Source organism: Schistocerca serialis, unplaced genomic scaffold, assembly GCF_023864345.2.
Source record: "Schistocerca serialis cubense isolate TAMUIC-IGC-003099 unplaced genomic scaffold, iqSchSeri2.2 HiC_scaffold_1260, whole genome shotgun sequence".
Taxonomy (NCBI): domain Eukaryota; kingdom Metazoa; phylum Arthropoda; class Insecta; order Orthoptera; family Acrididae; genus Schistocerca; species Schistocerca serialis.
The window spans coordinates 1,141,615-1,285,793 of record NW_026047470.1 but is presented as its reverse complement, the minus strand read 5'-3'; the positions used below and the strand labels follow the sequence as shown (position 1 = coordinate 1,285,793).

General features: G+C 42.4%; 1 protein-coding gene across 23 annotated transcripts; it reads right to left on the bottom strand.

Annotated features, from left to right (window-relative positions):
• Positions 1–48,440: 48,440 nt before the first annotated feature.
• Positions 48,441–138,313, bottom strand: LOC126438125 (putative mediator of RNA polymerase II transcription subunit 26). 23 transcript variants are annotated; one of them, XM_050090492.1, is made up of 8 exons: positions 138,226–138,313; positions 104,368–104,496; positions 89,367–89,469; positions 68,059–69,157; positions 67,285–67,929; positions 66,313–67,026; positions 65,303–66,183; positions 48,441–48,726 (listed from the first exon to the last, which is right to left on the bottom strand). In XM_050090492.1, exons 1-7 carry the CDS (start codon positions 138,290–138,292, stop codon positions 65,320–65,322), a joined length of 3,621 nt encoding a protein of 1,206 aa, XP_049946449.1. In that variant the 5' UTR covers positions 138,293–138,313; the 3' UTR covers positions 48,441–48,726; positions 65,303–65,319. The 23 variants fall into 23 exon arrangements, with proteins under 23 accessions (XP_049946449.1, XP_049946453.1, XP_049946456.1 ...); XM_050090496.1 differs by having other exon boundaries at positions 65,303–66,381; positions 66,640–67,026; XM_050090499.1 differs by having other exon boundaries at positions 65,303–66,510; positions 66,769–67,026.
• Between the last annotated feature and the right edge of the window lie 5,866 nt (positions 138,314–144,179).

Sequence of the window (144,179 nt, the reverse complement as noted above, 5' to 3'; positions counted from 1 at the left end):
GGACGTGCATTGTCCTGTTGGAACAGCAAGTTCCCTTGCCGGTCTAGGAATGGTAGAACGATGGGTTCGATCACGGTTTGGATGTACCGTGCACTATTCAGTGTCCCCTCGACGATCACCAGTGGTGTACGGCCAGTGTAGGAGATCGCTCCCCACACCATGATGCCGGGTGTTGGCCCTGTGTGCCTCGGTCGTATGCAGTCCTGATTGTGGCGCACACCTGCACGGCGCCAAACACGCATACGACCATCATTGGCACCAAGGCAGAAGCGACTCTCATCGCTGAAGACGACACGTCTCCATTCGTCCCTCCATTCACGCCTGTCGCGACACCACTGGAGGCGGGCTGCACGATGTTGGGGCGTGAGCGGAAGACGGCCTAACGGTGTGCGGGACCGTAGCCCAGCTTCATGGAGACGGTTGCGAATGGTCCTCGCCGATACCCCAGGAGCAACAGTGTCCATAATTTGCTAGGAAGTGGCGGTGCGGTCCCCTACGGCACTGCGTAGGATCCTACGGTCTTGGCGTGCATCCATGCGTCGCTGCGGTCCGGTCCCAGGTCGACGGGCACGTGCACCTTCCGCCGACCACTGGCGACAACATCGATGTACTGTGGAGACCTCACGCCCCACGTGTTGAGCAATTCGGCGGTACGTCCACCCGGCCTCCCGCATGCCCACTATACGCCCTCGCTCAAAGTCCGTCAACTGCACATACGGTTCACGTCCACGCTGTCGCGGCGTGCTACCAGTGTTAAAGACTGCGATGGAGCTCCGTATACCACGGCAAACTGGCTGACACTGACGGCGGCGGTGCACAAATGCTGCGCAGCTAGCGCCATTCGACGGCCAACACCGAGGTTCCTGGTGTGTCCGCTGTGCCGTGCGTGTGATCATTGCTTGTACAGCCCTCTCACAGTGTCCGGAGCAAGTATGGTGGGTCTGACACACCGGTGTCAATGTGTTCTTTTTTCCATTTCCAGGAGTGTATAAGCATAAAAGTGCACACTATCACAAGCCAGGGTGTGTGAGACAGTGGTATGTGGAGAGTAACATGCCTAAAACGGACTGTCCTACTCAGTGTACCGTCCTGAAGCAATGTAAAATGTTTAGTATGAGTTACATCGTCGACTTCATTTCAGTCCCAGCATCCGACATGACGACCTTCTCTGGTTTCGGCTATCGAGGGAGAATGACCTGCCATTCCTCCTCACTGAAAATGTCCTCAGCAGAGTTGAAGCCGTCGTAAAGGAGAAGAGTGGACACAACCCATAATAATGTCCACTGTTAGGTGTCCGGGTACTTTTGTTCAGATAGTGAATCTACAGTTCCAAAAATTATGGACTCACATGGACGTCGGTTCTGCATATAAAGTCGTGTGATGATTGTTTGGAGCTCCACGGCAATTGGTAATTAGAGGAAGCGTCATGTGTGAGCTATGTGGAGGCTGCGGCTAATTTTACTCAGTACTCGCCGACACAAAACCAGCGCTTCGCATCGTCACCTGCAAGGCAAGTACTGCTTTCTTTAGTATTGTAAGAAGGGATGGGCCAGTATTTATTGTGTTTTATTTTGTGAATGTAATTTACGTTTGTACCCAATCTTTCACTGACCCAAGTCGTGCTACCTGTGACATGATCCTGGACCGACTACCAAAATATAATATAGTTTTATAATTATAATGATGAAATGGGAGATATGATACTGCGTGAAGAGTTTGACAGAGCAGTGAAAAACCTAAGTCGAAACAAGGCCCCGGGGGTAGACAACACTCCATTAGAACTATTGACAGCCTTGGGAGAGCCAGGCCCAACAAAACTCTAACTTCTAGTGAGCAAGATGTATGAGACAGGCGAAATACCCTCAGACATAGAGAAGAATATAATAATTCCAATCCCAAAAGATGCAGGAGTTGACAGATGTGAAAATTACCGAACTATCAGTTTAATAAGTCACAGTTGCAAAATACTAACTCGAATTCTTTACAGACGAATGGAAAAACTGGTAGAAGCCGACCTCGGGGAAGATCAGTTTGGATTCCGTAGAAATATTGGAACACGTGAGGCAATACTGACTCTACGACTTATCTTAGAAGAAAGATTAAGGAAAGGCAAACCTACTTTTCTAGCATTTGTAGACTTAGAGAAAGCTTTTGACAATGTTGACTGGAATACTCTCTTTCAAATTCTGAAGGTGACAGGGGTAAAATACAGGGAGCGAAAGGCTATTTACAATTTGTACAGAAACCAGATGGCAGTTATAAGAGTCGAGGGGCACGAAAGGGAAGCAGTGGTTGGGAAGGGAGTGAGACAGGGTTGTAGCCTCTCCCCGATGTTATTCAATCCGTATATCGAGCAAGCAGTAAAGGAAACAAAAGAAAAATTCGGAGTAGGTATTAAAATCCATGGAGAAGAAATAAAAACTTTGAGGTTCTCCGATGACATTGTAATTCTATCAGAGACAGCAAAGGACTTGGAAGAGCAGTTGAACGGAATGGACAGTGTCTTGAAAGGAGGACTTAAGATGAACATCAACAAAAGCAAAACGAGGATAATGGAATGTAGTAGAATTAAGGCGGGTGATGCTGAGGGAATTAGATTAGGAAATGAGGCACTTAAAGTAGTAAAGGAGTTTTGCTATTTGGGGAGCAAAATAACTGATGATGGTCGAAGTAGAGAAGATATAATATGTAGACTGGCAATGGCAAGGAAAGCCTTTCTGAAGAAGAGAAATTTGTTAACATCGAGTATAGATTTAAGTGTCAGGAAATCGTTTCTGAAAGTATTTTTATGGAGTGTAGCCATGTATGGAAGTGAAACATGGACGATAAATAGTTTAGACAAGCAGAGAATAGAAGCTTTGGAAATGTGGTGCTACTGAAGAATGCTGAAGATTAGATGGGTAGATCACATAACTAATGACGAGGTATTGAATAGAACTGGAGAGAAGAGAAATTTGCGGCACAACTTGACCAGAAGAAGGGATCGGTTGGCAGGGCATATTCTGGGGCATCAAGGGATCACCAGTTTAGTATTGGAGGGCAGCATGGAGAGTAAAAATCGTAGAGGGAGGCCAAGAGATGAATACACTAAACAGATTCAGAAGGATGTAGGTTGCAGTAGGTACTGGGAGATGAAGAAGCTTGCACAGGATAGAGTAGCATGGAGAGCTGCATCAAACCATTCTCAGGACTGAAGACCACAACAACAACAACAATTATAACGAAAACAGTGTCTAATTTAACCTAAAAAAGACTGTCTGAGATTAGTATGTGCTTGAGTAATAATATATTAGCTGAGCGAAGACGAAGATGCTTCAGATGAGCTGTTGTGGAATACTGAAATAAAATTTGAATTTCTTGAAAAGTTAATTATCAGTTTGATTATAATTTGATTCCGACAGCGCTATTCAGCAGACATCTACGATAAACGTATAAATCTTAAGTATCATCTCACTGTTTTGTGTGCGCCAAGTGTACGTTATTTAAGGAAACAGGAAGTGTTCAGCCACCTGTGAAACGTCAGCCACGATCTGCAACAAATGATGATGCCGAAGCAGGTGTTTTAGTTGCTGTCGCACATCAGTAGCAGGCAAACTGCGCGAGAATCGGGAATCTCAAAAACGTCGGTGTTGAGAATGCTAGGTGAACATCGATTGCACCCGTACCATATTTCTATGCACCAGAAATTGCATGGCGACGACTTTGAGCGTCGTGTACAGTTCTGCCACTGGGCACAAGAGAAATTACGGGACGATGACAGATTTTGTGCACACGTTCTATTTAGCGACGAAGCGTCATTCACCAACAGCGGTAACGTAAACCGGCATAATATGCACAATTGGGCAACGGAAAATCCACGATGGTGCGGCATTATGGGAAGAAGGATAATTGGCCCCCAATTTATCGAGGCAATCTAAAAGGTGCAATGTATGCTGATTTCCTACGTAATGTTCTACCGATGTTACTACAAGGTGTTTCACTGCATGACAGTATGGCGATATACTTCCAACATGATGGATGTCCGACACATAGCTCGCGTGCGGTTGCAGCGGTATTGAATAGCATATTTCATGACAGGTGGATTGGTCGTCGAAGCACCATACCATGGCCCGCACGTTCAGCGGATCTGACGTCCCCGGATTTCTTTCTGTGGCGAACGTTGAAGGATATTTGGTATCGTGATCCACCGACAATGCCTGACATCATGCGTCAGCGAATTGTCAATGCATGTGCAAACATTGCGGAAGGCGAACTACTCGCTGTTGAGAGGAATGTCGTTACACGTATTGCCAAATGATTGAGGTTGACGGACGTCATTTTGAGCACTTATTGCATTAATGTGGTATTTACAGGTAATCACGCTGTAACAGCATGCGTTCTCAGAAATGATACGTTCGCAAAGGTACATGTATCACATTGGAACAACCGAAATAAAATGTTCAAACAAACCTACGTTCTCGATTTTAATTTAAAAAACCTACCTGTTACCTACTGTTCGTTTACAATTGTGAGCCATGTGTTTGTGACTATTACAGCGCCATCTATCACAAAGCGAAAAAAGTTGTCCAACTAAAACATTCATATTTCTTCACGTACTACACAAATATGTAATAAAAAAATTGGAGGTCCCTATTTAAAAAAAACGCAGTTGATATCCGCTTGACCTATGGCAGCGGCATCTAGCAGGCCATCCATAGCGCCATCTGGTTTCCTCCTTCAAGCTAGTCAAGTTTAGTTCTTTGTAGTTTTTTCGTTTGACGCTTATTTCGTGAGATATTTGGCCCGTTCACGATCAATGGACCACGCTGTATATCCATCCTTGCGCGTTTGTGCTAAAAGAATATCAGTGTAAGGAAAATAGGCTGGTTCAAATGGTTGGTTTTTTTTTTTTTTGGTTGTGGTTTTAGGGCGCAAAACTGGTTCAAATGGTTCTAATGGCTCTTAGCAATATGGGACTTAACAGCGGAGGTCATCAGTCCCCTAGAACTTAGAGCTACTTAAACCTAACTAACCTAAGGACATCACACACATCCATGCCCGAGGCAGGATTCGAACCTGCAACCGTATCGGTCGCGCGGTTCCGGACTGTAGCGCCTAGAACCGCTCGGCCACACCTGCCGGCAGGAAAATAGGTCTTTAGTTTAATTATGCGATCACTTTAGATGTTTCACCAACTCTTAACAACGTCCTTGTGTAACCTAGCATAAACGTTTCACAATCCGTATTCCTTTCTTTATTTTTTTTTTCTCAGCACGCCGCATTTGTTTTGTGAGGTGGTAGTATACTATCACCACGTAGCTGGTGAATATTCCCCACAGAGATAGAAGGAGTGTTACAGGAGAAGCCTTGCCGTTTCTGGGTAGGACAGGAGTAGCGTCCTCCGCAGTTTTGCGCAACCTCGTGGCGCCGGGTGGGAAGCACGACGGCAGCCGAGGCCTCAGCGCTGATAAAAAGCTTCCCCGGCTGACCGCAACGCTTCCTTTGGCGTCGAGTGGTGGGTGGAGGGGGAGGGGGTTGGGTGGTGGGAGAGTACAGGACGGAACACGACACGAGCGGCGCCAAGTCTGCCGAATGCCGAGTTCCGCACCTCCTCCTCAAGGTGGCAGCACTGGCGGCCACTTCACTACAGCAGACCACAGAGCACGGATGGGAAAACAGCCCGGTTCAAAGCGATACCGATATTTTACGCTACTGGCCATTAAAATTGCTACACCAAGAAGAAATGCAGATGATAAACGGGTATTCATTGGACTAATATATTATACTAGAACCTAGATCTGATTACATTTTCACGCAATTTGGCTGCATAGATCTTGAGAAATCAGTACACAGAACAACCACCTCTGGCCGTAATAACGGCCTTGATAGGCCTGGGCATTGAGTCAAACAGAGCTTGGATGGCGTGTACAGGTACAGCTGCCCATGCAGCTTTAACACGATACCACAGTTCATCAAGAGCAGTGACTGGCGTATTGTGACGAGCCAGTTGCTCGGCCACCATTGACCAGACGTTTTCAATTGGTGGGAGATCTGGAGAATGTGCTGTCCCCGGCAGCAGTCGAATATTTTCTGTATCCAGAAAGGCCCGTACAGGACCTAAACATGCGGTCGTGCATTATCCTGCTGAAACGTTGGGTTTGGCAGGGATTGAATGAAGGGTAGAGCCACGGGTCTCAACACATCTGAAATGTAACGCCCACTGTTCAAAGTGCCGTCAGTGTGAATGAGAGGTGACCGAGACGTGTAACCCATACCATCACGCCAGGTGATACGCCAGTACGGCGATGACGAATACACGCTTCCAATGTGCGTTCACCACGATGTCGCCAAACACGTATGCGACCATCATGATGCTGTAAACAGAACCTGGATTCATTCGAAAAAATGACGTTTTGCCATTCGCGCACCCAGGTTCGCCGTTGAGTACACCACCGCAGGCGTTCCTGTCTGTGACGCAGCGTCAAGGGTAACCGCAGCCGTAGTCCCCGAGCTGATAGTCCAGGCTGCTGCAAACTTCGTCGAAGTGTTCGTACAGATGGTTGTTGTCTTGCAAACGTCCCCATCTGTTGACTCAGGGATCCCCATCTGTTGACTCAGGGATCGAGACGTAGCTGCACGGTCCGTTACAGCCATGCGGATAAGATGCCTGTCATCTCAACTGCTAGTGATAGAAAGTCAAAACAGCCTTTGGTGACATTAAAAGCAACGGTGGTAACATTAAGAGTGCAACGGGAATTCCACTGTTAAATGCAGAGGAGAGAGCAGATAGGTGGAAACAATACATAGAAAGCCTCTATGAGGGTGAAGATTTGTCTGATGTGATAGAAGAAGAAACAGGAGTCGATTTAGAAGATATAGGGGATCCAGTATTAGAATCGGAATTTAAAAGAGCTTTGGAGGACTTACGGTCAAATAAGGCAGAAGGGATGGATAACATTCCATCAGAATTTCTAAAATCATTGGGGGAAGTGGCAACAAAACGACTATTCACGTTGGTGTGTAGAATATATGAGTCTGGCGATATAACATCTGACTTTCGGAAAAGCATCATCCACACAATTCCGAAGACGGCAAGAGCTGACAAGTGCGAGAATTATCGCACAATCAGCAAAACAGCTCATGCATCGAAGCTGCTTACAAGAATAATATACAGAAGAATGGAAAAGGAAATTGAGAATGCGCTAGGTGACGATCAGTTTGGCTTTAGGAAAAGTAAAGGGACGAGAGAGGCAATTCTGACGTTACGGCTAACAATGGAAGCAAGGCTAAAGAAAAATCAAGACACTTTCATAGGATTTGTCGACCTGGAAAAAGCGTTCGACAATATAAAATGGTGCCAGCTGTTCGAGATTCTGAAAAAAGTAGGGGTAAGCTATAGGGAGAGACGGGTCATATACAATATGTACAATAACCAAGAGGGAATAATAAGAGTGGACGATCAAGAACGAAGTGCTCGTATTAAGAAGGGTGGAAGACAAGGCTGTAGCCTTTCGCCCCTACTCTTCAATCTGTACATCGAGGAGGCAATGATGGAAATAAAAGAAAGGTTCAGGAGTGGAATTAAAATACAAGGTGAAAGGATATCAATGATACGATTCGCTGATGACATTGCTATCCTGAGTGAAAGTGAAGAAGAATTAAATGATCTGCTGAACGGAATGAACAGTCTAATGAGTACACAGTATGGTTTGGGAGTAAATCGGAGAAAGACGAAGGTAATGAGAAGTAGTAGAAATGAGAACAGCGAGAAACTTAACATCAGGATTGATGGTCACGAAGTCAATGAAGTTAAGGAATTCTGCTACCTAGGCAGTAAAATAACCAATGACGGACGGAGCAAGGAGGACATCAAAAGCAGACTCGCTATGGCAAAAAAGGCATTTCTGGTCAAGAGAAGTCTACTAATATCAAATACCGGCCTTAATTTGAGGAAGAAATTTCTGAGGATGTACGTCTGGAGTACAGCATTGTATGGTAGTGAAACATGGACTGTGGGAAAACCAGAACAGAAGGAAATCGAAGCATTTGAGATGTGGTGCTATAGACGAATGTTGAAAATTAGGTGGACTGATAAGGTAAGGAATGAGGAGGTTCTACGCAGAATCGGAGAGGAAAGGAATATGTGGAAAACACTGATAAGGAGAAGGGACAGGATGATAGGACATCTGCTAAGACATGAGGGAATGACTTCCATGGTACTAGAGGGAGCTGTAGAGGGCAAAAACTGTAGAGGAAGACAGAGATTGGAATACGTCAAGCAAATAATTGAGGACGTAGGTTGCAAGTGCTACTCTGAGATGAAGAGGTTAACACAGGAAAGGAATTCGTGGCGGGCTGCATCAAACCAGTCAGTAGACTGATGACCAAAAAACAAAAAAACAAAAAGTGATACGAGGCCATTGGGATCCAGCACGGTGTTCCGTGTTATCCTCCTGAATCCACCGATTCAATATTCTGCTAACAGTCATTGGATCTCGACCAATGCGATTAGTAATGTCGCGACACGATAAACCGCAATCGCGATAGGCTACAATCCGACCTTTATCAAAGTCGGAAACGTGATGGTACGCATTTCTCCTCCTTACGCGAGGCATCACAACAACGTTTCACCAGGCAACGCTGGTCTACTGCTGTTTGTGTGTGAGAAATCGGTTGGAAACTTTCCTCATGTGAGCACGTTGTAGGTGTCGCCACCGGCGCCATGCTTGTGTGAATGCTCCGAAAAGCTGATCATTTGCATATCACAGCATCTTTTTCCTGTCGATTAAATTTCGCTTCTGTAGCACGTCATCTTCGTGGTGTAGCAATTTCAATAGCCATTTGTGAGTTTTGAGTAACCGGCATTTTTCGGTATTTGTTTGGTCTCGGTTGTAGCAGGTACTTTTTTCACTAATAACCGGGTAAGCATCAGTGCTAAAACTTTTGGTTTTTGAATGAACTTTATTATAAAAACGAGAAATTTTTATTCGTAAAATTTCAATTGCTTTGTAAATCTGCGTTATCATAGAAAATGGAAAAAAAGCGATGAATGGTATTTTAATAGCCATGCCGACAGGAACGAGCAATAAGTATATCACATAAGAAATGGTACAGCACTGCTGAGACACTACTAAGCCTGCTACCATGTGGTGTGGCTTACTAGATGGCACGCGTGTACATTCAGTGTGCAGGACTTGCCCCATCCGGTCTATATGGTGCTTTCTCACTGTCGTTGTTGGACATTAGCTGGATTACAAAACTAGCTGACCCGGCGAACTCTGTTCCGCCTTAAAGCCAATAAATAATCAGATTTTGGATGTTAAGTTCAATTTTTTATTAGGACAAATAAAAATTAAGTATTTTAATGATTCTTTATGTTTTGTGGTGCATAGCTTCCACTCTTCAATTCAGTACCTTGTGATACACGACATTTTTTGTTTTATTATCAGGTGCAAGAACAAACAACGCATATGGTCTTCCAACCCGTGAACATGTCACATATAATTGACCATTTGAAAAATATGGATATTCCAGATTTAAACCACAAACTTTCAAGGATTGGCCTTGTGATTTGTTAATGGTCACGGAGAATGCAAGACGGATCGGAAATTGAAGTCTTTTAAACTCAAACGGCACATCGGTTGGGGCCATCGGGATCCTCTGAATGAGAACTTCCTCACCCTCGAATTTTCCTTTGAGTATCGTCGCGTAAATAACATTGGTCATCAATTTACTTACCTCAAAACGTTTACCGTTGCATAGTTTTGGTTGGTTTATGTTTCGAAGCATGATTACTACGGAGCCAACTTTTAGGCGTAAATTGTGCGGTGGTATGTCAGGCACATCCTAAGAGTTTAAAAATTCAATTGGATAGTTGGTGGCTTCATCTTCATTTGTTACACAGTCAATAGATTTGAATGAATGCATTTTACCAATGATCTCATTCTGAATTATGTAGTTTAGGTCATCTACATCTTTATTCTTAGCCGCTAAAATTACTCGCTCACTCAACCATTCATTACTTTTGTAGTTAGTAATGATGTTCGGGAATACTTTGTTGATAAGTTCGTCTTTCGATGAGACAAAGTTACAGAAATTATGAGGAAATGAAATCAATCCGCTCGATTCTTCGACAGGTACTCGACCATTACCGATAGTCAGCAATTGCTCAAAGAAATCTTCAGCAGATGTATCATTAAGCAATGAAACTCTCATGTTTGTTGTCAGTTAAAGTTTCTTCACAAAGCACCATCGATTCTATGATTTGAGGCAAGCATTTATTTCATCTGCAGCCATTGATCTTGGAACTACTGGCAGTGTTTGGCGGAATTCGCCAGACAGTAAAATCATTGCTCCTCCAAAACATCTCGAGTCATTGCGTAGATCTTTCAATGTTCGGTTAAGTGCCTCTAATGCACGTTTATGAGCCGTTGTGCATTCGTCCCAGATCTTGGATGCCGATAAAACTTCGGCCACTGCTGAGTTTTTTGCAATATTACATGTTGGTTATTCAATAGCTTGAAGATTTAACGGTAATTTTAATGCTGACTGAGCCGTACGGCATCTTTCTAACAATGTGTCTGCTATTCCGGAAGAACCAACTGCAACCGCAATGTTGGATCTCGCACGAACAGTGGCTAAAACTACTGACATGAGGAATGTCTTGCCAGTTCCACCAGGGGCATCCAGGAAATATAAACCACTATTTCCATCATCAGTTGCCTTCACTAATGTATCATAAACTTCCTTTTGTTGGGGGTTCAACGGGGGACATTCGTTTGAACTACTAAATCTAATTTGCGTTTTGTTATTCCACGCCAGATGCGTTTCTGTTATACTACGTTTTATATCGGTCGAACGGGATAAAAAGTATCCTATGCCCGTCTCCTGGTTCTAAGCTACCTCTCCACCAATTTTCAGCCAAATCGGTCCAGCCGTTATTCAGTTATAAATAGTGTAACTAACACGACTTTCTTTCATATATATAGATTAAGTATTCATTACACATTTCTGAACGCACGCGTAATATTTTTCAATCTTTTTTTTAAAAAAATACACATAATAGTTTATTCATCCATTTTAAATAGTTTATGAATGCATGCATAAATGTCAATCATTACTTACAGATTTTGACAAAAAATTTGACAGCTCCGAAACTAAAGAACTTTTAGGGAAAATAACGCATTCAAGTATTCGTCAATTTTTCATTATTTTTAAGATGTATTCTGCTATTCGGGGAAGAGACAAATCCAACAAATCAAAAACCAGGAAAATTTTTATTCGTCAATTTTTCATTATTTTTAAGATGTATTCTGCTGTTCGGGGCGGAGACAAATCCAACAAATCAAAAACCATGGAAATTGGTCCAGCAGATCTCGAGTTATAAGTGTTGTAACAAACCCGACTTTGTTTTATATATATAGATGGCACAATCCCTTGTCTTGAAGTATTTTACAAAGTACGGTGCTGAGCCGTGTATTGACTCGTGCTGCACCTTGTGTTTAGATTGCATTGGTTTTCCTTTTCTTCCCTAACATGTTTGTTTGATATGTTGTCTGTCATTAAGTGGCTGCTTGGTTGTCTTTTCCCTCTGCTATCGATTTCTGAGCTTTTGCTTCGGGGAAACTGCTATGGAGGAAGTAAGATCTTTGACCGGTTGTAACCTCGTGTGGTGGCGCGGAAGAAGGGGCGTTGTGAGCAGGCAGTGTGGTTGACACGGGAGGGCAGTGTGGCTCTCCAGCGCGAAGCAGGCGTGGTCAGTTGTACCGAGTCGCCACACGATGTAGGTCGGTTGTGTGTAACGAGCGGGTCGAGTTGACGGAAGAGCTCCCCGTGTGTTGGTTGTATACAGAATCGCCCCACGAGGAGTTGCTGTTCATTTCGCCTTTAAATCCTCTGTTTCAACACTGGAGTTTAAAAGGAGACACCTAACATGAATGAGCGGTCACTACCCGTCATAGTTGCATAGAAGACGTGAACTCCGGTGACAGAGCGTGTTGTCGTGTGACTGTGGCGTGTTGGGTACGCTGGCGACGCGTGTGCGGTCGGATGTGTGGATCCTTGCCATCGGAGGTCGTGTACTGCCTTTTGAAGCATAATTGCAAGTTACGTTCGTGGAAGGTTTAATCATTAAGTAATAATTTTGTGTAACCAGCGTCTCTTCTGCCTTGTGGGCTCCGACGACTGGGTTTCCTGTCCATGACATCGGTGTAATTGAAGACAGTGATCTTTCCTCCACCTCTCGTTACTGTCCGATGGGAGGTGTAGTTTTGGCTGTTTGTTTCGCTATTCTGTCGTGGGTTATGAGTAAATTCATGCTTCTTGTTGGTTGATCATGTGGTCGCTCATTCAGAACTGTATGGTGTAATGTTTCCTTGCGCAAGGTTAGCTCTATTTCTGTCAGCAAGTTAAGCCATCTTATAACAAGTTTTCGCTGGCTAAAAGTCGGTGCAGTGACCAGCATGAGAGTGGCAATTGTGTTTACGGGCGTACTTAAATTGTTCAGTATTCTGTCTACTCTGAGCATCCCTTGTAAGTAGGCTGTTTAGGTTTTCTTATTGGTAACGCCACGTAGCGCTCTGTATGAAAATCACTGGCTGTGCTGTGTGCAGTCTGTGGCTAGTTTGCATTGTTGTCTGCCATTGTAGTGTTGGGCAGCTGGATGTGAACAGCGCGTAGCGTTGCGCAGTTGGAGGTGAGCCACCAGCAGTGGTGGATGTGGGGAAAGAAATGGCGGAGTTTTGAAATTTGTAATACTGGATGTTATGAACTCCTATATATATTATGACTTTTGATGATATTAAGGTAAATACATTGTTTGTCTCTATTAAAATCTTTCATTTGCTAACTATCGATATCAGTAGTTAGTGCCTTCTGTAGTTTGAATCTTTTATTTAGCTGGCAGTAGTGGCGCTTGCTGTATTGCAGTAGTTCGAGTAACCAAGATTTTTGTGAGGTAAGCGATTTGTGAAACGTATAGGTTAATGTTAGTCAGGGCCATTTTTTTGTAGGGATTTTTGAAAGTCAGATTGCGTTGCGCTAAAAATATTGTGTGTCAGTTTAAGCACAGTCATGTACAATTTTTCTAAGGGGACGTTTCATATGGCGACCCTACCAGGATTCGAACCTGGAATCTTCTGATTTTTTTCTTATAGTTTGTGCAATTAGTGCAGCCTTTGTTTATTGCTAGTTCGTAATTGTAGAGAGAATTTCCTTTGTCGTTGTAGTTTTTCATTCTTGTACAGTAAAACAGTTGTGGCATGCATGTAGATTTGCATCAAGTATTTCGCAGCTGCGCTTGCAATTAACTATATATTCTTTTCAGTGCTATGTTAATGTGTTCTCTTATTTTTGCTCTTCAGATTGTGTTTTTATATGTTGTCGTGTGAAATATTGTGACAATAATTACATGTGAAAAACGTAATACTAGGCTCCAAAGTAAACTGAGAAATGACAGTGAAGACGAAAGCAGTGTCTTAGTGCCACCATGTAATGAATTAACTAATGTTCAAAGTAGTAATTTGGTAACTGTGCAAAGGGAAATGGAGCAGGCTGCAAATAATGGTGTAGGCAGTGAAACAATTAGTGAACAGGGAAGCATTATCGATCGATCGGTTGGCAACAGCTCGCCTCAGGATTCTGAAATGACAGGACACAATCTTGCAAATACCGTAGATTCAGGTTTTGCATCCTCACCATTTTCTCAAATAAGGCAAGACACATTTTCTGCTTTTCAAACCGCGAATATTGCCGGTTCAAATGCATTGCCGAATAGCACTGAGGAACATGTTTCCGACACCAGTGCATTGTTATTACAATTAATGCAACAAATGGGACAAAAGCTTCAAAAGTTGGACACAATGGAACAAAATCTTCAAAAGTTAGACACAATGGAACAAAACCAGACACAAACACAGCAAAAGCTTCAAAAGTTGGACACAATGGAACAAAATCTTCAAAAGTTAGACACAATGGAACAAAATCAGAGACAAACACAGCAACAGTTAGACACAATGGAACAAAATCAGAGACAAACACAGCAAAAGCTTTAAAAGTTAGACACTACACTTGAACAAACACGTGAAGATTTAACTACTGAATTACATAAAATTGAATCGAAATGTCAAAAAGTCTGTAATGATGTAAAAACACAGATTTGTGAGCATTTTCAACCTATTATTTCGCGGCATGAAAATGCATTACAGAATCACGAAGCAGCCATAAAAAAACTGCAAACTATTGTTCATCAAAATCATGAGACCCTGCAAGCTAAAATTGACTCAGTTGCATCTACCGATTTGGTTACACAACTTGCAAAAACTCAAGAAAACTTAAAGGACACAGTAGATACTCTGAAAATTGGTTCAGAAAGACACATGGAGGAAATTAGTTCATTATCAGAGAAAGTAGTTGAACTTTCGGATCGGCTAAATAATTTATCTACAAAGGTATATGATAATCTGAATGACACAAAACTGGTAGTCTTTAATGACACAGAAGAGTGCGAACAAATTAGGAAATTCAAACAAAATCTGAATCAAATTAATACGCAACACCAAAGAGAAATCCGGGAAGTACAAGATCAGCTGACACAGGTAATGCAAGAATTACGTATTTCAGAGGCCACTCGCGCCCCAATACGGGAAGAGGGACATAGAAATACGGAACAGCCACAAAATAATAACACAGGGCACTCCAGAAATTGTGAAAGAAATTGGCAAGGTACACCGAATTTTGATATGGAACTGCCGAAACGATGTAACAATGACCGACATGCGACTCGCCGACATGATGATTTTGACTATAAGCTGTTCATTACTACACGTAAATTCAAAGCATTTGAGAATTCTGGCAATGACATTCATCCACAAGCGTGGCTTCATCAATTCTCTCATTGGTTTCCTCCCGACTGGTCATTAGAACACCGATTAGAATTTATGTGTGGCTACTTAGAGAATGAACCAGCAGTAAGAATGCGATCGGTCATTCACGATTGCCACAGTGAAGGAGAATTTTACCATGCCTTCCTCTCAGCATATTGGTCTGAAGCCACACAAGACCGAGTAAAACATGGCATCATAATGATTTTCCAGTCTTGCCAAATATTTTGAAGACATGTTGCACAAGAATCAGTACCTGTCAAACCCATACAGCCCCTCAGAACTCATCCGCATTTGCTTAATCAAATTACCTGAACATTTACAGCATAATATTTTGGCAGGACGTTGCAAAGACGACATTGAAGCTTTTCAGGGACTCTTACAAGAATTAGAAATTGACACTGACAATCGCGGAACACGAAAACAGGAACACAACAGTTACAGGTCACATCTGTCGCAATTCCGCGATGAAAGAAATAATAACTTGACACGACAAGGCTATTCTCACAGCACAAATCGTGACCAAAACAGACACCACCCGTATGACAACCATTGGCAGAGTAGTAATAATTACAGGGAAAGATCACCTCTCCGCAGTAATGACTATCACAGAGACAATCAGAGAAACGGACAATATGGGAACCAAAATAAACATTATCAGGGGAGACAGAATAACTTTAGACGCAACGGTCCAGCGTGCGGTTACGATTCAGGGAGAAATTCTCCACCACGACACCAACAAGAAAAAAAATATGGAATCTACCGACATGACGACAGACGATATGTTCCTAACGACAGACCTGAATTGCATCAGAACTGGCGGGATTCAAACAGAGCAGGGCCCTCTCGACAAGGTGAATTTGTAGAAGTTAGGTCTCCAAATCCCAATAACGACGCGCGCCAACAAAGAGACAATAGACTCATACCGCTGGCAGCCACAAAACGTACATATGAAACTGACGACGCAGCTGCCGTAGCTAGTAATTACGTAAAAATGGAAGACATTAGGGACATCTTACTCCAGGAACACGACGTAAAACATAACAATATTTCTTATCCTGTGATTCACATTACAGTAAATGACGTAAAATTTACTGCAGTACTTCACTCTGGCAGTCCCATTTCAGTAATTAGTGTAACAGCCTTTAGCAAATGCAACAAATCGAATGATTGCCCCACACTTCCGTTACGTAAGATTAAATTACAAGGTCCAATCGTTGGAAAAAGTGTAGATGTACGCCAACAAACCAACTTAGAATTCTTTTGTCAAAGCCACAGCTTCTCTATGAACTTTCTCATTGTTCCATTATTGTCGACGGAAATTATATTGGGAGTAGACTTTTTGAATGAATACAAAGCAATCTTAAACTTTCACGATGCTGAAATAAGTTTAGAGAAAGAAGGTAAGTCAATAGCTTTGAAATTTGAAGATTGGCTCTCAAACCATGACGAGGAAATTAATCGGCTTTACCTGCTGCTAGACAACAGTTCGGAATTTTCTACGGAACTTGACACTAGGAATCACTCTGCAAGTACTGACAGGGATGATATCGACGACACATTTGATACTAATGAGTTAATTCAGAATAAAATTCGAACAATTGAGAATTGTAATGACACTGATAGGCAAGACCTTTTTGAGATTTTACAAGCACATTCCACAGTTTTTACTCACAAAACAGGAACAATCAAGGGATTTCAATACCAATTTCGTGTTCGTGAGCATACTAAATTTTGTGTTAGACCATACGTAATTCCGGCGCATTATAGGGACCATGTTAGAACAGAAATACAATCTATGCTTAACGAGGGCATTATTGAGCCTGCAGTAAGCTCATACAACAATCCATTACATGTTGTTGGGAAGAAAAATGGATCGATCAGGCTTGTCTTAGATTCGAGACAAATCAATACTATCATCATTCCTGAAACCGACAGGCCGCAGACGATGGAAGAACGTCTTCAAAATTTTAATGGTGTAAAAAAGTTGTCTTCCATTGATCTCAGATCCAGCTTTATCAGATCGAACTTCATTCAGAATGTAGGAAATACACAGCTTTTCTTTGTTTCGGCGTTTGTTATCAGTTTCGGAAACTTCCTTTTGGTTTGAACATTTCTTCGGCAGCGTTCATTCGCGGGCTAAATTCCATATTACCCGATTTCTTAAAAGGTCACATCACCTTATATGTGGATGATATTCTAATAGCAGAAGCCTCATGGGAACAACATAATCGCATCCTCAACAGTTTGTTACGTATTTTTGCAGAATCTGGAATTACAGTTAACTTGGAAAAGTCTAAATTCGGTAGGTCAAAGGTGAGGTTTTTGGGACATATTATTTCTTCTGAAGGCATTCAGCCGGATCCTGAAAAGTTAGAAACAATCAGAGCCATTCCAGTTCCATCCACAAAAAGACAAGTCCGCAGTTTTCTAGGTCTCGTCAATTTTTACCGTCGTTTTCTGAATATGCAAATTCTAGTTACACCAAAACTTTGTTCTCTCACTGGAAAGAATACTATTTGGAACTGGGACGAATAAGCACAGTTGGAATTCAATTCTTTGAAAGAATCGCTACTTAACGCGCCAATACTAGCTCATCCAGATCTCTCACAAGACTTTTGCCTTAGCAAGGATTCTTCGAAAGTCGGTCTTGGTGCCCATTTATTTCAAGAAGCCGTAGAAAATGACATTACTGTTCAGAAAACCATTGCTTTTGCTAGCCGAGTGCTAACAAAATCTGAAAAAAATTATTCCGTTACTGAATTAGAAGCTTTAGCTATCGTTTGGGCATTTAACAAACTCCGTTTCTTTCTTTCTGGTAAGCACGTAAAAGTATACAGTGATCATCGTGCATTACAATTTCTTATGTCTTCAAAATTAAATCATGACAGGTTAAAACGTTGGGCATTGTTTCTGCAAAAATTCCGCTTCACAATAGTCTACATTCCCGGCAAGGAGAACATTGTTGCGGACGCACTGTCACGCGCACCGGCTGGGCTTCAGAAAAGTAACACAGAAGGCAACCTCGAGAAAAATTTCAGTATTCTTTACGTTCAGAAAGTTGCCTTTGAAAACTTCGTCACCACATCTTTAAAGGACATTGCTCATGAACAAGATAAAGATCCAATTTGGAAAGAAATCAAAAGTAAATGGCATGAAAAGCCGCACACTCAGATTCGGCATTATTATCTGGTTAGAAACTACATGCCCTTCAAACGCTGCACTGTTGATGACAAGCTATGGGTACTTTGCATTCTCGACGATTTTGTTAATAAGCTCATTTGGTACATTCATTTCAGCTACGCACATTTTGGTCCACGAAAATGTTATCATATCCTTCGAACGAATTTGTTATTTTAACACTATGGAAAAGAGAATTCGAAGAGTGTTGTCTATTTGTAAACTTTGTCAAAAGGCGAAACCATCTACTATCTCACATCGTGCTCCGTTGTTTCCTATCGTTCCTTCTAAATTAAAAGAATTTGCTGCTGTTGATCTCTTGGGACCCCTTGTCAGAACATCGAATGGATTTTCGTACGTTCTAGTCGCTGTTGAACTTACTTCAAAATTTGTTTCTTTCACTCCGTTACGTAAAGCCACTGGACGGTCTGTATCCAACGACTTTGTTATAAATTTCTTATGTGAAGTTGGACACGTTAGTAAAGTCATTTCAGATAACGGACCGCAATTCAGATCTGCTGTTTGGTCACGCATGCTTCGGAATCATAAAATCAAACCTGTTTTTATTTCATTGTACTCAGCACATTGTAACCCGTCTGAACGGATTATGAAAGAAATCAATAAGCTTTGCAGACTTTATTGTCACAGGAAGCATCAGCATTGGGACAGATATTTACACGTATTTCAAAACGTGCTGAATGGAATGCCTCACGACTCCACTCTTTACCACCTACTCTTGTACTAAAGAATGAAGAACCACCGAACAGAATCAGAGAGCTTGTACCTTTTCCGAATACACGTAAACTTCGACACAAAGACGTAATTGATTTAGCTATTAAAAATATAAAATCTGCAGCAGACAAAAGGAGAAAACTACACGACAAAGCAAATGCAAATTAATTATATATTGGTCAGAAAGTTCTCATTAAAGCTCATTCATTGTCACATAAGAAGAAACACTTGAGTCACAAATTCTTTCTAGTTTACAATGGACCTTACAGAATCCGACATATACCACATGATAATGGCGTTGAAGTAGAAACTCTGCGTACTAGGAAGAGTAAAGGTTTACACCACATTTCACATGTAAAACCGTTTACTGAAAGATAATCTGCTTTTAAACTTTGTCTTTGCCATAAAACTTATCACTTCACATTTCTAGTATGCTTTGTCAGACTTAAGAAATTGTTAACATGCAACAATGTTTGAAGTTAAATATCCAGTCTAGAAACTAGGGAACATTTTTAAACAGAAATTACGAATGCATTGTTATAGTGAACAGATGACACAGTGTTGTATTTGTACATTCTTGCTTGTTAGTTAAACGATTACGTAACTACTATCAGGCTTACATACTTAGGACATATACTGGTACTGCTAATGAGATTTTAATGCAACATTTTAATTTACTTGAAGATACATTCTGGATTTAAAGTACTTTCTGTGAGATACCAGATGACACAGTGGTTAGTTTATGTGACAACTACACGATTTTATCACGACGCTACTAATGAGTGACAATTTACAATGTTGCTTTTGCGGTGTATCTGTTTTATATCTGCATAGTTTTTCTGAATTATTCTGGAAAGTAAAACATGTTTTAGTAGTAACTTTTGTGGTATAGCTACAATGAGACAGCCTTTTCCGTAGCACAACAATATGTTACAGCACAGTACTTCCTTCATCACGGCAATAAGCGTAATAACTAAGATATCTATACGCAAAGCAATGCACTTCCTTTATTACGAGGTAAGTACATTGACTTCAGCAGAACTTTGCTTACAGAGGACGATAACTACGACACTTCCACAGAATTATCTTACAACAAGACGCACATTTAGCGCTACAGGACACACATATGAGTGATTAATTTTGTACTTGAACCATTTATTTTTCAAGATTTTTGAATTACAAAGGTTTTCCGTGATACATTTCATTCCATTGCTGTAATCTGTAACACCTGAGGGTATAATTACATTAATCCTCAGGGGGTACACGTCTACTTTGTGTACCATGTGTCTGGCAAGCACAAGGAGCCCTAGCTAATATGGTATTTGCTTTTACAACTTTACACATCGGTACCATATTTCTCTAACGCATAAATTACACAGCTATCTGATCATTTAACTGAGAGACAAACATTTTTTTTACTACATCAGTGACAGATGTTTACGCAATTACATGGTTGGATAACTTCACACTTATGAAATTATATTTTGTCTGTACTTTGTGAAATGTTCTTATTTTCTCAGAACCATTGTGATACTATGAGAGCTTTGAATGATGTATTTGGTATGGGATCATGATTTGTAAAGTACGTTTGAGGCAGATGACACTTTTGACATGAGCAGAGAATTTTTTTTAGGTTTTGAAATTATTGGAGGAAGCTACGACGATTTTGAGAGTTGACCGTGGTGTTATGATATTATTACGATGACTATGTGTATTATGCTGTTGTGGTATGTTTATGATGAATATGCTGATGCTATATGAGTTATTTGATTATGCTACGTATCTGGTATGATGAAATATTGAAGAAGTGTCGACGAATAAGGTAAGGAATAATGAGTAGTGGTTAGGGACTCTGGTTTGTGAAAAAGGTTGTTGGAAACCAAGAATCATACTTTAAGAGTTATGAAATGTATGTAAATGCGTGAATGTATTACAATGCCGACGAAAATTTTTTGGACACTGTTATATCAATAGAATTTTGTTTCTAGAGATTTGTAATGCAAATTCTTGACCTGTGAAATATTTTTATATGAGACTGTCACTGTAGCAGAAACTGCTGTCGTAAGTATTTCGGTAAGAAAGTTAAGTGACCACCTTCACGTAATGCGTCGTGGGCACCCAGCTGCGCGACAGACACCTGGAAAAAAGCCATTAGTGTGTGCCTTTCAGAGGCACAGGTGGAGAAAAAAAAAGAGGCCATTATCCTCGCTATTGACATTCCTTTGTAGAAAGCATCGTAAATACGACATCCTTAAACTTGAAAACATGATTACACTGTAGAGTTCTTAATTTATGATATTTACTGAAATAAAATGATGAGAAACATTTCATGTCTATTGTCTTGCTAGTTGGAAGATTGTTTACTGCATTATGAAATGCCTTATGGCTAGCGAATGACGTTTCACGCCTTGTTTTGCCTATTTTGTTTAATATCTAATTTCTAGCTGCACTGCAGCATTGGTTAAAATAAAATTTAATAGATGTACTAATATAGTTATTTTATGCCTACAGATCCAGTAAAAAAAATTATGATGTACTTCCAAGAAAACGAGGGAACATAAATAGTCATTTCCCTTCACAGGAACTGCATAAATAATTTTTTTTACAATTTGGTAACTTGTCTGCTAGAGTAAGTTCTCGTGATGCATCACCCTAGTGTTAAGATGTGACATAGGTATCAAACATGGCCATTTTTACTGTAATATTTTTTCTGCTTGAGCTTTGTCATGTTTAGATATAAGTTACTGCATTTGCTGCTGCTGTTTGCCAGGCATAGTGTTACTGAATTTGACTTTGCATTACTCTGTTAAGCCAGTTTCACTATATATTTATTTTTCTTGTTTGCTGCACAGTGCCTTATATTAGTTGTAATATTGCAATTGCTTTGCCAATTTCCATTTTTTTTTTTTTGGTCATTGCTGTTTGTGTTAATTGTTTTGCGCTGCTGCATTACCTCATCCCTTAGTTTAGCATCTGAGCTCAGTAGATTTAAGTTAGCTTAAGAGGGGGTAGACTATATATGAGAACGAGTTGTGATGAATTGGATGAAATGCATTGAGAAGCTATAAGAAAGTGGTTTGGCCAATAAAGGATTTTGAAAGAGGATATGAACAAAAATTTGGGTTTAGGGACAACAGGTTTAGGTAGGATTTTCTTGGAAATAAATGATGAGGTAAGATAATGGAAAATAAATGATGAGGTAAGAAATATGTGAACATATAAATACAGAAAGCATGCTTGGATAGGTTTTTTTTTGGTGGAAACAAATGTTGAGATAAGATGGAAGATCTATGGAATGACGTTTTGGGTTGGACTGCAGTACCAAATGTTACACTGAAAACAAACCCTGTCCTGTATTTTTGTGTTATTACACTATGTGAATTTGTCTTTTTTCTGTCTTTATGTGTTTAGCTAATAAGATTTATGTTGTAGAATTTTTCAAATACTAAGTTATTTTCTTTGTAAAGATGTTTGGACATTATTTATTCTGTTCTGTTTTAATGCTCATATGTGAAATTAATGTTTCGAAAACTATTCTCATTAATTTATATATGTACTTATGTCATAATTCTTGTAACACTGATGTACATGTTTATTCCTATTCTTTTGTAAAGCCCCTATTACTACAAATGTTATCTGTATTATTATGTTTTTAATGATGTATTTTGTACCTTTGTTATTGTATTTTTATGTTATAAAATTGTAATTGACACCAGTTCATCGAATTAAGTAACTTGTAAGTTACATTTCACTGCACACGTTTCTATTGGTCATTGGTTTGGCATGTAAAATGTTACTGATGTGTAACAAATGTGCTGCAGAAGATTCGTTTTCTAATTCTAACAGTATTCCTCATAGTGGTAATAGTGGAAAGAAGGTGTATGATATAAATGTTAGGCTAGCGTATGGCTTGCGTTGCATTGGCAAGGGCAGTGTTGCAGGGACAATGTTATGTGGAATTATGAACTTACCAAAACCACCAACAAAGTTTGGATTTTATAATTAATTGGTGGGTCTTGTGCTGAAGATATTACTCAAGCAACAATTAAGAAAGCAGTTGAAGAAGCTGTGACAGATAATGGGAATTTTAGAGATTTAACTGTTGCTTTAGATGGATCATAGCAACGTAAAGGTCATAAATCTCTGAATGGAGTTGTGACAGCTACCAGTGGAGACAGCTGCGAAGTATTTTAATGTTGCTATTCTCTCAAAACATTGTAGATGTAAGGGCAATACCAAGGACGAACATAGTGAAAGTTGTGAAGCAAATTTTCATGGTATGAGGGGAGCGATGGAAGTAGAGGGAGTGAAAGCAATTATTTCCAGATCACACGAGTGGTGTAATGTACGATGCACTAAATACCTAGGAGACGATGATTCTAAGGGATATAAAGCTGTAGAGGAGCTCAAACTTTATGGCAATGAAATTCACATTAAAAAACAGGAGTGCATTGGACATGTGCAGAAGCGCATGGGGGCTCGCTTGCGCAAACTAAAGGGGACATTAGGCTCCCAGAAGCTAAGTGATGGTACGACTGGTGGAGGAAGATTGACAGATGAAGCGATTGATAGATTGCAGAGGTATTACGGGTGTGCAATTGGGTAGAATACAAGAAGCATTGAGCATATGAGGAGAGCAGTTTGGGCACTATTTTTTCATACTGAATCAACAAATGAGCACCCACAACATGCACTGTGCCCCACAGGTGATGACTCATGGTGTAAGTACCAATCAGGAAAGGAATATGCCCATAAAAACAGTTTTGCAAATGCTGTAATTGATGTAATTAAGCCCATAATCAGAGATTTAACACAGCCAAGTTTATTGGAAAAGTGTTTATATGGGAAAACACAAAATCCAAATGGAAGTGTAAGTAATTTAATTTGGTTTATGATTCCCAAAAGAGTGTTTGTACAGATAAAAACATTGCATTTTGGAGTGTATGATGCAGTGGCAACATGCAATGAAGAAAACATTAGCAAATGTGATGTGCTGAAACGTCAAGTTCATTTTGAAGCCAGGTCTGTTAAAGCTGAACTAATAGTGCGTCGTTAGGCGATAATCGATTCACTCATAGGTAATACAAACATAATACATTGTCACATGGAGTGTCAGACCAATTTCACAATGTAGATGTATTCGTGAAATGCAGTTGAACTAGACTACTCTTCATAAATACATTTACATTGTGAAATTGGTCTAATATTCCATGTGGTTGTCGTCTAACCAAGCGTTATTAGTGCAGCTTTAATAGGCCTGGATTCAAAATGAACTTCGTAATCCGAAACTAGTCGCCGACATTATAAAACGTAGCTGTGGCAAAATTTTTGTTGCACAAGTTGCTAGTCCTGCACTGACGTCATGTTGGAAATACGTAAGCAGTCTGTAGCCTGCCTTGTCAGGCGCAGTACCGTTGAAGATATGGTGCGACTTACACACCAGCAAAGTCTCGGGTTAAAATAATAGGCCATAGACGTCGTAACGGCTGGCCTCTTTAAGCCTGCTTGCTGCAAAGTGGTGCAATTGTTGCAATGTCATTATTTAGCCTTGCAACGATGGCTAATATTTTATAGAGACGCCTTAACTACTGCGGAAGTATTAATAAACATATTCTGCCAATAATTTGTGCATATTAATAGGAATGTCTTGCGGAGCTCACCAAGACTCGACTCCTCGCTATCATTGCTGACTGGGCACCCTCCACCGCCCAAAATGGCTGCGGTAAACTTTTTTCCCCATAAAAGGTTGTCGCAAAACGAAACGCTACAAGATCACCTTTAGCTCCTCTCTCAAAACTGCCCACCGGATCTGTCGACTGAGCCTTTTCCCTTGTAGGAAAGGCCAACACCAAACGGGACGATAAGGAAGAAAGGTCAACCTTCCTCAGGCCTAGTGATTTCCTAGGTCTTTGGCAGAATTGTATTCTTTCCGCAACAACAAATAATATCAAATTAAGCACGAGCTAAACCATACAGAAACGATTTTTTTTCATATTCTTAACTATAGAACACTAAAGTAATGGTGCATTTCCTACTGTAATTAAACTTTTGCAGACTCATTAAATAAACACTTCATGTCTCGACAATACACTAAGTGCATGGAAATTAACATTGTTCCGTTATTAATCTGAAGGCTAACATAAGTATGTATGCAGGAGCCAACACGTACTGCGTAGGTGGGTGGAAGTCTGAAGAATTTCGAGATGAGGACTGTAGTCCGACAGACACAGACATTTACCGTCAAAAATTTGTTCTCCTGATTAGCGCATTGTTTGCTTACAAAAATCGTGATATAATCTTTTCACTGGATTTCGAGATATTCTCCTATTCTAGTTTGAGTGACACAACTAAAATTGACCTAATATGCATGGAAAGTTATGTGTCCAGGTTAGTTGTGGCAAAATATATCCCAGAGCGGCATTCGTCTGGATGTACAATGAAAATTTTGTAAAACCACGAACGAAAATAATGCAACGCTCAAAATTTCTCGAGAAATCGGACTTCGAAATTTTCCAAGTCTGTTTAATATCCTAACATAAGGTCGTTATTTCGAAGGAGTAATATGACTATTTGGAAGAATGTTCATCATGTGGCTGGCCCAGGTTCAGTTACTACCTGGGGCAAGCCTTTAAACAAAGGTACAAATACTACGGGCATTTCCATGAATCATAAAATATGTAAAGACGAAAAAATCCATTTGTAATGTATTTCTAATTTAAACAATCTTTATTAATAATCTTTTATAAAATACTGATAGTTAAGAATTTATATCGGGCGTTCCGAAAAAAACATGGAAAAACTTTAGGGACAATTTCCCTATGCAGGAATAAGTAAAAAATGTCTAGTAAACATGGGTTCTGAAATGCGTACTTTCTCTAAAATGCGCATTTTCAGAGGTATGAGCACTTGTTCATCTTCGATTCTATGAAACAGATCTCTTCCACTGCAAGGTCTTTGCTTTCCACATTTTGACCAAAACAAGAAAAAGTCTAGTAATCGTAGGGTCCAAAACGCATACTTTAAGAGCTATCATCACTTGTTCATTTTCGTTAGTGTGAAACACATCTTTTCTACTGAACAAGTGATCATCGCTCTTGAGGTATGCAGAGCTGATGTTTACTAGATATTTTTTCTCGGTTAGGTCCGTACTACCTCCTTCCGAAATATGAGAAGCAAAGAGCTTTCAGTTGAAGAGATATGGTAGATAGTATCTCTTAAGGTATGCGCTTTAGAGCCCTTGTTTACTAATCATTTTTCCGTTGTACTGATGTAAGGAACCTTTTGTTAAAACTTGTAGATATTTTTATGAGACACCCTATATTTGCAACGAACAATGGATGTTTTATCCAATGTGTAATTAGAAAAAGCGAACATAGCGTTTTTCTTAAAAATTGCAATTAGATACGTCTTAATCAGAATCTTTTCTGAGGGTATTTGTCTGGAGTGAAGCCATATATCAAAGTGAAACATGGACGATAAACAGTTTAGACGAAAAGAGAATACAAGTATTCGAAATGTGGTGCTACAGAAGAATGTTGAAGGTTAGATTGGTCGATCACGTAACTAATGAGGAAGTACTGAATAGAATTTGGGACACACGAAATTTGTGGTACAACTTGACCAAAAGAAGGGATCGGTTGATAGGACACATTCTGAGGTATCAAGGGAACACCAATTAGGTATTGGAGGGAAGTGTGGGGGGTAAAAATCGTAGAGGGAGACCAAGAGGCGAATGAATTAAGCAGATTCAAAAACACTCAGGCTGGAGTAGTTATTCGGATGTGAAGAGGCTCGCACGGGATTGAGTAGCATGAGAAGCTGCATCAAACCTTTCTTCGGACTGAAGACCACCACAAAAACGATATAATCATAATATACTCGATGACTTTTCTATTGGAATGATGTAGGTATTCGAAATGAGTGGTGCTTGCAACAAGCGGTTGTATCTTCGGGGGATACCAACTAACAGGCCGTGTTGGAAGGTCTGGGAAAAATTATTGAACATCACTTATTACCAAGTACTCTTTATAACAGTTATTAACCAATAACGCCGGCCGAAGTGGCCGTGCGGTTAAAGGCGCTGCAGTCTGGAACCGCAAGACCGCTACGGTCGCAGGTTCGAATCCTGCCTCGGGCATGGATGTTTGTGATGTCCTTAGGTTAGTTAGGTTTAACTAGTTCTACGTTCTAGGGGACTAATGACCTCAGCAGTTGAGTCCCATAGTGCTCAGCCATTAACCAATAACAATTTCTTTTCCTTAACAGCAACTAGGAACAAGGCTCAACTTAAATATCACAATAAAGATTACACTTCACCCTTAAGAAAAGGCACTGTGCTGCGTCAAAACGCACGGGTTACGTTCGCCCTTACTAGTGCTGAGCATCTTACAAAATAAATGGTTCTGAGCACTATGGGACTTAACATCTACGGTCATCAGTCCCCTAGAACTTAGAACTACTTAAACCTAACTAACCTAAGGAAATCACACAACACCCAGTCAACACGAGGCAGAGAAAATCCCTGACCCCGCCGGGAATCGAACCCGTGAACCCGGGCGCGGGAAGCGAGAACGCTACCGCACGACCACAAGCTGCGGACGAGCATCTTACACGATAACTTAATAATAACATCTGGTGGTTACAGTAAATATACGTGTATGACGTATAAAGAAAAAAAATGTTGTAGATGAGCCGCGAACGTCGACGAAAAAACAGGTGGTGAGCGCGCGCGACTTCAACGATGCAACAACTCGCCTTCGCTGGGTCCAGAGATGCTGCCTGGGCGACGTGCAGTAGCCGGCCGCTGTCGTAGAGAACCGACAGCAGCAACGAATAATTAATTATCAAAAGTTGGCGTGGCGCTGCGTGTTTGTTCGTTTTAAATGGTTCCTATGGGATGACACAAGGAGTGAGTTAGTTCCCATGTGGACCTCTCACCGACTAAGTGGTTATATCGGTGTGCGTCTAGATCTGATTGTAGAGCGACCCACTGCGTGGTGTAGTGAGGTGCCTCAGCTGGCGGTTAAGGCTTGAGAGAGGCAAAGGAATTTAAATCGGTAGTACCAGCATTTTAATTTGGGTACAGTTCGCGGAGGCAGCGTGGCTGTTTAGTCCGTTAGGCCTCTGCTCATATACGTGGCTGTGACGATTGTTTCCTCCCAACGCTGAATAACGGAATATACAGAGATTCTGTGAGATTTTCTGAGTAGTCGCTTGTGATACACTGGTTTTGGCGAATTTAGTTGCACGAGCTATCAATTGATTGTCGCCTTGTGGATAGTTTCGGTCGTGAAGTTTGCTGTGGTTAATCCAGCGTGAGCCTGGTTAGAGAGAGAAGTAGATTTGTAGGTGCTGAGTTCATTGGAATCGGTGGAACCGATATCCTGTCCGTGTTGTACGATTAGTGGTCGCGGATCGCCCAGAGGTAATTGGGTTGTTAGCCGTTTTGTTGAAGTGGTTTGGTAGTGGTTGGTGTGTTTGTCGAGAAGGGAAAGTCTCGAACACATGTTCGTAGTTGTTGTTCAAACACCACTATTTTACAGCGGACCGAGAATTGGCTCGAATAAATACGAACTGTTTCACTATATTGTGATATGGTGCACCAGTAGTTGAGTGGATAAACGACGAGAAAATAAAGGAACCATTTTACAAGCAGCACGCAGCTAAACAAAAACTTGATTAGCCGAAGTGACGAGAGGCCGAATTCAAGTAGGGAACTTAGCGGGTCGTGTATTGTCAACGCCTGAAGAGGTTCAGAATTGTTTTATATTGTAACTTAAGGTTAGATTTAAAGTGGCGGTGGCACTTAGGCTTTTTTTTAATTTTTTTATTACTGAATTTCCGTGTTGTGGGGTGTAGTCTTTGATGGTACTTGCTCACTTACGTGGATGAAATTGTATTGAAACATCTAGAGAAAATAAATTCATGTTTTCTTGGGTTAACATAAACCTTACGTGTATTTAATTATTGTCTGGTGTGTGTACATATATTTTACGGGAAAAGAAAAGGGTCAATTCCAAATATTTTAATACCGCGTTGCACGATCCAAATATGCGCTGGTATTTGTAAGTTTGCCTAATCAAAAGTTCATTGATTGAGTGGAACCACGATAAATCTACAGTGGGTAGATATCTAAAAAGTTAAAACGATTGCATTGATGGCAAGAGTGTCTAAGAAAATGCAAGTAGAATTGAAGTTGTCGTAATTTATTGCGGAAAGGTTAACGATTACACCAAGGACAAAGATTATTAAATCTGTGAAGTACGTGATGTCGTATTATTTACATAGCAACGCTGGTTCAAATGGCTCTGAGCACTATGGGACTTAACATCTGTGGTCATCAGTCCCCTAGAACTTAGAACTACTTAAACCTAACTAACCTAAGGACATCACGCACATCCATGCCCGAGGCAGGATTCGAACCTGCGACCGTAGCAGTCGCGCGGTTCTGGACGGAGCGCCTAGAACCGCGAGACCACCGCGGCCGGCAGCAACGCTGGGCTAAATGCAAAAAGATTTAGTGAGGATATAAACTATTTCAATTCCTATTGATATTGGTGGAAGCGTCTTAATACAAACTGGTCATAACACGACGGCATATGGAATAGGAATTTTGTAAGTAATTAAAATCTTACGAGTATTTTCCAGAGATAATGTACTGCGTAGTGAGAATTTCGTTGTGTGGGAGCATAGAGTAAACATCTCTGGAGTGAGCACTCACGTGCGCAGAACAGATTTTGTGTTGTCAACATACATTGCCGGCCTGGTCACGTGATCTCGGGACGTCGTGTGTTTGTTCGTATAGCGTCCTGTATATTTAGAATGTCACTACATCCCTAGTACAGAGGGATTCTTTTCGTACGTATCGTGGATTATTTATATACATTGCGCAGACATTTTAGCAGTATCCACTTGATACCGGGAATAAACCAGCTACGTAACTTTTAAGGGCAAGTGATATTACATTCAGCTTCTTTGCGATAGGTGTCATAGTTCAGATGCACTCGATTTTTGGTAGTTTTTGGTATGATGCCGCACTTTATAGTATTACAGAGCCTGAAGTACATTTTTGCAGTGATAGTCCTGCAAAACGACTTGACAGTACGTTAGTACTTTCGCAAGTGTCCGAAAAACACCGAATTTACCACACATTAGCGATTAAATCCCTGCTAATTCGTCCTTTTTTCTTGTAGTTCTGCGTATTTATTTTCTCGTTTTTGCGACCTAAAGCACAATTTTTCTTACTGGTGGCACTTTGAGGTATTTATTTAACGCATTTTAAGTACTTGCTCCCAGCTCATTAAATAAATAGTAGACGGAGTAATCTATATACATAACTGACAAGTCACTGATAAACGGATGGAGGATAGTATTTACTGAAACAACTAACCTTTTCCTTTCCTGTTCCACTAGCAAATTTACGAGAGGAAGCGATTGTTTGTAGGCTTTTGTACGAGCCGTAATATCTATTATATAGTCATAAAATCGTAGAAAAAATAGGTCTACAGAATCAAGTCTTAATTATAATGCATCTCGAAATTTTTAAACGTGATAGTGTCTCTTACTAAAATGAAAACTATAATTAGAGCTATATGGAATGTACCCATGAAAAGTTACTATTCCTCCTTTCACATATTTTTCTTTGCATCCGTAGCAACAACGTAATTCACCATCGCTATTACACTATCAACATACCGTGAAACACAACAAAAACTCTTGTTATTATAAACTTCAAACGCTGCAGAAAGCACACAGGCACAGCGAAGTCCCGAGATCACGTGACAATCCTGGTTTAACGTTGACAACATGCGCAGAACGCAATGCTCACTCCAGAGATATTTACTCTATGTGTGGGAGAACACCTGAAAGCTAGTTGGGGCATTTATCTCGACCTAATATAAACAGGTACTGTATTTAAAGAGATTTGATGCTTAGATTCGACCAGTAGCTTAGATAACGAGAGTTGTTATCTAAATCGGCCTACATCGTAATTACTGCTTGATATTGGTGATCACTGTCATTAGAATGTTCGGATGTGTCTATTCGTAGTGTAATCGTGTCATTGTTCGCTCGACGTTATGTAAAGTAAGAGTACTGTCTTTCATTATTCGATGTTCGAGCCGTCTGCATAGTCAGTGGTTGAGGTTGCCGCAGTAGTAATTATACTAAGGGTGATCTGTCTTCAATTTGTTCCTTGAGAGTGCGATTACGGTACGAGGCGCTCCACTACGACCAGAATCTTCTTAAACCACATAGTGATCCGCAGTAATAACATCGACTTTAAAATTAAAAACTGTACCTAATTAAAGCTGTAGTGTTCGATTGGTTCGGCCAAGTATTTTGGGCGGCAGGAAGCCATACATTAACGGCATAGCGACTTTGGTACAGTACGATCCATTGTCGTTGTACGTTCGATCTTGGGTACCGCCAGTCGGCGCGTTACAGCACCAAAAGTGAAATATCAGAAATGGAACACTTCAGATATTCATTACAGTTTTTTAATTACAGTTCGTCAAACATTAAATGTTAACAATTTATAATGAAAGTCATGCCGAGTCTCACTATAAACTGAAAATTTACAATAGCGTAAAAGAGCCGCCTCACGTAAGGTCAGTACACAAACTCACAGACGACATAAACCTCGGGACCCAACTCCCCGGTAATAACAAGTCGAGAGAGGATAAATACTTCACTACAACATATACAGCAAAGTTCTCTTGACCAGTGAACAGGTTGAATAAAACCGAAGCCTTTGTCCCGGTTGTAAAACAAATCCAATAACTTATTTGAAGTTAAGATTAAAGAGCCACTGAATGTTAATTCGCCTCAATATGCTAGATGAAGTTCGTAGATTCTAACAAGCGACATAGTGAAACTGGAATTGCTACCTGTCAGGGATCAAAATTATTAGTATCTAAAATGTAGAACAGATATCAGTACAATCTTCATAAAAATAGGAGTAACCTTCAGACTAGCATCCACAATTTAGGCTATACAAATGGCCTTTTATTAACTTAATGATCACATCAAAGTTTCTCAATTGTCCTCAAGAAATTATTTTAGCACAGTTTTACGTATAACTTAACAGACGGAAGCATCATATAAGGTATTCCACTTATTGCTTCTGAAGTTTGTTCTTCCCCAAGGAAGAGAGTTAAGCAGGTACCACAAAACGTTTTAAAATCAGATTATATGGAAAATGGGTGAGCGAAATACAGCAAAGAAACTGAAAAATCGAGCGGAAGGCCAGAGCGAAGCGCTTCAAAAACATGCAGCAGCAGGCAATGGAGACATGTCTCCGGAGAACATACAAATGAGGCTCACCGTAAACATAAGGAATCGGAATCGCACTCTTTCCTCGAGCAAGGAACCCAAAGAAGGCGTTGACTCGGCGACCGGCAAATCCTGTGGGCTACACCGAATTGGACCACATTCTCCGGGGGGAATCCGGGTGCTGCACGGACAATTACAGCAATGGCAGGAGAGGTGTCTGCGCCAGCACGGCACGCACCACATTACATCGAGAGCGCCGACCATCAACGATAGCATCAGAAAAACCGTGTGCCCGCTATGCTGACCAGTCGCTCTCCAGGAAGCCCCTACATTCCACCGAACACACAATCCTCCGTAACCGGCCAGTCCTGATCGCTTCCCCGCCTTTCAGCGCAACCCACTTCCTCTCTTCCACCAGAGTAGAAACCAAAGATCCTCTAACCGGGAAAGAACGTGCTCTACTCGGCGTTCGAAAGCTATCAAACTTTTTTTCTTTGCTGAGTTTCAATTTGCCCCCCCCCCCCCCCAAGGGGGCCGGCTGACAGCAGCTTAGTAAGCCGCTCTTCAACCTAAAGAATTTGTTTTAAAAAGATGAAGATAATAAATAATAAAATCAGGCGATAAAATCGGTGACTTAAATGGTAAAAAGACGCAAAATCGTGGAATTTAAAACATAAAACAAAACGTTGATGATGCTAATAAAATACGTATGAAGCAGACAGGTAAAATAATAGACAGACAATTAAAAAACACAGTCTGGTTTCTGTTCACAAGAGATATAAAATTCACACCTGCGACAGCATGGTTTCTGTTCGCAACACTTTGGAAAGACGAACAACACTGAACATTCACTTGAACACTGCACTAAAAGTTGGCGAATATGACATACCACAGCCGAGGGCAGACAGGGGGAACCTGGACAGATGATGGGAAAGGAAAGAGGGTGAAGGAGAGGACAAGGACCCATAAGAGGGGGGGGGGGGTGCTCGGCTGGCGCGACAGGGAGTGGGGAAAGGCAGAGGAGGGGAATACAAAAGGACTCGGGTGGGAGGAGGGAGACAGAGAGAGGTTAGGCAGAGAGAAAACAGGATGGAAGGGGGGCAAGAGGGAGCCAGGGGAAAGGACAGAGGAAAGGAGGGGGGTGAGGATCAGAGTTGATAGGAGGGATAAATGAAGGGAGAGAGGGCATCATCCAGGAGGGGGAGTTGATGGAGCCATCTTGGGAAAGGAGATGAAGGGTGTAGAGATGGAGGGTAGGGGGGACACAACAGTGAAGGCGTGGCAGAGGGCGGGGATTGGAGAGGAGCGGAGCAACCAGGGAGTGAGGGGGATCAAGGCGGCAGGAGGTGTAGAGTATGTGGGTATGTTCGAGGAATAGGAGCAGATGGGGGAAAGGAATGGGGTCATAGATCCGCGTGGGGGACGGGAGGCGTATACGGAAGGCGAGGCAGAGTGCATGGCGCTCGAGGATCTGTAGGGGCTACCAAACTCTGCTCACAGCTCAGATATGAGATGGAGTGTAGCCATATATGGAAGTGAAACATGGGCGATAAATAGTTTGGACAAGAAGAGAATAGAAGCTTTCGAAATGTGGTGCTACAGAAGAATGCTGAAGATTAGGTGGGTAGATCATATAACTAATGAGGAGGTATTGAATAGGATTGGGGAGAAGAGAAGTTTGTGGCACAACGTGACTAGAAGAAGGAATCGGTTGGTAGGACATGTTCTGAGGCATCAAGGGATTACCAATTTAGTATTGGAGGGCAGTGTGGAGGGTAAAAATCGTAGAGGGAGACCAAGAGATGAATACACTAAACAGATTCAGAAGGATGTAGGTTGCAATAGGTAGTGGGAGATGAAGCTTGCATAGGATAGAGTAGCATGGAGAGCTGCATCAAACCAGTCTCAGGACTGAAGACCACAACAACAACAATATCGAAGATGAACAAGTACTCATATCGCTTAAGGTTAGCGCTTTAGAGCCCTTGTTTACTGAATATTTATTTCTTGTACTGTTGTAAGTGTGATGTAGTCAGTCATACGACCACACCGCCACCTGAGAGATCGAACCGCCGGATGCGATCCTCTCGATAAACGGAACAGAAGAACGGCTGTGTTAGCCAGAGAGTACACAGGCAGTTGCAGTACTTATGCTCCCCGCGAGGCGTCGCTAGGCCACTTCATGTGCAGCAGGAGAGTAGTGCAGTTGCGCCAGTCTACAGTTTGTAGCCGTGCTCAGTGGTCAGCCAGCGTCGATGTTAGTCATCGTCTGCAGCTCAGTCACTGCTGCCACCAAGTCTTTGTAACTCCGTTCAAGTTAGTCTTCAATTTCACCGGATTCGACATTCAAGATTACGAGAGATTAATTCGTCACTGCAAGATTTGTGACTTGTAAATTATGTCATTCTACAGACGCTTAGTCTAGTCGCGTCTTCTATAATTGTCAACCAACTGATCATGGACTACAGCAAAGTTAATGGCTGGCTCTGAGCACTATGCGACTTAACTTCTGAGGTCATCAGTCGCCTAGAACTTAGAACAAATTAAAATTAACGAACCTAAGGACATCACACACATCCATGCCCGAGGCAGGATTCGAACCTGCGACCGTAGCAGTCGCTCCGTTCCAGACTGTAGTGCCTAGAACCGCACGGCCACTCCGGTCGGCAGCAAAGTTAAATAATAAATACTTTCTTATTTTGTACTCCTGATATTTAATTGTGTTTTTCTGTTGTACCTACGAAGCAGTCTTGGCATAGTGGAATGCACGTTTCCACCTCCTTGGCTACCTCATATTTGCCACCCCATGTTGATGGACTCGATTATGGTGGAAGATGGAGAGGCATCAGTAAGAAACCTAATCATACTGTTTGTCAGTGTTTTTCTGGGACACCATGTATTTACAATGAGAACTGGAGAATTTTATGCGATATGTGAGTAGATAAAGGAAGACATGAATTTTTTGAAAAAATGGCAATTACGAGGGCTATTCGGAAAGTAATGAACAATAGGTCGCGAAATGGAAACCACTGTGAAAATCAAAACTTTTATTTGCAACAGTTAGCTACAACTTCCAGCTACTTACCTCCATAGTCGCTGATCCGACTTAGACGTTTGTCGTAACGTTGTACCAACTTTCCATTACCCTCGTTATAGAAGGCAGCCGCCAGTGCCTTCCGCCAATTTTCTTCGCTAGCCCACAGCTCGTTGTCTGTGTCAAAATGTTGTCTTCATAGCCAGCGGTTCGTGTGAGCAGAGATGAAACTCAGAGGGAGACAATTACGGGCTGTATTGTGGGTAATCAAACATTTCCCATTGAAAACGATGCAGGAGCATCTTCATTGCCCCTGCAGAATGCGGCTGAGAATTGTCATGAAGAAGAAAATTCACGACAGGTATGTACTGTTGGCTGCATAACTTCAGGTGAAATTTCTCACCAGGCCCTCATACTTGGCGGGAGACACTATTGTTCTAGGTATCTTTATGCGCTCCCTGTGTCCTGAGAACTAAAAAGATCGACGTAATGCAATCGTCGGACATACTAGAGACACCGCCCAACACATCTGTGCAAAATTTCATCGAGTTTTCACTGTGATTTCCATTCCGCGACCGATCGTTCCTTACTTTCCGAATAACGCTCGTAGATACATGCTAATCAGGGCATATATGATGAATTTTGTGTTAAAATGACTTAGGTATTCGGTGAGCAGAAAAAAAATGATACTCGAACCGAGACAGGAACTAGCGATCCAACAGTTATTAGTCTTGAGTCTCGAGCGCTACCTATTTTGTTTTCCACCTTCATATACAGGGTTGTTATAATTACACTACTGGCCATTAAAATTGCTACACCAAAAAGAAATGCAGATGATAAACGGGTATTCATTCCACAAATATATTATACTAGAACTGACATGTGATTACATTTTCACGCAATTTGGGTGCGTAGACCCTGAGAAATCAGTACCCAGAACAACCACCTCCGGCCGTAATAACGGCCTTGATGCGCCTGGGCATTGAGTCAAACAGAGCTTTGATGGCGTGTACAGGTACAGCTGCCCATGCAGCTTCAACACGATACCACAGTTCATCAAGAGTAGCGACTGGCGTATTGTGACAAGCCAGTTGCTCGGCCACCATTGACCAGACGTTCTCAATTGGTGAGAGTTCTGGAGAATGTGCTGGCCAGAGCAGCAATCGAACATTTTCTGTATCCAGAAAGGCCCGTACATGCGGTCGTGCATTATCCTGCTGAAATGTAGGGTTTCACAGGGATCGAATGAAGGGTAGAGCGATGAGTCGTAACACATCTGAAATGTAACGTCCAATGTTCAAAGTTCCTCAATGTGAACAAGATGTGACCGAGACGTGTAACCAATGGCACCACATACCATCACGCCGGGTGATACGCCAGTATGGCGATGACGAATACACGCTTCCAATGTGGGTTCACCGCGATGTCACCAAACACGAATGCGACCATCATGATGCTGTAAACAGAACCTGGATTCATCCGAAAAAATGACGCTTTGTCATTCGTGTACCCAGGTCCTTCGTTGAGTACATCTTCACGGGCGCACCTGTCTATGGCGCAGCGTCAAGCGTAACCACAGCCATGGTCTCCGAACTGATAATCTATGCTGCTGCATACGTCGTCGAACTGTTCGTGCAGATGGTTGTTGTCTTGCAAACGTCCCCATCTGTTGACTCAGGGATCGAGACGTAGCTGCACGACCCGTTACGGCTATGAGGATAAGATGCCTGTCATCTCGACTGCTAGTGATACGAGGCCGTTGGGATCCAGCACGGCGTTCCGTATTACCCTCCTGAACCCACCGATTCCATATTCTGCTAACAGTCATTGGATCTGGACCAACGTGAGCAGCAATGTCGCGATACGATAAACCGCAGTCGCGATAGGCTACAATTCGGCCTTTATCAAAGTCGGAAACGTAATGGTACGCATTTGTCCTTCTTACACGAGGCATCACAACAACGTTTCACCAGGCAACGCAGGTCAACTGCTGTTTGTGTATGAGAAATCGTTAGGAAACTTTCCTCATGTCAGCACGTTGTAGGTGTCGCCACCGGCGGCAACTTAGTGTGAATGCTCTGAAAAGCTAATCATTTGCATATCACAGCATCTTCTCCCTCTCGGTTAAATTTCGCGTCTGTAGCGCGTCATCCGCGTGGTGTAGCTATTTTAATGGCCAGTAGTGTAAGTTTTCGCTACTTGAGATAGTGTAGATGGTAAGCTGTTTACAGTATGCGTACCCAGCTGCATAGTAATGATGTTCAGACTGTAGGATTGCAGGATTTGGGTTCTTCAAATGGTTCAAATGTCTCTGAGCACTATGGGACTTAACATCTATGGTCATCAGTCCCCTAGAAATTAGAACTACTTAAACCTAACTAACCTAAGGACATCACACAACACCCAGTCATCACGAGGCAGAGAAATTTGGGTTGTTACTAATGTTAGTGTCATGACTTGTCATTAGACGCCGGTACTGGTACGGCAACGTAGGGTTGAAACACAAGCATCGGTGTGCCTTACACTTGCAGACAGTCGACATGAGTCCGGACAAGGTGAGCAGGGCGTACTCGAAAAACTGTTTTATCACGACGACACCAACAGCGGTTCTGCTCTTCGCGAGTGTCGACATATTGAGGATTACGGGGAGGTCTTCTTTCCGTATCGGTGTTGCAGAAAGTGATTCGGAAGTTGGAATCAACTGGCGATTTGGGAATTGCTCCCTGGAGAGGCCGACAGCCAATTGTAGCACACGTTGTTGAAGAAGATGCTTGTGCCATGGCTGAGAATGTTGGGCGTAGAGTACTATTTTCAGGCAGTGCTCGGTCTGTGTCACGGCAGCTCAACATTCCGTGGTCTACATTTGTTTCTCGCGACAGCAGAGCAACCTCTACGACCTTTCCGGGCTGTCGTGGATGTAGATGGTCGTCGCACTGAGCAACGTTTGTCACCTGGAATTTAAAGTTGGTACACAAGTAGCAGATTTTAGCGTCTCATGTGGAAATTCAAATGTGTTTACTTAAATGGTTTATTCTTCCGCATGTTCAAATGTCTACACAAAGTTTCAATGTCCTATAATCACTAGAGTGTCATCGAGGCCCTCTGTAGTAGCGGAAGTTATTACTCTGTTTTATTTATTTTATTTTATTTTACACTTTATCGAAATGCACCTCTGTTCAAACATTCGCAGAAGTAGGTAATCGAACCAAGGCCGCGAGTATTCAACCACAAAGCCACACTACCTGTGGAATAGTGGACCTTAGTTTCTATGTTAGAGAGGCTGGGAAAACTTCAAAGTCGATTTTTTGGACAATTTTTGACAGTTACGTCGGTATGCCATGAAGAGTCGATTAAGCCGTGGTAAAAACTGCTGTTCCGAAGAGCCCGCCGCAGCGCATCGTGTGAAACAGTCGCCCTCCGTTTTTGGCGGTGGCGCCGCTGCGGCAATCGCAGCTTTGGTGTCTCCCTCTGGTGGGAAAGGGGAAAGGTTGCCAGTTCACGTGCATTTAAGGGGCGCTATGAGCTCGCCAGTAGGTCAGTCTGGGTCTGTCTCTCGTCCGCATTTGTTAGGCAGTTAGTGTCTGTCTGTCGTTCGGAGTGCTAGTATGTCTGTCGTTCGGATCAACCTTTAAAGCCGGCAAAATGAGAGTCTTTCCACTCCGCCAGTAAGAGAACTCGGCGAGTGGTCGCCCGGTCGGGGCTTAGTTCCTGTATGTGAGTCGGCGCGTTAGGCCGCCAGTCTGCTCGAGTTTGCTCAGGCAATGGTCGTTGGCGGTTGGATCGATCGGTTGGTCGGTCACGCACTGAGACACAAGATGACTTGTCCGTCTTGAGGGTCGGCGCATGTGAGGTCGCCACGTGAGTCCAGTGGGCCGCGGCGTGTAGCTAGGAGTAGTGACTTCGCGGTCGACTCGAGAGCAACAGGAGTCAACCCACGACATCAGTCTGGCCGGTGCGAGCTGCGACGCCGTGAGACGGGAGATCGGCGCGCCTTCCTGCGTCCATTAAAGTGGCTGGCAGCGGACGGTTCGGGAGATCGATTTGGGGGTGCTGCGCCAGGTCTTCTCGAGAAATCGCAGTTTATTAGAAGTTAAGTGATTGGTGACATGTTGTTTGATTTACTCTTGTTAAATTCTACTTGTTTTCTTGTCGAGGTCACCAGTCGTTTTGCTTTGGCGTCGTCCCACCATTCTTCTCCGTTTGCCCACCCACGGGAAGGTGGTTGTTTATAAATTGGGTGGTCCGATTTTCCCTTGTGGAGTAGGGGCCGGTTAGAGCAACCTGCGGTTCGGGTTGTTCGGTAATCTCCCTATCAATCTACCGTACGTTAGTAGCTGCCTCTGTCATGTTAGTCGGATTTGGTGTGTTAACGAATTTATTGCTTGGAGTGTAACGACCTAATACCTGAAATATGTTTTGATCTTTGGAAACTTTGATATTATTGCGTATGATCTTGAGAGGCAGTATCTGTGTACTGTAAAGCGTCTTAACTATTGTTTGGCCAACCTTGTAGAATTTTATATAAGATTGCATTTCATGGGCTTTTATTTAAATGATCATTTTAGTATATAAAGTTGCCACCCTTTCACCGCAAGACTTTTCTTAGAAGTTAAAATCAAGTTGCACCTTCGGTGGCAAGGTTAATATTTTAATTCTTAGTGTTTTGTACCATTTATATCCCTCCTACGGGGGTGCATAGCTTGTGTGCTTGTGTAAATTGTTAAAACTCTTAAAGTTGTCTGGTGTGTTGCAGATTTGCACCAGTGTAGTCTTTCAGAGGCTGTTGTGAGCGGTCGTAAATACGGCCGTGTGAAAAGGGAGCGGCAAGGTTCTCTGCCCGAAAACCCATACAGTCAAAACTTGTTTCTTTCTGCCTCTGAATAAATTGTAACTTTGATATTTAGAGGGTGCTTTCTGATTATAATTGTAAATCTGTTTCTTTTAAAAAATTCTTTTAGGCACTATTAAAGTGACTAAAATTTCCATTTGTTAAAAGGAATTTGGTTATGATTTCATCAGTTATTCCCTGGCAACTACTTCCCTGCTTACATAGTGTGATTAAATGTGTTAATGTTCTTGATAAATCGCTAGTAAATAAAATAAATTCTTAAGAATATTCTTTGAAAATAAATCACGGTTCATCGATATTTGACTTTTGAACTTCACGCACTATTTATATAAAAGATAGCAAAAATGAAGAAACGTGGAAAGCATTTTGCTCGCAGGTTTTAGCAATAATTAGAGTATATTTATCATTCTGAGCATGAGGACAGGGAAAATCGTTATAAAGAATACTATTGTTGTTATAAGAAACTGTGACTGGCAGTAGCATGCCCTGAGTAATTTGCATGTCTCTCTGTATTAACCTGGTGACGGATTTTTATTGATTATAAATATTCTGGGGTGCATACAAATATGCAGAGCAACAGGAAACACTATGGCCAAGCAGGTCTGTGACCCGTGGACGGGATTGTGACAGGGGTGGCGTAAGATTCTTGGAAGTGAATTCGGGCTGGAATCCACAAGCGGTGGCAAGCATTGTCCTCCCACACGGCTCCTTGTGGCTGAGGTCTGGTCAAGGGTGGTACGGTGCCGCATGTGGCACTGAGCGCCGCCTTTCCATGCGTTTCAGACTTCTTTTCAAGGTAAGTGCAGGCCACAGACAGAAATTCTACCCTAATAGCGATTCTCTCTGAATTTCTCGAACCCAGTTCTGGGCAAACATACGGTTGTCGTACGTATTTGTAATATCACAAATGGTTCAAATCGCTCTGAGCACTATGGGACTTAACATCTGAGGTCATCAGTACCCTATAACTTAGAACTACTTAAACCTAACTAACCTAAGGACATCACACACATCCATGCCCGAGGCAGGATTCGAACCTGCGACCGTAGCGGTCGCGCGGTTCCAGACTGAAGCGCCTAGAACCGCTAGGCCACATCGGCAGGCTTGTGATATTAGATCCCAGCGTAGAAATGAATGCGTGTTGGTACTAGGTGAGAGCGTCATGTCGTCATTGGAGGCCGGAAGAGACGCGTTGTTTTTGGCGGGATTCTCTGTTGGAGGGAACCCTCGAGATTGGTCAGCAGTGGTCCGAAATTTTGCGGTTTGCGAATTGCAGTATTTGGCAGCAAGGAATATGCGTGAGTACCCCAAATGAAAGACTGGGCGATATGACGCGAGACTGTCGGGTTCGACATTACGATAGGACGTGAGGGTGCCCTCACCGATTTGGCGTACCTGCGCGGTAGAGACCGCCACATCTTGGAGTACCGGGAGAGTGCCGGACGACTCTGTCCATGCGAAGGAACCAGAACGTCTGCAGCGCACAGCTTGGCGCAGCACAATCTTACTTACTGTTGTAAAAGGAAGAGACCCTTCATTCAGACACAAACACCATTCTGTGGACGCGCAGGCGGTGGCTAAGAAAGGGGTATCTACATCTACATCTACATCCATACTCCGCAAGCCACATGACGGTGTGTGGCGGAGGGTACCTTGTGTACCTCTATTGGTTCTCCCTTCTATTCCAGTCCCGTATTGTTCGTGGAAAGAAAGATTATCGATATGCCTCTGTGTGGGCTCTAATCTCTCTGATTTTATCCTCATGGTCTCTTCGCGAGATATACGTAGGAGGGAGCAATATACTGCTTGACTCCTCGGTGAAGGTATGTTCTCGAAACTTCAACAAAAGCCCGTACCGAGCTACTGAGCGTCTCTTCTGCAGAGTCTTACACCGGAGTTTATCTGTCATCTCCGTAACGCTTTCGCGATTACTAAATGATCCTGTAACGAAGCGCGCTGCTCTCCGTTGGATCTTCTCTATCTCTTCTATCAACCCTATCTGGTGCGCATCCCACACTGGTGAGCAATAATCAAGCAGTGGGCGAACAAGTGTACTGTAACCTACTTCCTTTGTTTTCAGATTGCATTTTTCTAGGATTCTTCCAATGAATCTCAGTCTGGCATCTGCTTTACCGACGATCAACTTTATATGATCATTCCATTTAAATCACGCCTAATGCCTACTCCCAGATAATTTATGGAATTAATTGCTTCCAGTTCCTGACCTGCTATATTGTAGCTAAATGATAAAGGATCTTTCTTTCTATGTATTCGAAGCACATTACACTTGTCTACGTTGAGATTCAATTGCCATTCCCTGCACCATGCGTAAATTCGCTGCAGATCCTCCTGCATTTCAGTACAATTTTCGATTGTTACGACCTCTCGATATACCACAGCATCATCCGCAAAAACCCTCAGTGAACTTCCGATGTTATTCACAAGGTCATTTATGCATATTGTGATTAGCAACGGTTCTACGACACTCCCCTGCGACACACCTGAAATCACTCTTACTTCGGAAGACTTCTCTCCATTGAGAATGACATGCTGCCTTCTGTTATCTAGGAACTCTTCAATCCAATCACACAATTGGTCTGATAGTCCATATGCTCTTACTTTGTTCATTAAACGACTGTGGGGAACTCTATCGAACGCCTTGCGGAAGTCAAGAAACACGGCATCTACCTGGGAACCCGTGTCTGTGGCCCTCTGAGTCTCGTGGACGAATAGCGCGAGCTGGGTTTCACACGATCGTCCTTTTCGAAACCCACGCTGATTCCTACAGAGTAGATTTCTAGTCTCCAGAAAAGTCATTATACTCGAACATAATACGTGCTCCAAAATTCTACAACTGATCGACGTTAGAGATATAGGTCTATCGTTCTGCACATCTGTTCGACGTCCCTTCTTGAAAACGGGGATGACCTGTGTCCTTTTCCAATCCTTTGGAACGCTATGCTCTTCTGCTCCAAAATTCTACAACTGATCAACGTTAGAGATATAGGTCTATAGTTCTGCACATTTGTTCGCGTCCCTTCTTGAAAACGGGGATGACCTGTACCCTTTTCCAATCCTTTGGAACGCTACGCTCTTCTAGAGACCTACGGTACACCGCTGCAAGAAGGGGGGAAAGTTCCTTCGCGTACTCTGTGTAAAATGGAACTGGTATCCCATCAGGTCCAGCGGCCTTTCCTCTTTTGAGCGATTTCAATTGTTTCTCTATCCCTCTGTCGTCTATTTCGATATCTGCCATTTTTTCATCTGTGCGACAATCTAGAGAAGCAGCTACAGTGCAGTCTTCCTCTGTGAAACAGCTTTGGAAAAAGGCATTTAGTATTTCGGCCTTTAGTCTGTCGTCCTCTGTTTCAGTACCATTTTGGTCACAGAGTGTCTGGACATTTTGTTTTGATCCAAAATTTCTTAGGATTTTCTGCCAAGTCAGTACATAGAACTTTACTTTCGAATTCATTGAACGAGTCTCGCATAGCCCTCCTCACACTACATTTCACTTCGCGTAATTTTTGTTTGTCTGCAAGGCTTTGGCTATGTTTATGTTTGCTGTGAAGTTCCCTTTGCTTCCGCAGTAGTTTTCTAATTCGGTTGTTGTACCACGGTGGCTTGACAGGAGTACGTGGGGGGCCAGTTTCACGTTAGGCTCCACAGATGTGGTTGTGTCTGCTCTTCCACTGATCTCTACGGTGGACCACGTGACCAGGAAAACCCTTCCGTTGGGCAGCACAGTGGCTGCTCGTTCATCATGGCTGCTTTTCGCGTCCAGTGCAAAATTAAAGCTGACCCCAAAACTTAATAAATATTGAACCACATTTGTCACTGTATGGGCAGTAGACTCTTTTGAAGCGGAAAAACGGGCGATTGCGTGTGTGAAGACGCGCCTTCGATATCTGCATTAGTGGTGGTGGTGGTGGTGGTGGTTAGTGTTTAACGTCCCGTCGACAACGAGGTCATTAGAGACGGAGTGCAAACTCGGGTTAGGGAAGGATTGGGAAGGAAATCGGCCGTGCCCTTTCAAAGGAACCATCCCGGCATTTGCCTGAAACGATTTAGGGAAATCACGGAAAACCTAAATCAGGATGGCTGGAGACGGGATTGAACCGTCGTCCTCCCGAATGCGAGTCCAGTGTGCTAACCACTGCGCCACCTCGCTCGGTCTGCATTAGTTATGAGTTATTTTGAGTTAAGTGTTACAAATAATTCCTGAACTGTAAAAATGAATATCTCGGCAATGCATTATGCGGCTGCAGCAAACGAGGTGTTTAAGGATACATGTCGTAGAACTATTTCGGACTGTGATAGTGGATTTACTGAAATCATATTTAAATGAGAGCCTGAGAAGTGGACTTCGTACCATTAAAACAGCTCTTCTTACTAAATAAATAGAGAAACATTGAAAATAGTGACAGTACTGTAAACTTTAGATATACAGAAAAATATTTAATATATAATTTAAATTGTTTGTTAATGCTCACACTTATAAATCCGAAAACGCAGAAAAACCATAGAAATTATTGTTTATAAATAAACTCTGGCAGACAAAAGAGAACTGATAACAGCATAATATTTCTCGGAAAATACGTGCATAAAAGATTTAAGAATTTCAGCAATTTTCGTGTTCAGTGGTTTAACTGGGTGAACAGCGGCATTTTGAAGCGGAGTCTATGTTCGGACGCCGTTGGGGATCAGGCGGTGTGGGGTCTTGTTACGAGAAAGTTTTATCTGATGAGCGGTAAAATAGCCACTAGTTCGCGTGTGAATGATTCAGAGTTCCTACTTCCGGACATTGAAATTTTTCAGCATCTCGTGGACTTGTTACTCTTCGGGTTGCGTGTGACACAAGTCTTACATAGAAGGTTTCAGTGTGTAGCCATTGCGAAATTTGAAATTTTTGGTACTTTGGAACTTTAATGGTTTTCGAAAGATAATTCACGCAATTTGTCGTGGTTTATTCAACCGCCTCCTAGATCTTAAGAAACTCGGTCAGGCTCTGAAGTTAATTTATTGTGAACTATCTCTTTCAATTTTTCTATGTTCTTATTGGAAATTAACTCGAATTTATGAAACATTAAAAAATACGTGAGTGCGTATGTTATTTTTAAATACCAAGTCTTGCCTGCGTTAATATTAAATACTTTTGTAGAAGATTGGGTACATTTGCTACGAATGTGAGCTGGCGCTCCTTAGACGAAACGTAGCCAAACTTTTAAATCCAACCGCATTTCCGGGGGGGGGGGGGGGGGCTACTGAAGTGTTTGTGCTGTGCAATGCGTGGGTAAATCGATTCACGCAAGAGCACCCGGGAACTCCGAGCTGATACAGAACTTGAGAACAGTACATAATTCTGATTTTCGGCGAGTTGATAAGAGAGATTGTATTTTATTTCGTCATCCACACCACATGCACACTTCCACACAACTCATAAGGTCGCACGGTGAGCATAATTCGCAGCACCGGTAGACTAGTTCAGTCTGATTTCACACTTGTGGAATGCTGGACGATCGCCTGTCTCATCTCCATTGACCTGGTAATGAATGTGTAGAGTGCTGGGTTTTTAGTTATCAACTTCCAGCTACTGTTCCGATCGACAATTACGGGAGTAAATAGTTTTCAGTTATCATTGGACATCGAGAGAGTGTAAATTCTTAAGAGAGCAAGAAGTAATTTAACTGACAGTGGAATGACACAGATTTCTATTTAATCTTAACGCAAACTAGGATAGCTATAACTATCACAGGTTTTGATTATTTGTTTATGTGTTGATCCATTAAACGTTATTGTTGTTGCGGTCTTCAGTCCTGAGAATGGTTTGATGCAGCTCTCCATGCTAATCTATCCTGTGCAAGCTCCTTCATCTCCCAGTACCTGCTGCAACCTACATCCTTCTGAATCTGTTTAGTGTATTCATCTCTTGGTCTCCCTCTACGATTTTTACCCTCCACGCTGCCATCCAATGCTAAATTTGTGATCCCTTGATGCCTCACGACATGTCCTACCAACCGATCCCTTCTTCTGGTCAAGTTGTGCCACAAACTTCTCTTCTCCCCAATCCTATTTAATACCTCCTCATTAGTTACGTGATCTACCCACCTAATCTTCAACATTCTTCTGTAGCACCACGTTTCGAAAGCTTCTATTCTCTTCTTGTCCAAACTATTTATCGTCCATGTTTCACTTCCATACATGGCTACACTCCATACAAATACTTTCAGAAACGACTTCCTGACACTTAAATCTATACTCGATGTTAACAAATTTCTCTTCTTCAGAAACGCTTTCCTTGCTATTGCCAGTCTACATTTTATATCCTCTCTACTTCGACCATCATCATTTATTTTGGTCCCCAAATAGCAAAACTCCTTTACTGCTTCAAGTGTCTCATTTCCTAATCTAATTCCCTCAGCATCACCCGACTTCATTCTACTACATTATCCTTGTTTTACTTTTGTTGATGTTCTATCTTATATCCTCCTTTCAAGACACTGTCCATTCCGTTCAACTTCTCTTCCAAGTCCTTTGCTGTCTCTGACAGAATTACAGTGTCATCGGAGAACCTCAAAGTTTTTATTTCTTCTCCATGGATTTTAATTCCTACTCCAAATTTTTCTTTTGTTTCCTTTACTGATTGCTCAATATACAGACTGAATTACATCGGGGGTAGGCTACAACCCTGTCTCACTCCCTTCCCAATCACTGCTTCCTTTCATGCCCCTCGACTCCTATAACTGCTATCTGGTTCCTGCACAAAATGTAAATAGCCTTTCGCTCCCTGTATTTTACCCCTGCCACCTTCAGAATTTGAAAGAGAGTATTTCAGTCAACATTATTAAAAGCTTTCTCTAAGTCCACAAATGCTAGATACGTAGGTTTGCCTTTCCTTAATCTATTTTCTAAGATAAGTCGTAGGGTCGGTATCGCCTCCCGTGTTCCAACATTTCTACGGAATCCAAACTGATCTTCCCCGAGGTCGGCTTCTACTAGTTTTTCCATTCGTCTGTAAATAATTCGCCTTAGTATTTTGCAGCTGTGGCTTATTAAACTGATAGTTCGGCAATTTTCACATCTGTCAACACCTGCTTTCTTTGGGATTGGAATTATTATATTCTTCTTGAAGTCTGAGGGTATTTCGCCTGTTTTTTGTCAGGACTGGCTCTCCCAAGGCCGTCAGTAGTTCTAATGGAATGTAATTATGTAAACGTAATTATGAAGAAATATGAGTACTGAGTTTAATCATTGATTTCTGTTCCGCCTCTTCACGTACGTTATATTGTGGGTCTTTGCAAGAAGGTGCTAGCAATCAAGTCTAAATAATAAACAACATAATACTCCAGTCACGTAGCGTGAGAGCGAAATTTTGTGCAAATTCACCACTTTAAGAGCTATGCCTAGGGCTGTAATTTTCGGGTTATTCATTTAACATCGCACGCAGACATTTAAAGCTTAGTTCTTATAGAGGTGGCGTACCCAATACTGGCTTTGGAAGATTAAGGAAAATTCTACACCGCTGGGTTTTGGCAGCCTCCATGTGGTCTCCTTGTGAGTGAGAAGTGTGCGAATGACTTGTAGCATGGATACACCTACTGGTGAATATGTGAACCGGCTGACTCCAAGGTAGACTGCTAATTTCGTCATATAAGTTAAAAATCTACCACAGGTTCGTATCTCCATTCATGTTGAAAGTGTAATCTTGCAAAATGGGTTGAATACTTTTGATACACACCTTATTTTCCTCTTTGTTATTCAGTTTAAATACAAGAAATCTCTCAGAAAAAATATGGACAGCATCTAGTAAATTACAAATAAATATTTCACTTGTTCTGCTGAAAATAAACGTCGTCGATACACTGTAATGATAGAGAACAGTTCACCTGTTAAGACAGTTCTGAGAACCACGTAGCACGGACGCTGAACAGTCGTTCCTTCTTTAGTATGTCGTGCCTTGGCTTCGTTGGAGATGGGTTTTTCATTTTAAGCCTGAGAGACAATAACCTTACTTTTCAAATGCCAACAATATTCACGATATTTTTCACTTTCATGATAAAAACTCATATTTAAAGGAAGGGAGGAGGATTAGGACTTCCTCTGACAATAATCTAATTAGAGACAGAGCACAAGTTTAGATTGTTTCAAGGATGGGGAAGGAAATGGCCATTCCCTGTCAGAGGAACAAGTCGGACATTTACCTGGAGCGATTCAGGAAAATCATGTTAAACCTAAATGTGAATGGCTGTACGTGGATTTGAACCCTAGAATCAAATGATCAATTAATTTTTGTTTTGTTGCAATAAGTATAGCTATACTGATCCTGATAGCAATAATTATAATAGTTTAGTAAGAAAACATATTTAGTTCTTATATTTACTAGAAGCAAGAGTAGAATGTGGACTTTGTAGAGTGAAGATGTGGCATTTCTATAACAAACTGCGAACCTGACTCTCATGCAGTATGTTTTCTAGACAGCAGTTAAACGAGAGGGATGGTAAAATAAAAGAGCATTGGGTATCGGTCCATCAAATTTTTTTCCCATTTATCACATTTATTTTAAAAAAATACACAATTTTCGATTTTTCGAATGTAATGTTCGTAGCATCAGAAAACACTATTTGGGCGTTCATAAGCAAGTTGTGTAACGGGGACACTATGTTGAGACACCTATTACGTAAACGAAGTTTCACATGGTCTTGTGATAGAACGAAAACCCTTTTTAGGACTTTTTCACGGATCTCAGTAAACTGATTCCGTTTATTGTCTGCAGCCGACGGATGATACAGATAGAAGTCTCTCACCTGTAACAGAGAAGGCTGGATCAGACTCAGTTGTGGTTCATACCACCGAAGTCATACATTGCATGATATAAGATCAATGTACTTCATGTGGCTTAGAGAGTTTGGAAAACGTACAATTAGGTAAATAGGGGGCGTGATTAAAAGTGACCTGTTTAAAAGCACTGGAAGAAAAACCGGTTCACATTTGAAATTTTTATGTGCAATAAGTATCAGGCTTTTCAATAACAGTGATTCATATTATTAAACATGAGGTGGTTCTTGTGCGCTTAATACACCTAGAATAACCTAAAAGACTAGTTCAGCTAATTTTCCCAGAAACAAATGTTATAAAAATCTCTGGCAGACAAAAACAAAACTAAATTAAAAATGGCTCAGATCACTATGGGACTTGACTTCTGAGGTCATCAGTCCCCTAGAACTTAGGACTACTTAAACCTAACTAACCTAAGGACATCACACACACCCATGCCCGAAGCAAGATTCGAACCTGCGACCGTAGTGGTCGCTCGGTTCCAGACTGTAGCGCCTAGAACCGCTCGGACACCCGGCCGGCTAAAACTAAATTAAAAGAATCGTGCTATTTGAAGAAACATCAATGCAACTAGCGTTTACAGAATCTACAAGAAAGATTTTACCGGCTGAGCTGTCAAAATCCTTAGAAACTTTTGTTCTGCATAGTATCAGTCAAGGGAATAGGGCCGTCTGTCCATGCTGAATTCTGCCTTCAGAAACTACGCCACGTAAGATTATCAAATTGCAGTTCCTACTTTTGAATGTACCACAAGCGCCTAAACGATAACTACGGAAATGAAAGAGCATAGAAGTAGGAACAGTGCAAATCGCTCGCTAGAGGTACAACCACAATCGTTGATGCGGACCCCGTTAGATTCGGTAGTAAATAAGTGAATACGTACAGGGACTGGCGCCTATTCTGGCATCAGTTTACCGTAACTTGCAGGAATAACGAAGTGTACAACATTGTATGTCACTCCAACCTAGGAGGGCTTTGCGGAAAGTAAAGTCTATTAGCCTACAAATAAATACTTAGATAGTTAAAACAAATTTAAAAGATCTTAAAACTATATTGCTGCATTACTACTTTATATCAGTAGCAGTCAGATTTATACAAGCAACCAGTTCGACTACTGGCCGTTAAAATTGCTACACCACGAAGATGTGCTACGGACGCGAAATTTAACCTACAGGAAGAAGATGCCGTGATATGCAAATGATTCGCTTTTCAGAGCATTCACGCAAGGTTGGCGCCGGTGGCGACACCTACAACGTGCTGACATGAGGAAAGTTTCCTACCGATTTCTCATACACAAACAGCAGTTGACCGGCGTTGCCTGGTGAAACGTTGTTGAGATGCCTCGTGTAAGGAGGAGAAATCCGTACCATCACGTTTCCGACTTTGATAAAGGTCGTCGGATTGTATCCTATCACGCTTGCGGTTTATCGTATCGCGACATTGCTGCTCGCGTTGGTCGAGATCCAATGACTGTTAGCAGAATATGGAATCGGTGGGTTCAGGAGGCTAATACGGAACGCCGTGCTGGATCCCAACGGCCTCGTATCACTAATAGTCGAGATGACAGGCATCTTATCCACATTGCTGTAACGGATTGTGCAGCCACGTCTCGATCCCTAAGTCAACAGATGGGGGCGTTTGCAAGACAACAACCATCTGCACGAACAGTTCGACGACGTTTGCAGCAGCATGGACTATCAGCTCGGAGACCATGGCTGCGGTTAACCTTGACGCTACATCACGGACAGGAGCGCCTGCGATGATGTACTCAACGACGAACCTGGGTGCACGAATGGCAAAACGTCATTTTTTCGGATGAATCCAGGTTCTGTTTACAGCTTCGTGATGGTTGCATCCGTGTTTGGCATCATCGGAGTGAACGCACATTGGAAGCGTGTATTCGCCGTCGCCATACTGGCGTATCACCCGGCGTGATGGTATGGGGTGCCATTGGTTACACGTCTCGGTCACATCTTGTTTGCATTGACGGCTCTTTGAACAGTGGAAGTTACATTTCAGATGTATAACGACTCGTGGCTCTACCATTCATTCGATTCCTGCGAAACCCTACATTTCAGCAAGATAATGCACGACCGCATGTTGCAGGTATTACCAATTGAAAACGTCTGGTCAATGGCGGCCGAGCAACTGGCTCGTCACAATACGCCAGTCACTACTCTTGACGAACTGTGGTATCGTGTTGAAGCTGCATGGGCAGCTGTACCTGTACACGCCATCCAAGCTCTGTTTGAATTAATGCCCAGGCGTATCAAGGTCGTTATTACGGGCAGAGGTGGTTGTTCTGGATACTGATTTCTCAGGATCTATGCACGCAAACTGCATGAAAATGTAATCACATGTCAGTTCTAGTATAATATATTTGTCGAATGAATGCCCGTTTATCATCTGCATTTCTTCTTGGTGTAGCAATTTTAATGGCCAGTAGTGTAAATGTCAAGCCACAGGTGTTTAACAAAACGCGTCGCTTGTTTTGAATGACTCCTTCCAGTTTACGTAATATGTCACAGCAGGCTTCAGAAGTGACTGTACTTTTACATTTCATTCTATCCACAATGAAGATTCCTTTAGCATACTAAAGAAACAACAGCTATAAGCCATCTGGCTGGCGGAGGTGGTCATGTTTTTGTTTTGTTTGTTGGACCCTAAGATATGACCTTAGACCATTATCTGCCGCCTTGTCTCACGTCATCAGAGAAAACCGATGTCTCACCGCAATTGGTTGCTGACTACAGACAGACGGCCACATATCTCATCATCACCATTGGCCTAACATTATTACGCTAAAGGTACTCACTGTACACACTCCGTCTGTATACGACACAAATTTCACGACGAATGTAGATTTCTTTTCAATTTTTTGAGCCATTGGTTTCCTCACTGGTTTGATGCGCCCCGCCACGAATTCCTATCTTGTGCCAACCTCTTCATCTTAGAGTAGCACTTGCAACACACGACCTCATTTATTTGCTGGATGTTTTCCAATCTTAGTCTTCCTCTACAGTTTTCGCCCTCTACAGCCTCTAATACCAAGGAAATACGAAAAAATGGCTGACATCGAAATAAGTGTCCAAGGAATAGAAAAGCAACTGGAATCACTCAATAGAGGAAAGTCCACTGGACCTGATGGGATACCAATTCGATTCTACACAGAGTACGCGAAAGAACTTGCCCCCCTTCTAACAGCCGTGTACCGCAAGTCTCTAGAGGAACGGAGGGTTCCAAATGATTGGAAAAGAGCACAGGTAGTCCCAGTCTTCAAGAAGGGTCGTCGAGCAGATGCGCAAAACTATAGACCTATATCTCTGACGTCGATCTCTTGTAGAATTTTAGAACATGTTTTTTGCTCGCGTATCATGTCATTTCTGGAAACCCAGAATCTACTATGTAGGAATCAACATGGATTCCGGAAACAGCGATCGTGTGAGACCCAACTCGCTTTATTTGTTCATGAGACCCAGAAAATATTAGATACAGGCTCCCAGGTAGATGCTATTTTTCTTGACTTCCGGAAGGCGTTCGATACAGTTCCGCACTGTCGCCTGATAAACAAAGTAAGAGCCTACGGAATATCAGACCAGCTGTGTGGCTGGATTGAAGAGTTTTTAGCAAACAGAACACAGCATGTTGTTATCAATGGAGAGACGTCTACAGACGTTAAAGTAACCTCTGGCGTGCCACAGGGGAGTGTTATGGGACCATTGCTTTTCACAATATATATAAATGACCTAGTAGATAGTGTCGGAAGTTCCATGCGGCTTTTCGCGGATGATGCTGTAGTATACAGAGAAGTTGCAGCATTAGAAAATTGTAGCGAAATGCAGGAAGATCTGCAGCGGATAGGCACTTGGTGCAGGGAGTGGCAACTGACCCTTAACATAGACAAATGTAATGTATTGCGAATACATAGAAAGAAGGATCCTTTATTGTATGATTATATGATAGCGGAACAAACACTGGTAGCAGTTACTTCTGTAAAATATCTGGGAGTATGCGTGCGTAATGATTTGAAGTGGAATGATCATATAAAATTAATTGTTGGTAAGGCGGGTACCAGGTTGAGATTCATTGGGAGAGTGCTTAGAAAATGTAGTCCATCAACAAAGGAGGTGGCTTACAAAACACTCGTTCGACCTATACTTGAGTATTGCTCATCAGTGTGGGATACGTACCAGATCGGTCTGACGGAGGAGATAGAGAAGATCCAAAGAAGAGCGGCGCGTTTCGTCACAGGGTTATTTGGTAACCGTGATAGCGTTACGGAGATGTTTAATAAGCTCAAGTGGCAGACTCTGCAGGAGAGGCGCTCTGCATCGCGGTGTTGCTTGCTCGCCAGGTTTCGAGAGGGTGCGTTTCTGGATGAGGTATCGAATATATTGCTTCCCCCTACTTATACCTCCCGAGGAGATCACGAATGTAAGATTAGAGAGATTAGAGCGCGCACGGAGCCTTTCAGACAGTTGTTCTTCCCGCGAACCATACGCGACTGGAACAGGAAAGGGAGGTAATGACAGTGGCACGTAAAGTGCCCTCCGCCACACACCGTTGGGTGGCTTGCGGAGTATCAATGTAGATGTAGATGTAGATGTAGAAATCATTCCCTGATGTCTTAACAGATGTCCTATCATCCTGACGCTCCCTCTTGTCACCGTTTTCCACATATTATTTTCTTCTCCAATTCTACGCAGAACCTTCTCATTCTTTACCTTACCAGTCCGCCAAATTTTCAACATTCGTTTGTAGCACGTCTCAGACGCTTCGATTCTAGATATGTTTCAGTTTTCCTACAGTCCATGTTTCACTAACATACAATGCTGTGTTCCAAACGCACGTTCTCAAAAATTTCTTCCTCAAATTAAGGTTCAAATGGCTCTGAGCACTATGGGACTTAACATGTGAAGTCATCAGTCCCCTAGAACTTAAAACTACTTAAACCTAACTGACCTAAGGACACCACACACATCCATGCCCCAGGCAGGATTCGAACCTGCGACCGTAGCGGTCGTGCGGTTCCAGACTGCCGCGCCTAGAACCGCTCGGCTACTCCGGCCGGCTCAAATTAAGGCCTACGTTTGATATTAATAGAATTCTCTTGGCCAGGAATGCCCTTTTTGCCAGTGCTAGTCTGCTCTCGATGTCCTCCTTGGTCCGTCCGTCATTGGTTATTTATCTGCCTTCATCTACTTCGTGACTGTCAGTCCTGATGTTAAGTTTCTCGCTATTCTCTTTTCTGATACTTCTCATTACTTTCGTCTTTCTTTTATTTACTCTCAGTCCACTTTCTGTTTATCATTAGACTGTTCATTGGAATCAGCAGATCATGTAATTATTCTTTACTTTCACTCAGGATAGCAACGTCATCAGTAAATCGTATCACTGATATCCTTTAACTTCGAATTTTAATTCCACCCCTGATTCTTTCTTTTATTTCCATCATCGCCTCTTCTATGTCTAGAGTGAACACTAAGGGTCTTGGTTCTTGCATATACTGTGTATTAACCGTTCTGCCTTTAGCTTACCTCTATACACATTCTATACACCAACGTGAAGAGTCGTTTTGTTCCCAGTTCCTCCAATAATTTTAGAAATTCTGATGGAATGTTATCTATCCCTTCTGCCTTATTTGATCTTAAGTCCTCCAGAGGTCTCTTAAGTTCCGACTCTAATACTGGATCCCCTATCTTTTCTAAATCGACTCTTGTTTCTCCTTCTATCACGTCATGCAAACCTTCTCTCTCATAGAGGTCATCAATGTAATCTTTCCACCTATCCACTCTCTCCTCTTCATTTAACGGTGGAATTCCCGTTGCACTCTTAAAGTTGACACCATTGCTTTTAATTTCACCAAAGGTTATTTTGACTTAGATATACTGAGTCAGTCCTCCCAACAAACATTTCTTTTTCGGTTTCTTCACATTTTTTCATGCAGCCGTTCCGTCTTAGCTTCCTTGCACTTCCTATTTGTTTCATTGCTCAACGATTTCTATTTCTGTTCTCCTGAACTTCTTTGAAAATTTTTATTCTTCCTTCTTTCATTGATCATCTGAAGTATTTCTTCTATTACCCATGGTTTCTTGGCGGCTACTTTCTTTGCACCTATTCTTTTCTTTCCAACATCTGTGACTGCCCTTTTTAAAGGTGTCCATTCCTGCTCAACTGTACTGCCTACTGAGTTATTCCTTATTGCTGTTTCTATAGCCTTAGAGGACTTCAAGTGTATGTCATTCCTTAGTACTTCCATACCCCACTTCTCTGTATATTGATTTTCGTTGACTAATCTCTGAAACTCCAGCCTACTCTTGATCATTATTACACTGTGATCTGAGTCTACGCTTTACTGTCCAGTATCTGATTTCGGAATCTCTGTCTGACCATAATGTTATCTAAACAAAACGTTATCGGTTTTCAAGCAGCGTCAATTCGAATAGAATCCTCGAGCTTTCGGTGACTATCTCCGCCATCGTCGTCAGGAGTTCACTGATTGCCAGGCCTGTTTTTTTTTTTTTTTCTTTATTGAATTTCGATTCTCCCCGAAGGGGGCGGGCTAGCAGCAGCTTAGTATGCCGCTCTTCAGCCTATATACTTTGTTTTAAAAAAAGGAGAAGATAATATATAATAAAAAAACAGGCGACAAAATCGGAGACAAAGGGTAACATGGCGAAAAAATCGTGGAACTTAAAACAGAGAAACAAAGGGATGATGATGCTAATAAAATACGTATGAAGCAGACAGGTAAAATAATAGACAGACAATTAAAAAACACGGTGACAGTCTGGTTTCTGGTCGCAAAAGACATAAAATTCACACCCAGCGACAGCATGGTTTCTGTTCGCAACACGGGAAAAGACGAAGCAACACTGAACAGTCACTGGAACACTGCACTAAAATATGACATACCACAGCCGAGAGCAGGTGGGTGGAAACTGGTCAGATGATGGTAAAATAAGAAAGGGGGGAAGGTGAGGAAAAGCGAAGGGGGGAGGGGGGGCATGGAGCCAATGGAGGATGAGGACCCATAATAGGGGTGGGGGGTGCTGGGCAGACACAACAGGGAGTGGGGAAGGCATAGGACGGGAAGACAAAAGGACTCGGGGGGGGGGGGAGAAGGGAGAGGTTAGGTGGGGAGAACCACAGGATGGAAGGGGGGAAGAGGGAGCCCAGGGAAAGGACGGAGGAAAGGAGGGATGATGAGGATCAGAGTTGATATGAGGGATAAATGGAGGGAGAGAGGGCATCATCTGGGAGGGGGAGTTGATGGAAGCCACCTTGGGATAGGAGATTAAGGGTGTTAGAGATGGAGGGTAGGCGGGACACAACAGTGAAGACGTGGCAGGGGGTGGGGACGGGAGAGGAGAGGAGCAATCAGGGGGTGAAGGGGATCAAGGCGGCGGGAGGTGTAGAGTATGCGAATATGTTCGAGGAATAGGAGCAGATGGGGGAAAGGAATGAGGTCATAGAGGATCTGCGTGGGGGACAGGAGGCGTATATGGAAGGGAGGCGAAGTGTATGACACTCAAGTATCTGGAGGGACTTATAGAATTTGGGGGGGGGGGGGGCAGATATCCAGGTGGGACTGGCATAACAGAGGATGGGACGGATTGAGGATTTGTAGGTGTGGAGGATGGTAGAGGGGTGCAACTCCCATGTCCGGCCAGAGACGAGTTTGAGGAGTCAGAGACGGTTGTGGGCTTTGGATTGGGTGGAGCGGAGATGAGGGATCCAGGTGAATTGACGGTCAATGGTGAGGCCAGGGTAGGTGAGGGTGGGGGTGAGCCAGGCCTGCTACGGTTTCTCGCTTATATAGGCATGATGACATCATCAGCAGCCAATCAGATACACCCAATGTGGCGCGCGCGCGTAAGTCGACCCGGGCAGCTGGCGGAGCTATTGCCCGTGGCAGCACCGGTGACGTCAGGTGACGCCAGGGGCAGGCGCTACGTTTGAAACTGCCGCTTCCGCGTCGCGCATGAGTCTTTGCTTTTTTTCGATGTCCAACGCCCGGCCCCGTGCCCTGCTGAGTGTGTACCCCTGGTTTCTGTTGAAATTGTAGTTGTTTAAAGGCCGCCTCATTTATAACGGAGTCCCAATATGCAGACGCATGAGCCAATACTTTTGTATTTTCGAACTGTATTTTATGTCCGTTTTCTAGGCAATGTTCCGCTATGGCCGACTTGTCAAGCTCCCTTTGTTTTGTATGGCGCTTGTGCTCAGTACAACGCTCTGCAGCCGTGCGAATTGTTTGTCCGATATACATACTGCCAAATTTACAGGTTACACCATACACACCGGATACTCGAAGAACAACGTCGTTTTTAATAGGGCGCAACATGTCTGCGGAGCCTATATAACCGAGAAACCGTAGCTCAAATGGTTCAAATGGCTCTGAGCACTATGGTACTTAACATCTGAGGTCGTCAGTCCCTTAGAACTTAGAACTACTTAAAGCTAACTAACCTAAGGACATCACACACATCCATGCCCGAGGCAGGATTCGAAAGTGCGACCGTAGCAGTCGCGCTGTTCCGGACCGAAGCGCCTAGAACCGCTCGGTCACCGCGGCCGGCGAAACCGTAGCAGCCCTGGCAGTCAGTGAACTCCTGACGACGATGACGGAGCTGGTAATCGAAAGCTCGAGGATATTATTCGAATTGACGCGGCTTGAAAACCTAGAACGTTTTATTCATGTATGCCGTCGCGAGAGACTCCGTGGACACATGATGTAATCTAACTGAAATCTTTCCGTATCATCCGGCCTTTTCCAAGTATATCTCCTTCCCTTGAGATTCTTGAACAAAGTATTCACTATTACTATATGAACTTTATTACAGAACTCAATTGTCTCTCTCTTCTGTCATTCCTTGTCCCAAGCCCATATTATCCTGTAACCTTTTCTTCTCCTCCTTCCCCAACAACTGCACTCCAATCCCCAACGACTATTATATTTTCATATTCCTTTACACACTGTATTACCCTTTCAATATCCTCATACACTTTCTCTGTCTCTTCGTCTACAGTTTGCGACGTCGGCATGTATACCTGCACTATCGTTGTCGGTGTTTGTTTGCTGGCGATACTGATAAGGACAACCCTGTCACTGAACTGTTCACAGTATATCACTCTCTGCCCTACCTTCCTGTTCATCACGAATCCTATTCCCGTTATACCATCTTCTACTGCTGTTGAAATTACCTTCTATTCATCTGACCAGAAATCCTTGTCTTCTTTCCACTTCACTTTACAACCCTTACTACACCAACACCGTGCCTTTGCATTTTCATTTTCAGATTTTGTAGCTTTCCTAGCACGTTAAAGCTTCTGACATGTCACGCCCCGACTCGTAAGACGTTATCCTCTCGTTGATTATTCAATGTTTTTCTCACAGTCACCTCCCCTTTGGCAACCCCGTTCTAGAGACCCGAACTGGGGAGTATTCCGGAATCTTTTGCCAGTGGAGAGATCATCATGACACTTTCCCAATTACAGGCTACATGTCCTGTGGATACACGTTACGCGTTTTGCGGTTTCCAGTGCCTTATGCATCCTCACGTCGTTGGTCGTTGCTGATTCTTCCACCTTTAGGGGCAGTTTCCGACACTGGAACAAAAGAGAGCCCTGAACCTCTGGCTGCTTCTCCACCCTCTTTGACAAGGCCGTGGGCAGAATGAGAGTACTTCTTATGCCGGAAGTCTTCGGCCGCCAATGTTGATTATTATTCAAAATTTAAGCAGCGCCGAGTTTCGAGCGCTGGACCGAGGACGGTTTGTTTACCAACCATGGAAGCTACACCTAGACCACTGTTATAGAACGGATGTGACATTTGGCAGTATTTTTAGTTGTGTCGCTCACTTTGAACGGCTCCTCTAGGCGAATGAGTTGTGATGCGGCTCTACCGCTATCGCAGCTCTAAGCACATGGACGTACCGAGTTAAACAGCGTACCGGCTGTTCTTTTTCCCCACAGTACATTACAGGTACATGAAGTTGCGACACCACGAAGGTCTTGCCCTATTTTGTTGAAAGATAACGCCTCACAGTGACGTCGGAGATCGAGCACACCCACCGAGATTACCATGTCAGAACTGTATTTACTGCTGTCGGAATAACGGGCTTTTCGAACCGAAGGTGATCGTAATTGCGTACCCAGTGACGTCTCCCTACCAACACGGCAGCTGCTGGGCGCATATGACAATGGTACCGAATCTGATACTGGTACTGATACATCCGTCGTGATATTTGCAGGACCGTGACTCCTCTGAAACGACGACGTGGTAGTACTCGTGTGCTGCCATTGCATCCCACATGTGGCGGTGCGCCTCTCTGTTCTTCCGTGTCCGGGAAAGCTGCAACATGGTCACTTTGCTCCACACGTTTCATTATCCGCGAGGATTCTCGTCCTGTAACCAACAATCCCATTTCCTGATTCAGGGTACGTGATGTGTCTATGCAATCCTGAACGGCAGGGTTAGCATTGTGTCTGTCCTCGCAGGCCTAGACGCTTGGGACAATATAACTACGGCATGGCGTTGAGTGTGACCTTCCTTATTCCATCGATTCCATATTTGTATAACAGTCGCGGCATATCGCCCTACCCGAGAAATAATCTCACTGAACGATAAACAAGAATCCCGATAGGCCCCGATCCTGCTGCTGTCTAATCCCGACACATACTGACGGACGTTTCTCCTTCTTACACGAGGCATAACACGATCTTCTCTCAAATCACTAACATTCAAATCAGATTTACGAATGAGAAAGCTGCTACGTAATCATGCCTATATGTGGATTTCAGTTGGCATTAATCCTACCTATTTTCTGCGGTTGCGTTAATGCTAATCATTTGCACATGTCAGTATATAGAGACACAGGCACAAAGAGTAAGTTCTGACTCTGCGTTCGATAATGGAAGCAAGACTGAAGAAAATCAGAGACACGTTCATAGGAATTATCGACTTATAAAAAGTGTTCGGCAATATAAAATGATACAAGATGTCCGAAATTCTGAGAAAAGTAGGGGTAAGCTATAATCGAAGACCAAGAGGGAACCAAGAGGAAACAGGAAGATTGAACGACCGAGAACGAAGTGCTCGGACTAAAATGGGTGTAAGACAGTTCAAAATGGTTCAAATGGCTCTGAGCACTATGGGACATCTGAGGTCATCAGTCCCCTAGAACTTATAACTAATTAAACCTAACTAACCTAAGGACACCACACACATCCATGCCCGAGGCAGGATTCGAACCTGCGACCGTAGCAGTCGCGCGGTTCCGGACTGAAGCGCCTAGAACCGCTTGGCCACCGCGGCCGGCATGTAAGACAGTGATAATCTTTCGTTCCTACTGTTCAGTCTATACGTCGAAGAACCGATGAAGGAAATTAAAAAAAAAATAGGTTTCAAGGTGAAACGATTCGGTGATGACATTGCTATCGTCAACGAAAGTGAAGAAGAATTACAGGATGTGTTGATTGGAATTGTCTTGAGCAGTCTAAGGAGTACAGAATATAGACTGAGACTAAATAGAAGAAAGACGAAAGAAATGAGAAGTAGCAGAAACGCGAGCACCGAGAAACTTAACATCAGAAATGGGGACGGCGAAGTAGACGAAGTTAAGGCACCAAAGTAGCCCATCAGGGACGGAGCAAGGAGGACATAAAGAGCAGACTAGCACTGACAAAGAGGGCATGCCTGGGCAACTATCAAACGTAGGACTTAGTCTGAGGATGAAATTTCTGAGAATGTACGTTTGGAGCACAGCGCGATATTGTAGTGAAGCATGGAGTGTGGGACAACCGAAATAGAGGAGAATCGAACATTTGAGATGTGGTACTACAGATGAATGTTGAAAATCAGGGGGACTGATAAGGTAAGGAATGAGGAGGCTCTCTGTAGAACCCGCGAGGAAAGGAATACATGGAAAACACTGGCAAGAAGAAGGGACAGTGTAAGGTGCTGCTTACGTGAGGAAGACATTTTTACTAGTTTTAATAAATTATTGTCTCTTATTGATGTATTCACGATAGTTAGGAAGTGCTGTAGTCCGTAGCCGGCCATGAGTCGGAGAGCATTTCGCACGCTGTCTGGCTAGGTGACGAAGCGACCATATGTTGCGCGTAGTGGGGTGGGGCTCGGCGCTGGACCGTAGCAGCAGAGCTTCAGCCTGGGAAATATACATGACGGGAAGTACCGCCATCTTGGCGCCAAACTCACCGATTTTGTTTATTTATATTTAATAATTAAAGTCATTTATGACAACATGAATACTAGGAGGAGCCTCTGGATGTTTAAAACTATCATAATTTTGCGTCGTTAAAATTCACACCCGTTCATTAACAAATGCATATCTTAGTAAGTACGAACTTGATCGGAAATCCACGAAGTGTGACGAAACTAATAAGAGATACGGACTGCGCGCCAAAGTCTGCAGTCGGCGTTAAGAGCTCTTCCTGTCTTGTTCGATGGTAGCCATGATCTCGATTACGTGACACGAGTGTTTCATTATTGATCTAATAGGAATAAAAGTGATATTACGGCATTCTGAATGTTAATTTCGAGTAAATAGATACGCCAAAGTTGATCGACAGCAATTTCAGGTAATTAGCTTCCACCGACAGAGACATCCAATGCGCCAGTGAAGAATCTGTACGGGACGACATTTACGAGAGCTGCACCGCGCACAGGCAGGACGACCCACCAAGGCGGATCAAGGAAGGTCCGACTTACACTCGCAAATTCCGGGTTGAAATGTTGACCAGTTATACTGTACGTCACATATACCACGCTCTACGGACTAGCGGCTAAGCTGAGTAATAACAGTATCAGTTTAGAAGCGAGGGGATCTTGCAACAGGATGGCAGGATGTATGTCAAGACGTCAGGGAATGACTTCCATGGTACTAGAAGGGGCTGTAGAGGCTAAAGACTGTAGAGGAAGACACAGATTTGAATACATCCAGCAAGTATTTGACGATGTAGGTTGCAATTACTGCGCCGCTTTCACGGCGTTGCTGTTTTAATTGACAGCGGTATGTTCTTACTTCCCAACCTCCATGGAAGGGGAACTTAACTTTCCGCATCGCCCTCGTTCAAGAACGGTCAGGCTATTGTTGATGCTTTTGTGTTCTTCAGTCCGAAGACTCATTTGATGCTTTTCTCCACGCTGTTGCAACCTGTGCAAGCCTCTTTGTATAATTAATGTAACAAATTTCGATCTGAAGCTGCTTACCGTACATAAATAATGATCTCCGTCTACGATTTCTATTCACCTGCACTTCCTCCCATTACGAGATTGACGATCCCTTGGCGCATCAGGTTGTGTCCTGAACCTTCTTTTAGTCAGTTATGCAACCTGTCAATCAAATCTTCAGCTGTCTTCTACAGCATCATTTTTCAAAATCTTGTATTCTCTAACTGTCTTAACTGCTTATCATCCGCATTTCATTTCTGTACAAGGCCACATTCCAGACAAATACTTCCAGAGGAGACTTCCTAACGTATTTCTATTCGGTGATAGCAAATTCCTCTTTTTCAGAGTAGCTTTCTTTGTTATAGAAACTCTCGACTTTAAATATCCTCTCTACTTCGACCATCATCAATTATTTTTGCTGCTCAAATAGTAGTGCTTACTTACTACTTCTACTGTCTTATTTCCTAATATATTTCCATTAGCAACGCCTGTTTTGAAATATGTACTGCACTCGCGCAGGATAACATTTCTCAGTACGGAAGACCTCCTACTATGAAATAACAGACGGAACACTCGGCGGAAGATGTGTTTGGCGCGGCCACTTTGTCAGAGTTTAGCCGAGTTTTCGAGTGCTGGCCAGGTGGACGTTCGAGGTGTCTACGTGGTGGATCTGTCAAACTTCGACGTGACCGGAAGTTACACTATCCTGGTCGGTTAAGCACACGCCATGCTAGTTTTTGTAGTATTTCACTCGTCTGTTCGTATGGAAGTTCCACGTCCTGGTCGTTCAAGCAGGCGCTAAGCTACGTTTTGTGGCATTTTACTTGTCTTCTTGTATCGTGGCTGCTATATAAGATAGAGAGTAGCCCTTCATAAAGAGAGTAAAGAGCGAAACATGCTGATACCCACGACACCTCCGTACTTCTTACACAAATGACGCATTCAGTCACTAAAACAATATGCAACAGTCGTCTCCTATAAAGTTGATAGCATTAGTCATCTCCTATAATGATAACTGCATCTTGTTGAAATAGCCTACAGAGGTCATCGACACGTCGAAGAACTTGATGAGGCTCATCTCTCCATGCATTTACACTGTACATCTGCAACTACACGACTTCTTTGCAGTTCACACTTAAGTCCCTGTCAGAGGCACCTTCAGACTATTTCTCTACCCTTCGTACATCCATATTTAAATTGGATGAAGGTGGGTCACAGCTGGTATAATTTTTATTACAAATGAAATTCCTCCATCTGTACTTAAGATTTTATATTTACTTCGCTACTAGTTTCGACGTTGTGTCAACGTCATCTTAAGGCATGTACACTTTGATGAAATCAGTAGTGTGTGGCTCAGTCTAGAAGTCCGCGGTGGGACCGACACGTGCTCCACTTGGATGGCGGGCAGTAACTCCATCCCGCCATCCCTCCATCCATGGGGAGCACGTGTTGGCCTCACTGTGGGCTTCTAGACTGAGCCACACGCAACTGATTTCATCAAAGCGTACGGGCCTGAAGATGGCGTTAACGCAACGTCGAAACTAGTAGCGAAGTAAATATAAAATCTTTAAGTACAGCTGGAGGAATTTCATTTTTAATAAAAACATTTCCCTGTCCCACTCTGTAACAGAGCGTGGGAAAAATGAAAACTTAAATCTTTCTGTACGAGTTTTTATTTCTCTTATGTCATTACAATGATCATTTCTTCCTAAGTAGGTTGGCAGCAATGAATATTTTCACATTCAGAGGTGAATGGTGCTGATAGAACTTTCGTGAAAACGTGTCGCCACAACGTAAAACGTCTTTGTTTTAATGATTGCTATCCAACTCGTTTGTCATATGTGTGACAATCTCTCCCCTATTTGGCGTAAATATAAAACTAGCTGCCTTTTTTTTTTTAACTTTTTCGATGTCCTCCGTCAACCCTATCTGGTAAGGATCCCATACCGCACATCACTACTCTAACAGAGGATGGCCAAGCATAGTGCAGGCTCTATACTTCAGTATAAACACAGACAACTGAAATACTTATTTATTCTATAAACTGGTTTTCGAATCTTTTCCGGCTCGTCTTCAGATGGTGCACGACATGATACACGACTATATCGAGGTATAATTCTGGATGCTGCATTGCGACAGTATGCGTGGCTTTTTTGTTAATATCCGTGTATCAGTTGACTATTTCAAAGCGTGATTCTGGATTCTGGCTTCTGGCTCGCTTTCTTGTTGATATCCATCTGTCAGCTTCCATTGTGATGTACAGCTGGTAACAACACATCACTCACTTTTCACGCGGTATGTATGTATATACACCGCAGTTATGAAACATTGCAAGCACCCAGCATGCGCTGTATAACTACTGCTTGTAGCAGAACAATCATATATTTGTACACATTTAATTAAAGGTACAGGTTTAACTAAGCTAAGGCAGTTATGCATAATAGCTTGGCAGTACATGCTAAAAATGTCGTTACTTACCACACACAATAATACAAGAGAATTTAATTCACATGTGTATATTTCTGAACTAGTTAACTTGGTTAAAGTACAGAAATATGTTCCACAAGCGGGAAGTGGAGACAAATTCACATAATAATCTCGTCTTCTTTGCATCAAAGATAGAATATTTTAAGTGTAAACTGCAATATTGCCTAAATGAAAAATCATCTGACCGCATTTTCTTTAATATGACCGAACTACAAGTAGTTCTACAAGTTTATAAGACATGTACCAAATTAATCTGAGCACAAGAGCTTCATTTCAAACACCTACAAAAAATTTAATCCGTATCAGAAGCGTATTAGTTCTACTGAGTGTGGCACGAGTACCGACTATCTTACATCACAGGAAAAAATGGGAAAAATTAAAGGAAGGATAGTAGAATATTGGGAAAGGAAAAGGAAGTGAAAGAAGGGAGGAGTGTAAGCAGGAAGTCAGGATTTAAGACATGAGGAAAGGAAGGAACGAAGGCAAGAAATAAAGGAAGGAAAGAATGCTCCAGTATAATTTATCACAGCAGACAGAGCAGTAGCTCAGCTCGACAGGAACCATCGTTTAATATGATAGAACTCTCCCCCCTACTGGTCGCAAGTGATTTCTGCAATCATGGAAAAAATTAAACGGATGTGGCCAGACTGGGATTTTAACTTTGCTTGTCCCATGTACGTAATCAGTTAATTTAACACAGCACCAGCTCAATTCGTATTGAAGAGGAAAAATGAAAACTAATGAAGATGCCTGTTGACGGTTAGAAACTTATTGAGGTGATTTCATTATAAATAACTTACATATTAAGGTACAACTGAGTCCAGGTGTCTGGTGTCTTGGAAAGAAATATAAAATCTTACGTTATTGATGCGTGCTATTAGAATATAGCCTCATGCTGCTGTTGGTCTATTTTATGCAAGCGATTATTTTGATCGTACTGATAGCCTTCAAGGAATTCGTCTGGCTCATGGGACTGCTGGTAAACGTCCGCATCGTTCCCAAAGTGGCTTTGCTGATATTGCTGCGAGTCCTGATTACTGATGGGAAACTGTTCCTTCTCATATTGCTGTACAATCTGTTCTGATCCAGGTTCTTGATGCTGCTGATACCGATCGTGAATATTGCCTTCGGTATCGTCTTGGTGTGCTTGCTGTTCTAACTCGCCTGAGTCGAAGATATTGCTCTGCTGGTGCTGCTGCTGGTCATCGCTAGAATAAGATTGATCTTGTTTCTGGGGATACAAACTGATGTGTTCAAAATCTGAGTCAACATGTTGCTGGTTCTGCTGTTGAATTTGATCGTTGTTTTGGGTTTCGCCGAGTTGATATTGTTGCAGATCATCTCCAGAATCTAAAGACTGCTCTTGGTGTGTGTTCTGGATAAGTTCAGAATCAGAATCTGACTCTTGCTGCGTCTGTTGCAGAATTTGATCTTCGCCCTGTTGATATTGTTGCAGATTTTCTCCGGAATCTGAAGACTGCTCTTGTTGCGTATGCTGGCTAAGCTCAAAATCAGAATCAGATTTTTTCTGTGTTTGTTGTAAATCTTGTTCTTCGTTGAGTGTACCACTTTGTTGATATTGCTGTAGATTTTCCCCAGAGTCTGAAAATTGATCTTGTTGTATATGCTGACTTAGTTGCGAATCAGAATCTAATTCCTGCTGTGTCTGTTGTAGGACTTGGTCTCCTACTGATGTATCGGTCTCTTTATACTGTTGCAGATTGTCTCCAGAATCGGAAGATTGATCCTGCTGTGAATGCTGACTGATTTGTTCACTATCAGAATCTAATTCTTGCTGTATCTGTTGTAGGTCCCCATTTGATGCATCCGTCTGTTGATACTGTTGCAGATTGTCTCCAGAATCGGAAGACTGATCCTGCTGTGTATGCTGACTGAGTTGTTCAGAATCAGAATCTAATTCTTGCTGTATCTGTTGTAGGTCTCCGTTTGATGCATCGTTCTGTTGATACTGTTGCAAATCGTCTCCAGATTCGGAAGATTGATCCTGCTGTGAATGCTGACTGATTTGTTCATTATCAGAATTTTGTTCTTGCTGCGTCTGCTGTAGGTCTCCATTTGATGTATCGTTCTGTTGATACTGTTGCAAATCGTCTCCAGAATCGGAAGATCGATCTTGCTGTGTATGCTGACTGAGTTGTTCAGAATCAGAATCTAATTCTTGCTGTATCTGTTGTAGGTCTCCGTTTGATGCTTCGTTCTGTTGATACTGTTGCAGATTGTCTCCAGATTCGGAAGATTGATCCTGCTGTGAATCCTGACTGATTTGTTCATTATCAGAATTTTGTTCTTGCTGCGTCTGCTGTAGGTCTCCATTTGATGTATCGTTCTGTTGATACTGTTGCAAATCGTCTCCAGAATCGGAAGATTGATCTTGCTGTGTATGCTGACTGAGTTGTTCAGAATCAGAATCTAATTCTTGCTGTATCTGTTGTAGGTCTCCGTTTGATGCATCGTTCTGTTGATACTGTTGCAGATTGTCTCCAGATTCGGAAGATTGATCCTGCTGTGAGTCCTGACTGATTTGTTCATTATCAGAATTTTGTTCTTGCTGCGTCTGCTGTAGGTCTCCATTTGATGTATCGTTCTGTTGATACTGTTGCAAATCGTCTCCAGAATCGGAAGATTGCTCTTGCTGTGTATGCTGACTGAGTTGTTCAGAATCAGAATCTAATTCTTGCTGTATCTGTTGTAGGTCTCCGTTTGATGCATCGTTCTGTTGATACTGTTGCAGATTGTCTCCAGATTCGGAAGATTGATCCTGCTGTGAATCCTGACTGATTTGTTCATTATCAGAATTTTGTTCTTGCTGTGTCTGCTGTAGGTCTCCATTTGATGTATCGTTCTGTTGATACTGTTGCAAATCGTCTCCAGAATCGGAAGATTGATCTTGCTGTGTATGCTGACTGAGTTGTTCAGAATCAGAATCTAATTCTTGCTGTATCTGTTGTAGGTCTCCGTTTGATGCATCGTTCTGTTGATACTGTTGCAGATTGTCTCCAGATTCGGAAGATTGATCCTGCTGTGAATCCTGACTGATTTGTTCATTATCAGAATTTTGTTCTTGCTGCGTCTGCTGTAGGTCTCCATTTGATGTATCGTTCTGTTGATACTGTTGCAAATCGTCTCCAGAATCGGAAGATCGATCTTGCTGTGTATGCTGACTGAGTTGTTCAGAATCAGAATCTAATTCTTGCTGTATCTGTTGTAGGTCTCCGTTTGATGCATCGGTCTGTTGATACTGTTGCAGATTGTCTCCAGAATTGGAAGATTGATCCTGCTGTGAATCCTGACTGATTTGTTCATTATCAGAATTTTGTTCTTGCTGCGTCTGCTGTAGGTCTCCATTTGATGTATCGTTCTGTTGATACTGTTGCAAATCGTCTCCAGAATCGGAAGATTGATCTTGTTGTGTATGCTGACTGAGTTGTTCAGAATCAGAATCTAATTCTTGCTGTATCTGTTGTAGGTCTCCGTTTGATGCATCGGTCTGTTGATACTGTTGCAGATTGTCTCCAGAATCGGAAGACTGATCCTGCTGTGTATGCTGACTGGGTTGTTCAGAATCAGAATCTAATTCTTGCTGTATCTGTTGTAGGTCTCCGTTTGATGCATCGGTCTGTTGATACTGTTGCAGATTGTCTCCAGAATTGGAAGATTGATCCTGCTGTGAATGCTGACTGATTTGTTCATTACCAGAATTTTGTTCTTGCTGCGTCTGCTGTAGGTCTCCATTTGATGTATCGGTCTGTTGATACTGTTGCAAATCGTCTCCAGAATCGGAAGATTGATCTTGCTGTGTAAGCTGACTGAGTTGTTCAGAATCAGAATCTAATTCTTGCTGTATCTGTTGTAGGTCTCCGTTTGATGCATCGGTCTGTTGATACTGTTGCAGATTGTCTCCAGATTCGGAAGATTGATCCTGCTGTGAATCCTGACTGATTTGTTCATTATCAGAATTTTGTTCTTGCTGCGTCTGTTGTAGGTCTCTGTTTGATGCATCGGTCTCTTGATACTGTTGCAGATTGTCTCCAGAATCGGAAGATTGATCTTGCTGTGAATGTTGACTGATTAGTTCGTTATCAGAATCTAATTCTTGCTGTGTCTGTTGAAGGTCTTGGTTTTTGTTTGGTGTATCTTTCTGTTGATGTTGTTGCACGACGTCTCCTGTATCTGAAATCTGGTCTTGCTGTGGATGCCAATTAACCTGTCCAGAATATTGATTTTGTAGTGATTGCTGTGCAATTTGATCTGCATCTGATGTCTCACTTTGCTGATACACCTGAAGACCTTCTTCAGATTCTTGTTGATCGTTTACCAGTTTACCAGACTGAGGATCTCCGTATTGATGAATCTGCTGTACCGCCTGATCGAAGTCTGCACTGGGGTCGTGGTGCTGCTGCTGCTGGCTGTCGTCCAGGTCGTAATCGTAGTCCTGCTGGTACAGCTGCCCAGACTGGTCAAACGCGGGCATCTGGTTATGCTGCATCTGCTGCCACATCTCTTGCCTGTCTTTCAGGACATCTCTATACCATGCTGGCAAGCTGTACGCATTTGAACGTTGATGGTGTTGGTACGGCCGCAAAAGATCTCCTATTTCAGAGAACTTATCACCCGCGAATTTGTGCCCTGGTACCAGGCTGCCGACTTGTTGGTACTGGTGTTGCACCTGGTCCACGTTCTGCATGTAGTCTTTCCTGTGGACAATGAGAAGCGATAAATTTTTAACTAATGTTCATTTCGTAGGTTAAACAAAGGTTAGCAAGCAAAGTCTACAGTATATACGAGCGTTATTCGGAAAGTAAGGTCCGCTCAGTCGCGAAATGGAAACGACAGCGAATATGGACGAAGTTTTGCGCAGATGTGTTGGGCCGTGTCTCTGGTGTGCCTGTCAATCGTGCCACGTAGCTCTATGCAGTTGTGAGCACAAGGTGAGAAAGTAAAGATGTTTAGGAGAATTAGGGGTGCCCACTGAGAAGTTTCGCCTGGTTTCATGCAATCCCACATAACGTAAGTGTCATGCATTTCCTTCTTCATGATAATTCGTGACCGTGCACTGCAGGGGCAAAGAGGACGCCGCTGCAACGTATTCGATGAACGTGTCTGTTCAATCTACATACACTACTGGCCATCAAAATTGCTACACCAAGAAGAAATGCAGATGATAAACAGGTGTTCATTGGACAAATATATTATACTAGAAATGACATGCAATTACATTTTCACGAAGTTTGGGTGCATAGATCCTGAGAAATCAGTAGCCAGAATAACCACATCTGGCCGTAATAACGGCCTTGATACGCCTGCGCATTGAGACAAACAGAGCTTGGATGGCGTGTACAGGTACAGCTGCTCATGCAGCTTCAACACGATATCACAGTTCATGAAGAGTAGTGACTGGCGTATTGTGACGAGCCAGTTGCTCGGCCACCATTGACCAGACGTTTTCAATTGGTGAGAGATCTGGAGAATGTGCTGGCCTGGGCAGCATTCGAACATTTTCTGTATCCAGAAAGGCCCGTACAGGACATGCAACATGCCGTCGTGCATTATCCTGCTGAAATCTAGGGTTTCGCAGGGATCGAATGAAGGGTAGAGCCACGGGTCGTAACACATCTGAAATGTAACGTCCACTGTTCAAAGTACCGCCAATGCGAACAAGTGGTGACCGAGACGTGTAACCAATGGCACCCCATACCATCACGCTGGGTGATACGCGCTTCCAATGTGCTTTCACCGCGATGTCGCCAAACACGGATGCGACCATCATGATGCTGTAAACAGAACCTGGATTCATCCGAAAAAATGACGTTTTGCCATTCGTACACCCAGGTTTGTCGTTGAGTACACCATTGCAGGCGTTCCTGTCTGTGATGCAGCGTGAAGGGTAACCGCAGCCATGGTCTCCAAGCTGATAGTCCATGCTGCTGCAAACGTCGTCGAACTGTTCGTGCAGATGGTTGTTATCTTGCAAACGTCCACAACTGTTGACTCAGGGATCGAGACGTGGCTGCACAATCCGTTACAGCCATGTGGATAAGATGCCTGTCATCTCGACTGCTAGTGATACGAGGCCGTTGGTATCGAGCACGGCGTTCCGTATTACCCTCCTGAACCCACCGATTCCGTATTCTGCTAACAGTCATTGGATCTCGACCAACGCGAGCAGCAATGTCGCGATACGATAAACCGCAATCGCGATAGGCTACAATCCGACCTTTATCAAAGTCGGAAACGTGATGGTAGGCATTTCTCCTCCTTATACGAGGCATCACAACAACGTTTCACCAGGCAACGCCGGTCAACTGCTACTTGTGTATGAGAAATCGGTTGGAAACTTTCCTCATGTCAGCACGTTGTAGGTGTCGTCACCGGCGCCAACCTTGTGTGAATGCTCTGAAAAGCCAATCATTTGCATATCACAGCATCGTCTTCCTGTCGGTTAAATTTCGCGTCTGTAGAACGTCTTCTTCGTGGTGTAGCAATTTTAATGGCCAGCAGTGTACTTCCTTCTTCATGATAATTCGTGACGGTACACTGCAGGGGCAATGATGACGCCCCTGCAACGTATTCGATGAAAGTGTTTGTTCGATCTACGTATAAGACAGACTTGGCTCCCTCTGATGCTCATCTCTGCTCACATGAAACTCTGGCTACAACGACAACGAACTGCGGATCAGCGCAGAGAATTGAATGAAAGAACAGGTGGCTGTCTTGTATGACGAGGGTATTGGAAAGCTGCTACAATGCTATGACAAACGTTTCAGTCAGAGCGGTGACTTTATAAAGAAATAGATGGGAGGTGTAGCAAACTCCTGGAAATAAATCTTTTTTTTCACTTTATTCTTCTATTTCGCAAGCAATCGGACCTTACTTTCCGAACTCGTATACATTTAAATATGCACAAAAAATCACATAAGACGTAACACCTCTTTTATTTTGTGAACGGTTCGACGTATCAGAATTAGTTTTCAGCGAATGGTACTGCAGAGACAGTCACGTAATTTTGTCGCATGTTTTATCTCCTTAACTCGTCCACTAGCCGAGCAACGGAGGTATGCTATTTCCTTTTTTCAAGTGTAATGATATATGTTTCTTAAAGACAATCAAATGTTCTTGAAATAGAGAATACTGGGTAATATAGAAATTGTTGATGATGGCATATTAACTTTTTATAGAAGTATCCGAGAAGTGTACAACTTATACAACGACAGACTCCGTCGTTGTATAAGGTCTTCCTTCTGTTTATTTGTCTCCTCAGAAGCTGTCCGCTTACACATGTGTAAGTACAAATACCTGAAATAATATTTCTCTCATACGCTTGTAGATACAACACTCGTTGGACTCGTAGCTGACGCTGTATCTACGAGGAATAAAGTAGAGCCCAGAGGGAAACACCATAGTACCGTACGACTACCCTGTTGCTGCATATATCTACATCTACATAGATACTTCGCAAGCCACCGTACGGTGCGTGGCGAAGGGTACCCTGTACCACTAATTTCCTTTCCTGTTCCACTCGCAAATAGAGCAAGGGGAAAGTTACTGCCAGTATGCCTCCGTATGAGCCCTAATTTCTCGTATCTTATCTTTGTGGTCCTTACTCGCAGTGTATGTTAGCGGCAATACAATCGTTCGGCAGTCAGCTTCAAATGCCGGTTCTATAAATTTTCTCGAAAGGTTTTCTCGAAAAGAACGTCGCCTTCCCTCCAGGAATTCAAATTTGATTTCCCGAAGCCTCTACGTGACACTTGCGTATTGTTCGTGCCTACCGGTAACAAATCTAGCAGCCCGCCTCTGAATTACTTCGATGTCTTCTTTCAGTCCGACCTAGTATGGATCCCAAACACTCGAGCAGTACTCGAGAATAGGTCGCACCAGCGTCCTATACGCGTTCTCCTTTAAAGGCGAACCATTCTTTCCTAAAATTCTCCCAATAAACCCAAGTCGACCATGCCCCTTCCATGCTACAGTTCTCATATGCTCGCTTTGCAACGTTGCGCCCAGATATTTAAACGACGTGACTGTATTACGCAGGACACTAGTAATACTGTATCCGAACATTACTGGTTTGTTTTTCTTAATCGTCCGCTTTAACCAACGTTTTTGTACATTAAGGGCTGGCTGCCATTCATCAAACAAACTGGAAATTTTGTCGTCTTGTAACTCCCTACAGTCACTCAACTCCGATACTGTACCTTACATCACGGCATCATCAGAAAACAACAGCAGATTGCTAACCACACTGTCCGCCAAATCATTTACGTACATAGAGAATAAGAGCAGTCCTTTCACATTTCCCTGGTTTATTCTCGACGATATACTTGTACTGATGAACACTCGCCGTCGAAAAAAAAATTGTTCAAATGTGTGTGAAAGCTTATCAGTCCCTAAGCTTACACACTGCTTAACTTACATTATCCTAAGGACAAACACACACATAACCATGGCCGAGGGATGACTCGAACCTCCGCCAGGACCAGCCGCACACTCGCCGTCGAGGACAACGTACTGGGTTCTGTTATGTAAGAAGTCTTCGAGCCACTCTCATACCTGTGAGCTTGTTCCATATGCTCGTACCTTAGTTAACAGTCTGCAATCGGGCACCGTGACAATTGCTTTCCGGAAATCTGGAAATATGGAATCTGCCTGTTGCTCTTCGTCCATTGTTGTCAGTATATCAGGTGAGAAAAGGGCAAGCTGAGTTTCCCAACAGCGATGCTTTCTAAAACCGTGCTGATTCATGGACATAAGCTGCTTAGCTTCAAGAAAGTTTGTTATATTCGAACTGAGAATATGTTCAAGGATTCTGCAGCAAACAGAAATTCTGGATATTGGTCTGTAATTTTGCGGTCCGTTCCTTTACCTTTCTTATATACTGGAGTCACGTGCGCTTTTTTCCAGTTTCTTGGGACTCTGTGCTGGGCGAGAGATCACGGCAGATGCAAGCCAGATGAGAAGCCAATGCCGTGCGGTACTCTTTGCAAAATCGAATTGGGATTGGCGTAGTTGCCAAATATACAGTCTGATTAAAGTATCCGAACACCCCACGGATTGCGGAATTGACCACTAGACGTCACGATGGATGAACCCGCCTGGTGATTTATTTGCTTTCAAAACTTTCAGTAGTTTCTCTACGTCAGGTATGTCCAGGTATGTCGTCCATATGGGAGTCTGTTCGATGGTCAAATGACTGTATGTTTGTACGATTCCCCTGTGTGAACGATTTCTTCAGTGTGAAATTTAAAACTTCGGTTTTCGTTATGTTATCTTCAGCCGCCACATTAGACTGATCGACAAGGGACGGGATGGAAGCCTTTGCTCGCTTAGCGATTTTACATAGGACCAGAATTTTCTCTGGTTCTCTGCCAGATCTTTCGCTAAGGAGCCTGACATGAGAAACCCATTTGGTGCTGCTTTTACTCGGAGTTTATTGCAAAAGGTTTGAGTACCATAATTATCAAACGTTATATCATTGAACTTTTCAAGATATTTTGGTTCAAAAAATGGTTCAAATGGCTCTGAGCACTATGGGACTTAACTTTTGAGGTCATCAGTCCCGTAGAACTTAGAACTACTTAAACCTAACTGACCTCAAGACATCACACACATCCATCCTCGAGGCAGGATTCGAACCTGCGACCGTAGCGGTCGCACTGTTCCAGACTGGAGCGCCTAGAACCGCTCGGCCACTAGCGGCCAGCCAAGATCTTTTGATCGTAGGTAAAAAAAGTATATTGCTTCACTAAATAAAGCGCATTTGGTTCAAAATTTCGGTTGATACTATATTTAAAATGTTTAAACATGCAAAAAGATTACGTTTCCCTTTTATAATACCGTTTACCGAAAACCTTTCGATATCTTGAACCTTTCGCTAAATGAGTGAGAAATATGGTAATGGAAGTAGACTTGTCAGACACCTGTGCTTGAATAACAATCCTTGAAATTAACGCTATCTTGTTTCGGGAGACAACATCATTTTTCTTCCAGCTATTACTATTTCACTCCACCGAGCATATTCACACACTTCTGCATCAACTGCACTGACCTGTTACGGTCCTCGTAGCTCGGCTCTGCGTAGCATAGATCGCTACCGAAAGGCGTAGTTGCCAAATATACAGTCTGATTAAAGTATCCGAACACCCTACAGATTGCGGAATTGACCACTAGACGTCACGATGGATGAACCCGCAAGTAAGAAAGGAGGCGTGGAGTATTTTGTTGTCATTATACACTACTGACCACTAAAACTGCTACACCACGAAGATGACGTGCTACAGACGCGAAATTTAACCGACAGCAAGAAGATGCTGTGATATGCAAATGATTAGCTTTTCAGAGCATTCACCAAAGGTTGGCGCCGGTGGCGACACCTACAACGTGCTGACATGAGGAAAGTTTCCTACCAATTTCTCATACACAAACAGCAGTTGACCGGTGTTGCCTGGTGAAACGTTGTTGTGATGCCTCGTGTAAGGAGGAAAAATGCCTACCATCACGTTTCCGACTTTGATAAAAGTCGGATTGTAGCCTATCGCGATTGCGATTTATCGTATCGCGACACTGCTGCTCGCGTTGGTCGACTGTTAGCAGAATATGGAATCGGTTGGTTCAGGATGGTAATACGGAACGCCGTGCTGGATCCGAATGGCCTCGTATCACTAGCAGTCGAGATGACAGGCATCTTATCTGCATGGCTCTAACGGATCGTGCAGCCACGTCTCGATCCCTGAGTCAACAGTTGGGGACGTTTGCAAGACAACAACCATCTGCAAGAACAGTTCGACGACGTTTGCAGCAGCATGGACTATCGGCTCGGAGACAATGGCTGCGGTTACCCTTGACGCTGCAGCACAGACAGGAGCGCCTGCGATGGTGTACTCAACGACGAACCTGAGTGCACCAATGGCAAAACGTAATTTTTTCGGATGAATCCAGGTTCTGTTTACAGCATCATGGAGGTCGCATCCGTGTTTGGCGACACTGCGGTGAACGCACATTGGAAGCGTGTATTCGTCATCGCCATACTGGCGTATCACCCGGCGTGATGGTACGGTGTGCCATTGGTTATACGTCTTGGCCACCTTTTGTTCGCATTGACGGCACTTTGAACAGTGAACGTTACATTTCAGATGTGTTACGACCCGTGGCTCTACCCCCATTCGATCCCTGCGAAACCCTAGATTTCAGCAGGATAATGCACGACCGCATGTTGCAGGTCCTGTACGGGCCTTTCTGGATACAGAAAATGTTCGACTGCTGCCCTGGCCAGCACATTCTCCAGATCTCTCACCAATTGAAAACGCCTGGTCAATGGCGGCCGAGCAACTGGCTCGTCACAATACGCCAGTCACTATTCTTGTAGAACTGTGGTATCGTGTTGAAGCTGCATGGGCAGCTGTACCTGTACACGCCATCCAAGCTCTGTTTGACTCAATGCCCAGGCGTATCAAGGCCGTTATTACGGCCAGAGGTGGTTGTTCTGGGTACTGATTTCTCAGAATCTATGCACCCAAACTGAATATATTTTTCCACTGAATACTCGTTTATCATCTGCATTTCTTCTTGGTGTAGCAATTTTAATGGCCAGTAGCGTATGAGCAGTATTAACAGAGGTTGTGAACTTGAAGAACTCAATGACTTCGTACTTGGATTAGACACTGGATGTCATCTAAGTAACAAAGCCATCAGGAAAATTTAAAGCCTTCTTAAGATGACGCAGTCGACTGTTCACGGAATGATTGTAAAGTGGAAAGTATGAACAGCCACAACGAAACTAGGCGTACGTCAAGTACTGATAGACAGCGAGCGCTGCAGAGACTGGTTGTAAAAAATCGCATGAAATCGGTGGAAGGAATCACTCTCAAGTTTCGAACGGCCGCGAGCAGTCCATGTAACATGACTACTGTCCGTGGCAAGTTAAAAGGAAATGGCGTGCAATGGTTGAGGAGCTCCGTAAAAGTCACTTACTTCTGCAGTCATTATTGAGCGACGCTTCTGGACTGTAGATACCTCAAAATGAGTGACTTGAAATGATGAATCACGCTACTCGCTGTGGCAATCCGCTGGAAAACTCTGGATATGACAATTTCTGGAGAACGTCTCCCGCCGCCTTATTTAGAGCCAACTGCGACGCAGAGAAAAGATGAGGTTACGGTGTGGGGGATATGGTCCCCTTATTTCACTTAAGAAAACAATAACTGCTGAAGGACATTACATATTTCACAGCATTGTGTAGTGTGTACAGTAGAGAAACAGTTCAGAGACGGATGAGCTTTTGTATCAGCCTGACACTACACTCTGGCATATAGCAGTATTTGTAAGACAACGATTTGGAGAAAATAACATTCATGAGAATGACTGACCCGTCCAGAGTCTCGATCTGAATCCTATTGGACACCTTCGGAACGAAACAGAACGTCGACTTCGCTGCAAGCCGTAGCCCTTCTTAAGTAATAGAACCCAGTACGTTGTCCTCGATGGTGAATGTTCATCGGAGGTGAGGGTATCATCTGCAGTGCCCCAGGGAAGTGTGGTAGGTCCGCTGTTGTTTTCTGTTTACATAAATGATATTTTGGATAGGGTGGATAGCAATGTGCGGCTGTTTGCTGATGATGCTGTGGTGTACGGGAAGCTGTCGTCTTTGAGTGACTGTAGGAGGATACAAGATGACTTGGACAGGATTAGCGATTGGTGTAAAGAATGACAGCTAACTCTAAATATAGATAAATGTAAATTAATGCAGATGAATAGGAAAAACAATCCCGTAATGTTTGAATTCTCCATTAGTAGTGTAGCTCTTGACAAAGTCACGTCGATTAAATATTTGGGCGTAACATTGCAGAGCGATATGAAGTGGGACAAGCGTGTAATGGCAGTTGTGGGGAAGGCGGATAGTCGTCTTCGGTTCATTGGTAGAATTTTGGAAAGATGTGGTTCATCTGTAAAGGAGACCGCCTATAAAACAGTAATACAACCTATTCTTGAGTGCTGCTCGAGCGTTTGGGATCCCTATCAGGTCGGATTGAGGGAGGACATAGAAGCAATTCAGAGGTAAGCTGCTAGATTTGTTACTGGTAGGTTTGATCATCACGCGAGTGCTACGGAAATGCTTCAGGAACTCGGGTGGGAGTCTGTGGAGGAAAGGAGGCGTTCTTTTCGTGAATCGCTACTGAGGAAATTTAGAGGACCAGCATTTGAGGCTGACTGCAGTACAATTTTACTGCCGCCAACTTATATTTCACGGAAAGACCACAAAGATAAGATAAGGGAGATTGGGGCTCGTACAGAGGCATATAGGCAGTCATTTTTCCTCGTTCTCTTTGGGACTGGAACAAGGAGAGAAGATGATAGTTGTGGTACGAGGTACCCTCCACCACACACCGTATGGTGGACTGCGGAGTATGTATGTAGGTGTAGATGTAGATGTAGATGCAAAATCACTACAACCTCTGGTTTTAGCTCGTGAGTCAGAATGGATTGCCATTCCTCAGCAGACATCTTACTGAAATGTCCCCAGCAGAATTCATCCTATTATAAGGGTGGAAGGTGCACACACGCCATATTACTATCCACTAATAGGTGTCCCCATACTTTCGATCAAATAGTACATACGCCTCATACCTTCGTACAGCTTGCAATGTAAGTGCTGAAACTGTAACGAGCAATTATAAAACACGTGAAATCTTGGAAGATCAATACAGACGTATCAACTAGTCATCACCTAAATACTCATTGATTCTGACTGAAAGTGGACGAATAAACCATATGATATCAGTTTTAATTCAAATGAATTTTTGTTTAGTATAAAGTGACTTGACTATCTCCGACTAATGCAATAGTCACGCGGAGTGGCCGCGCGGTTAGAGGCACTATGACACGGATTCCGCCGCCCATCCAGCCAGAGGTTCGAGTCCTCCCTCGGGTGTGTGTTGTCTTTAGCATAAGTTAGTTTAAGTAGTGTGTAAGTGTAGACACCGATGAATTCAGCATGCATTCGTACATTTGAACTAATGCAGTAACAAAGAACAAATTGTATACAGAGGGAGGTATCCACTGTGGTTTTTACCCTGAAGTGCAACAGAAACTCATATATGACTGCGTATTCAAATACAGAGATATGTAAAAAGGCAGAATACGGCCGTGCGGTCGGCAACGCCTATATAAGACAACAGGTGTTTGGCGCAGTTAGATCGGTTACTGCTGCTACATTGGCAGGTTATCAAGATTTAAGTGAGTTTGAACTTGGTGTTATAGTCGGCGCACGAGCGATGGGACGCAGCATCTCCGAGGTAGTGACGAAATGGGGATTATCCCGAACGAGAATTTCACGAGTGTACCGCGAATATCAGGAATCCGGTAAAACATCAAATCTCCGACATCGCTGCGGCCGGAAAAAGATCCTGCAAGAATGGGACCAACGACGATTGAAGAGAATCGTTCAACGTGACAGGAGTGCAACCCTTCCGCAAATTGCTGCAGATTTCAGTGCTGGTCCATCAACAACTGTCAGCGTGCGAACCATTCAACAAAACATCGATATGCGCTTTCGGAGCCGAAAGCGTCGTACTAGTGTTCCCTTTAGCTTTACGCCTCGCCTGGGCCCGTCAGCACCGACACAGCACCTTTGATGACTGGAAACATATCCCCTGCTCGGACGAGTCTCGTTTCAAATTGTATCTAGCAGATGGACATGTACAGGTATGGGGACAACATTATGAATCCATGAAGCCTGCATGTCCGCTAGGTACCGTTCAAGCTGAAGGAGGCTCTGTAATAGTGTGGTGCGTGTGCAGTTGGAGTGATATGGGACCCCTGATACATCTAGATACGACTCTGAGGTGTAACACGTAGGTAAGCATCGTGTGTGATCGCCTGCATCCATTCAGTGTAGCTGCCCGTCATCTGGATGAGTCTCGAGTGTCACAGGGCGAGCAAGCGAAAAATACTTAATAGGGACCGGCAGGGAGTCTTGTAAAGATTGCAAACGAAAGCACGTGCCCTTGTGCACATTCTGAGGTAAAAGTTTGCATGTGCTCATCGAGTGTCTTGGCCGCCAATATTTGCTGCGGCTACAGCATTTGCATAAAAATATTGGAAGCTCAGGGTGCAAAGTTTTCGGACTTTATCTAGATGGAAATGTTGCACGCAGCAGAAACGTAATGGTGGCTTCAGGCAAAATGGCTCGTGGCATTGTCTTCCACCACTACTGAGACGTGAAGAAGAAACCATCAGTCACCAAATTACACTGACAGCAATACAGCATCACCATCACCAAAGAAATGAACTTTTGCACAGTTTTAGGTAACTCAGAATTGTTAAGAAGCGCTGTCAGTGATTTCGATTCATGTGGTATAGTAAAATCTTTTTCTGAATACATGCGCGTTATTCAAATTATTTGTAAAGTTAATCACCTAAAGTCGATATACATCCAGTATCCTTACCATAATATTTTGTAAATATTTGTGTTTGTTTATAGTTGAAATTGTTACGACAAAGCCTATGTCTCATGAGTCCAGTATTCAGTGACAGTGCAATTGATCTTTCAGAGCTAATCTGTTTCATCTGCGTATGACAGTCGCATTGCTACTCCGCAATTTAGCTGTCGAGTGATTTGTGATTTAGAATACTTAATTTTCAATAATTAGAATTTCACGTGTTGCGCAACTTTAAGGCGGTAGTTACAGTGCTACGTACAATGTGAAAGCATTGATCCATATCCTTTCTAAGTGAAAGTCCTCTACACTAAACACAGGGCTTATTCAGTTTAACGTAAATTCAGGTTCATTTGTGGAATATGAAATTCATTTGCTCCTTCACAGCTGGTGACGAAACCTTTGTATTTATAGTTCGATTTCAGAGGGATTGTCGGAAGTTTAGTTTGAAACTAGTTCTCTCCGAGTCTAAATACCGCTACGATGATTATGGAACCACTCGTAAAGACTATCGCTATAGTAGGCGGTGCAGTATACGAACACTAGTGCGTTTATGTGTCTGCCACGATGCACTCTCCTATTATCATTGTGCTTTGGATAGAAGTTCATTCGCTTGTGATTGCTTTAAATGAAATATATATTCCGTTAGGATTTATTTCTTCTGTCTTTATTTGAGTGAACTGTTACCAATTCTAACAGATCTTCGCCATTAAGAACACACCTAGTGACAGGATACTGTGTTGCGTAGCCAGAGGGGACACAAAAGAAAAGAAGAAATCGCATTTCGGTTTTTGGTAAGATCAATGTGTAGTTTCATTTGTCTTAAATTTACAACATATAAAAATTAGTGTATGCAGTACAGTCAACCATTGCGAAAAATTTAACAACATCACCATGACCTTCAATCCACATAGTAAACTTATTATGGAGACTCAGTTTACAAACACATATCGAAAGAAGACATAAAGTTTTGTCAACAGGTACACTAGCAGCACAAGAGGAACTCCAAACGGATTAATTCAACATCGAAGTTATATAAGCCACACCATCTCGAGGAGGAATATTCTCCTGTGCCGTAATAAACATAGCATTTTTCTTGTCCTCCATGAACATCTACGATCGTAAACGCAAAAACAAAATTAAATCCATGATAAACAGCAGGACCAGATAGAAGTGGTCCACGACGAATTCCTATCCTGTGCTAAACCCTTCACCTCAGATTAGATTTTTGTATTATTTTTTATTTTATTTATTTATTTATATTGTCATCAGTCTTGTGACTGGCTTGATATGGGCCGCACCGAATTCCTCTCCTGTGCCAACGTCTTCATCTTGGAGTAGCATTCTCAACGTACGTCCTCAGTTACTCGGTGGATGTACTCCAATTTCTGTTTTCCTCTACAGCTTTTATCCAAGTTTTAAATCTCTAAAAATATGTTCACACCATCCTGTGCCTTCTTCTTGTCAGTGGTCTTTCTGATTCTCTGGAAAACCTCTCACTCATTACCTTGACAATCCACATAATTTTCAACACTCTTCTGTAGCACCTCATCTCAAATTCTTCAATCCTGTTCTGGTTTTCCTACAGTCGATGCCTCAGTACCATACAACACGTTGCTACAAACGTACATTCTCAAAAATTTCGTCTTCAAATTTAGGCCTCTCTTAGAAATAGGCAGACTTCTCTCGGCTTGGAACGACGTGTTTTCCAGTACTAGTCTGCTATTATGTTCTCCTTGCTCCGTCCGTTATGGGTTGTTTTGCTGCCTAGGTGGTAGAATTCCTTCATCTACATCTTGATCACCATTCGTGATGTTAAGTTTCCCGCTGTTCTCATTTCTGCTACTTCTCGTTACTTTCGTCTTGCTTCCATTTACTCTCAATCCATATTCTATACTCATTAGATCGTTCATTCCATTAAGCAGATCACGTAATTCTTCTTCACTTTCAATCAGGATAGCAATGTCACCAGCGAATCGTATCATTGATATACTTTCACCTTGAATTTCAGTTCCACTCCTGAACCTTTCTTTTATTTCTATCATTGATTTTTCGATGTACAGATTGAACAGTAGGGGCGAAAGGTTACATCCCTGTCTTACACCCTTCCAAATCCGAACACTTCGTTCTTCGTCGTCCATTCTTATTATTCCCTCTTGGCTCTTGTACATATTGTATATTACCCATCTCTTTCTATAGCTTACCCCTATTTTTCTCAGAATTTCGAACATCTCGCACCATTTTACATTGTCGAACGCTTTTTCCAGGTCGACAGATTCTATGATCGTGTTTTGATTTTTCTTCGGTCTTGGTTCCATTATCAAGCGCATCGTCAGAATTGCCTCTCTCGTGCCTTTACCTTTTCTAAAGCCAAACTGATCGTCATCTAACACATACTCAAATTTCTTTTCCATGCTTCTGTATATTGTTATTGTCAGACACTTGGATGCATGAGCTGTTAAGCTGATTGTGCAATAATTCTCGCACTTGTCAGCTCTTGCAGTCTTCGGAATTGTGTGGCTGATATTTTTCCGAAAGGCCGATGTTGTCAGACTCATAAATTCTGCACACCAACCTGAATACTCGTTTTGTTGCCACTTCCACAATGATTTTAGAAATTCTGATAGAATGTTAGCTATCCCTTTTGCCTTATTCGATCTTCCAAAGTGCTTCTAAATTCTGATTCTAATACTGGATATTCTGTCTCTCCTACATCGACTCCTATTTCTCTTCTATCACGTCCTCAGACAAGTCTTCCCCCTGTTAGAGGCCTTCAGTGTACTGTTTCCACTCATCACCTCTCTCGTCTGCATTTAAGAATGGAATTCCGACTGCACTCTTGCTATTAATTTCATCGAAAGTTTTGTTGACTTTTTTGTATGCTGAGTCAGTCCTTCCAACAATTATTTCTTTTTTGATTTCTTCACTTTTTTCAAGCAGCTACTGCCCCTTAACTTCATTGCATTTCGTATTTATGTCATTCATAAGCGACTTGTTTTTCTGTATTCCTGATTTCCGGGAACATTTTTGTACCTCCTTTCATCGGCCGATTGAAATATTTATTGTGTTGCCCATGGTTTTTCCTTAGCTACCTTCTTTGTACCTAATTTTTTTCTTTCCATCTTTTGTGACTGCCCTTTTTAGAAATGTCCATTCCTCACTGACTGAACTGCCTACTCAGTCATTCCCTATCACAGTATCTGTACCGTCAGAGGATTTCAGGCGTATCTCTTCATTCCTTAGTACCTACGGGAATAAGTACACAGGTCAAAAGTTTTGTTCCAAAGTGGTTTAAAAGATATTTATTGAGCAAATACTATTAGATTTGGTAAGTTCAGAATGTGACTCCAACACTCTACTGTGTGCAGCGAGGAACAGCAGCTGACGCCAACTGTGTGCGTTGCCAATGGTAGTTTTTTGTGGCAAATAGCCGGGTCGCGAGCCGGTAACACTAAGAAACTGAATTAAAAAACGCCTTCAGTAATAACTTTTCGTGTTTTAGTAAATACACGGTGCATTTCAGACCCTGTGGGTCCATCGTCAGGTGTAATTTGTCTTAATACTTGTTTCATTTCTTTTCTTGAATGAGGTGAAATGCATATTCCCGTCACGAAAAGGTTTAACGTAAGGTTATTAATTTCGTAAGTCGAACTTTGAAGGTATGTGCAAAATAGTGGAAAAGATGAACAGTGTAAACTTACCACATAATTCAATAAAAAGCGTTTTTAACGTTTTAGCACCATCAAACATGCTTTTCTCCGTCGTTTTCGTACATGTCACTTCAGTCGAGAGGCACATTTGCACACACATGTTTCTAAACACTTCACAGATATTTTTGTACATGTTGTTGTCAAAGATGAATTTATTGAATTTATTCGTAGTGCTAAAGATATAACTAGTAAACAATTGACACATGCAGGAAATAACTTTAGAATAGGTCTTTAAAATTAATGAAATAACTGTAGCTTGCGAAATCTGTTTGTTCATTTAACATAGATTTGGATTTTTTGATTTTGTGGAGGTATCTCTCCAGTTGTTCTAACAGATTTTGGGTCGTAGTTAAGTAGTAACACTAAACTGTTTTCAAGACTGTTGATGACATGTTTCGTTTCCAAAATTTGCTGTGCAATGACTGATTTTTCGAAATGGTTGAACCTGGAAGCATTTGTGTGTTCTTGAAATCTGATTTTGAAGTTTCTGCCTGTTTTTCCTTCATAGTAGGCAGGACAGTTGGGGCATGTACACTCCGCTGCTGTCGTATGTTTGCGTATTTGGTTTTATGTTATGGATGAGCAAGTTTCCCAAATTTTTATTAATTGAAAACGCAACTGTTACATTTGTTTTTCTGAAAAGGTTAGTGATTTTTTGTATAATGAGGCCCAGATATGGGATGTTAGTGAATATTTTCCCTTCTTTCACAGTGTGGCCATTCGTTGTCTTACTTTTGTGTATTTGTCTGCTTAAATTGTCAATTGTTTTTTCTGTATAGCCACTACTCATGACAATGCTCTTTATTGTGTCTATCTCAGTCTTGATGGTGTTCCCTTCTAGATCAAGCGAGTGTACTCTGTGTGGCATGGACCTAAATGAAGCATGTTTCTGAGTGGTGGGATGGCATGATGAGTTGTACTGTGTTATGTCTGTGCATGTGCGTTTTCTGTGTATGCTGAACTTGTGTTTTTCTTGGTGGTTGGTGATTTTAAGATCCAGCAAATTATGCTTTTGTGGTCCTGGTGTTCTATTGTGAATTTTATGTTTTGTGGAAAGAACTGAATACTGCTAGTAGTTCTTCGACCTCATCTTTTGTTCCATCAAATAGCAGCAAGGTGTCGTCAACATATCTCCAGTAATATATTATTTTGCTTTTGAGTCTGTTGTCTTCATTAAAGAACTTACTTTCCAGATGACTGAGAAATATGTCTGCCAAAAGACTTGATATGCTACTGCCCATGGCAAGACTCTCATTCTGTTGGTAAACTTTCCCATTAAATGTAAAGTAACTGAGAGACACTATTAGCTGTAACATGTCCTTGACTTCTGATATTTCAGCAATTGACAGTTTTTTATGTTTTATTAAGTTTTCAAAGATTATGTTTATTGTTTCTTGAGTTGGTCCATTTGTAAATAGGTTAGTTACATCAAAAGAGTCAAACCTGGCACCTGCAGGAACATTTATATCCTTTATTTTAGTTGGTAATTCATTTGTATTCTTAACCAAGTATGATTTGTCAAAAGTATAGTAGTGTTTCAGAATTTCATTCAGCAATTGGGGCTCTTTGGAGGCAGGTGTATTTTTAGACTTAACAGTGTATCTCAATGGAACATGTTTTTCTGTGAAGAGGAAATTCCATTTATTGACCATTTTTCTGATTTCGTTTTGGAATTTTATCGTTGGATCTTGTTTGAGCTCTGTTATGTTATTTTAGTGATGTATTCATCTTTGTTCAGAGTTACTATAGAACTGCTTTTGTCAGCTTTCAGAATCATGGCATTGTTATTATTGAGTTTTATGTTTATGCTATTTACCATCTTTGTCGCTTTATAAACTGCTTTGGCGGTTTCATTATACTCATTTACACTTTTCTGGATAATTTATATTGTTTGCTAAGACAGTCCAGTGTTATTTAGGTCAGCTAAATCAGCTGCATTTTTAGTGTGTATGATGAGGTTTTGGAGGTTATTGTCACTTAATCTGGGTTTTACATTGTTTTTTAGCCCTTTCCTGAGTAGATGTTCTTTTTCACTGAAGGCGATGCCAGTTTGGTTAATGACTCTTTCATAAAACTGTGTTTGTTTGATGGTTGGTAGTTCTGTTGCCGATGCAATTTTAGTTGCAAGGCTTCTAGTTTATTTTGGTATCTGTATGTGATTTCAGTTTGCATTCTGCTTACAATACTTTCAACACATTCTTCAGCAGCTTTTAGTTCTAATGGGTGTAGTGTATTAGTTAATGAACCCCACAGCCCCAAGACTAACAGCTCAACCTAAGACCCATAAACTCCATGTTCCATTGAGGACCATTGTTAATTCTAAAAATACACCTGCCTCCAAGGTCTCAAAATACTGAATGAAATTCTGAAACAGTCCTTTATGTTTGATAAATCATACTTGGTTAAGAACACAAATGAATTAGCAACTAAAGTAAAGGATGTAAATAATCCTGCAGGTGCCAGGTTTGACTCTTTTGATGTAACTAACCTATTTACAAATGGACCAACTCAAGAAACAATAAACATAATCTTTGAAAACTTAATAAAACATAAAAAACTGTCAATTGCTGAAATATCAGAAGTCAAGGACATGTTACAGCTAATAGTGTCTCTCAGTTACTTTACATTTAATGGGAAAGTTTACCAACAGAATGAGAGTCTTGCCATGGGCAGTAGCATATCAAGTCTTTTGGCAGACATATTTCTCAGTCATCTGGAAAGTAAGTTCTTTAATGAAGACAACAGACTCAAAAGCAAAATAATATATTACTGGAGATATGTTGACGACACCTTGCTGCTATTTGATGGAACAAAAGATGAGGTCGAAGAACTACTAGCAGTATTCAGTTCTTTCCACAAAACATAAAATTCACAATAGAACACCAGGACCACAAAAGCATAATTTGCTGGATCTTAAAATCACCAACCACCAAGAAAAACACAAGTTCAGCATACACAGAAAACGCACATGCACAGACATAACACAGTACAACTCATCACGCCATCCCACCACTCAGAAACATGCTTCATTTAGGTCCATGCCACACAGAGTACACTCGCTTGATCTAGAAGGGAACACCATCAAGACTGAGATAGACACAATAAAGAGCATTGTCATGAGTAGTGGCTATACAGAAAAAACAATTGACAATTTAAGCAGACAAATACACAAAAGTAAGACAACGAATGGCCACACTGTGAAAGAAGGGAAAATATTCACTAACATCCCATACCTGGGCCTCATTATACAAAAAATCACTAACCTTTTCAGAAAAACAAATGTAACAGTTGCGTTCTCAATTAATAATAATTTGGGAAACTTGCTCATCCATAACATAAAACCAAATACGCAAACATACGACAGCAGCGGAGTGTACATGCCCCAACTGTCCTGCCTACTATGAAGGGAAAACAGGCAGAAACTTCAAAATCAGATTTCAAGAACACATAAATGCTTCCAGGCTCAACCATTTCGAAAAATCAGTCATTGCACAGCAAATTTTGGAAACGAAACATGTCATCAACAGTCTTGAAAACAGTTTAGTGTTACTACTTAACTACGACCCAAAATCTGTTAGAACAACTGGAGAGATACCTTCACAAAATCAAAAAATCCAAATCTATGTTAAATGAACAAACAGATTTCGCAAGCTACAGTTATTTCATTAATTTTAAAGACCTATTCTAAAGTTATTTCCTGCATGTGTCAATTGTTTACTAGTTATATCTTTAGCACTACGAATAAATTCAATAAATTCATCTTTGACAACAACATGTACAAAAATATATGTGAAGTGTTTAGAAACATGTGTGTGCAAATGTGCCTCTCGACTGAAGTGACATGTACGAAAACGACGGAGAAAAGCATGTTTGATGGTGCTAAAACGTTAAAAACGCTTTTTATTGAATTATGTGGTAAGTTTACACTGTTCATCTTTTCCACTATTTTGCACATACCTTCAAAGTTCGACTTACGAAGTTAATAACCTTACGTTAAACCTTTTCGTGACGGGAATATGCATTTCACCTCATTCAAGAAAAGAAATGAAACAAGTATTAAGACAAATTACACCTGACGATGGACCCACAGGGTCTGAAATGCACTGTGTATTTACTAAAACACGAAAAGATATGACTGAAGGCGTTTTTTAATTCATACTTCCAGTGTATTGAATACAGTTACGTTTGAAGCTGCAAAATATGGATAAAATTTAAAAAAAAGAACATCTGCTCAAGGATGGACTTATAGTGAAATGGTTATGGTCGGCTTCTTGGAGACTATTTTCAGCCGTTCCTGGACTCAGTGACTTGATCGCTATGATGTTCCTAGGCAGTATTTACTCGTATTTTCTGGGATCGCTCAAAAATGGTTGCCGCTTTTCATCCCGTTAGTGCTAAGACCACTTAATTATATTCACCAGCATCCGTTTTCAAAATACTTTGTCCCCTGCTTTTTTCATAATCATTTATGACATTTAATGAAACACTTCGTAGTGCAATTCTGTTTTTATCACAAATATAATGTGTTCCACGTGTAATCTTTAACGCCACTTTCAATTCAATGTTCTACCTCGTAAAAAAAAAGCGAATCAGTGCCGAATTACTACGGTAGGAGCAGAAGACACCAAATTGAGTCATGTACAAATCCGGAAACCGAGAACGCTGGTCTCGTTTCGATTAACAGAAACGAATTCGTATTTGAGGCCTGCGGAGGGAGCACTGTGGAGCGAAAACGTAGGAGTGGCAACTGAAAACGGAGAACCGAGATTCGAGAATTGAGAAGCGAGAACAGAAATCGATTCTCAAGAACACCAAGAAGTCTTTGTAATCGAGTACTTCGTAGATCTCGGTTCTCAGATGACCCATCAGTGCAGGCTACCAAAGTTTTGAGGATCGGTGTTATGTGGAATATTAATGAATATTATATGTGCGTTTCAGGTAGACGTTAAGTAACACCGCATACGTGATGAGGAGAATATTATCTGGTAACACACAGGCAAAGAATAAGACAGCGGAGTTCGGATTTAAAGTGGCTCTACATTCAAGTGTGAATGATAAAAACAGTAAGTGTAATTTCTAATGTTTCGTCTTAGTTTTTGTGGTTTTCACGGGGAACAATCCATAGTGACACTGCCCACAGTCAGAATGATATTGAAACAACAGTCATGAATGTCAACTGCAACTGTAATGTGAAATGTGAGATTTAGGTAGACATTAAGTGACACTGGGAAAACTTGATGAGAAGAGGAACGTTAAATAGTAGTTCGCAGATGGTAATAATGAATTATTAAGGTATCAGCTATTAGATTTAAAGTGGCTCAAGAGTAACGTGCGAATGATGAAAAAACAGTAAATGTAATTTACAATGTTTTACCTAGCTTCTTATGGTTTTCAAGGGGAACAAACGAGAGTGACAATGACTGTAGTGACAAAGGTTTTGTAACAATGGTTATGAGTGGCAACTGAAACTGTTAGAGCTGAAATGCTTGTTATATAAACATTGACTACATCTACGTATTTTTCTTTCTGAATTACTTAATATAAGCCGTCTACATACTAATTATTATCCAAATGAATTGAAATGAGTAATAATCAGAGTTTATTAAATCAGCAACAAGAACCTAGATGCTGGGCACACAATCAGCTTCCTATGTGTACCTACATGTGAGTTTAAACTCCTCCATAGAAACCGGTTGCCTCAATGAAACATCAGACCATAAATATCCTTAGAAATATAGGAAGGAGTCGGCGCGGAAGCTTACCCAGAACAGCCATCGTTGGTACACCAGATGGTGCTCCCATCGTCCGCACAGTGGCAAATGTCACAGCCGCTCTGGAAAGTCTGCCCCGGTGGACACAGCGTATCTGCAACATGAAAGGAATACCAGCTATGGCAGCTACACCTAGGCTCCATCCACTAATGTAATAACGTTCAGTCTAGTGGCACTGTCGAAGTATACTGACATTTTACAGCACATGAGGGAACTGGTCAACTCACCTCTTCTAAAACTCTAACAAATCCATGGAGCGTTCTCGGGAAACTAGAAACATGAATCCTGTGACTCGAAAATGAATTATTACTCTTAGATGTACATGAAATAATTTATCAGCAATCATGCCTGGTGATTCAGTGGTAAACTGAATGGTCGCGGATTTAAAATATGATCGTGTCACGGAAACATTTCAGTGTGTCTTTAACCTAGCCTTCAACTGCCAATGATGTGAAAATTCGACGAGACCGACAAGTGTGTTAGAATTTACGTTAAGTTGTCTATTTCCATGGTAGGACTATTGTGGTACACTATGTGATCAAAAGTATCCGGACACATGGCTCAAAATGACTTACAAGTTCATAGCATCGGTAAAGATGGAATTCAATATGTTGTTAGCCCCCTTTAGCCTTGATGACAGCTTCCACTCTCGCAGGCATACGTCCAGTCAGACGCAGGAAAGTTTCTTGGGGGATGGTAGCCCATTCTTCACGGAGTGCTGCACTGAGGAGAGGTATCGATGTCGTTCGATGGGGCCTGGCACGACGTCGGCGTTTCAGAACATCCCAAAGGTGTTCTATAGGATTCAGGTCTGCGCAGTCCAGTCCATTACAGGGATGTTATTATCGTGTAAACACTCCGACACAGGCCGTGCATTGTGAGCAGACTCATGATCCTGTTGAAAGATGTAATCGCCATTCCCGAGTTGTTCTTCAACAGTGGGAAACAAGAAGGTGGTTAAAACATGAACGTAGGCCTGTGCTGTGATAGTGCCACGCAAAACAACAAAGGGTGCAAGCCTCCTCCATGAAAAACACGACCACACCATAACACCACCGCCTCCGAATTTCACTGTTGGCACTACACACGCTGGAAGATGACGTTCACGGCGAATTCACCACATCCACACCCTGCCATCGGATCACCACATTGTGTACCGTGATTCGTCACTCCACACAACGTTCTTCCACTGTTCAATCGTCCAATGTTTACGCTCCTTCCACCAAGTGAGACGTCGTTTGGCTTATGAGCAGCCGCTCGACCATGAAATCCAAGTTTTCTCACCTCCCGTCTAACTGTCATAGTACTTGCAGTGGATCCTGATGCAGTTTGGAATTCCTGTGTGATGGTCTGGATAGATGTCTGCCTATTACACTTTGCGACGCTCTTCAACTGTCGGCAGTCTCTGTCAGTCAACAGACGAGGTCGACCTGTACCCTTTTGTGCTGTGCGTGTCCCTTCACGTTTCTACTTGACTATCACATCGGAAGCAGTGGACCTGGATATGTTTATGAGTGTGCAAATCTCGCTTACAGACGTGTGACACAAGTGACACCCAACCACCTGACCACGTTCCAAGTCCGTGAGTTCCGCGGAGCGCCCCATTCTGCTTTCTCACGTTGTCTAATGACTACTGAGGTCACTGACATGGAGTACCTGGCAGTAGGTGGCAGCACAATGCACCTAATATGAAAATGTATATTTTTGGGGTGTCCGGTTACTTTTGATCACATAGTGTAGGTTAGGGACGCGCAAGTCGTCGAAATGTTGTCCAATAGGATTTTTACCAAGCTATTGAGCTCCACGGAATTACAGAAGAGTTGAATTTCTCTGTGCCAAAGGCTATTCTGGAATGACACACAAGGAAATTGTCAACTAATTGGAGAAGAGTAATACATCTACCTCATTCAGACATTGAAGCTAGAACGAAGATCGGGGAATTCGATGAATTCTGACGGTTATGGGAGGCTTCTGCGATTGTAGTACTAGCTCATTTGTCACATGATCTTATACACATATACTTAATAATATTTTTGTTCGTCTGAAACATAAATTTTATAATGCTAATGAAGGAAAATCATGGGAAAAATACCTCTCTATTAGGTACGAATATGGGTCCAAAAGTAAAAGGTGGAGAACAGGAGTGAATACTTGCTAAGCCAGACACACCGAATCAGGAGTGTCGTGATCGACGAACAGTACATTCAGTCGGCTGCTAGATATCGGCCATTAGAAGTTGTACTGTGAGCAGACAGGCTGTAATGTCTATCGACAGATTTTATTTAAAATGCTTTAAACTTTTGACATTAAAAATTTATGTGAAAACTCTTGAAGCTTTTTAAGTAAAACAAAAGCTGTTAACATTCTGCACCTTTATTCTTCGTTTCTGTGTGCTTTCATCTCTCTGCCACCAGAGGACCCCGAATTTTAGCGCGTAATATAGCGGTGTGTAACGCAACTGTGCCATTGCGTGAGAAACAATGTACTGTAATCGAGTTTCGAATTCTATTCTGTATGTATTAATTGAAAGTTAATTTATTTATTTATCTTATGGCAACAACAGCAAACATTGACAGGTACATAAAGTTTAATTTTACATATATATCTAGTTAAATATTTACATATAGTTTAGTTTTACTTTTGGCACAAATTTTATAGACATTTTTAAATTATGAAAATTACTTCTTTCAAATTACTTACTACTTTAACTGATGTAATTGCAAGTTAAAAGAAAAAAAGACAGATACATTTAATCATAGTTCAATATCTAATAATTGAAGCCAACTAACAGCAGAGGGAGTAGCATTAATAAAGTCATTATATGGTCCAGGATACTTCCCCTGAGGACAGTCTTTAACAATATGTTGAACACTTTGTTATTGGGCCCCACAATAACAGGCTGGAGAATCTCAGAGTCCCCACTTGTGCATCATAGCGTTGCACCTGGCGTGGCCAGTTCTTATTCTGTTCAGCCTTGTCCACTCACTTCTCTGCAGATGAAATCCTGGTAGGCTGGTAGTTGGGTCTTGGACTCTTTGATGTGCTATTGTTGTAGCATTCCACCTCCTGCGCACTCTTCTCTAATGTCGAACTTCTTATCGTTCCTTCCATTATGCCACAGTGGACTGCGAGATTTTAAGCGGTCTGGTGGAGGGTTGTTTAAGACTTTATGAACTGGGCAGTTTTTGTGGTAGTCAGGGTGGTGTAGTTTCCTTCATTCTCGATTGATTGCTTCTTGGCGTCGTATTTCAGGTGGTGGGGTGTTGCTGATAGTGTACAGCCAGGGGGTGGATTTTAATGTGCACTTGATAATCCTCATTGACTCCTTCAGGTGTACATCCAGCTTCCTCGTGTGGCCACTATGTTGCCACACTGGAGCACAGTATTCGGCAATTGGTTACACCAGCGTAAGTACTGCAGTACGTAGAGTCGATGCGCCGGTACCCCATGTTGTACCAGGTACTTTGTTTACAATGTTGTGTCGGGTCTTTAGTTTTTGGCTTGTTTTTTCCAACGTTTTTTTATACGTTTGTGACTGACCTAGTGTGACACCGAGGTATTTGGGCTGGAAAACTATGTCTAACCTTTTGCTGGCAGAAGGTCACATCCAACTGCCGGTTTGCAATTCTGCTGTTTAGATGGAATGCTCAGACTTCCGTCTTTGCTGCATTTGGCTGGAGTCTCCAAGCTTTGTAATATGTGTTGAGAGTTTCTAAGTCTCTAGAGAACATAGCTTCTCCTTACTCAAGTGTGGTGGTTTGTACGGCTATGGCAAGGTCGTCGGCAAGCAAAATGTTTCACTAGCAGTGTTTGGCATGTTACTGTTGCACAGATTGAGAAATAGGGATTCTAGGACGGACCCTTGGGGGAGCCAATTTTTCAAGGTAAATGACTTGCTCTGTTTTTGTCCAACGCTAACCTTGAAGTAGTGGTTGGTTAACATATTACCCACAAGCGTCGTCAGTTTCTTACTTGGGACATGAAAATCGCATGAAGGATGGTCGGTGACACTAACCCCAAGGCGTCGTATTGTTGCAGACGTCGCAGCCCTCGTGAGTGGCCTGGCATTGCCGTGCTGAAGGAGACGGTGATCCGTGTGTGGTGGATAGAATTCTATCCTAAGATTACTTACCCATACTAGTTGAAAGGACCATATGGTTAAAATTTCTAAAACTTGAAGAACACCTTCGAGGACATCACCCTGATAACGATGAAGAGGTGCAAGGAGAGATGAGGTTGTGGCTCCGTCAACAAAGCAAAACATCCTTCGGTAACGGTATCAAGCAACTGAGCTCTCGTTGAGAGAAATGTGTTGGTTGCCAGGATGCTGTGCTGAGAAGTGAATATGCGGACATGAAGTACAAATATGTGGTACGTTGTTGTTGTTGTGGTCTTCAGTCCAGAGACTGGTTTGATGCAGCTCTCCATGCTACTCTATCCTGTGCAAGCTTCTTCATCTCCGAGTACCTACTGCGATCTACATCCTTCTGAATCTGTTTAGTGTATTAATCTCTTCGTCTCCCTCTACGATTTTTACCCTCCACGCTGCCCTCCAATACTAAATTGGTGATCCCTTGATGACTCAGACTTCTATTCTCTTCTTGTCTAAGCTATTTACCGTCCACGTTTCACTTCCATACATGGCTACACTCCATGCAAATACTTTCAGAAACGACTTCCTGACAAGTAAATCTGTACGCGGTGTTAACAAATTTCTCTTCTTCAGAAACGCTTTCCTTGTCATTGCCAGCCTACATTTTATATCCTCCATACTTCGACCATCAACACGTATTTTGAACCCCAAATAGCAAAACTCCTTTACTACTTTAAGTGTCTCATTGCCTAATCTAATTCCCTCAGCATCACCCGATTGAATTCGACTACATTCCATTGTCCTCGTTTAGCTTTTGTTGGTGTTCATCTTATATCCTCCTTTCAAGACACTGTAAATTCCTTTCAGCTGCTCTTCCAAGTCCTTTGCTGTCTCTGACAAAATTACAATGTCATAAGCGAACATCAAAGTTTTTATTTCTTCTCCATGGATTTTAATTCCTACTCCTAATTTTTCTTTTGTTTCCTTTACTGATTGCTCAATATACAGATTGAATTACATCGGGGGTAGGCTACAACCCTGTCTCACTCCCTTCCCAATCACTGCTTCCTTTCATGCCCCTCGACTCTTATAATTGCTATCTGGTTCCTCTACAAATTGTAAATAGCCTTTCGCTCCCTGTATTTTACCCCTGCCACCTTCAGAATTTGAAAGAGAGTATTCCAGTCAACATTATTAAAAGCTTTCTCTAAGTCCACAAATGCTAGAAACGTAGGTTCGCCTTTCCTTAATCTATTTTCTAAGATAAGTCGTAGGGTCGGTATCGCCTCCCGTGTTCCAACATTTCTACGGAATCCAAACTGATCTTCCCCGAGGTCGGCTTCTACCAGTTTTTCCATTCGTCTGTAAAGAATTCGTGTTAGTATTTTGCAGCTGTGGCATGTTAAACTGATAGTTCGGTAATTTCCATATTTGTCAACAGCTGCTTTCTTTGGGATTGGAATTATTATATTCTTCTTGAAGTCTGAGGGTATTTCGCCTGTCTCATATATCTTGCTCACCAGGTGGTAGAGTTTTGTCAGGTCTGGCTCTTCCAAGGCTATCAGTAGCTTAAATGGAATATTGTTACTCCCGTGGCCTTGTTTCGACTTAGGTCTTTCAGTGCTCTGTCAAACTCTTCACGCAGTATCGTATCTCCCATTTCATCTGATCTACATCCTCTTTCACTTCCATAATATTGTCCTCGAGTACATCGCCCTTGTATAGATCCTCTATATACTCCTTCCACCTTTCTGCTTTCCCTTCTTTGCTTAGAACTGGGTTTCCATCTGAGCTCTTGATATTCATACAAGTGGTTCTCTTTTCTCCAAAGGTCTCTTTAATTTTCCTGTAGGCAGTACCTATCTTGCCCCTAGTGAGATAAGACTCTACATCCTTACATTTGTCCTCTAGCCATCCCTGCTTAGCTATTTTGCTCTTCCTGTCGAACTCATTTTTGAGACGTTTGTATTGCTTTTCGCCTGCTTCATTTACTGCGTTTTTGCATTTTCTCCTTTCATCAATTAAATTCAATATCTCTTCTGTTACCCAAGGATTTCTATTAGCCTTCGTCTTTTTACCAACTTGATCCTCTGCTGCCTTCACTATTTCATCTCTCAAAGCTACCTATTCTGCTTCTACTGTATTTCTTTCCCCCATTCTTGTCAATCGTTCCCTAATGCTCTTCCTGAAGCTCTGTACAACCTCTGGTGCTGTTAGTTTATCTAGGTCTCATCTCCTCAAATTCCTAGCTTTTTTCAATTTCTTCAGTTTTAATCTACAGTTCATAACCAATAGATTGTGGTCAGAATCCACACCTGTCCCTGGAAATGTCTTACAATTTAAAACCTGGTTCCTGAATCTCTGTCTTACCATTATATAATCTGTCTGATACCTTCTAGTATCTCCCGGCTTCCTCCATGTATACAACCTTCTTTTATGATTCTTGAACCAAGTGTTAGCTATGATTAAGTTATGCTCTGTGCAAAGTTCTACCAGGAAGCTTCCTCTTTCATACCTTACTCCCATTCCATATTCACCTACTACGTTTCCTTCTGCTCCTTTTCCTACTATCGAATTCCAGTCACCCATGACTATTAGATTTTCGTCTCCCTTCACTATCTGAATAATTTCTTTTATCTCATCATACATTTCATCAGTCTCTTTGTCATCTGCGGAGCTAGTTGGCATGTAAAGTTGTACTACTGTGGTAGGCGTGGGCTTCGTATCTATCTTGGCCATAATAATGCGTTCACTATGCTGTTTGTAGTAGCTTACCCGCATTCCTATTTTTTTTATTCCTTATTAAACCTACTCCTGTATTACCCCTATTTGATTTTGTATTCATAACCCTGTATTCACATGACCAAATGTCTTGTTCCGCCTGCCACCGAACTTCACTAATTCCCACTACATCTAACTTTAACATATCCGTCTCTCTTTTTAAAATTTTCTAACCTACCTGCCCGATTAAGGGATCTGACATTCCACGCTCCGATCCGTCGAAGGCCAGTTTCCTTTCTCCTGAGTAGGCCCCACCTGAATATCCGAATGTGGGAGGATTTACCTCTGGAATATTTTACGCAAGAGGACGCCATCATTTAACCATTCAGTAAAGCTGCATGCCCTCGGAAAAAATTACGGCTGTAGTTTCCCCTTGCTTACAACCGTTCGCAGTACCAGCACATCAAGACCGTTTTGCTTAGTGTTACAAGGCCAGATCAGTCAACCATCCAGACTGTGGCTCCTGCAACTACTCAAAAGTCTGCTGCCTCTCTTCAGGAACCACACGTTTGTCTGACCTCTCAATAGATACCCCTCCGTTGTGATTACACCTACGGTACGGCTATCTGTATCGCTGAGGCACGCAAAGTCCATGGTTAATAACATTTATTTTATTTAAAATGCTTTAAATTTTTCACATTAAAAATTCGGAGCCATTACTTTTCTCATGCCCTCGTACGTTGTACTCGACTTATTGTCCCACTGTCTTGAGGTAAAGTAACCACTGGCCTTGCATGCGCAAGGGTCAGAATTTTTTTTCAGTATATGGATTTTCTGTTTCATATTGTTGTTCGAGCATCGACTAGCACACGTCACCTTATCTGAGACAGGTTTATAACCCGCATTCTCAGTTCTGAACTTTAGGATCGAAACAATAAACATATAAGAGAATAAAATACGAATGGTGATAAAAGTGCCTTGTTAATACACTCCTGGAAATTGAAATAAGAACACCGTGAATTCATTGTCCCAGGAAGGGGAAACTTTATTGACACATTCCTGGGGTCAGATACATCACATGATCACACTGACAGAACCACAGGCACATAGACACAGGCAACAGAGCATGCACAATGTCGGCACTAGTACAGTGTATATCCACCTTTCGCAGCAATGCAGGCTGCTATTCTCCCATGGAGATGATCGTAGAGATGCTGGATGTAGTCCTGTGGAACGGCTCTCCATGCCATTTCCATCTGGCGCCTCAGTTGGACCAGCGTTCGTGCTGGACGTGCAGACCGCGTGAGACGACGCTTCATCCAGTCCCAAACATGCTCAATGGGGGACAGATCCGGAGATCTTGCTGGCCAGGGTAGTTGACTTACACTTTCTAGAGCACGTTGGGTGGCACGGGATACATGCGGACGTGCATTGTCCTGTTGGAACAGCAAGTTCTCTTGCCGGTCTAGGAATGGTAGAACGATGGGTTCGATGACGGTTTGGATGTACCGTGAACTATTCAGTGTCCCCTCGACGATCACCAGTGGTGTACGGCCAGTGTAGGAGATCGCTCCCCACACCATGATGCCGGGTGTTGGCCCTGTGTGCCTCGGTCGTATGCAGTCCTGATTGTGGCGCTCACCTGCACAGCGCCAACCACGCATACGACCATCATTGGCACCAAGGCAGAAGCGACTCTCATCGATGAAGACGACACGTCTCCATTCGTCCCTCCATTCACGCCTGTCGCGACACCACTGGAGGCGGGCTGCACGATGTTGGGGCGTGAGCGGAAGACGGCCTAACGGTGTGCGGGACCGTAGCCCAGCTTCATGGAGACGGTTGCGAATGGTCCTCGCCGATACCCCAGGAGCAACAGTGTCCCTAATTTGCTGGGAAGTGGCGGTGCGGTCCCCTACGGCACTGCGTAGGATCCTACGGTCTTGGCGTGCATCCGTGCGTCGCTGCGGTCCGGTCCCAGGTCGACGGGCACGTGCACCTTCCGCCGACCACTGGCGACAACATCGATGTACTGTGAAGACCTCACGCCCCACGTGTTGAGCAATTCGGCGGTACGTCCACCCGGCCTCCCGCATGCCCACTATACGCCCTCGCTCAAAGTCCGTCAACTGCACATACGGTTCACGTCCACGCCGTCGCGGCATGCTACCAATGTTAAAGACTGCGATGGAGCTCCGTATACCACGGCAAACTGGCTGACACTGGCGGCGGCGGTGCACAAATGCTGCGCAGCTAGCGCCATTCGACGGCCAACACCGCGGTTCCTGGTGTGTCCGCTGTGCCGTGCGTGTGATCATTGCTTGTACAGCCCTCTCGCAGTGTCCGGAGCAAGTATGGTGGGTCTGACACACCGGTGTCAATGTGTTCTTTTTTCCATTTCCAGGAGTGTATTTTGAGAGTAATATAACGAATTTGATTTCAAAAAAACAGAACAATGAGGTAGATGAATTAGGGCACTTTAGCAATATCAAAGAAAGACACTTGCTTTTTCTTGCAGTTTTAAAATAATCACTCCGTTTAAAAACTCTGCGAAAAGTATTTGAAAATAACTTTTAAAGCCGTCCATTATCTTCAACTGTGTCATGTTTGGTGTATTTTTCGTGATTATTCTGTACACTGTGTACGGTGTTGATACCAGCACTGCTATGTTCCATTTCTCTTATTTGATGTGTGAGAGAAATTCTCAGTACTAAAATATTTAGGTAATAGATAATGCACGCTACTATGGTGATTCAGGTTTCAGTCTGAAGTTTTATTCCACTTCTAAATTGTTCAGTGTTGTTACCTTGTGAAACTGACTACATGCCTCTCTTTGCACAGCGTGAATGAAAATTTAAAAATGGAGTGCTATTATTTCTGTGAATTAATGCGTTTATCCGATACTATTAAAGAAATGAAAGATAGATGTAAGTAAATATCCTAGTATGACTGGCGTGCGTTATTATAAGAATACCACAAAGGGCGTACTGCATTATTCATGAATAGTATCTCAGTGAAGTACTCGCTCTCTTCTGCAGTTTTATGATTTTGCACCTTCGGTGTAACTGTTCACGCATAGAGAATGTGTGGTCGTATTCGCGTCTGTTTCGTTTCATTAATATAACTAAAATCCGAGTTTTTTAGATAAAAGTCAAGGCAACACACACATGGTCCTAACCATCTTTCACTTTCGTGACAGATACAATAACGAAAATTCTTAACGTACGATCAAATTCATTTTCTAACAATAGTATAAAATACACACACAGGTGGGGGTATTATAAGCTGGTGAGAGGAAGACACAATGCACCTGTTTATTCCGAAAAGAAAGCTGTATTCAGAGATGAAATTTATTCGACGTCATGTAACATCAATAACAAGAATTTTATAAAATATCAATTTCTCAGTTTCAGTCACTTTTACGATCCGATATTGATGAGAATCAGTGCGTTTCGGCTGCCTGTTGCATCATCATCTTCCTAACTGTTATTTATACATCGGTTTCAGTGACATGACGAGAAGGGTTCCTGCTGAGAGTGCCAGTGAGGTTACGTTCGAATGTTAATGTCCCAGTCTCGATTAATTAATTTACTTTATTGTGCTATAATCTAGATATTTTATATTTGGATAGTCTGGACGATATCATGACTTACATGTTGCGGGAATGTATCCTTCTCTGCCACTAGTAGCACAGGAACACGCACAACCCCATTACTTCACACAATAGTTGACATGTCAAAGATTATTCAACTGCTATGATACTACATACTTTTAATTACTTGGATATTTACATTTACATCTACATCCATACTCCGCAAGTCACCTGACGTTGTGTGGCGGAGGGGACCTTGAGTACCTCTATTGGTTCTCCCTTCTATTCCAGTCTCATATTGTTCGTGGAAAGACAGATTATCGGTATGCCTGTGTGGACTCTAGTCTCTCTGATTTTATCCTCACGGTGTCTTCGCGAGATATACGTAGGAGGGAGCAATATACTGCTTGACTCCTCGGTGAAGGTATGTTCTCGAAACTTCAACAAAAGCCCGTACCTAGCTAATGAGCGTTTCTCTTGCAGAGTCTTCCACTGGAGTTTATCTATCATCTCCGTAACGCTTTCGCGATTACTAAATGATCCTGTAACGAAGCGCGCTGCTCTCCGTTGGATCTTCTCTATCTCCTCTATCAACCCCATCTCTTACGGATGCCACACTGGTTAGCAGTATTCAAGCAGCGGGTGAACAAGTGTACTGTAACCTACTTCCTTTGTTTTCTGATTGCATTTCCTTAGGATTCTTCCAATGAATCTCATCTGGCATCTGCTTTACCGATGATTAATTACATATGGTCATTCCATTTTAAATCACTCCGAGTGCCTACTTCCAGATAATTTATGGAATTAACTGCTTCCAGTTGCTGACCTGCTATATTGTAGCTAAATGATAAAGGATCTTTCTTTCTATGTATTCGAAGCACATTACACTTGTCTACATTGAGATTCAATTGTCATTCGTTGCACCATGCGTCAATATGTTGCAGATCCTCCTGCATTTCAGTACAGTTTTCCATTGTTACAACCTCTCCATATACCACAGCATCATCCGCAAAAAGCCTCAGTGAACTTCCGATGTTATCCACAGGTCATATATATTGTGAATAGCAACGGTCCTACGACACTCCCCTGCGGCACACCTGAAATCACTCTTACTTCGGAAGACTTCTATCCACTGAGAATGACATGCTGCGTTCTGTCATCTAGGAACTCTTCAATCCAATCACACAATTGGCCTGATAGTCGATATGCTCTTACTTTGTTCATTAAACGACTGTGGGGAACTGTATCAAACTCCATGCGGAAGTGAAGAAACACGGCATCTACCTGGGAACCCGTGTCTATGGCCCTCTGAGTCCCGTGGACGAATAGCGCGAGCCGGGTTTCACACAATCGTCTTTTTCGAAACCCATGCTGGTTCCTACAGAGTAGATTCCTAGTCTCCAGAAAAGCCATTATGATGTGTCGACAGAAGTGCCGACACAGTGTTATTTTGAGGGGGCCGATAGGCACGCTATCTAACGCAGACGGGCGTGAATTCTGGAACAAGATACGTTATGACTGCTATCAAGAAAATAAGTAGCTTTGGAATATACTTAACTTTAATGACTCCTTGTAATACATCTCTCTTGACTATACAAATGCGACTCGTAAGATACATGCAATGTTACAATTGGCGCCTTGCTAGGTCGTAGCCTTGGACTTAGCAGAAGGCTATTCTAACTGACTCTCGGCAAATGAGAGGAAGGCTTCGTCCGTATTGTCGCTAGCAATGTCGTCCGTACAACTGGGGCGAGTGCTCTATCGTATATCGAGACCTGCCTTGTGGTGGCGCTAGGTCTGCGATCACACAGTGGCGACACGCGGGTCCGACATGTACTAAATGGACCGCGGCCGATTTAAGCTACCACCTAGCAAGTGTGGTGTCTGGCGGTGACACCACACATTACACTCGAACATAATACGTGTTCCAAAGTTTTACAACTGATAGACGTTAGAGATATAGGTCTATAGTTCTGCACATCTGTTCGACGTCCCTTCTTAAAAACGCGCATGACCTGTGCCCTTTTCCAATCTTTTGGGACGCTACACTTCTCTAGGGACCTCCGGTACACCGCTACAAGAAGGGGGCCAAGTTCCTTCGCGTACTCTGTGTAAAATCGAACTGGTATCCCATAAGGTCCAGCGGCCTTTCCTCTTTCGAGCGATTTTAATTGATTTTCTATCCCTCTGTCATCTATTTCGATATATACCATTTTGTCATCTGTGCGACAATTTAGAGAAGGACCTACAGTGCAGTCTTCCTCTGTGAAACAGCTTTGGGAAAAGGCATTTACTATTTCGGCTTTTAGTCTGTCATCCACTGTTTCAGTACCATTTTGGTCACAGAGTGTCTGGACATTATGTTTTGATCCACCTACCGCTTTGACATGACACCAAAATTTCTTAGGATTTTCTGCCAAGTCAGTACACAGAACTTTACTTTCGAATCAACAACACGTGCGTTTTTGTATAAAAATATTTGCAGCATGGCACATGTTAAACAGTTTGATAGATCAGTATTTATTAAGTTATGCAATATTATTCAGTTTCTTATTCAACCGAACCAGGTGTCTGTATTTCCTTTTTGCATTATAGGACAAACATTCTTTAGGTTGCTTCACTGTTTATGGAAGAATGCGTTTCAACAATAAGAAAGCGGATCCGACATGGATTTTACCCTGCGCATCTCCACGAAATTCGAGTTTCACTGTCGCCACACTTCGAATATTGAACATAATATTTGGCAGGTCTGAATCTTCTGTCGATCGTCTGTTGCTGCTACACAAGTCTCCTGGCTAAATTTCATAACGTAATCGTTAACCTTTGACAGCCAAAACTCTAATTTCACACAGCAAGATATTTCCAGGAGATTGACATTGTCTGAATATTCCAAGATGGCAAAACACCGTCCTACGGAAATGGTAGTATTTCACAGACTTCAGTAGAGGTGCACACCGGTTATTACCTAGTGTCAGTAGTCATTTGCTCGTTAACTGGTTATTTGCAACCACAGCGTTAATGCCAAGTCTATGTCTAATGCTGAAACCGATAAAACTCACAACGGAGGTCATACGCTGTTACGAGAGTAATCCCAAATGTAACGTCTCTTACTTTTTTTTAAGTACATAGAGACGTTTATTTCTACAATGTTTTACATCAGTTTACAGCTTGAACATTTAGCTATTTTTAGACATGATCACCATTTCTGTCGATGCATTTTTGTAGACGCTGTGGCAGTTTTTGTATGCTCATGTCATACCAGCTCGCCGCCATGCTGGCTGTTCAGAAAGTTATGAACCTCTTCTTTCACCTCGTCGTCGGAGCTGAATCGTTGGTACCACATTTAACGCTGACAGGTACTGTGAGACTCTGAAAAAACTCAAACGGGCAATTCAGAACCGGAGAAGAGGAATGTTGAGCAAGGGCGTACACATTCTCCATGACAACGCTTGCCCACACATCGCTCGGCAAACCGTTGCTCTCCTGCAACAGTTTCAGTGGAACATAATCACCCACCCACCCTGTAGTCCTGACTTGGTGTCCAGTGACTATCACCTGTTCTGTTTGACCAGAAAGTGATTCAGCTCCAATGACGAGGTGAAAGAAGAGGTTCACAACCTTTTGAACAGCATAGCGGCGAGCTGGTATTGAAACGTCCCCTTAGACTGTGCTTGAACTGACACAAAGTACTTTTAGCGCAACGCAATCTGACTTTCAATAATACCTACAAAAGAATGGCCCTGACTAACAATAACCTATACCTTTCATGAATCACTTACCTCACAAAAATCTTCGTTACTCAAACTATTGCAATACAGCGAGCGCCAATACTGCCAGCTAAATAAAAGATTCTAACTACTGAAGGCACTAACTACTGACAGGCATAGTTAGCAAATGAAAGATTTCGATAGAAACAAACAATGTATTTACCTTAATAGTGTTCAAAAGTCATAATATATATATCAGTTCATGACATCCAGTCTTACAAACTTACTGTCTCTGATGGACACACGTCCAGATCATCCGCTCTCAAAACTCCGCCATCTCTCTCCCCACATCCACCACTGCTGGCAGCTCACCTCCAACTGCCCAACACTACAATAGCGACTTCCAACAATGCAAACTAGCCACAGACTGCACACAAGCAACGTCAGTGATTTTCATATAGAGCGCTACATGGCGTTACCAACATAAAAACCTAAACAGCCTACTTACACTATGACATGGGCATACAAAAACTGCCACAGCGTCTATAAAAATGCATCGACAGAAATGGTGATTATGTCGAAAAATAGCTAAATGTTCAAGCTGTAAACTGATGTAAACCATTGTAGAAATAAACAGGTCTATGAACACATAAAAAATAGGAGACTTTAATTTTGGGATAATTACTGACATGTAATGGTTGTTGTCAAAGGAATATTTGGTTTATTTGTTTGAGTTATTCGGAGTGACAACATGTAATTAAGAACGGTGAGAACTAGAATGACAAACGTACCCTAATTATATCAAATATTTATTCAATTTGTGAGAACCTAAATAACTTACCACCTAGAGGCCATGTAACAATATGCAAGAACACTCACCTCTGCGGAGTCGATGGAGTTCCCGGCACCGCCTCTGTGTGCAAGACTGAAACGACCCAAACTGGTCACACTGACAGGTGTTGCACTCCTTCCAGCTGACCTCGTTCGGGGTGCACAGCCGTATGATACCTGCAAAAGAGGGTAACATCAGTTCGAAGCAGCAGCATAAGGGATAAGTCGTGTGCGCCCGCACTGATTTGAGGCATTCTGTCATCGTCGGCGTTATTCACGTTCTTCTTCCTGAGCTGCAACAACGGTTGCTCTTAAAAGGATGAGGAGATACAGCCTGTACAAAATTATTAATTTACTTCTTGTTTCCTTTATCTTCCGGTTTGTAGGTGTAGCGCAATCAACGGTGGCCCTTTTGAAGTAATGAACACGTACAGGTAAGTGAGGGCAATAACCTGCACGTTGCGTCCTTAGCTGCCTTGACGACATCTGCACGATACAGTAACTTAGTAAGACACCGCCCTGTTTACTGCTACATCAGTTTCTGGACTTACTTTTCTTATTCACTCGAAAGTAATTATCATTTAAAAACATCCACAGACATTCAAATCAGTTTATTACGTAAGACATACAGAGTTTTATCTAATAATCAAGGACCAACAAAATACAAAAAAATGCTTCCAGAATGAGATTTTCACTCTGCAGCGGAGTGTGCGCTGATATGAAACTTCCTGGCAGATTAAAACTGTGTGCCCGACCGAGACTCGAACTCGGGACCTTTGCCTTTCGCGGGCAAGTGCTCTACCATCTTTTTTTATTTATTTTTTAATCTCATTTTTGTTCGCTTTCGTTTGTTGAATCTGCTCGGGGCGGACGTCGTAAGACACCCGTTTAAGTTCGTTGTTGATCGATTAACTCAGTTTTTTTATTACAGAGGGCTGCTAACCCCCTGACCGAATACGCTGAGCTACCGTGCCGGCTAACCATCTGAGCTACCGAAGCACCACTCACGCCCGGTACTCACAGCTTTACTTCTGCCAGTATCTCGTCTCCTACCTTCCAACCTTTACAGTAGCTCTCCTGCGAAGCTGTAAAGTTTGGAAGGTAGGAGACGAGATACTGGCAGAAGGAAAGCTGTGAGTACCGGGCGTGAATCGTGCTTCGGTAGCTCAGATGGCAGAGCACTTGCCCGCGAAAGGCAAAGGTCCCGAGTTCGAGTCTCGCTCGGGCACACAGTTTTAATCTGCCAGGAAGTTAAAAAAAATGCTGTTTAATTATTGTGAGACATTTGTTTTCTTTATGCTGTTACACCTACAGATCGATTATATACTGACATTTTAATGTTTACTCCATTTTTGACGAAACTGTAGGTTTGTCTAATAATTATGGCCCAACAAAAAAATCTGTTTAATTACTGCGAGACATTCGTTTTCTTTATGCTATTACACCTACTGAGCAACTGTTTACTGATATTTTAATGTTTACTCCATTTTTTGAGGAAACTATAGTTTACAGCCTTTAAACTCACAATTACGGACAACAGCTGTTTCACTTCGACATTCAAACACTGCCATTCTCCAATGCATGTGGCACTTTAGTCTACATCGCCTCATGTGTAACTCCGTCCGTGCGATGTGGCCGTGCGGTTTGAAGCGCCATGTCACGGATTGCACGGCCCTTCCCGCCGGAGGTTCGAGTACTCCCTCGGGCATGGGTGTGTGTGTTGTTCTTGAGATAAGTTAGTTTAAGTAGTGTGTAAGTCTAGGGACCGATGACCTTAGCAGTTTGGTCCCTTAGGAACTCACACACTTTTGAACATTTTGTAACTCCGTCAGTTTCCTTCATTTCCACCAGCCTGTATTAGTGTGTTTCGCATTTAGTGTTGTTATTGGGGGAGGAGGAGGAGGAGGAGGAGATTAGTGTTTAACGTCCCGTCGACAACGAGGTCATTAGAGACGGAGCGCAAGCTCGGGTGAGGGAAAGATGGGGAAGGAAATCGGCCGTGCCCTTTCAAAGGAACCATTCCGTCATTTGCCTGAAGCGATTTAGGGAAATCACGGAAAACCTAAATCAGGATGGCCGGAGACGGGATTGAACCGTCGTCCTCCCGAATGCGAGTCCAGTGTGCTAACCACTGCGCCACCTTGCTCGGTGTTGTTGTTATTGGGCCTGTTAGACTGTATAAGAGGTGGGAACAGCTTTCAGATATTGAGTGATCACTGTGAAGGACAAGGAGAAACCGCGTTTCGTGTGAGACAGCACTATCAGCAGCTAACAGAGTGCGAAAGTGGCATCATTTATTGCTTGAATTTGGCCCGCTGGTCGAATCATGCAATATCTGCCGGGTATTCCACGCCTGACAACGACAAGGGAAGATCGCCGTAGTCTCCACCAAATTCATCTGCGACTGCTATCCGAGAACAAGCAATTCTGTGCCGTCCCGCATCATTGGTCGCAGACCAGCAGCAGCCAGACGATGCGTAGGCTACCGTTAACACCACAGTACAATCGGCCGGGTTTGGAGTGCCTATGTGGCCGGTTAGCGTGTTCTGCTGACGAATGGCATCGCAGTGGCATCAGTGGTGAAACACGGTGCTGCTGTAAGACAGATGACAATCGTAAATGTAACGGCACAACGGGAGGCACGGACGGCCTGCGTCATCACGTGCTACCTGTCACGCGACTGTACTGAGGTATCATTTTTCAACAGGACAATGCTCATCAATAGATAGCACCTGTCTCTGTGAATAGTGCACCATGTTTCCCCGACAGAACGGTGTGGGACCAGTTCTGGCATCCATTCGGCCCCAGCACCAGTATCTACTAACTATTGTGGGTTAACTTGCCTCACGAGATGAAACTACGACTTTATGACACCCTCCTCAACGGAATAAGGGAGGCATAAGTATCTGCCAGAGGAGGTCCAATATCATATTGATTTGTGGGCTCATACTGCCGAGTTTTTGCAAATATTATACGATGCTATAATTAATGAACTAACATCACATTCCTTCTCAACCCGTGAAATTTCATTTCTTTTAGGCTTCCCGTTCGGAGCGTTCCATTTTTTTGGTCAGTTTGTGTGTATTAATTAAAATTATTACTTGGATTTAATTTTGCATCATCATCTTCAAGTAGTCCCCTTCCTAGCGAATACAGTGACTTTAGGGTTCCTGCCACTTTTAAAATGCACCTTGGAAGCTGACTTGCAGAGGGATTTCGTTGAAAGAAAGACCGGATCGACTCGAAGACGATGTTAAGTTCCCTGCAGATACGCAATGCTGCCTCTATGTGCCTTGAGATATTTGTGGCACAAACTTTACCACAGTCCTTCTTATCTTCAATTCTTCTAACAGAATACTTTCACAGTCGTAAATTAAGTGTGTACCTGACATTAAAGCATTGCCTCTAAACTCTTCATTCAACATTTGGTGCAATCGTGCAGCGATTCCTACTAGTTTAAAGCAAAAATTTATTCATGTAATTCCCTCCTTACAATAAGTTCCTCCTGCCACCGAACTTCACTAATTCCCACTATATCTAACTTTAACCTATCCATTTCCCTTTTTAAATTTTCTAACCTACCTGCTCGATTAAGGGATCGGACATTACACGCTCCGATCCGTAGAACGCCTACTGGAAAATTAAAGAGACCTTTGGAGAAAAGAGAACCACTTGCATGAATAGCAAGAGCTCAGATGGAAACCCAGTTCTAAGCAAAGAAGGGAATGCAGAAACGTGGAAGGAGTATGTAGAGGGTCTATACAAGGGCGATGTTCTTGAGGACAATATTATGGAAATGAAAGAGGATGTAGATGAAGATGAAGTGGGAGATATGATACTGCGTGAAGAGTTTGACAGAGCACTGAAAGACCTGAGTCGAAACAAGGCCCCGGGAGTAGACAACATTCCATTAGAACTACTGACAGCCTTGGAAGAGTCAGACCTGACAAAACACTACCACCTGGTGAGCAAGATGTATGAGACAGGCGAAACACGCTCAGACTTCAAGAAGAATGTAATAATTCCAATCCCAAAGAAAGCAGGTGTTGAAAGATGTGAAAATTACCGAACTATCAGTTTAATAAGTCACAGCTGCAAAATACTAACGCGAATTCTTTACAGGCGAATGGAAAAACTGGTAGAAGCCGACCTCGGGGAAGATCAGTTTGCATTCCGTAGAAATATTGGAACACGTGAGGCAATACTGACCCTACGACTTATCTTAGAAGAAAGATTAAGGAAAGGCAAACCTACGTTTCAAGCATTTGTAGACTTAGAGAAAGCTATTGACAATGTTGACTGGAATACTCTCTTTCAAATTCTGAAGGTGGCAGGGGTAAAATACAGGGAGCGAAAGGCTATTTACAATTTGTACAGAAACCAGATGGCAGTTATAAGAGTCGAGGGACACGAAGCAATGGTTGGGAAGGGAGTGAGACAGGGTTGTAGCCTCTCCCCGATGCTATTCAATCTGTATATTGAGCAAGCAGTAAAGGAAACCAAAGAAAAATTTGGAGTAGGTATTAAAATCCATGGAGAAGAAATAGAAATTTTGAGGTTCACCGATGACATTGTAATTCTGTCAGAGACAGCAAAGGACTTGGAAGAGCAGTTGAACGGAATGGACAGTGTCTTGAAAGTAGGATATAAGATGAACATCAACAAAAGCAAAACGAGGATAATGGAATGTAGTCGAATTAAGTCGGGTGATGCTGAGGGAATTAGATTAGGAAACGAGACACTTAAAGTAGTAAAGGAGTTTTGCTATTTGGGGAGCAAAATAACTGATGATGGTCGAAGTAGAGAGGATATAAAATGCAGACTGGCAATGACAATAAAGCGTTTCTGAAGAAGAGAAATTTGTTAACATCGAGTATATCCATACTCGTAATATCCATACAGAAAGTGTGTACAGGTGATTTAGATACAGATAATCAAATTCTGTCATTTTAACTGTTATTGTCGTTCTTCATTGCAATGGGCTCAGTTCCAAGCATCCCTCCTACTTCGACTGTCCTTCCTTTAACAATACAGCGCTGTTTCCACGTAGAACGGGCTTATTTGCAGTATTGCTAACGATGCATTATCCCGGCATGTAAGCGCTTGTTAGTCCAAATGATACACGTCGTTGCATACTTACGGCTAATGCAGCTGGCTTTACAGGCTGCATCCTGAAAATAACGTCTTGACAGGATAGGTGATGCCGAATACAGCAGACGTTTCAGATAACCAGTGGACGAGAAGGCACCGCTGTGTAGCTGTGGCCACAAAACGATAGCCAAAATCAGCGACGAAAGCACGGAAGTCTACACCATCGAAGAGTAAAAAAGGTTTAGAGGACGCAGTAATCATTCGCAGCATGCCAGGAATTTTTGCGAGGGAGAAACAAAACATTTCTTCTTTGATGCCAACTTGTAGAGGCGTTGGAAGCAGAAATTGCGGACATTTTTTAAAAACTGTTTGAGAAAATTAGTATGTAATTTATATCCTCTTTTTCGTTAGCGCGGTAGATTACAGTTCCTGGCCTTGTTTGAATAAAAGTTCGTTCATGCCCTCAGTAGGAAGTTTAAACATTAAACTCTTGGGCGTCAGGATTCTTTAGTAAACACATTGCACTGAATGCTGTCACATGTCGATTACCATGCTGTAGTGATGTTCCTGTATTGCATCTTAATGTCTTCACAAAACAATTTCTATTAGTTATGCTAAATTTAGTGTACTTGACTCAATACTCACAAGCAGCAGAGAAAAATCGCGTCTAACAATATTATCGGTGGCTAGAAACTGAAAAGTTTTCCCGGCTTCTAATTGTGCAGCGTGAACAATTACTTAGTTATTTAATCAGTAACGGCGCTCGCACAACGGATTTTGGCTGGGGAAAGGTATGTTAAACGCTGTATTTCTGACCCGTGGTTTCCTTTAGCTGATAATTTGAAATACGAAGTTAGGCAGCTATCTTCTTTTATTCCTGATTTCGTTCTTAGCGACTGACTCTTCCCCTTCACTATTAGTTTACAACTTGCACTGATCATTTACTTTATTGGTGAAATGCTGTCTGTAAATTACTTTTTAAATTAAGTGCAATGCAAGTCTGCAGTTCTAAGATGATCAGCAAGGTCTGTATTGGCTACTACATGTAATGTTACAAGCAGAGAGCAACAATAGTGAGTCTTATACCGTGTCTCTTTGTGGCTTGGTAGGTAATTGAGTAAGCTAAATACTACTGTACATACCCAAAGATGCCGCGTTCAATCCTCTGTCATTCCTAATAATTTATTTGTCACATTATCTACCATTCGTTTAAGTTTGAAAGCAACTCCTTGCATTTCTAAGTCGGATGTGTTTCTGTAACCTATTTTCTTTCCCCTGATGAGAATGTGTGCCAAAACAGGAGTATTTTGTAATCGTATCGAATCTTAAACCAATAAATTGCATTCATCAATGGTACTGTAACAATGGTGTTAACTGTAGCCCCGCCTTTCCTCCTGACTCTTGTAGGACATCTTCCTGCTGAATAAAAGATAAAAATATGGAGCACAGTACAATTTTCCTCTAAAAAACAATGTAGGAGGTATCTAATTTCCTTACAATGTGTATCTACATGCGGTTGGCAAGTATTTTACAATAAAGAGCAGCAACTTAAGATTTCAGATGTTTTCTGAGGTCATGCCAGAATTTGATGGCGGACGGTATTCGTTTCTGGATTTGCAACGCAGATAGTGCAGCATACACAAAGGTAAAGTACCTGTAAAGCAAATAGTCATATCAAAGTTTCGTTGTGAGTCCATCGTTGTTTTGAAATATTTTAGAGACCACACATTTTGAACAATGAAACCGTATTGATATACTGTTTTTGTTTATTCTCTTCTGTTCACTGATCCCCCTACGTATCTTCATTAAATAGTTCGTTACGATTACTACATTGCGCCTCGTGAGAGGCATAATACGATGGTTGGAACTTTAATAGTGGCAAATATTTATTTACAGCTCGTACAAAATAGATACGTGTTTTAAAGTTTTACTGACCTTCAAAGTAGTCACCAGCACTTTGTATAACCCGTTACCAGCGATGTGGAAGTCGTAGGATACTATTAGCAGTGCAAGTTGTGTTGACAGCTCTAGCGGCGCGGTCTATTGCCCGATAAATTTGTAGCAGTTCTGAAGCGAATGCCAGGAAGTGTTTCCTTCAGTTTAGAAGTCGAATTGAACTTACGAGGGCCTACGTCAGGGGTGGTATAGCACTTAGCAGCCCCATCAGTGAAACAAATAAGCAGCAGCTTGCACTGTACGTGCTTGAGCATTGTCCTGCAAAATGATGGTCAGGTTCTACAGAAAGTGTCATCACTTCTGTCCCTATGCTGTTCATTTTTGGAACACAACCTACGACCTGCTTAGAGACGGAAGTGAAGAGCTGCATCTAACCAGCCTTCGGACTCAAGACCACAACAACAACAACAACAACAACAACACATACGTTACTGAACTGCAGATGAATAGTAGAAAATTCATAACCGCAATTCGTCTGAGGCAAAGGTACTTCGCATCATCAGAAATATTCCGGCCAACAATAGGGAGAACGAAAAAGGAATGTAGAGTTAATGAAACATATATTTTGCAAAAGGTATTGTACTGTGTACCTCTAGCGTAAATAAATTGGCAACAAGATTGGAGGGAGGCAAAATCGAAACGTATCGAAAAGAAAATAGTTCAAAATAATAGCGAATTTATAGAAGAATTATAGGAATTTTTATATTCGGATCAATTGAAGACAATGACTGGACTGACTGGGGAAAAAGTGTGAGAGCGGTGTTGCTTTTGGAACGCTACCTGTGTTTTCTGTAACTGTACTTTCGGTGTGACTGATAAGGAAAGTTTACAGTCAGTGTGTTCTCCACTGCTCCACTACTGCCGTATGTCAGCGAGAGATGGACATTGAATCTGAAATCCATTCAAACACCGTGGTTTACTCAGTGATCAACCGAGAGAGACATTCTGGGAAATACTACACTACTGGCCATTAGAATTCCTACACCAAGAAGAAATGCAGATGATAAACGGGTATTCATTGTACAAATATACTAGAACTGACATGTGATTACATTTTCACGCAATTTGGGTGCATAGATCCTGAGAAATCAGTACCCAGAACAGCCACTTCTGGCCGTAATAACGGCCTTGATACGTCTGTGCATCAAGTCAAACAGAGCTTGGATGGCGTGTACAGATACAGCTGCCCATGCAGCTTCAACACGATACCACAGTTCATCAAGAGTAGTGACTGGCGTATTGTGACGAGCCAGTTGCTCAGCTACCATAGACCATACGTTTTCAATTGGTGATACCTGCAACATGCGGTCGTGCATTATCCTGCTGAAATTTAGGTTTTCGCAGGGATCGAATGAAGGGTAGAGCCACGGGTCGTAACACATCTTAAATGTAACGTCCAATGTTCATAGTGCCGTCAGTGCGAACAAGAGGTAACCGAGGCGTGTAACCAATGGCACCACATACCATCACGCCAGGTGATAAGCCACTATGGCGATGACGAATACTCGCTTCCAGTGTGCGTTCACCGCGATGTCGCCAAACACGAATGCGACCATCATGATGCTGTAAACAGAACCTGGATTCATCCGAAAAAATGACGTTTTGCCATTTGCGCACCAAGATTCGTCGTTGAGCATACCATCGGAGGCGCTCCTGTCTGTGATGCAGCGTCAAGGGTAACCGCAGCTATGGTCTCCGAGTTGATAGTCCATGCTCCTGCAAAAGTAGTCGAACTGTTCATGTTTCATACGTCCCCATCTGTTGACTCAGGAATCGAGGCGTGGCTACACGATTCGTTACAACCATGCGGATAAGATGCCTGTCATCTCGACTGCTAGTGATACGAGGCCGTTGGGGTCCAGCACGGCGTTCCGTATTACCCTCCTGAATCCACCGATTCCATATTCTGCTAACAGTCATTGAATCTCGACCAATGCGAGCAGCAATGTCGCGATACGCTAAACCGCAATTGCGATAGGCTAAAATCCGACCTTTATCAAAGTCGGAAACGTGATGGTAGGCATTTCTCCTCCTTACACGAGGCATCACAACAACGTTTCATCAAGGAACGCCGGTCAACTGCTGTTTGTGTGTGAGATATCGGTTGGAAACTTTCCTCATGTCAGCACGTTTTAGGTGTCGCCACCTGTGCCAACCTCGTGTGAATGCTATGAAAAGCTAATAATTTGCCTATCACAGAGCCTTCTTTCTGTCGGTTAAAATTCGCGTCTGCAGCACGTCATTTTCGTGGTGTAGCAATTTTATTGGCCAGTAGTGTATGAGAGACAAGAAGACATAAAAATGGACAAGACAATAGGCTCAAGTGGAAGACGTAATTATAACTGTAATAAAAATCAAACTGTAGTGGGCAGGATCAGTAGCCAGGCAAATGGATGGCCCATAAACCGAGAATGTTCCCTGCCGGTTTACGAGAGATCAGAGAGGACAGAGATAGAGCTGATGGCCTAATAGCAGGGTCGGTACATGCCTTCAGAGAATATAATAGAGCACGTAAGATGACAGCCGTCGGGTCTTCACACGAAACAGCGTGCTGCGAGGTGCGGTCCACACGGCTGAAAGGGGGCGTGGCACCGCACGCGAGCGGCTGTGATCGGCAGGTGGCGCTCCTAGCAGGAGACTGAGGCGAGGCGCTTTTCCATTTCAGCAGTACGGCTCTCGAATAAAGTATCCAGTAACCCGCACCTGGTTAAAAAACACTCTGTGTTCAGTACGAGAGTTGAGGGGTTTCCAATCATCACAGGCATAGCTTCCCTACGGTTATCTTCCAGCTGTCGTCGTTGTGTCAAACAGTGAACCTGCATTTCTGTCTTATTATCAACACGACAATAGCTCTCCTCATCATACAGGGTTGTCCACTGATAGTGAACGGGCCAAATATCTCACGAAATAAGCGTTAAACGAAAAAACTACAAAGAACGAAACTTGTCTAACTTGAAGGGGGAAACCAGATGGCGCTATGGTTGGCCCGCTAGATGGCGCTGCCGTAGGTCGAACGGATATCAACTGCGTTTTTTTTTTTCTAAATAGGAACCCCCATTTTTTATTACATATTCGTGCAGTACGTAAAGAAATATGAATCTTTTAACTGGACCACTTTCTTCGCTTTGTGATAGATGGTGCTGTAATAGTCACATACCTATAAGTACGTGGTATCACGTAACATTCCTTCCTCCCCCGGTAGCTGAGTGGTCAGCGAGACGGACTGTCAGTCGTAAGGTCCCGGGTTCGATTCCCGTCTGGGCCGGAGATTTTCTCCGCTCAGGGACTGGGTGTTGTGTCTTCCTAATCATCATCATTTCACCCCATCGGCGCGCAACTCGCCGAAGTGGCGTCAAATCGAAAGACTTGCACCAGGCGACCGGTCTACCCCACGGGAGGCCCTCGTCACACGACATTATTATTATTACGTAATATTCCGCCTGTGCGGACGGTATTTGCTTCGTGGTACATTACCCTTGTTAAAATGGACCGTTTACCAACTGCGGAAAAGGTCGATATCGTGTTGATATATGGCTATTGTGATCAAAATGCTCAACGGGCGTGTGTTGCGTATGCTGCTCGGTATCCTGGACGACATCATTCAAGTGTCCGGACCGTTCGCCGGATAGTTACGTTATTTAAGGAAACAGGAAATGTTCAGCCACATGTGAAACGTCAGCCACGACCTGCAACAAATGATGATGCCCAAGTAGGTGTTTAAGCTGCTATCGCGGCTAATCCGCACGTCAGTAGCAGACAAATTGCGCGAGAATCGGGAATCTCAAAAACGTCGGTCTTGAGAATGCTAGATCAACGTAAGTTGCACACGTACCATATTTCTATCCACCAGGAATTGCATGGCGACGACTATGAACATCGTGTACAGTTCTGCCACTGGGTACAAGAGAAATTACGGGACGATAACAGATTTTTTGCACGCTTTCTATTTAACGACGATGTGTCATTCACCAACAGCGGTAACGTAAACCGGCATAATATGCACTATTGGGCAACGGAAAATCCACTATGGCTGCGACAAGTGGAACATCAGCGACAGTTGCGGGTTAATGTATGGTGCGGCATTATAGGAGGAAGGATAATTGGCCCCCATTTTATCGATGGCAATCTAAATGGTTCAATGTACGCCGATTTCCTGCGTAATGTTCTACCATGTTACTACAAGGTGTTTCACTGCATGACAGAATGGCGATGTACTTCCAACATGATGGATGTCCGGCACATAGCTCGCGTGCAGTTGAAGCGGTATTGAATAGCATATTTCATTACAGGTGAATGGCCCGCACGTTCATCGGATCTGACGTCCCCGGATTTCTTTCTGTGGCGAACGTTGAAAGAATGGCTCTGAGCACTATGGGACTTAACATCTATGGTCATCTATGGTCTAAGTCTAGAACTTAGAACTACTTAAACCTAACTAACCTAAGGACATTACACAACACCCAGTCATTACGAGGCAGAGAAAATCCCTGACCCCGCCGGGAATCGAACCCGGGAACCCGGGCGCGGGAAGAACGTTGAAAGATATTTTCTACCGTGATCCACCGACAACGCCTGACAACATGCGTCAGCGCATTGTCAATGCATGTGCGAACATTACGGAAGGCGAACTACTCGCTGTTGAGAGTAATGTCGTTACACGTATTGCCAAATGCATTGAGGTTGACGGACATCATTTTGAGCATTTATTGCATGAATGTGGTACTTACAGGTAATCAAACTGTAAGAGCATGCATTCTCAGAAATCATAAGTTCACATAGGTACATGTATCGCATAGGAACAACCGAAATAAAATGTTCAAACGTATCTAAGTTCTGTATTTTAATTTAAAAAACCTACCTGTTACCAATTGTTCGTCTAAAATTGTGAGCCATATGTTTGTGACTATTACGGCGCCATCTATCACAAAGCCAAAAAAGTGGTCGAACTAAAACATTCATATATCTTTACGTACTACACGAATATGCAATAAAAATGGGGGTTCCTATTCTAAACAAACGCAGTTGATATCCGTTTGATGTATGGCAGCGCCATCTAGGGAGCAAACAATAGCGCCAGCTCGTTTCCCCCTTCAAGCTAGACAAGCTTCATTCTTTGTAGTTTTTTCGTTTGACGCTTATTTCGTGAGATATTTGGCCGTGTCACGATCAATGGACCACCCTGTATAGATGTTTTCCTTCTTCCACCTCATGTGCCTACTTTATTTCTTGCTCTTCACCTGAACAGTTAACTTCTTCAACTTTTTCTTTCTATTTGATCCATTCTCTACTGAAGTCACACATTTCTATTACTATATAAATTGTTATCATTCAAAAGGAATGTTATTTTGTGGGAAACGTACTTAACAGAATATTAACAAGATTACAGAACTATATAACTTGTGATGAAACCTTCTCGGGCTTCCATTCAGGTGACTACGTCGAAATTCCGCGCCGTTTCGACGAGTGTCAAAAACTACAACTGCAAATGTCCGGTGTATGGGCGCCGGTACATTGGGCAAACAATGCCCTGCATCTCACAACCGTGCATGGAGCACATTAGATGCGCACGTCTGGGACATAAAAACAAATCTGTAGTGGCAGAACACAGCCTCAGTGAGGGACGTGCGTTCGAATTTGAAGAAACAAAAATGCGGCTTTTGACAGAAAAAAAATAGTTCAAACGGCTCTGAGCGCTATGGGACTTAACATCTGAGGTCATCAGTCCCCTAGACTTAGAACTACTTAAACCTAACTATCCTAAGGACATCACACACGTCCATGCCCGATGCAGGATTCGAACCTGCTATCGTAGCAGTCGCGCGCTTCTAGACTGAAGAGTCTAGAAACGCTCGGCCACACCGGCTGGCCCTTTTGAGAGAGCATCATTAAAGAATGAACTGACAGTCTCGTCAACATGAACGAGAGATAACAGGTAAGTTCGGCATGGAACCGTGCACTAGAACCTTTACCAAGAACGCAAGCAGCAGTTGACGCTACTCGAGTCTGGGTGCATTGAATGCACCGAGAGTCGAATGAATCCGCGCCCCGCACCAAAGCTTGCAGCACTCCGCGCCTGGGGGAAGAGATAGGGAGGGATGGCCGCCGATCGGGTGTATGTATGGGAGATTCGCTCAATCTCTGCACTTCTCCAGAAGGTGTTGAGAGTGGCACTAGTCGCGGACGTCAAAGCACGCAGATGGAAGCCCAAGAACATTTCATATATATATATATATATATATATATATATATATATATATATATATATATATATATATATTACTTACATTACTTACTTCACATATGTATTACTTAAATTCATCATTATAGCTTGTTATTACTAATTATACTCAACTGAAATACCACACTGGAATAATACATTTTCCAATTAGTTTCTGCAGTCTAAGATGTTACTTGCTTCTTCTATCATTTATCTTTTAAAGAATTGCTTCTGTATTTCTTCTGTCACGACAAGATTTGTGCTACTTGATTCTCTGTCCTTTTCATGGTTGGTAAATAACTGTTAAGTGTCATTCATGCAGTAAATTTATTTGAAAAATTACTGAGTTAAATTTTTTCGAAGTGTTTTATTTATATTCGAAGCAGTCATTTTTTGTATGACTTTAACTAACCAAAATGGTAAATTGTTATTTTGCAGGTAGCTGTTTTAAAAAGGATTGCAACCGCTACTGATCAATGATAAAACGATTAGAGCCCCATGTTGTCCTTTTCGTAAATTACTCACTCATTAGAGAAAGAACCTGTCTAAGTTTGAGTAAGAGGCCGACGGCATTAACTTTTTTGCATGGTGTAAGCATTTCACGGAAGTCTCACGGTCAAAAGTGTATTGAACAATGTCGTGAGCCATTCATCATGCATTGGTCAAACATTCAGCGATGGGAGAACAGGTAGCTTAATTACTTAACATTGAAATAAATTGTTTTAGTAGCAACTACTCGGATAATGAGAAACATTCCCATCGCTGTTGGAATATTCCTTCATGACGCAAAATCTCTACGCGAAACTTTTAAAACTTTAAAACTTTAAGGGAGTTATTGAGGAACTCAAGATAAGTAATAACACAAGAAACTGAAGATAACTTCTAGCAATGAGTATTATGGTCAAGCGAAATGTGTACAGAATACAGTCTTAAAATCTCATTACGTCAGATGAAATTTATGGCCTTTGTTGATAAATATTAATACATATGTGGATAGTAACAAACAACACAATAGTTGAATGATTTCTTACTTTCATGTAATTTTCTCGAACTTGAAGGCACATTTCAACACACGCTTAGTGTTAGCTATAAACACACTCTACAAGGATAGGTGTTGACGTAATCTCTTTCCAAGATGATAAATATAAATAAATAAATTCATCCTCTCTATGTTGCATCCCATGGAAATGCCTATTACTTCGAGTAACTCACACCTTAAAACGGATTTACCTTTTTAAATTTTTATCTTGTTCACTTTTCTTTGTCGACTTTCTCTGAAACAATATATTTACTTACTTCAAAACTATTTTACTTGAAAGAATAACCATGGGAAAACAAAATCACTTCGTCACAAAACAGACCTTAGGAACTAATAATTGCACACGGTACTGGCCAATCTTTAAACCACTCTGTATCGCTATGACGGACTAAGACAGAAGTAATTTACTACAGCCCACAAGGTGTCGAATAATCGAGAAGCTTCTTAGAACTGCACATGCAGGAATGATGTTACCAACAGTTCTGACGTGCTGAGTTGTTGGGGAAGACGTGGTGCGAAGAAAACCGTTTCAAATGGATGGCATGCGTCCAGTAAGACGGTGCATTCTATAAGATAATAAGTAGTTCAGCATCGATGAAATGTAGCATGGCAAAGAACTGAAGACGTGCACAAGAACCGCTTTTTAAGAGTGGGTAACCGATGAGAAAAATACGACATGCCAGAACTGCTTAAGTTGGCAATACTGCAAGATCGCTGTAGATATGAAGATAGCTTAAGCAAATGTCGTATACCAGAAGAAGGACTTTAAGCCATCAAACAGCCCGCAGACCTGTCAGTGTGCAGCTGACAGCGGGGATGGCGAGAAGAAGTGAAACGGACGGAAAGGAAAAAGTAAGTCGTGTGCAAAAGCACTAAACTAGCGATGTGTGACCCAGAACTTCTTTCGGTATAATAAACGACGACTATGAAATTCATCCACCATTAAATATGCAGTACAAAATAACTGATGATGAGTTAATATAAAACATTCAATGCAACCTACAACAATAAAATGTTGATTATGCAGTTTCATGAATGAGTGATAAATCCTAAACCTGTGGAAGACAGTGGAAGTTATCTCTCTATTGGAAAAGGACAGCAGAATGAAACGTCGTACAAGCAGAGCTTTAGTCTGCTGTCTCCTGTGTACAAGATCTAGTAAAAAATCCGAAATAATAGAACAACAGTTCTAACTGAGTGAGTTCTCCAAGAAAGATGATTTTGAAAAGTACTTTCTTCCATTGTTTTTTTTGTAATAAAACGACTCGTAGACAGAAGAAGAACATTTCATCTTTAAACCCACATTGTTATATATATATTTGGGTAGATAATCGAAATATGCTATGGCCACAATGAGTAACAGGGCTACAGGCCACACATCAAAAGGGCAATCGAAAGCTTAATTAATGAAATAAAAATAGCGATAAATATTACTGAAGAAAGAGACAGATGAGATAAAAAACAGTTATTTTCATTGATGAGTCCTTTATAACTGATAATCAGGGAGTTATTGAGGAACTCAAGATAAGTAATAACACAAGAAACTGAAGATAACTTCTAACCATGAGTATTATGGTCAAGCGAAATGTGTACAGAATACAGTCTTAAAATCTCATTACGTCAGATGAAATTTATGGCCTTTGTTGATAAATATTAATACATATGTGGATAGTAACAAACAACACAATAGTTGAAGAAATGTCACATTTTACATATATTGACTGTGGCACTATGTAAAGGGTGTAACGTTTATAAGTTGCAGATATTTTTGTGTGGGTACCTTAATATGTACACACATCAATGTGATGATTGTTTCATGTCTCCCTCGAACATTCTTTTCAAAAACACATCACAAACTTTAAGAGCTGATGTTTTCTACACGGTTGTTACTGCACCACTAAGTGGACTACGCCAGTCAGTATAGACTACCCGCATCGACGCTGCAACACATGACCTGCTGCCAAGGGGAAAATCGGCGTTAATGGATGGCTCTTGCCACATGTACACTACTGGCCATTAAAATTGCTACACCAAAAAGAAATGCGGAAGATAAACGGGTATTCATTGGACAAATATATTATACTAGAACTGACATATGACTACATTTTCACACAATTTGGGTCCATAGATCCTGAGAAATCGGTACCCAGAACAACCACCTCTGGCCGTAATAATGGCCTTGATACGTCTGGGCAATGAGTCAAACAGAGCTTGGATGGCGTGTACAGGTACAGCTGCCCATGCAACTTCGACACGATACCACAGTTCATCAAGAGCAGTGACTGGCGTATTGTGACACGCCAGTTGCTTGGCACCATTGACCAGACGTTTTCAGTTGGTGAGAGATCTGGAGAATGTGCTGGCCAGGGCAGCAGTCGAACATTTTATGTATCCAGAAAGGCCCGTACAGGACCTGCAACATGAGGTCGTGTATTATCCTGCTGTAATGTAGGGTTTCCAAGGGATCGAATGAAGGGTAGAGCCACGGATAGTTACACATCTGAAATGTAACGTCCACTGTTCAAAGTGCCGTCAATACGAACAAGAGGTGACCGAGACGTGTCACCAATGGCACCCCGTACCATCACGCCGGGTGATACGCCAGTATGGCGATGACGAATACACGCTCCCAATGTGCTTTCACCGCGATGTCGCCAAACACGGATGCGACCATCGTGATGCTGTAAACACAACTTGGATTCATCCGAAAAAATGACGTTTTGCCATTCGTGCACCCAGGTTCGTCGTCGAGTACACCATCGCAGGCTCTCCTGTCTGTGATGCAGCGTCAAGGGTAACCGCAGCAATGGTCTCGGAGCTGATAGTCCATGCTGCTGCAAACGTCGTCGAACTTTTCGTGCAGATGGTTGTTGTCTTGCAAACGTCCCCAACTGTTGACTCAGGGATCGAGACGTGGCTGCACAGCCATGCGGATAAGATGCCTTTCATCTCTACTGATAGTGATACGAGGACGTTGGGATGCAGCACGGCGTTCCGTATTACCCTCCTGAACCCACCGATTCCATATTCTGCTAACAGCCATTGGATCTCGACTAACTCGAGTAGCAATGTCTTGATACGATAAACCGCGATCACGATAGCCTACAATCCGACCTTTATCAAAGTCGGATACGTGATGGTACGCATTTCTCCTCCTTACACGAGGCATCACTACAACGTTTCACCAGGCGACGCCGGTCAACTGCTGTTTGTGTATGAGAAATCGGTTGGAAACTTTCCTCATGTCAGCACGTTGTAGGTGTCGTGTGAATGCTCTGAAAAGCTAATAATTTGCATATCGCAGCATCTTCTTCCTGTCGGTTAAATTTCGCGTCTGTAGCACGTCACCTTCGTGGTGTAGCAATTTTAATATCCGGTAGTGTACTAGGAGGTATTACCAAACCTAAAAACATAGAGCTTGCAACAGCTATCATTATCAGTCTGCAAATGATGTAAATACTGATGTAATGTTGCTCAGTATACTGTCCTCAGTCACCAACAGAAATATCTGCACTTACTCCCCTTTACACCCTGTATTATATGATAACGATGTAGGAGAACAACCGCATGTAGACTGACAAGAAGTGAAGCAGCCAGAAGACATGTCACTTCGCACATGTATACACAATTGGTGGGTATGTAAATGATTACAGTTGTAATTCCCTTTGGCAGGTAGAACACCATCAGAGTGTTTTAGTATTGTTTGTGTTTAGTGCTGTTACCAGCCCTAGTAGGGAATATCAGGGGCCTGAACGACGTCGAAGGACACGGAAACGGCGCGGTCTCGAGTGGGACAGCGACATCCGCATCCGACAGATGCTCATTGTGGGGCTCCATTTGGGCAGTCGGTCGCATCGTACAGTGTTCGCATTTGTGGGACATTCAGATGTGACAGTCCGATATTGGATGGCTTGGGTATGTAAGTGCAGGAATATTCATCTTCAAGGTTTTTGTCGTCCATGTCTGACCATCACATGGGAGGACCTCTGCATTTCCACACTGGAGCTCTTTCATATCTCCTCTTACCACCCGAGTCTAAGTAACGGACTCCTTGCAACACCCTTTGTCGTCCCACACCATTGGGCAGTGGATTCCAGCAGTTAGAATAGGGAATGGCCGTCCCATGTGTAGCCTGCTGTTAACACCACAACACAAACGGTTGCCTTTGGAATGATGCTACCAAGCGAGCTGGCGCAGTGGTTTGAATGATGGACTCGTATTCGCGAGGGCGGCGGTTCATACCCGCATTCGGCCATCCTGATTTACGTTTTCTGTGATTTCCCCAAATCGCTTAAGGCAAATGTCGGGATGGTTCCTTTTAAAGGGCACTGCTGACTTCCTTCCCCATCCTTACCTAATCCGATGGGACTGATGACCTTGTTGTTTGGTCCCCCCCCCCCCCCTCCCACAACTCAAACAACCAACCGTGAGAGTGATGCTATGACCAATAAGTGTGGACTGCTGATGAATGTTGTCACATTGCGAATTAATCACGGTTTGCACTACTCAGTGAGTATAGCGTTGACCTGAGAAGAAGTCTCATTCTTCCAATGGTTTGGTAACGCAGAGTGATACTACACCAGACGTCATGTTGTGAGGAGGCATCGCGTTTGACTTCAGGTCACGGTTGCTAGTGAATGAGGGAACTCTTTCGACACAACGATACGTCATGGGCATACGTGTTACCTCTGACATGACAGTATCGTGATCCCACTTTTCAACAGGACAATGCTCGCCTACTCACGGCACGTTCCTGTATGAACTGTCTGATGTTGAGGTAATTCCGTGACCTGCAAGATCCCCACCGTTTTCCCGACAGAACGCGTATGGGATCAGCTCATGAGGATGGAGGATGTTTGGTTCGTGGGGTGCTCAACTGCGTGTTCTTCAGCGTCCTTACAAAGTCCCAATCTTTACACAGACCAAACTAGCAACTTTCACGAATTATGATGATGAAATGATGAGGACAACACAAACACCCAGTCCCCAGACAGAGAAAATCCCCAACCCGGCCGGAAATCGAACCCGGGACCCCAGGATCAGCTCAAACGTCAACGCCATCAAAGAGGCGGTATCCAGGATATCAAGGAAGAGTTAGGGTTGTGGGCGAGCTTGTCTCAGGAGAGGACATAATGGCATCCAGATACCCTTCCCAACCGAATCAGTGTATGCATCCATGCAAGAGGGTGTGCTTCGTCATACCGATAAGTGGATTCAGGCTGTAAGATATTTTTGACTCGATTTTGTAATCACTGAAATAACACCACATACCCTCCCCAATTTGAAAGTTACATTTCGTTTCCTCCTGGCCATCTGTGTACCAAAATTTTTTGTCAGGATGTGTTTTTCAAGCAATTTGTGGAACAATAAACAATATGCATAACTAAAAATCCAGGAATATACAAAAAATTAAATAATTAATTCATCTTAAACAGATCATCTCAAGGAACCCTATAACTATAACGATACTACGACTGTTGTGAGGAAGCAAGAGATGGAAAAATAAAAGGGAAAAGACAGCCTAACACAGACAAGATTCTTGAGTGGAGTTAAAGACTGTGCTAGAAGATATATAATTAGAAAGGAATGAATGTACGTTAATGGGGGAATAACTGAATACAAGTGTAGGTGGCAACAACATGTATGTAGACTGAAGGATGGAAGACTTCCCGAGATAATCTTGTATTATAATTCGAAAATAAGAACGGACAAAGGTCGGAGAGGGGAGTGGCGAACTTTGACGGAACATGCAGCTGAGTAATCCCTGTACGTAAGACGACGAAGATATGAAAATAGTTTTCCTAACCTGAGCATCGTGAGAAATAAATCAGGTAACATTCAAATTTTGTGATGCGTGAATATTGTAGCAACTATTGCCCCTTTATGATTGTTGTTGTTGTTGTGGTCTTCAGTCCTGAGACTGGTTTGATGCAGCTCTCCATGCTACTCTATCCTGTGCAAGCTTTTTCATCTCTCAGTACCTACTGCAACCTACATCCTTCTGAATCTGCTTAGTGTATTCATCTCTTGGTCTCCCTCTACGATTTTTACCCTCCACGCTGCCCTCCAATACTAAATCAATACTGGATGTTAACAAATTTCTCATCTTCAGAAACGCTTTCCTTGCCATTGCCAGCCTACATTTTATATCCTCTCTACTTCGACCATCATCAGTTATTTTGCTTCCCAAATAGCAAAACTCCTTTACTACTTTAAGTGCCTCATTTCCTAATCTAATTCCCTCAGCATCACCCGACTTAATTAGACTACATTCCATTATCCTTGTTTTGCTTTTGTTGATCCTTTATGATTAGGTGCGGAAAAAAGAATAAAATGTCCTGCATTGTGAAAGTTTGCATTATTTAGAAGCTGGTAAAGCATTTCCAAGCCTCTCTTCCTGTACGGCGGTTTTGGAGAGGGAAGTTGTCGTAGGAAGAAAAGGAGGAAGTAAAAAGTACGTGTCGGAAGCTTCGCTAGCATACATGGAACTACACCGTCGCCTGGCAGTCTCAACAAGATAACAATTACAGGAAACCAAAGCCACGGTGTGAGCACTAGCTTCGTGGACACTAACAGAAAACCCACCATTAGATGCTAAATACGATACATCACTGACAGTGCGTGTGGCAACTACTAAGATGCGTGAGCTGTCATGTCAGGGGACTCTTAAAATTAAGACTGTATAACGATCAAAGTAGGCATTGGACATAGAAAATAAAATTGTCATCAATACAGAAACTGTAATACCATCGTTATGCCCAACTCTATACGTTTTACTGTCTGGCGACGGTATACATTTCCGTCTAGTGAAATGTTTTGCTCCCTCACTAATCTGATTTTTTGCATTCCATTAGATGATGTTTCCTGTACGCCACAAAAATATTAACAGTAATTTCTTATGTGCTCTAACAACGGGTAATGTGTACCTCGAAGATAAGCTCAGAAGTAACTTACGCATGTCATGATAATTTCACGAATTTTGTTCCAGTGTGTAGTTACCGAGTGAGGTGCTTCTTAGGTGAAGACAATGGATTAATATCGTCAAGTTTTACACTACTGTCTGAACAGCACAGCAGAAACACCCGCTCACAATACAGTAAAATTCTCTCTGTACCAGCACATAACACTGCCACATACTCTACTAAATCATTCACCGTATCCGTAACGGGAACAGTCTTCCACAAAATATCAGAGAAACCAAATCCCTTCCAACTTACAAAAGCCATCTATCCCGTACTCAGAATCGCAGCTTAGTCTCGCAAATTTCGTCTATCCCACAACTTTATTATATTAGATTGCGGTAACTCATTCTGCAGTTAGTAGAAACACCCTGCGAAAAGCCATTTGCAACAGTGGCCGAAACGTCGGTGAATTTTACACACTGACAATGCAGTCACACAGCCAGAAGAATTTTATTAATTGTGACAACGTCCGCGGAAGCCTACGCGCACAGCTTGAGATAAGTCTTTCAACAAAAAGGCGGCTGACTCTGTCACCATATCTGTATAATCCGAGTTAGTACGAGGGTGAGTCAAATGAAAATCTTAAATATTTTTTTAAATATTATTTATTGTGCAGAAGTGGAACAAAGCTGCATCACTTTTCAACACAATCTCTCCCACGCTTAATGCAAGTCCTCCAGCGGTTACAAAGTGCATAAATTCCTTTAGAAAAAAATTCTTTTGGTAGTCCGCGCAACCACTCATGCACCGCGTGGCGTACCTCTTCATCAGAACGGAACGTCATTCCTCCCATTGCGTCTTTGAGTGGTCCAAACATATGGAAATCACTTGAGGCAAGGTCTGGTGAGTATGGTGGATGAGGAAGACACTGAAAATGCAGGTATGTGATTGTTCAACTGTTGTACTTTGTGTGGGGCCTTGCATTGTCATGTTGCAAAAGGACACCTGCTGACAGAAATCCACGCCGCTTTGATTTTATTGCAGGCCGCAGATGATTTTTTAGGAGATCTGTGTATGATGCACTGGTGACAGTGGTCCCTCTAGGCATGTAATGCTCCAAAATGACGCCTTTTTTTGTCCCAAAAGAGAGTCAGCATAACCTTCCCTGCTGATGGTTCTGTTCGAAACTTCTTTGGTTTTGGTGATGAGGAATGGCGCCATTCCTTGCCCGCTCTCTTCGTTTCCGATTGGTGGAAGTGACCCCAGGTTTTGACCCCAGTAACAATTCTTGCAAGGAAGCCATCACCTTCTCGTTCAAAGCGCCGAAGACGTTCTTCACAAGCATCAACACGTCGTTCTCTCATTTCAGGAGTCAGCTGCCGTGGCACCCATCTTGCAGACACTTTGTGAAACTGGAGCACATCATGCACAATATGGTGTGCTGACCCGTGACTAATCTGTAAACATGCTGCAATGTCATTGAGTGTCACTCGGCGGTTTTCTTTCACTATGGCTTCAACTGCTGCAATGTTCTGTGGAGTCACAACTCGTTGTGCCTGACCTGGACGAGGAGCATCTTCCACTTAAGTCACACCATTTGCGAACTTCCTACTCCATTCATAGACTTGCTGCTGTGACAAACGTGCATCACCGTATTGAACCTTCATTCGTCGATGAATTTCAATAGGTTTCACACCTCCACTACGCAAAAACCTAATAACAGAACGCTTTTCTTGCCTGGTGCAAGTCGCAAGTGGGGCGGCCATTTTTATACTGATACTGCGATGGTATGAGTGCATCTGCACTATGCTGCCACCTACAGGCCATTCTGCAGGCTGTTTATAGCACGCTTACCAACTTACAGGATAACGGCGCGAAATTTCGATTTATTACAAATTTAAGATTTTCATTTGACTTACTCTCGTATTTCAGTTTACTTTTATCAGAATTTGATCCGTCTTTTACTTACTTTGTCTCTTGTCTTGACTCTACTTATTTTCTAAATCATTATTACATTGAGATATTTATTGTTTCAGTCTACTGTTTGCAAATTCTGTTACAGTCTTCGTCATTATCCTGATGTTTCTGATACGTTTTTATGTACTTTAGTCTGTAAAATCTACATCAGTATGAGTGCTTCCCTCTCCACTCTACAGTGTGTGGTGCAGAGTACATTGTACTAAAATAAGTCGTTTTCTGCCCTGTTCCGTCCGTATACTTAGGGAAGGTAAAATGATTGTTTATGTATCGTTGTACGCATCCATACACGCTGCATTTTATTCCCATGGTACTCAGCGAGACATACTATTGTGGCAGCATTTTGGCTGCTAATGGGAACAGGGATGGGCCTGGATGTATCCTATGGTGAGCACAAAACAATGGCTCTGAGCACTATGGGACTTAACTGCTGATGACTGCGAATAAGTCCGCAGCAATATACCGTGTAGTGCATAAGAAAAACTATGGGTATTCAAAGGAGGACAAGGCGCACTTGTTACAGAAACTGGTGTTTGTACGTTTGAAGGAAGCTCCGTACAATTTACTGGATCTGCATGATAATGGTCTACTACGATAAGCACATCAAATTTTGAGCGGTATAGATTACAGTGATTTCAAGGGAAGCATTGGATGTTTGCATAGCTTCAAACAGCGCAACACAATCGGAAGCACAAGGTAACGAAATTACAAACGAAATGTCAACTTTACGATGCGCAACAAACAGCGGAATCGGCCAGAAAATTCGTAACGAGATAAACGAACTTATCCGATCGTTCAGTAAGGAATTTGGTTTTAACACGTAACAATCAGAATTTGGAGAGGAAACGCATGTGAAAGGAACCCTGGAAATTAGAGGCACCAAGAGAGTTGGATCAGATCAGCTAACATCGATGCCTTAACACATTCATATATAATTATCCCGATTGTTAATATAGGTGGTGAAATGGTTGGAACGTTATTCATATTGCTGTGAAAAGTTGGAGGTGTTGCGCTCCAAAAATAGTTCAAATGGCTCTAAGCACTATGGAACTTAACATCTGAGGTCATCAGTCCCCAAGACTTAGAACTACTAAAACCCAACTAACCTAAGGACATCACACACATCCATGCCTGTGGCAGGATTCGAACCTGCGACCGTAGCATCAGCGCCGTTCCAGACTGAAGCGCCTAGAACCGCTCGGCCTCAGCGGCCGGCTGTTGCGCTCCCTACGACTCTTTCTCGTGTGCGTGATCTTGCAAGGCCAGTAGAGAATATTTACGTCACAGCAGGCAAGACTGGGCAAATACGCGTAATAGAACTACAGCTGCGGTACGAGCACTGCTTCAAGCCAACAGCTGGCCAAAATAACTTAGTTTTGCTTGATTCTTGGTGTGCTTATAAAAGTCGTACTCCTTTAGAGAAAACATTGCAGTTTATGAACCACTCGACGAATTCAGTCTCTGAATGTTTGTTCTTTTTCCGTACCTGTAAAACATATCGTTGCACTATCTGCTGCTACGCCTTAAAGGATAACCACTATAAGCTCCACGAAAGAGTGCCATCACATTCCATCAGTTCTCATCAGCACGGCACACCAACATGATTCTACGTGTGTTCTTTAAGAGTGAATACCTAGATGAACCAAGGAGATCGCCTTCGATCTTGATGCTTACGATCTTTGTGATCACTTTGGCGTGCAATTTTTCAATAATGGTTCAAATGGCTCTGAGAATTATGGGACTTAACATCTGTGGTCATCAGTCCCCCAGAACTTAGAACTACTTAAACCTGACTAACATAAGGACATCACACTCATCCAGGCCCGAGGCAGGATTCGAACCTGCGACCGCAGTGGTCGCGCGGCTCCCGACTGAAGCGCCTAGAACCGCTCGGCCACACCGGCCGGCGCAATTTTTCATTCGGTGTTCATAGTACAAGCTGACAATTTGTTTTGAACGTTTCTTGAATGTCGGTGATGTCCGTTTTGTGAAGTGTAATACATACATTCCATAGAAAATTGATCTCTGCACCTCCTGGACACTCATTTTCTGCACATGGTGAGTCATTACCTGCTAATATTTTGCTGTCATAATTGTTAACACGATACTTTCAGATGAGTTTTACTGAAGGTTGAACTTGCAACCTCGCACTCAAGAGGTTGTTTGTGAGTCTTGCACGAGTACCGGATCTCTAAATTTTGGCAGTATGGTTTCTAGGGAACTATGTCGGTTTCTTTGGCTCTGAGCACTATGCGACTTAACTTCTGAGGTCATCAGTCGCCTAGAACTTAGAACTAATTAAACCTAACTAACCTAAGGACATTACACACATCCATGCCCGAGGCAGGATTCGAACCTGCGACCGGAGCGGTCGCTCGGCTCCAGACTGTAGCGCCTAGAACCGCACGGCCACTCCGGCCGGCTCGGTTTCTTTCCTGGCTTTCCTAAGTTCGCCAACCTCCTCTGTTACGCTTTCGATTAAGCTATTGTAAACTATTACTGTCTTAGCACCACTTGTTTAATTCCCTCCACTGTCTGTTGCCATGCGTTCTTGGTAAAGACTCAAAGCACAGACACAGTCCTACAGATTGTTCACATTAGCACCTTGCCTTTGGTCTGGTTTACGAAACGTACTTCTCCAAAACCCTTGCAACAAATATAAATATATGAAGATAGTAACTGTTCTCGAAAGGACAGATACCATTGATGACTGTGCAGCTTCTCTACAATAAATGATAATTACTTGAAACCCTCAGCTGCCGACGGGTGTTGTTGCTATACCTTCTTACCTTGTTCTTTCGAGAACAGTTACTATCTTCATATATATAGTTAAAGGCTTCCCAGCCATTGATCTTCGTCTGTGCGAATGCGCACAAGTTGCCCGAACTCTTACGGGAATCGTGACCTTAGTGTGAGCGAGTAATGAGTGGATGGGCAAATATCTATTAGGTACATTACGTATGTAGATAGTGGACAGTTGGGAATGTGGGTCTCACGGGAAGCGTGCAAGGGATAAGTCCCTGCAGTCGCGTTATTCATCTGTGTCCTCGGTGGCTCCGATGGACAGAGCATGTGCCATGTAAGCAGGAGATCCCGGGTTCGAGTTCCGGTCGGGGCACACATTTTCAGCTGCCCCATCGAGGTATATCAACAACACCTGTCGGCAGCTGAGGGTTTCAACTAATTATCATTTAAATCTAAATATTCCATTCACGTTACTCATCAGATATTTCATGTGTTAGTCTCATTTCATATCGCTTCTTGGTGTTACTCGAAAATAAGTGCCCCGAACAAAATGTCGTCACTCTCTAAAAAGTGCACACTGGTCACTTTGGAGCACTATATGCGGAGCAGAACAGGTCACATTGGGGTCATGTGACACTGCACAGCTGCCGTAAGTCATGGAAATTATTCAGCAGTATGTCCACTCGGTTGCATGGAATCTGTAATATGGGTCGACGACGATGTAACACAGAAAGGAACTGCCGTATTTTGACGTGCCCAGGACCACAGACTGAAAGACATTACCCGATTTGTTGACGTGCAGATGCTAGTGGCAGAGAATGCTGGTACGTCTCTGCCAGATTCTGAACGAACATTGCTAAAGGAACTGCAGGTAGTGGCGCTCTGATATCGGATAGCTAGCACAGTTGGAGAATAGGCCAAACAGCACAGATGCTGGACGATAGCTGAGTAGAAGCGTGTAAAGTTGTTCGTCGAGTTGCCATTTTCTCTATTTTCAAAGCGATGCAAAGAATCTAGTGCAAAGACTTTCCAACGAGGTGTTCCACACGGATTAAGTTGCATGTTTATTTCAGACCGGAGGTAGTTCCGTGATCTACATCTACATTTATACTCCGCAAGCCACCCAACGGTGTGTGTGGCGGAGGGCACTTTACGTGTCACTGTCATTACCTCCCATTCCTGTTCCAATCGCGTATGGTTCGCGGGAAGAACGACTGTCTGAAAGCCTCCGTGCGCGCTCTAATCTCTATATAATTTTACATTCGTGATCTCCTCGGGAGGTATAAGTAGGGGGTAGCAGTATATTCGGTACCTTATCCAGAAACGCACCCTCTCGAAACCTGGGCAGCAAGCTACACCGCGATGCAGAGCGTCTCTCTTGCAGAGTCTGCCACTTGAGTTTGCTAAACATCTCCATAACGCTATCACGCTTACCAAATAACCCTGTGACGAAACGCGCCGCTCTTGTTTGGTTCCTCTCTATCTTCTCTGTCAACCCGATCTGGTACGGATCCCACACTGATGAGCAATACTCAAGTGCAGGTCGAACAAGTGTTTTGTAAGCCACCTCCTTTGTTGATGGACTACATTTTCTAAGAACTCTTCCAATGAATCTCAACCTGACACCCGCCTTACCAACAATTAATTTTATATGATCATTCCACTCCAAATCGTTCCGTACGCATACTCCTAGTTATTTTACAGAAGTAACTGCTGCTAGTGTTTGTTCCGCTATCGTATAATCATACAATATAGGATCCTTCTTTCTATGTATTCGAAATACATTACATATATCTATGTTAAGAGTCAGTTGCCACTCCCTGCACCAAGTGCCTATCAGCTGCAGATCTTCCTGCATTTTGCTGCAATTTTCTGATGCTGCGACTTCTCTGTATACTACAGAATCATCCGCGAAAAGCCGCATGGGTCTTCCGACACTATCTACTACGCCATTTATATATATTGTGCAAAGCAATGGTCCCATAACACTCCCCTGTGGCACGCCAGAGGTTACTTTAACGTCTGTAGACGTCTCTCCATTGAGAACAACATGCTGTGTTCTGTATGCTAAAAACTCTTCAATCCAGCCACACAGCTGGTCTGATATTCCGTAGGCTCTTACTTTGTTTATCAGGCGACAATGCGAAACTGTATCGCACGCCTTCCGGAAGTAAAGGAAAATGGCATATACCTGGGAGCCTGTATCTAATATTTTCTGGGTCTCATGAACAGATAAAGCGAGTTGGGTCTCACACAATCGCTGTTTCGGGAATCCATGTTGATTCCTACAGAGTAGATTCTGGGTTTCCAGAAACAACATGATACGCGAGCAAAAAAACATGTTCTAAAATTCCACAACAGACTGATGTCATAGGTATAGACCTATAGTTTTGCGCATCTGCTCGACGACGCCTCTTGAAATCTGGAACTACCTGTGATCTTTTCCAATCATTTGGAACCTTCCGTTCCTCTAGAAACTTGCGGTACTCGGCTGTTGGAAGGGGGGCAATTTCTTTCACGTACTCTGTGTAGAATCGAATTCGTATCCAGTCAGGACCAGGGGGATTTCCTCTGTTGAGTGATTTCAGTTGCTTTTCTATTCCTTGGACACTTATTTCGATGTCAGCCATTTTTTCGTTTGTGCGAGGATTTAGAGAAGGAAATGCAGTGCGGTCTTCCTCTGTGAAACAGCTTTGGAAAAAGGTGTTTAGTATTTCAGCTTTACGCGTGTCATCCTCTGTTTCAATGCCATCATCATCCCGGAGTGTCTGGATATGCTGTTTCGAGCCACTTACTGAATTAACGTAAGACCAGAACTTCCTAGGATTTTCTGTCAAGTCGGTACATAGAATTTTACTTTCGAATTCACTGAACGCTTCACGCACAGCCCTCCTTACGCTAACTTTGACATCGTTTAGCTTCTGTTTGTCTGAGAGGTTTTTGCTGCGTTTAAACTTTGAGTGAAGCTCTCTTTGCTTTCGCAGTAGTTTCCAAACTTTGTTGTTGAACCACGGTGTGTTTTTCCCGTCCCTCACAGTTTTACTTGGCACGTACCCGTCTAAAACGCATTCTACGATTGCCTTGAACATTTCCATAAACACTCAACATTGTCAGTGTCGGAACAGAAATTTTCGTTTTGATCTGCTAGGTAGTCTGAAATCTGCCTCCTATTACTCTTGCTAAACAGATACACCTTCCTCCATTTTTTTAAAATTCCTATTTACTTCTATATTCATGGATGCTGCAACGGCCTTATGATCACTGATTCCCTGTTCCGCGCTTACAGAGTCGAAAATTTCGGGTCTGTTTGTTATCAGTAGGTCCAAGATGTTATCTCCACGAGTCGGTTCTCTGTTTAATTATTTGGTGCTATTTTTTGCATCGACTCGGATCGCCCATTCAGGATAATATAAACATGAATCACGATGTTTATTTCGACATTTTCTGTATCGGCTACATTCCCATGTTCCAAGATGGCAACAACGGTGTGAACAGGACTTCACGCCGACGTTCCTGACTTGACGACCACTCTGGCGCCCTGTCACACGTCAGCTGGTCCGGTTAATCACCCGACCTTAATTCCACGGAAAACGTCTGGCAGTAGTTACAGCAGCGAGTGAAGCGCAGTAATCAACGGGCACGCAGTTTGGTAGCCGTAAGGATATAAGCCGTGACGTGCATATGGCTTACCTGAACACCCGGTGCACTCTTCCTCACGGTTTTGCACGGTATTAGCATCGTGTTTCCTAGGGCTTACCAATTTTTCCCATTATGTTGAGGCGCGCTAATGATGTTCGCCACTAGTCATATAGTCGGACACTACAGAGTTATTCGTCTTTGTTATAGGCCTATACTGTGGTCCTTAGACTCGGTGTGCGTTGTGACGTGACGGTAAATATCTACATCTACATGAATAATGCGCAGTCCACTTGACGGTATGTGACTGAGGGTACTTCTGGTTCAACAAACGCCGGACGGTGTAGCCGAGCGCATCTAGGCGCTTCAGTCTGGAGCCGCGCGAGTGCTGCGGTCGCAGGTTCGAATCCTACCTCGGGCATGGACGTTTGTGATGTCCTTAGGTTAGTTAGGTTTAAGTAGTTCTAAGTTCTCGGGGACTGATGACCTCAGATGTTAAGTCCCATAGTGCTCAGAGCCATTTGAACCATTTGAACCAAATAAACAGGTATATGTACTTATGAAAAAAATAGACCTTACTTTTGGTATGACCCTCGTACTTTGCTGTAGTTAATGGTATCATCTGCGAACAGTCTTAAGGAACTTCCGACTTTTTGCGCTACATCATTTTTGTATACCGTGTACAAGAGTAATGGTCCTATCACACTTCCTTGTGGTACTCCGGAAATTACCTTTACATCTGTCGATTCTTTTTCCTTCAAAACCGACGCGTTGATTTCTATCTGTAAGGAAGTCTTGAAACCAGTCGCAAACCTCGTCGGATACTAAGCTCGTATTTTTTTCACTAAACGGTAATGCCGAGCGCTGTTGGCAAGCGGGGTGCACTCAGCCCTTGAGAGGCAAACTGAGGAACTACTTGACTGAGAAGGAGCGGCTCCGGCCTCGTAAACTCATGCTGACCACATGCCCTCCATATCCGCATCCAGTGACGCCTGTGGGCTGAGCATGACACGGCGACCGATCGAAACCGTTGGACCTTCCAAGGCCTGTTCGGATGGAGTTTAGTTTTTTTTTTCCCTTAGGTATTGCGGGACGGTGTCAAACGACTTCCTGAAGTCGGGACACTTGTACTCAAATTTTTATAAGGTCAGTTAGTTTTTGTCAGGTAAATAGAGATAACATTGCCTTTAAGAGTATAGCTGTCTTGCTTAAGCACAATTTTCGCTTCTAGGTACAACATTCAGTTAATAATATGTGCTTCAGAGCTTCAATATGAAAAGAAGTGTTACAAAACAGTGGTACATACGGTTCTGGAATGAGTTTAGTAATCTGTGTCCTTCGTAAGTTACTTTACAGACGGTCTACAAGCTATTTCTTGACACATCAAAGAATCAGTGCAGTTATCGCGTGAAATGTAGTTGTTTTGTATTAAGAAGAACGATGGTTTTTATGTACATATGGCCACCTAAATATCCGGCATTTTGGTTATCTCGTAGTTGTGACGTAGCAGATTCATTTCGTTACAACTTTTTGAGTGGTTTAGTTCTCAGAGCGTCCTAAATGTTCCTGAGCGATCACAGTACAGGCAGCCAGTCACGAATCGAAGGGATAATACAGACTTTTTAAAAAACTTCTAGATCACTGACTTTATTACATAGTAAATGCAACCTAAACATAAGACGCGATCAAAGATTTACTGTTTGAGGGCGTTGCTGCAGGTATATGCATCGTAGCGCGACTCAGATACGGGTTTATCAGCGCCTACATGTAGGCAAGCAATTAGTGTGGCATCCGTGACTTTCGGTCGTACGAGCGGTAAATACGCAAACGTGAACTATGGCGACGTTGTTACCAAATCCGCCCAAGCAGTACCAACATGACGCTATTCTTTTCTTGGCTGCCGAAGGACAAACGTCGGTACACACCAATCGGTGACTGAACAGAGAGTATGGTCCAGCATGTCTGTCGAAACCACCGTTGTCGAAAGGTGCGCCGAAATTCGTCATAGCGAACGTCCCCACATCGCAAATGCCTTATAAAAGGCACTGAAGGTTCTCCATTTCCTATCGGATGGAGATGTGCAACCGGCAGCTACGTTCTTCTTACGCACCAGGTAACGGTGTTTTGCCAGACGGGTATCTCACTCAATCTGTTACCTCGATGGGATGATTGCCTCAATGCTAAACGGAAATTTTGCCTGATCAGCATATCTGCTTTGGAACTGTACGGCCGTAGAACGGAAACTTTTTCATCGCCCTTACACATCCTTTCAGTTGATTCAGACATGGATTAAATATTGGAGGAAGGACCAGCTACGTAACGACAGAAAAAAAGGTCCTAAATAAACAGTTCTTACTTTTTTTATTTTTTATTTGTAGAATTTGTCGATCATTCTCATTGACTGTTCTCGAAGGAAAACGCCACCTTATTGAGTAGTCTTCTCATGCGAAAAATGCCATTTGCAGGAAGGTGCACATGATTTCTCTATAAGGCCGATACTAAACTGTATCTTGCGTCTTGATTATGTGTTGGAAAATATATGGTCGATTGTAGATGTTACGTTTAAAGTTGCTTGCCTTCAGACAACAGTAGCTACCGTTTGAACAACAGCTCCAAAAGACAATTCTAATCTTATCGCACTGCAATACGGACACCTGTATGGCAGGTACCTAAATCTCTGAAAAAAAAACCGCGTTGCTAGGTCTCTAAGATCACGTTAGTGCTGCAGTTTTTCCACAATTTCCGTTTTAAAAAGAAATCAGATGTCGAGCATGTCGAAAATCTGTCACTACTCCCCTTGAACAGAATGGCCTGCGTTCGACTTGAAACGCATTCCTTTCCGTGTATCACTAAAAGTGTACTCGCACTGGAGGAGTCTAACGCAATTCTGTTATTAATTTAAATGTGTTACCTTGAAAAGTATAAAACTTAAAAATTAAGTGATCTAACAATTCAGGGATGAAGGGTTAACATCCAGTCTCGAGAAAATTGCCTTTCTATAACATCACTGCTTTGTTGAAATGGTAGCTCGGCACGTTTTCTTCAGTCATGGTGGTAAAACAGAATTCCGACGTAGGGCCTACCAACTCTTGAACCAGAAAAACAAAATTAGGACTGCCGTAAGCTCTTATATGAATGATTTTCTTATTTTTGACTAGTTCAGATCTTGGATCTTCGTAAGATGTGCCATGATTACCAACATGCCGGGTGATCAAAAAGTCAGTATAAACTTGAAAACTTAATAAACCACAGAATAATGTAGATACAGAGGTAAAAAGTGACACACATGCTTGGAATGACATGGGGTTTTATTAGAACCACCCATATTGCTAGACGCGTGAAAGATCTCTTGCGCGCGTCGTTTGGTGATGATCGTGTGCTCAGCCGCCACTTTCGTCACGCTTGGCCTCCCATGTCCCCAGACCTGAGTCTGTGCGATTATTGGCTTTGAGATTACCTGAAGTAGCAAGTGTATCGTAATCGACCGACATCTCTAGGGATGCTGAAAGACAACATCCGACGCCAATGCCTCACCATATCTCCAGACATGCTTTACAGTGCTGTTCACAACATTTTTCCTCGACTACAGCTATTGTTGAGGAATGATGGTGGACATATTAAGCATTTTCTGTAAAGAACATGATCTTTGCTTTGTCTTACTTTGTTATGCTAATTACTGCTATTCTGATCAGATGAAGCGCCATCTGTTGGACATTTTTTGAACCTTTGTATTTCTTTGGTTCTAACAAAACCTCATGTCATTCCAAGCGTGTGTGTGAATTTGTACCTCTCTGTCTACATTATTCCGTGGGTTATTCAGTTTTCAAATTTATACTGACTTTTTGATCACCCGGTATTATGGGAGGAACGTTCGTCGATATTTATCCAAAGGCACTGTTTAGCCAGACATCGTACGTCAACAAACTAAGTTGTCACTATAGCCGACATATTTGTCGCGAGACAATTCAGAAACTACATTGATATTTGAAATTTTTTATGTATCTTTCACTTTTCAGTGCCAGTTCCAGAACTTTTACAGTAAGACTAGATACCCAGGGAGATCGTAACTTGTTATACTGTAAAAATTCTGCAACTGCTATTGGAAAACGAAGGACATGTAAAAGTTTTTAAACTGGGCTATTTACGATGTGATGATAATTTCAGATTGATTCCAATAAATAACTAAAATTATTAAAATAACATTTAAACACCCGTGGAACACTGGCAGCAGAAGGGATTTCGACAACTCAGAGCCAAGTTTTGGGAATAGGAATTCCACAAGTTGGCACCTGAGTCTCAGACTCAGGGAAACCGCGAGTGCGGTAGCGGCGATGTCGCCTTACCAGAGTTCACTTGCGCCGGTAGCGACAGCAGCGCCGCGGCGGCGCACAGCAGAACCACTGTCCTCATGGCGTCGCTTCGCTCAGGACACTGGGTATCGTGCGCGGCGGATCTGCCGTTATGTGGAGAAGCGCAGTGCGACCGCTTCCGCCCCCTGGCCGCCAGAGGAAGCGCACCGCGGTCGACTACCGCACCTGTGGCGTTTTCCGTCCTCAGAACCCTCTGCAGCGTGCAGGTCGTTGTCTGCTGCACCCTCACGACCAGCACAGACAAACATCTCACTGATCCGTAACTTCATTTTCCATTTAATCCCTTTTCCAGTTCATAACGGGGTTGGTACAGCAACCGGTATTTGTGATCCGAAGAAAAAAGTAGTCTTGGCTGCAGTGTTATTTATTCATATTATTATTATTATTTCCCATACGATCATATACAGCGGAAAGAAACATAGTCACCACATATTTGGGACAGGCTTTGCGGTTCAGAATAAAATAATGGCCAATGTGATGACACTAGAAAATGTGAATGAAAGAATATGCTACATCAGAATCAAAGGCAAATATAGAAACATCTCATTAATAAGTACAATTGAAAGAAAACAGCCCTCAGTCACTATTTTTAACGAATTAACCGGATTTCAACACTGCTAAGAGTGTCTTCCTCAGAATTTAAATCAATGAATGGCCTATAACATGGTCACAGAATTATGATACAAGTATAAGTACAGAATCATCGTGAAAGACTGGCAGTACTTATATGTCCTTTATAAAATAATAAATATGCCAAAAGGGCATTAGTCACAAAGATATTTAAGATAAAAAATTGTGATGGCGAGCCACTAAGGGCTGCTCGTTACTTACAGACTCCGTTCGCAACCTGTAACTGCGTAAGTAACGAGCAGCCCTTAGTGGCTCGCCATCACAATTTTTTATCTTAAATATCTTTGTGACTAATGCCCTTTTGGCATATTTATTATTTTATAAAGGACATATAAGTACTGCCAGTCTTTCACGATGATTCTGTACTTATACTCTGTATCATACGTTTTTAGTCATAATTCTGTGACCATGTTATAGACCGTTCATTGATTTAAATTCTGAGGAAGACACTCTTGGCAGTGTTGAAACCCGGTTAATTCGTTAAAAATAGTGACCGAGGGCTGTTTTCTTTCAATTGGAACCATTCACGATCTCTGAATGTGCAGCCATGTACAAAATTTTGTCATTAATAAGTGTCCATGCCCCTACTGTAGGCAAGGAGGGAGACATAAAAGACGAATTCTATGACACCCCAGATCAGATGTACTCCAGATTACCACAGTATGACATCAGAATTGTGATGGGAGACTCAAATGCCAAAATAGGACAAGAACAGCAACGGCAACCATGTATAGGCATGTCCAGCCTTCACACTGAATCAAATGATAATGGTACAAGGCTTTTCAACTTCGCCACAGCTAGAAACATGAAAATAGCAAGTACATAATTTCCTCATAAAGCAATACATAAAGCAACATGGACCTCACCAGATGGATTAAGTAGGAACCAAATAGACCATGATTTGATAGAGAAAACGCATAAAAAGGCAATAACAGATGTTAGGACAACGAGAGGGGCTGAGATAGGCTCAGACCATTTTCTTGTGCTTATAAAGATGAAACAATCATTGCCCAAACCAACAAGTAAGAACAACAGTGGTAAAAGAACCCAAAGTGTAGATGTGAGTAGGCTAAAAGAGGAGGAGGTGAATAAACCGGTTAAGATTAAACTTAAAAATAGATTCGCTGAATTAGAGAATGACAACAACAGAAAAGAAGATGAAGATATCAACACAAAATGGAAGAAGATGACAACAGTTATGAGGGAGACAGCGTATGAGCTACTAGGAGTTGATAATAATAGCAATATAAAGCGAAAAATCATGGTCCAATGAAACATGTAGAAAAGCAGTACAGGACAGGAAGAAAGCCAGACAGGCAATGATGAACAATAACAACCATGAAGACGAAACAACATACAGGAAAGCCACAAGAAAAATGAAGAGTATAATAAGGCGAGAGAAAAGAGCACTCATATATAAACAGGTAGAGAAGTATGAGGAGGACTATAACCAGAACAATAGTAAACAGTTTTCCAGGACAATGAATAGCTATAGAAAAGAGTACAGAGCTCTAAGGCTGTGATAATGAAGGACGACAATGGAAAACTGATCACTATGAATGAAGGAAATTTAGAGAACTGGAGGAAATACTTCAAAGAACTGCTGAACAACCCGGTAGATATCTACAACAATAAAAACATGGCAGAAAACAATCAGAATTACAACCATTAATCAAAGAACCAACTGTGATGGAGGTGAAGGAGACAATATAAAGACCAAAAAATGGAAAGGCCCTTGGCATTCATGACATCAGCAGAGCTCATCAAAGAAGGGGGAGAGAAGCTATATGAATAGTTAGCCAAACTGATAAAAGAGGTATGGAGAAAAGAAGTAATGCTGGAGGAATGGAAAACTGCTGCTGTATGTCCCATATACAAGAAAGGAGACAAAATGCTGACACAGAACTGCATGCTCTAAACTAATGTCACGAATTATACTGAACAGGCTCAACCCATACATTGAGGAAATATTAGACACAGCACAAGGAGGATTCAGAAAAGCTAAATCAACAATCTGCCAAATATTCACATTAAGACAAATTGTAGGTAAGAACTGGGAGCACAATAATGGTACCTTTGGCCTGTTTATAGATTTCAACAAAGCATCTGGCAGTATAGTAAGAGAAGAAATGTGGAGGATAATGGCAGAGCATGGGATACCTGACAAGCTGGTAAAGCTAACTCAGATGTGTGTGATGGAATCTAAGTGTAGAGTGAAAGTACCGGGGGAGTTCTCAGAAGCATTTGAAGTAAAAGCAGAAGTGAGGGAGGGAGATATTATATCACCAACCCTGTTCAATATGGCCCTCAGAAACACTCTGAGGAGAGTAACATGAGAAAGTGAAGGAGACACCATAGCAAGAAAAGAGAAATGTCCTGGCTTTTGCGGATGATATTGTGCTGATAGGAAATAACATGTAAGAACTGGAGAAAATGGGGACTGTGCTAATGAAAGAAGCAAAGAAACTAGGTCTAAGTATAAATGAAAGTATAACAAAGTTCCTGGTAGTAGGAAGAAGAGCTCATTTGGGATCAAACCATCTAAAAATCGGGAATCTAACAATACAGAGACAGACACATTCACGTACCTCAGTGTCAACATCAACCAAAAAAACCTGATAGAACAAGAGATAGTAACAAGAATTCAAGCTGGGCGAAGATGTCTAGGAGCTATGCACAGCATCATAAGATAGAAGTTACCATCTAGGCAGGCAATAATAAGAATATATCAGACCATCATCAAGTCAATAGTGTGCTATGCAAGTGAGACATGGACCCTGACAAAGAAAGAGAAAAAACTCATCACTTTTGAAAATAAAGTACAGAAAAATATATGGAATGAACAGTGGAGAATAAGGAAAAAAAGAGAACTCAGACAATTAGACACACTACCTGACATCGTAGAGAGTGTGAAAATTAAGAGACTAAGATGGTATGGACATGTGAGAAGGAGAGGGGGGAGGGGGAACATGGTAATGAAGGCTGTAATGGATGGAGAAGCTGAAGGAAAGAGATGGAGGGATAATTCCATGGGAGATATGCAGATACTAGGTCTGGGAGATGAAGATGCAGATGACAGGAAAAATGTGGAAGGCTGGACTGAGTGAGGCCAAGGACCGGCTGTGGTTTATACGGCCAGTATAAGTAAGTAAGTTAGTAAGTAAGTATTATTATTTCCCAATGAGCATTTCACCTGTGGCGCCTCTGGGGTGAAGCGCCATGTCTTTGTACCTGATGATCTTTTACTCTGCTTCTTTGTAGCTCTCTCTGCGCCCTATGTTCGTACAGCCATACTGTATTCAGCTTGTTCAGTGTTTAAATAAATGTTCATTCGACTGCAAAAAATGTGTTATTATCGATCTACGACTCGTAATATCCACACACCTTTATTTAGGTTTCTTCGGATTGATCTATGGAAGAAATAAAATTTCATAATAGTGCTGTGACATTATTTAGTGATACTGGATTACCAAGAAAATACAAAACAACTTACTGTTATTTGGTAGCAGTGGGCACATGGGATACAGCGCATAAAATATTCCAGCAGGTAAAGGTCCCTTGTCAAAGCCTTAAAAACAATGCATGGTGTCATATGAAATAGAGTAAAAGAGAAGATAATCGAAAGGTACTTTAAAAAAAACATGTAGTCTACTTTATCCACAAATTCAAAACCCACACTGGAAATAAGGAGGAAGCAGCAGAATAAACTATTACAGCATGCGGAGCAGGTCAGTGCACACAAAACGGGATCAGACCTACAGTGAAGCTTTACATCGTAAATATGCCGGACGTGTAGTACATATTCTGGCTGCACACATCACACTGTATATGAAAACATACTAGGCCCCTAAGGCTAGTGCATGGAGCTCTCGGTAGATGCGTCTGCAGGCAGTGAACTATGATAATGTTCAACAGCTAAATATTTTCATAGCAACAAACCACAACAGTTATTATAGATGACTGGTGTTCTAAAAAAATTGCTGATAAAATTTTCACATTAAAAGATTAGAGAAGATAAACTTCTTTGTCAAAATCTCTAATAATAACCTTTATTCTCAATAGCCGGTTTAGGTAAATCAGAGTTACCGTCCTCAGATCTGGAAAGCATCAGCATAGTACAGGTATAAACAAAGGAATTGTAATATAGAGTATCAAGTACAATTTAAATTACGTTAATGGCGAGAATAATTAGGATGACTAAAAATTTGAAACTAATATATGTGTGGCGTGCGTACTGTAAGACCTTCGGTACACACACCATCAGATTATTTGACTTGTCGCTCTAACGAAGTAGGCGAGTGTCAGCAAAATGTCTCGTGGTCTTATCGTGGCGTGTTTATCTTCTGCCGTTAGGTCAGACGATAGAAATGCCACTTGCACGCTTAGAGTAGCAGATTGACGGTGACCAACTTTAAACAGAACTTGATTAATTTTCACACACATCTATTAGAATAATAAAAATCATAGATATTACGTAACTTGATTCTGGATGCTGTTTACAATTGACAATCTGAAGTTCCTTTGGTCTTGGTACGTTGATCTTATTCTCACATATCTCTGATACTTGACAAAGTGTCTATACATTTCTCTTCATGGCTATGTACAGGAATATGATAATCTTATTAGGCGCAGACTGAAACTTGACTATAGACTGATGCAGACTAATGCAGACTGACTAATCGGAGGTCTGTACACTCGTTATAATACCTCGAGCGTTCAGGTATCACTGCGCGAGTGCGATCCGCGAGGAGAAAATGTTCTACGGTAGCAGCAATCTCATTGGCTGCATGACATATTAATACGCAGATCCCCGCAGATCGAAGCAGAATTTGGTCCGTCTCAAAGACAGCGCCATCATGTAGTGCGGAGACGGACAAGCGCTGCGCCTGCGCTGTTGTGCTTAACGGGGCGCGCTCTATTGGGAAAGTTGTGTATGCGCTGACTACGCGGAACTATGTACACAACAATACGTAAAAAATGTATTGCTAAAATGGGAAAGCATAAAATAATATAGGGGAGCTCTGAATACCAGTATTGAGTGTCCCTAGTAGTATTATAGCCAACAACATTGTGAATACCCGAATCTTCCTAAAATCAAAATCTACACCCCTCCCAATCCCGCCGCTTCACGAGATCGTGAAATGTTAACTACCTGTCACTACCGACTAACAGTTTCAATACTACAATATTTACCATGGCTTATTGCAGTGCCTGTGTTATTCCTAATTACGATGCAAAGTTGCTTCGGGCGTGCATGAATGTCCAAAGGAATCTTCCATAGTAATTCGGAATAACGC

Bases quoted from the DNA above. Each gene is read 5' to 3' on its own strand.
- LOC126438125 (XM_050090491.1), bottom strand. From the start codon at position 138,292: ATGAGGACAGTGGTTCTGCTGTGCGCCGCCGCGGCGCTGCTGTCGCTA. The intron at 69,158-89,366 runs GTAAGCTTCCGC...CATTGTCCACAG, and splicing joins ACCAACGATGGCTGTTCTGG to GAAAGACTACATGCAGAACG. The intron at 67,027-67,284 runs CTACAGCAGACA...TCAAATGGAGAC, and splicing joins ACGATACATCAAATGGAGAC to CTACAGCAGACGCAGCAAGA.